General features: G+C 42.8%; 12 protein-coding genes and 2 long non-coding RNA genes across 23 annotated transcripts; 8 read left to right on the top strand and 6 right to left on the bottom strand.

The window, feature by feature from the left end:
• Nucleotides 1-16,828: 16,828 nt before the first annotated feature.
• On the top strand, nucleotides 16,829-19,343 carry pex10 (peroxisomal biogenesis factor 10). The gene is made up of 6 exons (XM_062459681.1): nucleotides 16,829-17,270; nucleotides 17,380-17,460; nucleotides 17,693-18,093; nucleotides 18,299-18,471; nucleotides 18,621-18,759; nucleotides 18,851-19,343. Exons 1-6 carry the CDS (start codon nucleotides 17,159-17,161, stop codon nucleotides 18,914-18,916), a joined length of 972 nt encoding a protein of 323 aa, XP_062315665.1. The 5' UTR covers nucleotides 16,829-17,158; the 3' UTR covers nucleotides 18,917-19,343.
• Nucleotides 19,344-21,353: 2,010 nt separating this feature from the next.
• LOC134019565 (protein SFI1 homolog) lies at nucleotides 21,354-26,113 on the top strand. Its single transcript, XM_062460527.1, has 11 exons — nucleotides 21,354-21,440; nucleotides 21,862-21,917; nucleotides 22,098-22,314; nucleotides 22,735-22,919; nucleotides 23,312-23,488; nucleotides 23,585-23,776; nucleotides 24,016-24,113; nucleotides 24,623-24,809; nucleotides 24,961-25,154; nucleotides 25,422-25,569; nucleotides 25,885-26,113. The coding sequence occupies exons 1-11, from the start codon at nucleotides 21,354-21,356 to the stop codon at nucleotides 26,111-26,113; spliced, it is 1,770 nt and encodes a 589-aa protein (XP_062316511.1).
• LOC134018279 (uncharacterized) lies at nucleotides 26,114-27,052 on the top strand. The gene is made up of 3 exons (XR_009929908.1): nucleotides 26,114-26,372; nucleotides 26,496-26,595; nucleotides 26,702-27,052. It is a non-coding gene; the product is annotated as an uncharacterized LOC134018279 (long non-coding RNA).
• Nucleotides 27,053-27,222: 170 nt separating this feature from the next.
• On the top strand, nucleotides 27,223-31,288 carry LOC134019564 (protein SFI1 homolog). The gene is made up of 14 exons (XM_062460525.1): nucleotides 27,223-27,244; nucleotides 27,291-27,535; nucleotides 27,656-27,799; nucleotides 27,900-28,078; nucleotides 28,190-28,398; nucleotides 28,545-28,689; nucleotides 28,849-29,316; nucleotides 29,403-29,676; nucleotides 29,767-29,884; nucleotides 30,098-30,242; nucleotides 30,414-30,627; nucleotides 30,845-30,960; nucleotides 31,080-31,235; nucleotides 31,270-31,288. The coding sequence occupies exons 1-14, from the start codon at nucleotides 27,223-27,225 to the stop codon at nucleotides 31,286-31,288; spliced, it is 2,454 nt and encodes an 817-aa protein (XP_062316509.1).
• A 1,332-nt stretch (nucleotides 31,289-32,620) lies between these two features.
• mthfr (methylenetetrahydrofolate reductase (NAD(P)H)) lies at nucleotides 32,621-37,182 on the bottom strand. Of its 2 annotated transcripts, none has more exons than XM_062459679.1 (12): nucleotides 37,044-37,182; nucleotides 36,462-36,735; nucleotides 36,067-36,305; nucleotides 35,804-35,914; nucleotides 35,355-35,548; nucleotides 34,767-35,017; nucleotides 34,463-34,597; nucleotides 34,187-34,367; nucleotides 33,886-34,068; nucleotides 33,653-33,754; nucleotides 33,426-33,545; nucleotides 32,621-33,276 (listed from the first exon to the last, which is right to left on the bottom strand). In XM_062459679.1, the coding sequence occupies exons 2-12, from the start codon at nucleotides 36,707-36,709 to the stop codon at nucleotides 33,052-33,054; spliced, it is 1,989 nt and encodes a 662-aa protein (XP_062315663.1). In that variant the 5' UTR covers nucleotides 36,710-36,735; nucleotides 37,044-37,182; the 3' UTR covers nucleotides 32,621-33,051. The 2 variants fall into 2 exon arrangements, with proteins under 2 accessions (XP_062315663.1, XP_062315664.1); XM_062459680.1 differs by having other exon boundaries at nucleotides 36,462-36,754; nucleotides 37,044-37,152.
• On the top strand, nucleotides 36,301-46,613 carry clcn6 (chloride channel 6). Of its 2 annotated transcripts, XM_062459677.1 has the most exons (23): nucleotides 36,301-37,638; nucleotides 37,838-37,897; nucleotides 38,035-38,100; nucleotides 38,196-38,261; nucleotides 38,364-38,430; nucleotides 38,546-38,652; nucleotides 38,760-38,886; nucleotides 39,483-39,550; nucleotides 39,744-39,802; nucleotides 39,966-40,098; nucleotides 40,250-40,363; nucleotides 40,478-40,644; nucleotides 40,865-40,994; nucleotides 41,147-41,276; nucleotides 41,429-41,582; nucleotides 42,100-42,256; nucleotides 42,399-42,505; nucleotides 42,666-42,852; nucleotides 43,137-43,297; nucleotides 43,385-43,541; nucleotides 43,658-43,765; nucleotides 43,934-44,059; nucleotides 44,385-46,613. In XM_062459677.1, the coding sequence occupies exons 1-23, from the start codon at nucleotides 37,564-37,566 to the stop codon at nucleotides 44,463-44,465; spliced, it is 2,607 nt and encodes an 868-aa protein (XP_062315661.1). In that variant the 5' UTR covers nucleotides 36,301-37,563; the 3' UTR covers nucleotides 44,466-46,613. The 2 variants fall into 2 exon arrangements, with proteins under 2 accessions (XP_062315661.1, XP_062315662.1); XM_062459678.1 differs by lacking the exon at nucleotides 36,301-37,638 and having other exon boundaries at nucleotides 37,839-37,897; nucleotides 38,173-38,261.
• Nucleotides 46,614-47,315: 702 nt separating this feature from the next.
• nppa (natriuretic peptide A) lies at nucleotides 47,316-48,796 on the bottom strand. The gene is made up of 3 exons (XM_062459676.1): nucleotides 48,635-48,796; nucleotides 48,068-48,380; nucleotides 47,316-47,750 (listed from the first exon to the last, which is right to left on the bottom strand). The coding sequence occupies exons 1-3, from the start codon at nucleotides 48,746-48,748 to the stop codon at nucleotides 47,746-47,748; spliced, it is 432 nt and encodes a 143-aa protein (XP_062315660.1). The 5' UTR covers nucleotides 48,749-48,796; the 3' UTR covers nucleotides 47,316-47,745.
• Nucleotides 48,797-49,893: 1,097 nt separating this feature from the next.
• Nucleotides 49,894-50,782, bottom strand: nppb (natriuretic peptide B). Its single transcript, XM_062458161.1, has 3 exons — nucleotides 50,604-50,782; nucleotides 50,217-50,499; nucleotides 49,894-50,101 (listed from the first exon to the last, which is right to left on the bottom strand). The coding sequence occupies exons 1-3, from the start codon at nucleotides 50,718-50,720 to the stop codon at nucleotides 50,085-50,087; spliced, it is 417 nt and encodes a 138-aa protein (XP_062314145.1). The 5' UTR covers nucleotides 50,721-50,782; the 3' UTR covers nucleotides 49,894-50,084.
• Nucleotides 50,783-65,212: 14,430 nt separating this feature from the next.
• LOC134018277 (uncharacterized) lies at nucleotides 65,213-70,522 on the bottom strand. Its single transcript, XM_062458160.1, has 8 exons — nucleotides 70,041-70,522; nucleotides 68,584-69,739; nucleotides 67,650-67,784; nucleotides 67,379-67,553; nucleotides 67,185-67,283; nucleotides 66,794-66,885; nucleotides 66,115-66,255; nucleotides 65,213-65,872 (listed from the first exon to the last, which is right to left on the bottom strand). Exons 1-8 carry the CDS (start codon nucleotides 70,184-70,186, stop codon nucleotides 65,573-65,575), a joined length of 2,244 nt encoding a protein of 747 aa, XP_062314144.1. The 5' UTR covers nucleotides 70,187-70,522; the 3' UTR covers nucleotides 65,213-65,572.
• A 568-nt stretch (nucleotides 70,523-71,090) lies between these two features.
• Nucleotides 71,091-76,392, bottom strand: kiaa2013 (KIAA2013 ortholog). Of its 3 annotated transcripts, none has more exons than XM_062459674.1 (4): nucleotides 74,829-76,392; nucleotides 73,747-74,600; nucleotides 72,320-72,372; nucleotides 71,091-72,177 (listed from the first exon to the last, which is right to left on the bottom strand). In XM_062459674.1, exons 1-3 carry the CDS (start codon nucleotides 75,784-75,786, stop codon nucleotides 72,340-72,342), a joined length of 1,845 nt encoding a protein of 614 aa, XP_062315658.1. In that variant the 5' UTR covers nucleotides 75,787-76,392; the 3' UTR covers nucleotides 71,091-72,177; nucleotides 72,320-72,339. The 3 variants fall into 3 exon arrangements, with proteins under 3 accessions (XP_062315658.1, XP_062315659.1, XP_062315656.1); XM_062459675.1 differs by having other exon boundaries at nucleotides 71,091-71,812; XM_062459672.1 differs by having other exon boundaries at nucleotides 71,091-72,372.
• Nucleotides 76,393-77,140: 748 nt separating this feature from the next.
• plod1a (procollagen-lysine, 2-oxoglutarate 5-dioxygenase 1a) lies at nucleotides 77,141-87,118 on the top strand. Of its 4 annotated transcripts, XM_062459664.1 has the most exons (20): nucleotides 77,141-77,336; nucleotides 78,125-78,216; nucleotides 78,450-78,583; nucleotides 78,869-79,032; nucleotides 79,186-79,298; nucleotides 79,407-79,470; nucleotides 80,520-80,617; nucleotides 80,731-80,832; nucleotides 81,434-81,565; nucleotides 82,399-82,520; nucleotides 82,708-82,812; nucleotides 82,942-83,067; nucleotides 83,189-83,330; nucleotides 83,553-83,666; nucleotides 83,825-83,890; nucleotides 84,024-84,128; nucleotides 84,286-84,432; nucleotides 84,918-85,043; nucleotides 85,320-85,445; nucleotides 86,210-87,118. In XM_062459664.1, exons 1-20 carry the CDS (start codon nucleotides 77,243-77,245, stop codon nucleotides 86,363-86,365), a joined length of 2,328 nt encoding a protein of 775 aa, XP_062315648.1. In that variant the 5' UTR covers nucleotides 77,141-77,242; the 3' UTR covers nucleotides 86,366-87,118. The 4 variants fall into 4 exon arrangements, with proteins under 4 accessions (XP_062315648.1, XP_062315650.1, XP_062315649.1 ...); XM_062459666.1 differs by lacking the exon at nucleotides 84,918-85,043; XM_062459665.1 differs by lacking the exon at nucleotides 85,320-85,445 and having other exon boundaries at nucleotides 77,142-77,336; nucleotides 86,210-87,117.
• A 319-nt stretch (nucleotides 87,119-87,437) lies between these two features.
• mfn2 (mitofusin 2) lies at nucleotides 87,438-102,782 on the top strand. 2 transcript variants are annotated; one of them, XM_062459668.1, is made up of 17 exons: nucleotides 87,438-87,806; nucleotides 90,103-90,281; nucleotides 90,797-90,932; nucleotides 91,077-91,239; nucleotides 93,116-93,240; nucleotides 93,475-93,583; nucleotides 93,754-93,861; nucleotides 95,103-95,256; nucleotides 95,363-95,430; nucleotides 95,567-95,688; nucleotides 96,049-96,280; nucleotides 97,178-97,280; nucleotides 97,366-97,586; nucleotides 97,724-97,879; nucleotides 97,992-98,188; nucleotides 100,307-100,441; nucleotides 100,659-102,782. In XM_062459668.1, exons 2-17 carry the CDS (start codon nucleotides 90,107-90,109, stop codon nucleotides 100,726-100,728), a joined length of 2,274 nt encoding a protein of 757 aa, XP_062315652.1. In that variant the 5' UTR covers nucleotides 87,438-87,806; nucleotides 90,103-90,106; the 3' UTR covers nucleotides 100,729-102,782. The 2 variants fall into 2 exon arrangements, with proteins under 2 accessions (XP_062315652.1, XP_062315653.1); XM_062459669.1 differs by lacking the exon at nucleotides 87,438-87,806 and adding an exon at nucleotides 88,685-88,966.
• Nucleotides 102,783-103,228: 446 nt separating this feature from the next.
• LOC134019120 (complement C1q-like protein 2) lies at nucleotides 103,229-105,883 on the bottom strand. 2 transcript variants are annotated; one of them, XM_062459670.1, is made up of 7 exons: nucleotides 105,765-105,883; nucleotides 104,844-105,171; nucleotides 104,699-104,752; nucleotides 104,538-104,591; nucleotides 104,110-104,193; nucleotides 103,842-103,973; nucleotides 103,229-103,729 (listed from the first exon to the last, which is right to left on the bottom strand). In XM_062459670.1, the coding sequence occupies exons 2-7, from the start codon at nucleotides 105,085-105,087 to the stop codon at nucleotides 103,446-103,448; spliced, it is 852 nt and encodes a 283-aa protein (XP_062315654.1). In that variant the 5' UTR covers nucleotides 105,088-105,171; nucleotides 105,765-105,883; the 3' UTR covers nucleotides 103,229-103,445. The 2 variants fall into 2 exon arrangements, with proteins under 2 accessions (XP_062315654.1, XP_062315655.1); XM_062459671.1 differs by lacking the exon at nucleotides 104,538-104,591 and having other exon boundaries at nucleotides 103,230-103,729.
• A 3,341-nt stretch (nucleotides 105,884-109,224) lies between these two features.
• LOC134018276 (uncharacterized) lies at nucleotides 109,225-135,645 on the top strand. Its single transcript, XR_009929907.1, has 4 exons — nucleotides 109,225-109,373; nucleotides 109,571-109,694; nucleotides 134,787-134,850; nucleotides 135,391-135,645. It is a non-coding gene; the product is annotated as an uncharacterized LOC134018276 (long non-coding RNA).
• The last annotated feature ends 2,950 nt before the right edge of the window (nucleotides 135,646-138,595 follow it).

Below are 138,595 nucleotides of genomic sequence, written 5' to 3'. Positions count from 1 at the left end.
TAACACACACAGCTCTTTGAGCATGACAGAATTCCCCCTCTTGCCCGCTCATCTCTCCCCTCATCCCCCCTTTCTCTTTCTCTCTCGTTCACACCTTATCAGCATCCTCATTGTCTGTCTAAAGTTCCCCAGTGTTCTGTTGGGGCCTAGTGTTCTGTTGGAGGTCTGTCTGGAGGTCCAGATGTGCTGGGGTTACTGGAACCATCCGTGCGGGAAGGACGGAACGCTTTGCCTCCGAGTGGATCTGCCTTGATCTTGTCTTCTCAGCACCCCTCTCACTTTCAACATTTGTCTCTTTCTGACTCTCTCGCTCTTTATCTGACATCTGTAGGGCATCTTAATCATTTTATTATCGTCCTCCGCTCTATCCATAAATCCGCTTGAGTAAAGGCAAGAACAGAAAGGGATGTACCACCTTTCACAGTTCCCTTCTACTGGATCTGGTTATTTTTTATTGTCTGTCTGTTATTCTGTCTTTGTCTCTCTGTGTTGGATAGACACACACACACACACATGCACTTTCAGGGACACAAGTAAATATGGACAAACAAACACACAAATGTGCACACTGGCTGTACGTTCCAGCTTTCACAAGCAAACTGACCTAAAACAGAATAGCATGTTCTGTAAAAAAAAAAAAACTCTACAATGCAAGACCTGGCCGTGCGCTGCCTACTGTGATGTAAGGAGGGTTAGGTGTAATAAACATCCCACTCATTCACTCACGCATCAGCTCATACAGCGCAGGTACAAATCAGGACCTTGGATACACCCCTGATCTGATCAGAAGAGCTCAAGAGATTAAAATAATAAAGATGACAAACTGCAACACAGGTGCCAGCAGTGCACCTTTCAACTCTCCACAACAGCATAGTACCAACACTGGATGGCACAGGAAGAAACTACAGCAATCAGTCATTGATCTAAACATCTTTCAGCTGTCAATGATGCAAAATAGGAGAGAAGGTGAGAGGAAGAGAGAGAAAGAGAGAAGAAAGAGGGGAAAAGGGAGAATCTTAAAGTACATACTGTATCTTTGTGGCACCACCGCCAGCTCCATGCTGTAGCTGAGTCTTGAGGAACACTGAAAGGTGTAGCATGAACGAGGGAAGAAAAAGATAAGAGAGAGAGCGAGAGAGAGAGAGAGAGAGGAGAGAGAGGTGGAGACAGAGGCAGTTCCCGCCAGCAGACACGCGATGCGCGGCACACTGAGGGGAGCGTCTGTCTCAGAGCACACTCCTCACTAGCCCAGCAGCCCCACACAGCAGATGTGTTTGTGTGTATATGTGTGTGCGCATGTGCGTGTGTCTGTGTGTGTGTGTGTTTGTGTGTGTTAGTTTAACTGAATGGATGGGGAGGTGTGGATCTACGATTTGTGAGACTAGTCTTATTGAACTAGAAAGAGGGAGTAGATGGAAAAATGAAGAGAGAGAGAGAGAGAGCGAGAGAGAGAGAGAGAGAATGAGAGAGAGAGAATGAGAGAGAAGGAGAGAGAGAGAATGAGAGAGCATCTTAAAGCAAATGCAAGACTGAGGGGGTAGGGAAGGAGAAAGAAAATGAATGTTTACATTTGAGAGGGTTATTAGCTCAGGCCTGGTGGTATCACACTTTAGGGAGCTGAGCTCAGCTCCTTTATTGCACATGCACTTGTTCCCAATAAACTGATGGACTGGGGCCATTGGATTTGTGCATGTGTGTGTGTGTGTGTGTGTGTACACGTCAACGAGGTGGCTAAGATACCAGCAGGTAGTTCATAATTGTGTCTCTCTACACAGGGGGTATCAGCAAGGTTTAGGCCCTAGGATCGTCAAGATTTATAGTCTCCAATCACTGCAAAGCTTCCTGTTTCAACAAGTCGGTAATTACATTACCTATCACCGTGAAACTCATCTCTTGAATATTTCTCATATATTACTAAGTGTATTTTCCAATCTAGGTCATTATTAAAAAATAATCAAGCTATCTATTTAAAATGTGAACTCCACACTGCAGGTTGAAACATTGAGTGCTGATGTTGGTGTAGATGGGCGGATGGTAACACTTGCCATCTGGTGCCATCACTCACATTATCACACTCACATTAAAACACGCACACACACACACATTAACATGCTCGAGGACAAAATAAACCCAATTCCATTACAGATGTTGTCTGCCTATGAATACTCGTTTGGTTCCCTAAAAATAAATCAATGACATGGTTACTCCAGACAACTCATTTCCACAGAGTCTTTCTGGCATCTGTTTTGACAAGGCCTTTAGGTATGATGCAGACTATACAACTGCTCAGTAAAATAACTCTCAACTGAGTTTGAATTGTAGCTGCTGTTCAAAGATTATTTGGTGTGGATTTTAAGATGGATTGAAGTGGTGATGGTTAGGATTTCGGTAAGGATCAGATGGAAAAGAGTTGGAGAATCCCATGCTTCTTTCCGGTCCAGACAAGGTTAGACACTTTCTGACTGCTAACATGAGGAATGACAGTTTCCAACCTCTGAATCCATGCTGAGGATGGGTGAAAGAAATGCTCTATCTACCAATACCCTGACGATCACAATCCTGAGCTTTGCATAAATCGCCCACCAACCCCCCCTCCCCCCTCCCCACCCACCCCCCTCGCCCCCTCTGTCTGCCCTGTGCGGTTTAGGGCATTGTGGTATCTTGAGTCTCCATTTTGACCGCACTCCAAACAGTTCCTCTGAGACCGCTTTTCTCTAAATCCATTCTTTGAGGATTGATCTGTGTTGACTCAGACTGTGTTTGCCTCTGTGTGTGTGTTGGTGTGTGTGCATGTGTGATAGTATATGGCTTGGGTATTTTAAGGTGTGCAAGGGCCACATTCAAATAATTCAATTTCACCCCTTGCTTGATAAATACATTTGATCTCATTCTATAAATACTGAGAAAAACATGGAATTGGAATGAATCCAGAATCAATGATGTGAACTGATGGACAGGGGGGTTATGGTGTGATGATCAGGTATGGAAAAAGTAGAATGCAGTATGAATGAAGAATGAAAAAGAAGGGAGCAAGGTAAAGGAAGACTTATGACAAGTAGAGCTGGATAGATTCATGGATTTTTGGAAGGATGGATAATGAGGAAGCTAGGAGTGATGGATGGATGAAATTGGATCAATGAGGTCAGCAGAAAAAAAGACTAAATACTTGGTAAAAGTATGATGGGGAGGAGACAATGCTTAATTTGTGTGTGTGATCATTTGTGTGTGTGTGTGTGATCCTTTCCGCGTGCGTGGGTGTGTGCATATGCGTGCATGTGTGCCGGTAGTTACAGAGCCCAGGTTCCCTCAGGGAAGGCAGTATGCAGTATATTAAGATAACTCAGTGTGGCTATTGAAGCCAAATTATCCACTGAAGAAGCATGGAGCTGGAAGGAGCGTCAGCTGGAGAATGGTGCCTTCAGCTTGTGCTAATGTTGCGCTGACGAAAGGCTTAAATCCATGACTCACTTGGCGCAGGTTGTGCTTCACGGCGCATGGAAACACCTTGCCTCCAGGGGATCTTCACGCTCAGAGGTTGTCTGTCCACGTTCTCACCAGATGATGGGAACAATCAATCATCTAGAACACAACCGGGCCGCTGTGACATGCAGGGAGTGTTCCTCTACAGCTACCTGTGGCCTTCCTCACACGTACAAAGGGAACAACTTTTCATCTCAGGGATATTTCTGAATATAGGCCAGCCATCCTTGTGGGAGTACTTTGTTTCCGAATGAGATGTTTTTGTTGTTTTCACAACTCAATCTTTTGTAACAAAAAATATTTTCTTAAGCAGCTGTGTGTTTTTCTGTTCTCCCCCCCCCCCACCCCCCCTCCCGCCTACAATCAGTGTCTTCATTGTTTTGGAACATTTTTGCATACGAGCGAGGGGGTGCTATTTCTTGAAGTTATCCAACCCATCATGTTCCCTTCTGTCTGTCTGTGGTTGCTGCTCTCTTAGAAGATATTTTTCTTTGATGTGCTTCAGTGAATGGGGCATATTGACAGGGCTCGCTTGATTTCATTAGGTGTTGCTTTGATTGGCAAGCCAGACTGGGTTAACCTGGCCATATTAAAAAGATCATTACCACATTGATTTATTCATCGAAGTGGCTAGAAGTCCTTTCATTGTAAGACACACACATAAACACGTACACACAAACACACTTGCCCACGGCCAAGCTCCATTCACTCCACATTACCAATCAACTATCAATTCAATTATATTGTTCCACTCATCACTAAACCTATTCTGGGTTCTTCAATAGCTTCAAATGATGTGCTTCTGTGACTCTCTTCAGAAACAAAACTTAATTTTTCTGTTGTCATTGTTTTCAACCAGCTAACTGGAATATGATTCGAATTAATATGCGAATCAAGGTTTTTTTTTGGTCTGTGTGGGTCTCTGCATCTCTGTGTTCATATTCTTGGCTTTCACTAGCTATCTTTGTTCATCTCGGTGTGCATGTGCATGGAATATGAAAGATATTATCTACAGATAATCAAATACCTGGATGACAGTGGATGTGTGTTTTTATGCATACATGTATACATTTACAGTATGTAGGCCAAATGAAATCATGGATTCCGTGCTGTAATCTAGTATGAAGTCATGGGTTCAGTGGTGTTGATGGATATTCTAAATGGCTAGTGCTTGTTTATCATCTAGACTACACTACTGGGTGAATTGTAATATTGGTCTAGTAAGTGACTAGAGCTATTGAGGGCCAGATTGTCTTTCTCCTCTCCTCTTGGATTACACTTCCTCCAGTACACACACACACACACACACACACATTTCTTACCTTAAAATAAGCTCAGAACAAATCAACTGAATGCTGTTTGTGAAATTACCTTTTCAAGCCATAATCAACACTGCCCAGAGAATACGCAGACATGCTAACTCCTCAGAATGAGAACTAACACAGGCACAATACTGTTGAACGGATCTCCGTCAAACAATAGAAAACACATTCAAAATCAACAAATACCTGATATTTGAAGCAGAAGTGGCCCTATCGTATGTAAGCCAGCTACTTTATGGGCCCACAGATAAAACAGGTGGCTCCACAACATACAGCATAAAGCACCTCTCTCTTATCTCCAAGAACAGATGCAGCCTAATGTATGTTATCAATGAGACACATGACAGCATGTGTGTCTATACCTGGGAAATAGCAGGCATTAATCAGACTGGCGGAGGTTCTAGGGTTCCCCAGTGCCCACTACAGAATTGAAGATACGTAGCTGGATTTAAATGGTAAGTGGGAGGACAAGAGGCGATAATGACCTGGACAGGGAGTCTCCATGGCCATTCATAGCTGTCCACAGATACCACGTTGGAGACGCTAAGCCTGCGTCTCTGAGAGGGGGGAAATGCTGTGACAACTACAGTTTATGTTTTGAGTCAACGTCGAGGGAAGCTGTGCGATTTTTTATTCTTCGTTTTTCTCAGAGCTGTTCTGTCTGCTCTTGCATGTGATTACACACACACACACACACACACTGTAAGGAGCCTATTCGAGGTGTGCAGTCCCATTTTTCCCACTGCAGGAAAAGAGAGTGTGCGGTGCAGCTGTGAGGACGAGCCTGGCTGTGCTGTGCAGATTCCCCTCAACCGACCCAAAACCCACTGCTCTGCAGACAAATCCTCCCTCTCGCTCGCTCTCCTCCCTCCAGAACCACATTAGCCTCTGTTCTCTCCACCGTTTCCTTCTTCTAAGGTGCTTATGTCTCTAAAGATCATGCCATTTCCTGGCTTAGGAATGTGCCTCTGTACTTCCCCATTATCAATGCCTCTCAAGGCGAGTAGCTCTCTCACCCAGAGATTACCATAGAGGCCCCATTGTTTAAGATGACAGCCCTCCATATGGGTTGGGTAATGAACCAGGACTGGTGAAAGGAGGATTTTGCATTGATGTCACCTACTCAACAAAGGTATCACTCAGTTGGATTTTAGAGAGCAACACCCAGTTAAAAAAAATCAAAAATACAGGGACAATTGGTGACAGATATTCACAATATGTGTATTTTTTACTTCATTTTACCAACAAACACAAGTATGCAAGTATGCATGTATGCCATGTTAAGTCATGGAACGATCCAATCAGCTTTTAGAAGAGGACAGCTCTTAACCCAGAGAGAAGCTCAGACCTGCCCCTATACATCTAGCTATCTACCTCTCACCCTCCATGTTTAAAGAGCTTTGATGCACTACTAGGCTATATAAGCTAAAAGTAGGTTGGCCTATCTGTCAACTTCACTTTATCTCTTTCATACACACATTCACACTCCCCTCCACACACACCTTAGCATAGCGTACAAACCTGATCATTCAAAACCTTCTCCTGCAGCTCTGCATGTCCTCCTTTGATGTTGAATGCCTGTCTGTACATGCCATCCCTTCCTCTTCCTCTCCTCTGTTCAATATTGTATGATATTATCTTAAATCTTCATCTCCATCTGCCACATTCAGACAACTCTATTCTCTATGCACACAGGAAGATTGCTTTGCCTGCTATATTATTCATTACCTTCACATGTGGCAGTTTGCAAATGATGATATTCCTGGTAAGAGCATGCTGGTGGTGTTAACCAGAAGTCATTTCACTGCTAATTGACTTGGACAGATAATGAGCTGGTGAGAATTTGATAGAAGCTTTCCTGGGGTCTAAGCACACACACGCGTATGTACACATGCACACACACAAAGACCCACACATACGCGTATAACCTTTAGCATCCTAATGGAGAATGAAATGACCTCACTCCTACATACAGGTGCTGGATCCAGACTGTGCCAGTATAAACCAGGAACATATTCATATCTATCAAAACAGTGTCCACTCACATGGTGCATAATCACACACACAATCTCACCAGCACCCATTCGTTCATAATCACTGTCTTGCAGTAGGAAATGTCCTTGAACTTTGAACTTGGAAAAAACAGTGATTGAACTGGTTAAGGAACGTCAGTATCCCCCAAGGAGAGACCAAAGGGACTGAACGAAGAATGAAATCAGTTGAGGAAATGTCACACTCAATAATCGTCGACTATAGTCTTTCATGGCCATAAGGGTAACACAGACAGTGGATTCATTTCCATATTCCCAAGAGTGAATCACATAGGCACCATTTATGACACTGCATATAAATATATCTCTGTTTTTATGATATGGGATCTTGATCATAACCCTGCGTGGTGCAATGTGGTGTACTGCAGCCTCTTATGAGACGTGAGAGATCCATGCTGCCCTCTACTGGTGAGTTAACAATACAGCTATCATGAATTGTGAGGCCGAGCACAGCGGAGACAGTGACAAGTCATTATTGTCGCATGTCATGAATAAATCATACTTTTCAGACCACTCAAACAGAAAACAAAGTGCAAACAAGCGGAGAAACTAATCACAGCTCGACAGTACATTGGTCTATAATGTCCCACAAAACCGACCACAGTCCTTCAACAGATCAAAGAATCACTGAACTGTCTGTTCTTATGTGTCTCACACTGAAAAAAACACACACACACACTCCCAATGCAACCAGTAGTTCCATACAAAACGTAGAAAATCAAGAGTGACAACCCCCAGTCTAACACAGTGAAGGAGCGAGTCTGTATGGCAGATGGTTTATAATTGTCTCAGCGGGACTCATGTCTGCAGGTGGTGGTAAATTGGAGGGCTCTGCTTTGGGGAAACACAGCGTTTGTTTTCCAGCCCACTTCAAACCGTTCTTGTCTCCATCCCCACACACTCACTCCCACTCCTCTGAGTTCAAGCTGGTTGGGACATGTTCCAAAATTCCAAAGTGGAAAAGGTAAAAAAAAGAGGTTTAGGATTCACAATGAGTTATTGTGGTTGCAGTATAGGTACGATTTCCTGTCTCCTCGTTTATTCAATGACAGCTGTTGGGGGTTCGAGAACTGAACCTGGCAACACTACACACAGGGATGCCAGCCAGGTATGTATTATTGTGAGTGCCACTGACAGTGTAAAATGTGCAAACTGTCAATTGCTAAGGGGTCCTATACTCTATTATATATTACAAGGTTACCAGATAAGGCAGACACCATTTATTGTCAGGTGAGCCACCCATTTATTATTCGGGAGTCAGGTGGCTGAGCGGTTAGGGAACCGGGCTAGTAATCTGAAGGTCGCCAGTTCGATTCCCGGCCGTGCAAAATGACGTTGTGTCCTTGGGCAAGGCACTTCACCCTACTTGCCTCTGGGAAATGTCCCTGTACTTACTGTAAGTCGCTCAAGATAAAAGCGTCTGCTAAATGTAAAATGTGAATGTAAATTGTAGTGGAAATACCAGGGGATAAACAAATGTGAATGTGTGTTTGCATCATTATTACAATTTAATGTTGCATTTTAAACAGCGTGCACCTATCATAACCAGGGAAAATAATCATGACCAATCTTTATTGGAGACTGCTGGAAGGATCTTGACAGAACAGCTTCACAGCTTCTCCCTCTGGGCTGGCTGTACAGGCTGGATGCATAAAAGAGCATGGAGGTACAGCAATTATACTGGAAAAAGAAAAGGGCTTCACAAGTCATTATGGCTAAAACGTGCTCAACCGCACTTTAGCATTCACGGGGAAAATGCGGTTGCTAATCAACTGAACAAATAATCATTTTACTCTTGAGGGGTATTTTGTTTTCATCTTGAGCTGAACATTTGTATCTCTCCTTTCATGCCTCTGTCTCTCTCTGTCTCCTCTCCCCTCTAACCCCCCTCCCCCTGCTAGGGAGTGTCCAGAGTGCTCCAGGAGAGCAGGGGATGTGAAGACCTCGCTGTTTGAGTTGCCCAGCTCCATTAAACCTGACAACAGGTCTGTGATTAGTGATATGGACATTAGCCAGGTTAGCAGTGTCCTGTCTGACCCAGGTGTCATACACATTGAGAACAGGTTCAGGGAAGGCTTGCTTCTATAGTTTCCGCTTCTGAAGCTGAGAGCTCTAGCTAGCTCCTCCAACCATCTTGCAGAGACGTTTGTGTCCTTTTCAGAATGCATATAAATAAAACCAACGTGCTTTTCTGACTCTCATGGCTTAGTAACATATTGAGTTATGCTGCGTTCAGTGACAGCACCGTGACGACATGCACATCTATGAATCTACGCTTGACCTTTGGGAATGTCTATTCTTCTATTACTTGACAAATTCAGGGAATAAAAACACTGAAAATCAAAACAAGGGTCTTCATGGTAGTGGTGGTGAAAGCACAGAAAACCAGGAATAGGACTGGTCCCAGGGCTAACTGTGGCTCATCCTCATCTTCTGCTAACATACATACAGCACTGGCTGAAATCACACGACATTAGGAGATTAACGAGGACATTGACAAAGTCTTTTAGAGCACACACAGTGAGAAATCTCTTCATTGTGTAAACAACTCATTGAACTTGATACATCAATATGTCTGGGAACAATCAAAGGAGAAGGAATGAGTGACTGATAAATATCCTATTAAAAACTGTTAATCTTCAAAGCAACTTCCTGGCAGAGTAGGGGTAGTATGTGATGGGTCTACTGTTTGATCTGCAATATATGTACCACAAGATGTGATAACATCAATTAACAAATGCCCACACCTACACACAACATCAGAATAGCAAAGCATGTTCAATGGGGTAGCACCTTATCCTGGGGCTGTAGAGATACTGATCATCAACAGCGTTGATAGATGTGAAGGAAGCCCATAACACACATGCACACACATCATTCCATTCACCGGGTTTCTTTGATAAGACAAAAGCTTCCTCTGTGCGATCACTAATGTCTGTCAGCACAGTTGAGATTGGTTGTCTTAATAACAGTGTATGTTTTTGGGTAAAGCAACAGATAAAACTCACACATATATTTTACACACACAGCAGTGGGCCACAGTGTGTCATGAATCAACATCAAACAAGTGGTTGACTCACCAACACAGATGACGTTGGCAGAGAGGAAGTGACTGCATGGAAGACTGATCGTGCTTCCAAAAGAGTCACCATCTGTTGTCACGGTTACATTGGATCTCAGAGAAGGGTTGGAAGAGTCCGTCGCCATGGTGACCCCAGGTGTAGTGACCAACCCTAAGCACGATCAACTCAATGTTTAGGGTTGAATTTATATAGTAAGGTACTCTTGCGCGTGAAGATTATATTCCAAATTCAGGGCAACTGCAAATACAAGATATAATATCTTGTCTCATAATGCCCCCAGAACGAATGAGTCTTCCAAAAATGAGTGGTTCTGAAAAGCAGTGGATGTATCCAGGTTGCAGGTTTAGTCCCACAGTGGTAGATCAGGGGCCAAGAGGCAAAAAAAACTAAAACAATAGTCCTTTTGTTCCAGGTAGGGCGCAACAGCAGATGTAGGAGGGGTCGCAGCCTGGTGGCAGCCTGGTGGCAGCCTCTGGTTCCCAACCCTGGTGCAGCCTAGGGGCTTGGGGAGGAGACAGGCCACAATGACCTAGACACCTGCGAACCACACAGACAGACAATGTTAACACACCAACACAAAACAAGCACATCTGCATCATTGCTTGCATAACAGTACAACTATACATACCCAAAACACGGACTGATTCCAGAAATACATTACAACAACCCCTTCTCCTTCCGAATGCTGTATTCACTGTTGCTGGTGTTACTGACTATGTATCGACCACATAATTCATACAAAAAGGAAAAGAATCCCAAGCTTGTGTCTCATAGCACGTGTTTACTGAAACCATGTGCCATGCTACAAACCTAATTTAGTTTTGTAGAGAAGTCATGTTATATTTCTTTCAACTAGCGTTTTATTCTGGATAAGACAAATCATGTGAGTATATCTGGCCACACAGAGTCTAGTCAAGGAAGCTAATTCACTTACTGCTAACTGAAAAGCACGTCATACACAACTTTAATACAGATTTAGGTTGGCCTATGAAAGAGAAACATAGGGGTCACAGAATAGGAAAGAGATAGCCATAGACAAGAGACAGAGAAAGGGAGAAGCTATATGGTAATAATACTGTTGAATCACAAGTTATTCATAAAGCGCAAAATAATTGAACTAGGCATCTTCTCAGATGCAAAAACAGGCACATGGAATAAAATATTACATTTTCTTCCAAATAAACAAGTACTGGAAAAACACCTTTAATCTTCAAAAGACCCACACAGTTTCGGAGGGGGTTCAAATCGCTATTTATAGCAAGTGAATGTCTGTTACCAAACACCAGCTGAGACACAGAAGAAAAACAGAATGTATTAGGGAGGCAAGTTGTACACAAGAACTGGATGTAAACACAATTCCTTATTACACTTTGCAAATACCACAAACTCCCCTGAACCCAGGGACAACTATGTAACTGATAATTATCACACTAATAAATGAGGGTAAAATAAATAGCAGCAATGAGAAGTGGTGAAGGTGGGGATGTAGGCAAGGAGGGTTATAATCTATTTATTTAGAGTGCGCTTCTACCAATTTATCATTTGTCCTTTTAGCACTTGAGCACTCAGTAATCAGTAATTATACTGATTATTTTGCTACTCTCAGGGGCCACAGTACCTGATTCTATTTTAATTTGGCCCCCTCTCCTTGCTCTCTCTATAACCTTGTTTGCATTTGAATTCAATTTAAGGTGGATTAGACAGGATATTGCTTTGCTGTATCTAAGCCTGAATAATGAAGAAACCATTTACCTTTAAGTTTCATTACTGTACGTAACTGTTTTTCATACATTGGTTCCTGACAAAATACACATCCACAAGATCAGGATTCAAGCTAAGCCATTCTTTAGTGAACACCCAACAGTTGAAGGACAGCTTGAACCCACATAAACCTATTCACCTACCTTCGTGTTTTCACCTTCCACCAGACCTATCAACAACTAATCCAAGCACAGATAGTGTGGATTATCATATACACTGTTACTACTCCACTAGAAAGTCCCCAGGTAAAACAGTAGAAGGACAGGCAGCGGATGATGCTTTGCTCTGCTCCAGGCATCAAGGAATGAGCATTGTGGGGTTGGTTGGCTGATGGGCCACAACATGTTCAGAACTGTTGAAGGTGGGCGGTCAGAGTGAGCAGAGGTTGACTTTAGTGCAGGTCTGGACATGTTGGGGTGTGTGTGTGTGTACAGGTACGTGAGTGTGTGGTAGTTGGTCTTCTGAACACATGTGCAGAGGCACCTCATCTAATCCACCAAGCATCTCTTGCCAAAAGTATGACACATCCATACATGGGAGAGGACCTTGGGTCTTACTCACCAACCGTCAGGCCGGCCCAGGAAGTTTACTTTCCTATTAGAGGAGGGACAGTAAACACATTTTCACCTCTCACCTAAACTTGCAACAAGCCAGCATTCTTCCTCAGATTTTGATGGAAATGTTAGGAGTGTACAAGAATGCTGTGACCCTGAGCATATTAGCACACATGTACTACTATGATGTTAGTAACACTCCTTGTTCTCAGGATGGACAAATGGTCCACAGGCATGTTAAGACAAGCAGAAATGCCATTCCATGCTTGTTCTTTAACACATCCACAACAACAATGCTACTTGTTTTAACAATTACATCATGAAGGTATAAAGAGCAATAAATTATGATTGACTAAAGACATGTCTGTCCACAATGGCATCTTGAATGAGCAGCATTAGTAATGGAGGCGTTGCTATGTGACTCAGTGTTCCTTGTGGAAGAACAGTAGGATGTCTGTGTTTTGTCTTGCAGTGACTATAGGTTTGTAGTTTCTTTAAAGAATAACAGGCAGGTAAAGGAGAGGTGTTGAGTGTGTTTAGTCTGTCACACACGCAGACACACACACCAACTGCTTGATGTGTGTGTGTTTCTCAATACACACAAGTCACGGACGGAAGCTAATGTGCCACAGTACAATGGCCTTTTCTTTCACTTTCTTCAGAAATCATTATTTCACGGGGAACACACAATGGGTTTCATACTGTACAATGCGTTTTCACTGTACAGACTGCTGACACTGACAGAAATGTCCCCAAAGTTTTCAGTTGTTCAAAAGGCTGGTATCTTATTTATATTGGATTAAAATGTGAATGGAGAATCTTGTCTGGTCTCTATCGTTGATATTAGCATCATAATTCACAAAAACGTTGTTTGAATTTAGGCTCTGTCAAAAAAGATGTTGCTCAACCAATGACCTAGACATGATCCATGAGGTACTTACCAAGACCAACATGTAGGTCTGGAGCCCCATTTCTACAAGATCCACCAATAAAACTCCTTGACACATTGTCAATAGCCTGTCTGTTCATCAGAAGCCACGGCAACATGAAAACAAGTGCTGTATCAGAGCTTCCAGGCATAGAGAAGCATCATATATTTTGTTAGGTGTTACTTGACTAAATACATCGGTTTCAAGATGATTTACGGCAAGTGAGGATGCACCTTTAGCCTGCGGTGCTGTGAGGCTAGACCTACTGATGAACAGCAGACAGATCAGAGACTCACTCTGCACATGGCAGTCGCTCGTAAAGGGTCAACAACGACCAAGAAGCTAATCTGTTTGTTCTGTGGGAGATATTTGATATCTACACAAGGCCTGCCCATAGAGCAATTAAAATAATCATATGGCTATCATGTAGACAGAAGTAATAATTCTGCAAACCTACATTACAAACCTTTCATGTTGCGCCCATTTCATTCAGTTGAATACAACCATGGAGCATTTGGAGCATCTTGTTCAGATTCCCCCTCCTCTTTTCAGAGGGGCTGGATTTATTTTATCTGAATAATCTCAGGTGGGGGTGTTGAGTTTCAGTGCTCAAAACTCACCCTTTAAAAAGCTGAAAGGGGGTGAAAATCGACACCGCTCAGAAGACACACCACAAAAGGATCTGGAACCGGCTCTTCCAATGAAACAGCCCTCTTATTCAAGGCGGTTGGGGTTACAAGAAACCGCACTGTACCAATAGTGTATACTATTTGAATGGAGCGTTTTTTACCACAGGTATGCTACAGGTACAACTGATTTCTAAAGCATGGTTGAATTAAAAGACACTTTCCCTCTGGATAAGGTGTTAAAAAATGAAATAGCTGTATACACAGCATTATCTCATATATTATTATTAATTATATTACAAAGAGATAAAGAAAGAAAAGAGTGAGAGAGAGGGAAACACCAATTTCACTTACCCCTTACAGTGAGAATTAGATAGGGTGACGACCGGCCCACTATCTCCCTTGTCAGCTCATGTTTGTTGTAAAACACACACACGTTTTCAGAGCGCAATCTCCTAACACAGACACATTCATGTGCAAGCAATCTACCATAAGCAGTAGACTCACAAACACACACGCGCTCCTCAAAGCTGCTTCAGGAAGTTGAAATCTGAACACGCTTTGTCCACACAGTGGGTGTTCCCTGCTCTGTACGTCAACAACACAGACAGAACATGTGAGGGCGAAGCCTGGGCTTGGTTAGAGGATGGAGGGATACTAGGTGGGGTAAGGTTAGGTGGAATCTGGGTACGGTTGGCCTGTGATCTGGTATTGAAACAGCTGAACTCTCTATTAGAAATCATATTTAATTAGTGAGTTGTAAAGTCTGCATTTCATAAGATTCAAAGAAAGGTGAAGGTTGAAGGTAACGTGTTATTATATCCAAGTTGAGATCTGAGATTAGATTAAACTTCAATCTCTTGGCATTGTCTTTGTGAAAATAAAGTATCTAATTGAAATCTATTCATCTAAATCTACTGTAGCCAGACATTTTGTTTTGTCTAGATAAGGCTGTTGAGTGTCAAGATAGGAACTTAGTTTTAGATAAGGCATTGAGAAAAAAAAACTGGTGGAAAAACAGCTAGTAGCTGTTTCAGTTATACTCAGTTATACTTTCATGAGGATTTTGTCAATTTTCCTCTTCGTGAGTAGCAGACATATAGACTGGCAGGTTGAGCTATCAAGAAGGTATTTGAAAAGGTTAAACAAACACAAAGTCAGATGAAATGTACAATATTGTGGGAGGAAAAATTAATTATTCACTACTCAGAAAAGGTCAGAGAAATATAATTCTTTAGGAAGGATCTTTGTTTATCATAGGCTAATAATATTCCCTCCTGTCATGTAAAAATATAGATTTTTTTTTAACAGTTCTAAATGTAAATGTTATGTCTATTATTACAACTTGTTATTCTTTTATTCAATATAATAAACTATTCGATGCAGACCTCAAACTCCATGTCTTCCCACATACATCTTATTTCTTAGTCAACTGCAGCTATTCCTTCATAAATATACAATCAGGACACAAACACACTCACGCACATAAGGTTGCATTTACTTCATACTGTGGATATTCTAGAGGGCAAAGTCCTCTAGGGACTGCCTTGGGCATGGGACCATTTGACACTATGACGCCACAATGTAAAACAAATATCTCTTAAGAACTGATACAAGAAAGGTATGGGCTCTGAACTTGGCAAGACAAACTGCTTTAAAATTGTTTTATGCTTAAAAGATTATCTTCTATTAAATAATGATTTTGAGTACTCAAAGCTCAGCAATGCTCAACTCTTTCCCCTAACTTGTTTACTATTTTGAAAGTGTGTTTGATTGTGTGTGTGCTTGTGTGTGTGCGTGGGAGTCTGTGTGGTGACTGTAGTTTGTAATCATATCCACCGTCTACAACATTGCCTTGTTGGGCATGATTAAATAGGCAGTGTCTGTCCAAGCCCTGAGTCAGTCTACATGCACCCTAAAACAGATGTCACCCGAGTTCACTATGGAAACTAACCTTTCACCAAAACAACTGTGGTCTATCTCTTTTGCAGGTGTTGCTCTGGCTCCAACACTTCCTTCCCATTGTGTGTCGTCTCCTGAGGATGTCATTTTACAAACACACATCAATGACTAATCCTTCCATCCCTGTGATCAAAGCATCCAATACTATTACATTGGTTTAATTACAGTTCAGTAGTTGGATTCATATTTCTGCATGTTTTTTTTGGACTGAGCAAAGATGTCTTTCCTAAATTCCTATGGGACAGATTATAGTCCTCTTTATCCTACTCTATGGGGTGAATCATATTGTAAATAATAAATAGGCTAGTATTGGTATTTTTGAGACTATTGTCAAAGCGTACCTTTGAGTAGGCCTACTTAAACGTAACTTTACGTACCTTTCACGTAGTCTACCTTTGTGCTCCAGGTAGAACTTCATATTTTCCCCATGCCGGTCAGTGTTTAGTCCATTAGCCGTTCACATGCTGCTTCCCCTGTACAAACTATCATCTGCAAGAAGTCACAGGTATCTCACAATTTGGTAGAGGAAAATGTAACTCCTCCTTCACTGTAAAATGACTTCCTTGTTTGTATTCTGACCAATAAAGTTGTTGTTTTTTTACAACCAACGCTTGTAAACTAATCTCAGTGAGTACTTTGAAATAAGGTGCAGTAAGAGTGGGCAGCAGAAATAGAGGTGGTGCTCACCTAGCGGTGAGCGAATAAGTAAACTCCATTCATGGGACAAAGAAACTGGTTCTGCAACTCTAAACAGTAAACAGAGCAGCACAAGTTAACTGTATAAATGCTATAGTCTAAATTAAGATTTATTTCCACTTAATTTATCAGACATTAAAATCCCATGTCAATTATAGATGGCGTCCATGCAAGTCGGATACCGTTTTCAAGAATTTATTTTGATAAATGATGCATGTATGGATGCTCGCAGCTGCCGCCTAAGTAAAGAAATGCGTTCCACAGGTAACTTTGTAGGTTGCAAGCAAGGAAAACAATAATTTTATTGTCAAATAGCAGTGTTTTAAATGTAGTTTGTTGAGAGTCAACAGAGTGCGCGACACACCTCCAACCGGTAAATGGCGCTGTGGCAGATAGTGACACTTGTCAATGCATTTCAAAGGTTTCCGGAAAGTTGGCTATCTTGATAATTTATCGGATTTTCTAAATAGAGTAACACCGAAGTTACGTGAGATAATTAAGTGTGTGCCTATTGTTAACCCTAAAGTGTGTGCTGTATGTAAGTATATGTCATGGTTTCGTTTTCGTTAAACTATGTTGTAAGCAAACTCCCCGCTTACTTGCCAAAAGCTAGTTACTGTAGCCAACTTCCAAGACTACAGTAGGTAACTACATACTGCCCAGAGTTGTACAGTTAGCTTGGTACAACCAAGCGATGCCTCTCGTTCCTGCAAACCAGCCTCAATTAATTCGCTCAAGTCAAAAGGATGAATATTATCAGAACTGTCTGAGGAACAACGCAAATGAAGCTTTCCAGACTCTTGCAGGTATGTATACTCTGCCAGGTTATATCGCCGCTTCAGGTACAGCGATACCATTCCATCATGATGGAGAGTTCATTTTAGCTAGAATATTTGTTAATCTCTCCCCGTGCAGGATCTAAGAGATGGCTGGACTGGAGGAAGGAGATTGAACTGCTTTCAGATCTGGCATATTATGGCTTAACTACATTTGCAGGTGAATATCCTTCACTTCTCTAGCTTCTACGAATGTGCATTTTAAAGTCGGTAGGCGTGAAAGCTTTCTTCTCTATCAGCCCAGATATAGTTAACCTTGTATAACCAAACATCTGATACAGACAAGTCAAGCAACCATTGTGTGCCGTACAAACAAGCTCTTGGTCTGACCGAAAGATTGGAGATGGTATGCATGATTATGGCTGCTCAAATCTACTCAATGTGTTGCTCAGGTTACCAGACATTAGGAGAGGAGTACGTCCACATCGTCCAGGTGGACCCCACCAAGCGTCGGATCCCCTCTCGCACTAGGCGAGGTCTCCTGGTCTTTTTCCATACATTTGTGCCATACCTCCTCGACAAGGTCCTGGTCTTTATAGAGAATGAGCTGGAAGCTGGGGAGGAGGGGGCTGGCAGAAGAGTTGCTTCCAGCCCTTGGAGCCCCGCAGTGTGGCTGAAGACCTGGGTACGGAGGGCTGTGGGGCTGCTGACGGAGCCCCAGAGGAAGGCGTGTGTCCCAGCAGTGTTCGCCCTCCAACAGGGCCTCACTCTTCTCCACAGGGTCCATGTAGCGCTGTTTTACATCAGTGGGGCCTTCTACCACCTGGGGAAGAGGACATCGGGTATCAGCTATGTGGGTAACTTCATAGCGCCATACTGTTTTATCCTTGTCACACTTAGTCTAAGCTCTACCTAAGCATACTGACCCAGATCATGCTTTTCGGGGATACTGAACTAGTGTTAGTAAAGGGACATATCGTTCATGGTAGTGCAGTGTGGCTCGTTTGTATGAGTTTAAAAGGTAGAAAGGCCCATAACGTGGTTTTCTGTCCTGTCAGCTGCGGGTGCAGAGTGTGAGTGGTGATGACCAGGCTATCAGGAACAGTTACAGGGTCCTAGGAGTGGTCTCCCTGCTGCAGCTGGCTATCACCCTGGCCCTGCAGCTGAACAACTTCAGACAGAGACAGAGAGCCAGACAGGAGTGGAAACTACACAGGAACCTGGCCTCCAGGTACTGTTCAGACTGGAACAACAGTAAACCATTTGGTTGTAAACATGAAAATATGACCTGAACAAGAGTGTTTGGTGTGGATGTTTTGTCTAGATCACGTCTACATCTGAGTGTTGTGAATCATGTTATGATCAAGTGTGTGTGTTTAGTCCCCCTCAGCCTGTAGATCCGGTGTCCCATCGGCCCTCTCGCTGTATCTTATGTCTGGAAGAAAGGAGACACTCGACCTCCACCCCCTGTGGACACCTGTTCTGCTGGGAGTGCATCACTGAGTGGTGTAACACCAAGGTGAAAGCCTCGTATTCTTGATCGAGGTATTTGTTGAACTACTATGAGACAACCCCCTGGTGATTTAATTAAAACGATGTGGACTTTGCAGATGGAGTGTCCACTGTGTCGGGAGAAGTTCCAGCCTCATCGACTGGTCTACCTGAGGAACTTCTAGGCACAGACAACCACATTATCCAGGTTTTCGGAAACACTGGATTACAGCTGCAGCAAACTGCATGAAAATCGGTCTATTATTTTTGGTGCAACAAACTGGATATGGCTGCCTTGTGTAAAATCTTAGACTCACTCATTTTTTTCCAGCTGTTAAAGTTATGGACTAAGCTGTACAGTAAAATGTTCTGTCTGATTAACTCCTCTTTGGTAGGCTGCATTACACTGGCAAAAATAAATTTTACATTAACTAAATGGCAATATACATTTGACAATAATAATTGAGACGTTTATTTTTTATAATAGAAAATGATTTTTGGATTGTATCAGTCTGTAATTTGTTTGTAAAATATGTGAACGTGTACAAAATGGTGTAAATTACGTTCGTAATAAATTGTTTAGATAATAAAACATGCATTTTCCTTTTTCTATATGGAGGCCTATATATTTATTTTGATGACAACCTTTGGAGCGCTCAGTAATTCATTGATTTAACTGAAACATGACTGATGACAAAAAGGTCAAGCCAAGTTAACTGAAGTAGGCCAAGTAGTTTTTTTTTTATATCTATAGATATAGATTTTTTTTTTTTTTAACTCTGGCTAGGAAAGATGGTCCTCTGGACCACCATTGGCTCTCACCTACACGGCACGGTGAGGGAGCAGCGCAGGTTTGGAAATTGATTAAACAAATGTGAAACCCACTTGACTAGCGTTAACTAGGTACAGAAAATAGGTTATGTAACTGCTAGCTAGCCAGCCGGAAGAAGAAAAAAAGTGTTCGCCTGCGCTGAATGTCAAGTGTAACGCATTTATTTCGTTACACTGCAGTAGCCTACAACCTTTTAAAAAGATGTGAAACATGTCAGTAAAATGACAGAGATAAACAAAAGCAGACAATACTAGTGTAGTCCCTGTTTTCAATCCTTTAAATCCTCAATTTGATCCGATTATCAGACCAGGGTACCATATGTGCACTGCCAGAGCAAAGTGCAGCTATACTGACCAATCCCTGGGATTCCCAGATGAACCGTGGAATATACCTGCGTCGAACCGCGGTAAGAAAAAAACCTAGTTAAAAACAGATTGTAACGGATGCATTGGTGTTTGAAGTCATGTACATTTTATGAATGTATTGCCTCCTTACACTGAAACGTGTTACATGTTAGTGTCTTTCTACTTCTTTTCAGAATGGCTTGGACTTCTCAGAGGGGTCGGAGGAGGGAGTCATCGTCACTCTCAGGACATGTGCATAGAAAGCCCAAGGTCCAACGTAACCTGTCATTGTCAGTTAGTGGGGAAAATGTTGACGATGTACTTGAGCTCCTGTCCATGCTCAGCAATGACAAAAACATGCTCCCAGGAGCCTTGGATGACGTTGTACTTGGGAGCACATCATCTTACTCTCAACCAGAGACTGTCTTAAATCTCAACACACACTTGACTGCAACCAAAAGCAGTTGGTGTGGTAAACATGGGATATCCTCCTATTCTGCTAACCATGAGACTTCTCAGTGTTTCACCGATGAGGATACCTGTGGTCATAGCAATAGAAGAACATGGCCAGATTCTGGTCGACATTATGGTTCAGCTCTTGATGGATGTGTTGGAGCCTATCAGTATAAGCACAGCAAATGTCGTGACAAACATCAAGAGAAAGCAGAAAAAGATCATATCTACAAAGTCCCTTTACAATTCCTCCCAGCTTCACTGACTTCTACCTATCCAGGCTGTCCTTCTTACTACCCTGATTTCCATAGCACTTTAGACAGACATCAAACAGAACTCACCAATGAAGTTCATTGTGTAAATGATGCCTGTCTAAAGCAGAGTGAGCATGTGTCAACATTTCAAGACATTGTGGAATCTTCCTGGATATCTGCTAGCCTGCATCGGTCTATGTTGGACATAGAGATAGGCCTATCATTTGGAGATCTACAACCCCAGGGGCAGGCTACCTCAAAGAACATTGCCTTATCTGCTACAATAACACCTTTAGATAGGGAAACTCATGACTCTGTGGTGTCTTGCAATGCCAACATGTCAAGCTCTGTCCTCCACTGTCATCCTGGAGACACAAAGACAAATTCTACCTGCAAGCATGGGTTTTCTACGGAATGTCCATTTATTGTCAACGGTGACCAGTTGACCAATCGTCATTTTCAAAGAGATAGCATAATGAATGCCACCCCAGCCATCACAAAATGTGGTATGCCGGGTGAACCAGTCTCAACAAAACATTGCGAGTCAACATGGAAAAAAACATTGGAAGTAAATGGGGCAAATCTCTACTCTTGCAAGGAGTGGCCTTTACCTGAAAGCCTTAGTCGTCAACAGAAAGAGGTTGCATTTCTGGATAATGTTACAAGATGGCCTAAGGAACTGTCAAGCCCATCAGATAGTGGGCCTAGTCTGTATGCCCACACTTATCACACAAGAGGAATGGAGACTTCATTTGAGGTGCCTGATGTTCGAAGGAACTTTGAAACAGCACAGAACCTGTTCTGCGAGAAAAGACTTGTTGCAAAGGTACATTTAGATAAGATGGCTTCTATGGGTACAACGAAAAGTCAAAATAAGTGTAAATATCAAAACAAACAAGATGGTGGACACACAGGTGTGGAAAGAGGCTCTCAGACAAAAAGATCTGTGTCAACATCAGCCGAGAGTCACTATTACCCAATACATGAGGAACGGTCACAGACCTCTCCTATTTACAAAATGAGAGGAAGCACTAGTACTGAGTATAGTGTTGAGAGATGTGGGGCAGGAAAAAAATCCTTGTCTGTAATGCCTCAGTCCATGTCTATGGTAGGTGGACACCTTGGGTTATTATGGTTCTTGTAAAGAGCGTGTGAGTGTTTGGGCAAACACATACATTTTGTGTCTGTGTGAAGCGTAACACGAGAGGATGTCCCTGAGCACTTAACCCCTTCCTTTGTTTGAGCAGCAGCCTGACGCCACAGAGATTTGCCGTTCCAACCCTGCAGAGACAACAGAGAAAAGGTAAGAAGGAACATGGGAGCCCATAGGTCAAGTCACTGGCTGTCACATGGCTTAAGAAAAGAAGTGAGCAGAAAACCTCTGAAAGGCAATAGATTTGTTCAACAAGAAGTGAAGAGCGAGGCAGGGCAGAGGTCAACTCCATTTTCACTCAGTTAATTCCGTTTGGGTGTGTGTGTCCAGGTTCCTGGAACTGTATACATTCAGAGTTCAGCAGAGCTGCTTCAGGGTCTGGGTGCTCCAGTGGAGGTCATCCGCACAGGCCAGACATCAGCATAGGAAGCACCTACTGACCACCGGCCTGTCTGCTCTCAGATGGATGGTCCTGACACGCCGTGCCCAGGCTGACACTCTGGCCAGGAGGAGGGAGGCCCTGACCCTTGCCAAGGCCTTCCATCAGGTAATAAGTAGTAACAAAAACAGTGTCCCTGAGGAGAAATGACCCCTAACCTTACTCAAATGACAGTTCCTAATCATTTTGAGTACTGCATAAGGCTACATATTAATCATGCTGTTTACATTTAGTCTCTTTCCCATCAGGATGAAACACTATAAATCACTTGCGGAATTAATAATATACATACTTAATAGCAGGTAGGGACTTCTGCCAGTCTGGAACTCCTGCCAACGTTCCAGTGGTGTCTGTCTCCTCAGGGAGTTGTCTCTTGTTTTAGCTGTAGGGGATCATAAACCACAAACAAACACTCTGGAAAACGTATATAGTTTAGAATGTGATAAGATGTCCCCTCCAATGAGTCCTACTAACTTAACTCTTCCAATCCGACTCCCCAACTATGCACACGCCCTCTTTGTGTCTCAGTGGAAGAGGCATGTGGAGGAGAGAGGATGCTCCAACATGGACGTCCAGAGTGAGGCAGAGGTGAAGAGCCTGCGTAGGAGGCTGGCCCCGCCCAGCGATACTCTGGTCCTGAGGACGGCCTACTGCGCCTGGCAGAGCCACCTCCAGGGCCTGCAGCTGCGCAGGGCAGCGCTCATCCACTACCAGTAAGGCCTTTGACCTTCCACCTCTCACAGAATCACAGGAATAGTACTTGCTTTTGCTCAGGTGGCAGTTTGACATATGGTGCTAATGTGTACGTGTTTACTAAGGGAGGGATTCAGGGAGGGATTCAGATGGCTGAGCGGTTAGTGAGTCGGGCTATTAATCAGAAGGTTGCCGGTTCGATTCCCTGCTGTGCAAAATGACGTTGTGTCCTTGGGCAAGGCACTTCACCCTACTTGCCTCGGGGAGAATGTCCCTGTACTTACTGTAAGTCGCTCTGGATAAGAGCGTCTGCTAAATGACTAAATGTAATGTAAATGTACTAACCGTAGATGCTTGTGTGTGCATGTGTGTACGTGTGTACATGCTTGAATGGATGTCTCTGCATCTCCAGTCTGACTCTGATGTACAAGCACTGGCTGCTATGGAGGCAGGCTGGGTGGAAGTGTCAGGCTGTGGTGCTACAGGGGCAGCGGGCAGGGCAGCTCTGGGAGAGCAGGCTGAAGAGACGGGCCTACACCGTGTGGAGCTCCTCCTGCACCGCTGCACAGCAGGCGACGCAACATCAGAGGTAAGACATCCCAGGGGGTGAGGATAAGCAAGTTGAAGATGCTTCATTAGCATGTCGTTACCATATTGATTGAGTGCTTTGCTGTTTATTCTTCAGGAGGTCCTGTCTGGCTGCAGCGTGGAGGGTGTGGCGAGCCCAGGCTACACTGAGGGAGGACATGTGGTTAGTTCTGACCAATCAGAATGCTGGTATTCACAAGGAGAGCCTATTGCGGCACAGCATCCAGCTGTGGAGAGAGAAGGCAGAGCAGAGGAGAAGACAGAAAGAGAGTCGACGAGATATCAGCAAGTCCGTTCTGGTTCCCTCGAGCACCTAGAGCTTAGCTCAACTCTTAACACAATCCAATCCAGCTACATAGCAGTTCTATATTGTGTACTTCTCCGAAGCCCAGTCGCTAATATTTATGACCAGGAGCAGCTCTGGGTTTCAGAGATACTCCAATACTCATTATCCCAAAATGTTTGTTGTCCCCTCCATGACCCCCTCCCTGTCCCTTCCAATCTCCATCTCTCTATGCCACCATGCAGGAGGGTGGCCCAGTGCTGGCGCCTGTACGTACACCGCTCACGGCTGCAGCGTGTATGTGTGGAGGCTGATCAGATACTCTCCAGGCACACGTTAGCAGGCAAGTGGAGATAGCCTTCTCTGGACCCCAACCAACCGAAAGCCGTTTGGTGTATCAATGCCAAATTCCCAATCCCATCTCACAAACAAGAATATTACCTGCCTCGCCACTGACAGAAAGCCAATAAAACTCTTGTTGGGACCAGCTGACAGTCAAGCAAACCTGATTTCCCTCGCCCAGTGGACAGGCTGATGTGGAAACAGATGCTATTGGCTAAGAATCGGTCCCTCGCCCAATCAAATGTGTATTAGAGTCATTGGGATGATGGATGTCTTTGGGCTTCACATCTCCTCTCCTGTGAGCCCTCTGTTGAAATTGTGAGGCAGAACCAAAATCAGACCCTTAAGCTTAATATCAACTGGAGAGAAAATGCAAAACAGATCTGTAGTCCAGGCTATGGTCCACATCTCCTGTGTCAGCACAATATTCCACAAACTCCATCCCTAATAGGACAGATATGAAAACGGGCGAGTCATAAATCAACATCAAAGTGTGCTTCTCTCACCTAGTGGCATTTGAAAGGTGGCGTCAGAGGAAGGCCATCGCCAAAGCGGCTCACAGATGGCTGCAGGGAGGACGCCATCTGCTGGAGAGGATGGGACTGCAGACGGTGTTCACACGCTGGCGTCGTACAGCATGCGCCTGGAGAGGGGCACGGGCCCTGCTGGAGACACGGACACAGACACAACTCTCAAAGTGAGCTCAGGGAAAGGCGTTCGTCTCGTTTGAATGGACCCCCTGATGATTCTCCATGATTTCCTCCAGCCACTTGTGTTGAGTCCGTGTTTGTTGGCGTGTGGTGTGGTACGGTATGTCACTCAGATGATCCTGGTCCCGCCCCTCACAGGATCCTGAAGGGCTGGCACGGCGTTGCCGAGCGAAAGGCGGTGTGTTTGAGGTACTGCTGCAGGAGAGAGCGCCTGACAGCCGCACACGCTCTGAGGACCTGGGCGAGGGCCAGGGAGGTGCGTGTGCGACACACACACCTCCTCACACACCTGCTGGAGACCAGGAGGAGGGCGGGCCGACAGACTCAGACAGGTTGGCTCCCTGCCTGCTCCTTAACGAGGCCTTCTGTCAGTCAGTCCTGTCCCCTGCTCTCTGCAAAACTGCATTGGCAATTCCTTCTCTCTTTACTTATATAGTTCTAACTGCCCCCCCCCCCCAAAAAAAAAGAAAAGAGTAGGACAATGTTTTATTCTTAATTTCTATGCAGAGGTTGTTGATTAGTCACTGACTATAGTCTGGATGTCTCAACTGATGCAAACCGTTTTAATCAGTAAATGATGTTGGGTTAATTTCTCCAAGATCTTGTTGGCAGTATTCCAGCTCCATTGAGCTTGCCTCCCAGGTTGTCCAGCGCCACTGGCAGACTGGAGAGTGTGTATGACATTCTGAAGCTCCAGATGAGCTTCCACAACTGGAGGAAGCAGAGAATTAAAGTCAAACGGGCCAGGTACAATATCTCTCATTCACCCATCTCTTTCTGTCGCCACGTCCCCCTCTCTTATTAGTGAAGATCTGTGAATATACTTTATTCTGTCTCTGTCTGTCTCTTAACCTCTCTCTTTCTCTCGCTCTCTCTTTCTCTCTCTCTCTCTCTTTTCTTTCTTTCTCTTTCTCTTTCTTTCTCTTTCTCTTTCTCTTTCTCTTTCTCTCTCTCTCTCTCTCTCTCTCTCTCTCTCTCTCTCTCTCTCTCTCTCTCTCTCTCTCTCTCTCTCTCTCTCTCTCTCTCTCTCTCTTCTCTCTGTTTCCCCTCCCCTTGTTTCAGACTGTACTGCAGTGCCTTACAGCAGAAGCAGGCCAGGTTGGTGCTCCAACATTGGCATGGTGTAGCAGAGGAGGTCCAGGAGTCCCAGGTGCTCCGGTGCAGGACCAGCCTGGCCGCGCTGGGCAACACCTTCACCTCCCCCACATGCTTGGAGAGCAGCACGGGGTCCACACAACAGGTGCTTTACTTACACTGTTTCTCCGACATTTCACCTGTGTTGCCAACCTGAAAGGACTCGTTAGAATATTATCACAAAACTAGTCATCTTGTGTTATTCTGTGCCCTGAGACCAATAAATGGACCATGTGTTTGATAGATGAGTCTAGTTATTTCGTTATTTCACTTTAAAGTCTCCAATCGTAGCAGGTTTTGAGTGCAATTGGTTGTTGTCTTGGTGAATCAAAGTTTCAGGTGGATCACAACTTCAGCTCTGGACTCAGTAATTGGTCAGTACTTGCCTCCTCCCCATTGGACACTCACAACATGAGGTCAGTGCATACTGTCCTAGATCCTAGATAGCCTGGGTATGAGAACTGTCATACAAAGCATTTCCAGAACCTTTAGTCAAGGTTACCTTTCTCTTGCTCTGTGTCTCTCTCTTTCTCTTTCAGCTTACATTCAGATGTTGCAGAAGACGTCCAAATTGTCAATCTGTATCAACACTTCTCGGATCACAGGAATACTTATTCAAAAAAAGGTCACCAATTAAAGGTACTTCACAATCTCATACATGTGCAAGTATATGCTGTACTTGAAGTGTCATGTCAAGTCATTTCTGAATTAAACCCTGTTTCTGCTGCCGCTGTGTTTCAAACAGCCCCTGTTCTCCTGCTTGCTCATTGAAATTCAGCCTTGCAGCCTTGGACATTGGGGAACTACAAAGGCACAGACTATTTTCTTTACCCTGTACTGCTTTGAGAAGGACATTTATAAATAAAAATGAATAAAATATATGGAGTCCCTATTTGATAGAAGCAGATGACCAAGGTTGAGGTCAGTCATGGGTTTCCAGAGTGGATCCTAAGAGACAACATGTCAAGGGAAGATAGTCCCTTCACCTCCCTCCCTCTCTGTCTATCTCTCCAATGCTGACAGGCTGTCACCCGTATCTGATCCGGGGATTAGAGGCACTGGAGTGGTAAATGTGTCTCTGTGAGAGGACTTACATTTGCCAGATATACCTGCCATGCTTCCCAAGTACCCAATTTCCTCAAAGTTATCCAACTATCCATTCATTATATCCTGGATCTTAAGGTTATCAACAAGTTATTGTAATTGAGAATGTATTTTTGAAGACACAGTCACACAATCTTCACCTGCTTCTTTCTGCATCCAAACATGTCAGAGACAGATGTTCACAGTGAGTGTTATATTGATATCACAGTGAGTGTGATATTCTTCTAAAGAGAGTAATGGAAGACCCTTTCCCCCGTACGTGTCTCAGGATGTGTTCATGCGTGCCACGGCGCGCATGCTGCACCCCCTCCTCAGCATGGCGTTCTCTCAGTGGAGAGAGCACGTCTGTGCCAGCCGGGCACGGCGCCAGCTCATGGGTCAGCTGGCATGCACCAGGAGATGGACATCGCTGGCCTTCACCTTCAGCCTGTGGAGGCGACAGACACAAACCTGGCAACAAGCAGAGAGACACAGGGTATTAATGTGCTGTATAATTGTCCTCTACCTTCTCCTGTGTGCCTGATGCTCTTTAGGCAACTGTGAAAACGAGTGTCTCCTTATCCTCCGTCCTCTAAACGTTAGCTGTCTCACGCAGGAAGCGGTCTTGCTGACTTCCTGTTTAAGCCAGTGGAAAGGGGTCCCAGTTGGTCAGAGGGCAGAGGCCCAGATGCAGAGGAGAGCTGAGCAGTTTCACAGCGCCGCCGTCCTCCGTCACTGCTTCTCTGCATGGCACGGACGGGTATGGAACCCACAGTAGGCTTTCTGTGTATTGATGTACATCCTTTAGATCTGTCGTTTGAAGTTGTGGGCTTAATCAGACTTTCTCCCCCCTTCCCCAGCTAAGGAGGGTGTGTGTTGGCCCGGGGATGAAGGCCGGGGCCCAGCTGGCCAGCAGGACAGCCTGGCTACAGAGGAGAGACGAGAGGCGGAGGACCCACTCGGCCTTCACCCTCTGGAGAGCACGCTTCAAACAGTTCCAGGCTGTCACAGCCTTCTACACTAGCGCCACACTCACCAGGTGTGTGTGTGTATACGCCCGCACCACAATTGATTCCGAACCACTGAACCCTTCCTGTCCACAGCACCAGTAGTATTACAACACCAGCCTGGTCCGTGGTGTGTGTTGCAGGGTGTTTGTGGCGTGGCGGGGCCACGGTCAGCACCACAGGAGCATGATGGCTCTGGCCCGGGCCCAGCCCCGGCAGACGCTGCTGGGTAGCGCCCTGGCCCGCTGGAGAGGGTGGACCAGCCGTCTGCAGGAGGCCAGGAGGAGGGGGAAGGAGAGGCTGGCCCTGCAGGCCAGGGAAAGTCTGCAGCGCTGGAGAGAACACACTCGCAGTAGGACCAGCACAACACTGTACACATAGTCGCGCGCAGTGTCTGTGGCCATTGTGGGCTCGTCCATTGGATGTTTGGGTTTGTGTGGAGGAATCTGTCTGTGTGTGGTTGATGGTGTGTTCCGTCTTTGTGGGGTCTCTCCATAGGGAGGTGTGTCTTGCGGCTGCTTCTGTGTCAGTATGTGGAGGGAAACAGAAGGAGAGTTGTAGAGGAAGCTTTGCTCATTTGGGTCCAAGAAGCCCACAAGGTCAAGAGAGCCCAAGACCTACACCAACACAACCTCACAAGAAGGTAAGTGGTAAAAGTCTTGTTTTGTTTTTTTGTCCGGACCGTAAAAATATTTTTATAATGCGTATCTCCTAGTTCAGTTGTCATGCCAAATGTTTCAGTTCAATACTAGTGCCAAAGATGACAAACCCAGGTTGGGAAATTTTTATTTTTGTCCTTCAGAGTCATACAGAGATGGAACACCTACTCCCAACACAGAATCAAAGAGCAGAACTCCATTCTCACCATGGAGGTGCAGCGACAACAAAGAGCCATGCAATGGGCCTTCACTTCCTGGAGAGGGCGTGTCTTACACAAGCAGGGTGTGGCCAGGACAGTGGCACATCACTGGAGGTTTAGGGCACAAGAGAGCAGGGCGGCCAGCCACTACTTAGTCAGACTGGAATTACGCTTTTTCTGCATGTGGAGACTGGCACTGCTGTGGCGGAGGGAGAGGCGCCAGCGGGCACGGGAGCTGGGCAGGAAGTGGGCCCTGCTTGCCAGACAGAGAGCGGCACGCCAGGAGAGAGCGCTGGTGTTCCGTGAGGACAGAGAGAGGGGAGAACTGGCACAGCGATTCTGGTACTGGGTCGCTCTTCATCGGTCGTGGAAGAGGAGTCTGGATTTCCACCAGCAGATGCTCTGTCGGAGGTTTGTGTCGTAGGTATTGTAATCCCTTTAAGCTCCAGTGCCTCAGATTCCTAAAGCGAGTTCTGCTCGTGTGGTGTCCCACGTAGGGCCATCCTAAGCTGGCATGCTCATGCTGGTCCAGCGATTGCACGCAAGCACTGTGGTGCCAACCTCCAGCAGAGTAGAGACCAGAGGCTGGTGCTGCAGTGTTTGACCCACTGGAGAAGTGAACTGGGGCAGGCGCAGCACAGACAGGAGGTGCTGGGAGAGAGACTCAGCCAGAGGAACAGAAGGTTGACCGAGAACACCATGAACTACTGGAGAACAGCCACTAGAGGGAGCACCGCACTCAGGCAGCTCAATAACGGAAGACTACAACAAGTATGTAGGAGGGTGCGTGCCCACGCACGCACAGAGCCACAAACACAAGCATCCCAAACTTGGACAGCTGTTCTGTTTTTTTCTTCACAGTGTATCGACCACTGGAGGACAAGGACACACATATCCAGAGCTGCCAGAATCATGTGTGTGCAGAGAGCACGGAGAGACACCCAGCAAGTGTTGCTTGCCTGGAGGCAGTGGGCCAGAGGTACGATATCAACACTGCTACTCTGTTACCCTGCAAACACAGTAGTGTATCTATGAGTGTTGCAGTGTTGACATATTTGATGCTATAATGTGAACAGGCACACCTTCCGTTATAGAGAAAGTTTTGTATTTTACTGCCACACCCCTCCGAGTGAAGGTTGGGGGCGATACTAAACCCCGGAATGTGTGTATGTGTGCTCGTGTGTTTGTTCAGTGTCTACAGGCCAGAGACAGATGGGAGAGGCGGTGGGGCTGTGGGTGGAGGGCCACAGAGTGAGCAGAGCCTTCCAGCTATGGGTCAGAGTTCACCAGAGCCATAAAGACGCCTCACGGCTGAGCTCAGCTCACCTCGTTCGCAGGTACGGGAAGTGTGGCTCATGAAGAATCAACACCTGTGAGTCCTTAGACTTCTCTATGCAGACTGTCACGGACTATCTCTGAACGGACGATGTCAAACCACTTCTGTTTTCTTTCTTTTGTTTTATCGCTGACTCCTTGTTAAGTTATAGTGATCTTCCCATGTACTGTAGGTTCTTTCAAGGCTGGCGTGAGGTCGTGAAGGAGAGCATGTTCACATGGAGGAGCACAGAGAACAAAGTGTGTACAGCACTGATCCGGTCAGCGTTCAGTCTCTGGAGGAGGCGTGCTGCATCCCATAAGGCCTCACAGGACCTGGCTCAGAGAGTGACAGCCAGGAGGAGGAGGACCCTGCTGAGGTCATCACTCCACACCTGGCATCAGGAGGTAGGCTATGTTTCACATAGAATAGTTCACAAAAAATATAATTTGGTGAAGTGGGTGCCATTGCAGGATCTGGTGGTTAGGTCAGTATGAATTCCTGGCAAGTCATAAAAGAGTTCATCGTAGGTGAAAAGGTCAAGAGGAACGTTGGTGAATGCGCGGTGATCTGCAGATGTGGAAACGTAGCACCCCTCGTTCCTTCGCTGTCTCTCCTTCTCAGGTCCAGTCCCGCAGGAGACGTTCTCTCCTCCTATCAGAGAAGTACTATGCATGCTGGGTGGAGAGGGCGACGGCCACACGCAACAAGAGAAGGAGTCTCCTGGAGTGGAGACTGAGGTGAGTTTAAAAGGTTATGTCTAAGTGACCCAGCATTAGGTGGGTGACTGTAGAAAGGGTTTTTCCTGATAAGTGCATGCTAGCACTGTGCTGCTCCATGCTAGGTTTCTCTGCCACAGGGAGTATATAAGGAGGTGGAGGCTGGAAGCTGTTCTGAGGAGGGTGCAGAGGAGACACACCCAGGATCTGTGGGACAACTGGAGAGACCAGACTGCTGCTACACTTCTGCTTAGGGCCCTGGCAAGCACATACACTACACACACACACACACACACGTTTATACAGTACGTGCTCAATCAAAACAAACAGCTGCTTTGTATTTTGTTGACACACCTGATTTGTGTGTCTGTGTGTCGGCAGTATACAGACAGATTGCAGCAGGGGGCCTGGCTTACCTGGAGGAAGCGACGCATCAGAACCCGGGTGTCTAAAGACCTCGCCACACACTTCAACAGATCACTGGTCGCTCAGGTGAGAACAAGAGACTCGCTAGCTAGCCCAACAGCCACATGCATGGTTAATCATGAGGATTTGATGATGTAGGGATTTCTTTTAGTTTGTGTACTGCACTAGCTCAAATAAGATTGTGCCGTATTTCACAAGGCCAAGTGTACCCCTCTTAACACAACTTACGTGGCAGTGCTGCCCACTCCGACATCAGTTCTGTCTGTGTGTGTTTGTTGTAGGTTTTCCACGCATGGAGAAGACGTGCCCTTTGTCCAGTGACCAATGACACGTCGGCCAGGCATGGTCTCGGAGGCTACAGCTGACTGAGCTATGCAACTGTCCGCGTGGCCCTTACCCGCTCACCCCACCCTGAGGGTAAACAGGGAGAGGGTCACACTGATAGCTCCCTGACTGGGACTTCCCTTCACCGGTGATTGATGTGAGTCAGCTGCAGGCCAGCTGGGGATCTGAGAGCTCTGGGCACACGGTTCTGCAGAAAAGGGGCTTTAGCAAGCACCACGACTGTTCATTCAAGTTCTGTGTGAAGGTTTTGTTTATTTTATTGAAAGAATTTAGCTTGAAAATGCAATTTTGTTGTAACTCAATGTAATGCAAATGCAAACTTTCAATAAAAGTAAAATAAAATGGTCTTAGTTATTATTGTTTTAATGTGTATTTGATAATAGCCTACAGTGGACATACTGTAGACAAGCATATTGAGTTTACTGTTACAAAACATGGTTCACCGCTATCAGGCTATCTACTACTGTGTAACGATGCCTGAGTGTCTGCTGGTCTCAGGTTTCACCTTGTCTCCTGCCTTCTAACCTTTAACACAGATTAGAAACCTCCGGAAATAAATAACACACAACCTAGCAACAGCCTTTTGGCTCAAGAGCAGCCACATTATTTGTATTTCTTTTTTAACCCTGTTTATATTTGGACAGTCCTGTTGGTGGATAGTTTTAGTGACCTACTGCCCACTATCAGGCAGCCTTCTTATCTCTGCATTAGGAGGTCATAGTGACAGAGGTGAGTTATACTTGGACTAAAGCCAACTCATTTCACAGGCCATACTGTATGTCAACGGGTTCACAAGAATGTCCAACGTGGCCAGTAAGGTAGTCTGATGCAACCATAAGCTCCCCTAAACTTCCAGTGGGTGCCACAGTCCGGTGGACATTGCCAAGTTATGGAAGTGGATGAAAACACATTCACATTGCAAAAATATGTTTTATTGGCTTTTCTTACTTCATCACCAAAATGAGTAAATAAATAAAAACTAGAACTGAAATGACTACTTGCAGTGAGGTCACTGCTAATTGCTTGTTACTTTTAAGGCTTCTTGTGAAAGCATTCATTAGCAGCAGTAGGTTGATACTGTAACAATGTTCTGTGGTAGATTACAATGGTAATAAAGGACACAATATGGTGTGCGGGTTCTTGTAACCCCTATGCTTCCATTCCAGTGTTGCTCAATTTAAACTTTGATTCAAAAACAGTTAAGTCTTTTACAACACCTACAATAAAAACATATTTAAAAATACAAAATCTTTCTTTTATCATCCAGATAGCCTTCCTTCACTGTAGTGCTTATTTGGATGCATTATCCAGGCAGCGCAGTTCATAAGTGTTTAAAATGAGTTAGACATCAACAGCAGAGTTTACTTCCACAGGTTCCGGAGGAGCGTCGAGAAGCTCGAACATGTCGTCGATGACCTGCCACAAGCAGTTCTCCAATGGGAAGTCATTGTCAACCAGGTTGACCAGGAAGTAGTTGTCATGGATGTATTTGATGATCATGCGAGAAGGTGACTCGTCTTCATATAGTTTGGCCCACTGCTCGATCCACAGGGCAAAGGCCTCGTCCTGATGGAGAAATGTTTAACATGAGAGGGATTTCAGAGATTTCAACAGGTTTATCTTTATAGCCCTTCTGTAATATTTATCAGTACCAGAAAGAAAGAAAAAATCCCAAAGGCAGTCCTTACATGGGACTTTCCCAAATGTCACCTTACCTTCCAGTACATGAAGCTGACAGGATCCACCACAGTAGGCTGCACTATCTCCCTGCCTGGGAATATGGCCCACGTCACAGCATTAGGCTGCATGTCATGGGCATTTGTTGTGTTCTTCCCCTGGATATGAAATACAGGTACCATGACTCAAAATGTGTAACAAATACAACAGTAATACAATTGTTTAATAAATGTGCATTTGTGCCAGCTCAATATACAAAACTTACATGAACATTGACAATATGGTAGTTTACACGAGGCTCATATTTCTTTAATACTTTGAGAAGGGCTGTTACGTTCTCACTCGAGGTGAAAAATTCCAGATATGCCTGTTGGAGTAACAAACAATGATTCATGTTGTGAAAACTACCATTTCCATCCCAAAAAATCTTCGGAACCATGAACTTCTGCACACATACAGAACATATTAATAATGCATCTCTCAAGTCTGACGACAAACCTTCTGGAAGACGTAGCCTCCCGGGGGTCCCCAGCCCACAATGGGGTCTGAAGAAGGCTTGCCATTGATATTGGGTTGGGAGTTGATAGTTAGGACCCCTCGCCGATTCACCTTCTCCAGCTCATCCTTCAGCAGGTTGGTCTCTGTGGCGAGAGGTTCATCGTTCCACGGCAAACACATCACCTAAAGAGCACAAGTGAATGAGCCACTGAGTTAGCGAGAAGACGCTTATAGGCTTTGTAAGCGATGAAACGGGACTTTCATATGTGTGGCCCTGAGATGTGAGATGAAGGTGTGTCACCTTATGTCCGTTTTGGTTGGGCTGGGCCATGATGTAGTTGGTGAAGACCTCATAAACACTGGCTTCGCTTGTCAGCTCTTTGCCCCACATCTGTAGCAGTGCATCCTTTGAGGACTTACTCTTTAGATAGAACAGGTAGTAGTCGTTCAGCTCCCCAAAGGCTGGAGAGGACGAATTACCCCTTCAGTAACAAAAGAAAAACAATGTAACATTTACTAAACAGTTTGTGAGGTCAAAACACATTTGTTGACTTGGAATGGCTGATTGTAGCTTTACCATCTGCCGTTTGGGAAGTCATCCCAGTCCTGGGTTCTGTAGATGTAGCTCTTTGGTCTGGAGGCCCAGAAGATTGGCCTGACGTCCTCCACCTTGCGCTTGGGGTGAGCACTCACTGCCCAGGGGAGGGGCCGTCTAGAAATAAAACACTCTGGTCAGTATCAGACATTTGTTTGGAAATGTAACATTACCTAATCTAATCATGAGTGGTATCCTAAATATAGCAGTCATCAGCATAGGTTTCTCTATTGCCAAAAAACCTTCTGTTCCCATCCTTCAACAAAAGCTGTAGCAGGGCACAGACCTGGGGTCCTCGTTCCACATGCCCAACTGTCGAAGCACCTCCATGGTGGCCACCTCTCGGTTGAGGGTGTAGAAGTGGAGGCCTGGCACCTCACCACTCTTCAGCAGTACACGGCACATGCCCACCGCCTGCTCTATGCCATAGTTGCGGATGGCAGCGTCATTGTCCTTGATGGGCTCGATGACCCGTGTGATCTCCTCTGGGACCTCCAGCTTGGACAGCTTCACCAGCTGCTTCAGAGACTGGTAGCCCTGGAGGAACAATAGTTGTATAGATCTCAAATCAAATATAAAACCTCATGTGAGTGTTTAATCATTGTGTGTACAGCGCTGAATGCCCATAAACTTTATTGACAGAAAGATTATTGGCATGTTATTTGTAATAACATCTCAGAGGTTTTCTAGGTATACTTGATTTACACTTTGAGGGACTAATGTGTAAGGCAACCACATTTCATGTCCATGCTAGTTAGGAAATTACTAAAGTGTGTGCTACAAAGGCAAGGCGTTACAAAAGTACAACCTGCCTTAATTATTAAACTTTGATCATCTACATGCAACTGCCCTGATAAACCAGTTTTCTATGTACCTGGATTGGGAAAATTCCAGGTAGGATGGGGCACGTGATGCCAATGGCCCTGCAATCTCTGACAAATTTGAGGAAGGTGTCTGCCCTGAAGAACAGCTGGGTTATGATGAAGTCTGCTCCAGCATCCACCTTCTTCTTCAGATGTCTCAGGTCATCAGTGTAGCTCTCTGCTTCAGGGTGACCAGTTGGGTAGCCTGAGCAAAAATGAAACAAGATGGATATTCAGAACAAACAGGACCTATGAGAAGGTAGGCTTTGAGATCACACATCCCTTAGCAGTCAGCGAGCCCAAAATGGAGAATATTAGTTATGAAAAACCATCTGATAGTGACGTCAAAGTTTTTGTTAGTATGACAAAGGGTGTGTCTAAAAGATTTAGCACAGTCTCGTTTAGGAGTATAAATGAATCAACGTATTAACTTAAGTATATATATAAAAAAAAAACATACCTGCAACACAGATGTCAAAGTAGTCGTCAAACTCGCTGCGGATGTGTTTGACAAGGTCAGTGGCATAGTTAAATCCTCCTTCCTCCTCCTCCCAGTCATCTCCAACCGGGTCTTGAAAAAACAAAATAAAGAAGATTGCTCGTTGAGGATGTTAGAAGTGGGTTCTAAGTTCATGTTTATGGATGATTTTAGGGTTTTCTTGATAAGCGCTATATAACCGCTTGGTAACAAATAGAATATCTTCAAAGGGAACAGAGACTGACCTCCTCTCAAAGCCATTATGTTTTTCAAGCCAAGGCGCTTGGCTTTACTAAGGTAGCCAGTTATGGCCTCTCTGGTTTGATTGCAGCAGGTCAGATGGAGGATGCTCTCCAGACCACAGTAGTTGACCGCTGTGCTAGCGATCATCATAGAGGAGGTCTCTTTGTCTGACCCTGGGTCTCCTGCTGGGTGCCAGGTGACGTCTATGAAGAGGGGCCCTCCAGAGCCCATTCGGTCAAATCTGAGAGAAAGAGATGACATCACGCAATCCAGATATGCCTTTGTTAGAAATTCTCAGAAACATTTCATTTTAAGTTAGTTAATTGCCTACAGTCAGGATATCAATATTTGTTTACATTATGGAGCAATGAATTTGTGCAGGACTTTATTTACAAACCTAGATATGAGATTGACAGCTCCACTCGCGGTGCGAGGGGGGAAAAACTCCAGCGAGAACCAATTGTCTCCTGACTCAATCCGCCGACGCATCTTGTCCCGCAGCCTGTCCGTACGGTCGGTGTCCAACACAGGCGTAGAGCTGCGAGAGCTCTCTTTTGAACTGTCGCCTCCGCTGTTGCTCGCTCCGCTGGAGTCGCTCTTGCATGATTGCCACTCGCCGTCAACTCTCTGGACTTGGTTTACCATGATCCCGGGAAGTATCTATATATTATCTAAAGTCACAAAGAAAGGCTACAAGACTGTCTTTCTCTCTTAAATCAGTCACACATACACTGGAAATATCCGCTCAACACTTATTGACCTTCGTTGCACACAATTGCATTGTGCACCACAAAAATTGATGGGCGTTCCACCAAACGCTGATACCAAAATATCAGTACCAGCACAACCCTTCTGTCGTCAGTTCAGCAGGTTTTAAAACAAACGTAGTATTATTTAACTATAAAGAACGTGCAAGTCCCAATGAAAATAACAGTGGGTGGCCAGACTGTATATTTGCTAGCTAAATGTATCAGCTCACCTCTCAATCAAGAATTGTGGTTGTTCCTAAGTAGTCTTCTCCTGCTCCCCGCAATAACGCGTTTACTCTGAGCGACTAAAGTTAGAAACGCATACCCAGTTACCTTTCTTGGAAGATACCTTTATCTTCCAAGAAAACATGTGCCTGCTGATAAGTTTTCGTGTTTTTATTTTTTTTATTCTCGTCTCGACGTTTGTGGGGGGTTCCCTTCCTGGAGGGTCCTGTAATTGCGTACACTTTACGCATATAATCTTAACACACCGTGTTAATGCTTGACTATGTGCTTAGATGTATTGTTAATGCAATGCAAATATGTAAACATGATACCCTATTAAAATTGGTGATGATACCGAGACAGAGCATGCTGGCTATATCAACATTCTCATATGCAATCAGCGAACGTTACCTTAAATGCTTATATTTTACGCAGTTTAGATATTTTGGCATCGTCTCACGTTTCTATCACATGACATGAAGCCGGAAAGTAGATGCAGAAGCGTCAGTAGACAGTGCAGCGAAGATGGCGTGCTGTGGTAACTGTTTTTGTTGTCACTGCTGTTGCCGGGATGGAGAGACCCGCACACCCGAGGAACTGGTACGAACAATCTTCACTTGATTTATACAATTGCACGGGTAGTATACTTTGCTTACATATCTTGATATACAACAACCACAGTTTAACAATGCCTAGTTTAGGGATTGGCTTGCTCCAGGCTCAGCATCTGTGGGTAGTGTCTGGGCAGAGAGAACCTTGGCACTCTTCGGAAGTGTAACTTTATTTTCCCCTGCATTAGACAATACTTGGGGAAACTAGAGATGAAGAGGACGAAATTCTGCCAAGGAAAGATTATGAGGTAAGTAATAACAAAGCAAAAATCTAATGAAGAGCGTGCTCTGCCTGAGTGGTGTTGAGATCCGAGTGGTTGCCTGATGAAAGGTTCAGAATGACATAACATCCTAATGCTCGATTTTTGTCGGCATATTTTGGCAGAGCTTGGATTATGACAGATGCATTAACGAGCCCTATGTTGAGGTCCTGGAGGGTATGGACAATAAGGTTGGTCTAAATATATAAACCTAAATCTATTCGTTTTTTTATCAGAATGCCTGCCTGCATTTGCCTCTTAAGTTGTGTCTAATGTCTGATTTTAGAAAGCCAAAAAGTACGAAGCTGTGAAATGGATAATGGTGTTTGCTATAGGCGTATCCATAGGCCTGGTAAGTTCCACTATTGTATTCCACCCACATATTGTGGTAACTCTCATTCCTTGGCTTTTAGCATGAAATACTAGGCCGATGTATAATTTTAATTTCTTCCAGGTGGGCCTTCTTGTGGACTTTTTTGTACGACTCTTCACTAAGATCAAATTCAGCTTGGTCGGAAAATGTATCCTTGATTCATCTCCATTTGAATCTTCATTTCCATTTGAATCATCAACTCAAGTTTCAAATGTAAAATTCTTGTTTTCGTGAAATCTAAATTCTTAACTTTGGTGCTGAAGCGGTAGAAGAGTGCAGCGTGAAAGGCTGCCTCGCACTGTCACTTCTCCAGCTCCTGGCTTTCAACATGGCCTTCATCTTCATTGCCAGTGTGCTAGTTCTCATTGAGGTAAACCTGCCATATTGCCATATCTGAACAACCTGTAAAATTGTTATTGTTTTTTTTTGCCACTGCTGATCTGGTGGAGCTGATATGAATGTCCTTCTGGTCTGTAGCCTGTAGCTGCAGGGTCAGGTATCCCAGAGATCAAAAGCTACCTGAACGGAGTCAAAATTCCAGGGATCGTCAGACTTCGAACGTTCCTCTGCAAGGTCTTCGGGGTGCTGTTCACCGTAGCAGGAGGTACTGCTGCATCATATTCAAGAACATTTCTGTTTAGTCCTTGCATCCTATTCATGATCTTCCTGTTATAACATGCTGTCTTGTTACTGCAGTCCAGTTCTATGTGGGACAGTGAACACATTTTACGAATATGAACAAAAAAAGGCATTAAATTCATGTTCCACTCAAGCCTGAGTGTTTCATCAGATACAGTGATGTCACCCGTGGTTAATCTGTTGTTACTGTAAATGACTCTTATTTGATAAATAGATCCAGCATGATGCACCATATCTGACTTCCTGAGCTTGGAATGACTCATACTCATTGATTACTACGAAACAATTTAGATGCTTACTTAAATCATTTAGTACAGATGTTTATTAGTACAGGCCTGAAATCATTAGTCCATAATAGCCTAGTGCTTGGTGGTTAAATGAATGACTGTCTCCTTACGGCCTTGAGTTGGATGCCTCATATATATATAGAACCAAGGAGCGTCTTTAAGATGACTTATGATCTTGGTGCAACAGGAGCCAAGACAAGTTAAATCTCTACTACCACAGATATATATAGTTCCTTAATGGTGTGATCCTCTGACTCTGTGTTTGAATCACCAGGTCTGTTTGTGGGGAAGGAGGGCCCAATGATCCACAGTGGAGCCATCGTAGGAGCTGGCCTCCCCCAGGTATAGACCTACTCATTCCAGATTGTAGTCAGATGCTCGTTGACATCTGCGAGGCTCATTTCAAATGGGGTATTATCTTTGGAATTTTCCTCACTTTTAACTAAGAGCAAATGGTAGCTTTGATTAGATTATTAATACATTAAAAGCCTGTGAACACTAGTTTGCTTTTATTAACCTTGCCTTCTTATTATAGTTCCAGAGCATCACTTTTAAGAAGATCCGCTTTGATTTCCCGTACTTCCGCAGTGACAGGTACAGCAATCCTGTAACACCAACCCTTCTAGACACAAGCAGATCAAGTATCCTCTAACAGGATTGTCCTGACCAGGTCACATGCTCAGAAATATCCAGTAAGCTCACAGCAGTGTTGCGAAGACGAATGAACAAAGTTGTGATTTGCTTGATGTGTTCCCAGGGACAAGAGGGACTTTGTCTCGGCGGGGGCGGCTGCAGGCGTGGCTGCTGCGTTTGGGGCGCCCATAGGGGGCACTCTCTTCAGTCTGGAGGAGGGCTCCTCCTTCTGGAACCAGGCGCTCACTTGGAAAGTGGTAGGTCAATATGCACATGTGACCACGTTGAATTGCATAAACTTGAAACTGAGGGGAGAAGGGACTGACAAGTGGTCCAGTAATACCTGGTTCACAGAACATTGGTCAGTTTGATGCCTGAGGTCTTCCTCTCTGTCTCACTCCTCCCAAGCTCTTCTGCTCCATGTCAGCCACATTCACCCTTAACTTCTTCCGCTCGGGAATCAACTACAACAAGTGGGGCTCCTTCCAACTTCCTGGTCTGCTCAATTTTGGAGAGTTCAAGGTACGGTTTAGTCATTATTGCTAGTACGTACATTTCAGCTTCGCCATATGTGTCTTCATGTCATATTTCACCATTGTGAAACTTGGTGTGTGAACCTTGGTGTGTCTCTCCCAGTGTCTAGAGGGGGATAAAAGCTGCCACCTGTGGACGGTGGTGGACCTGGCCTTCTTTGTCTTGATGGGAGTTGTAGGTGGGCTGCTGGGAGCTCTCTTCAACTGTGTTAACAAGAGACTGGCCAAGTATCGCATGAAGCATGTCCACCCCAAGGCCAAGTTTGTCAGGTGATTACTGGGGAGAACCCCCTCTCTCCTCTGATGTTAGGGGATGGAACTGTCTAAAACTGTTTCAAATAGTAAAAATATAAAACTTCATTCAGTAAAGCAAACTTCATAATTGAAACCCTTCTTTTTAAAATAAGCATAAGTAAGTAATAATAAATAATTAATTGCCAGAACTTTTTAGGTTAAGTTTTCTTCAGATATCCTAATTTTGTTATTCCAGGGTCTTGGAGAGTCTGCTGGTTACCATGGTGACAACGGTGGTGATATTTACAGTGTCCATGACGTTGGGTGAATGTCGGGATTTGCCAACTCCAACTCCAATTCCCACAACCAACAACACCACAACCCTGGTAGGTGTGTTCATGGTACCCCCACAGCTGTCAGCTTGCCTCTGACAGACAATGTCTGGTCTAAAGACATGGACTGGTCTCATACAGTCCAGTTTATTTCTTGATGAAGTAAATACTGAATGATGACACATTTAGTGCTGCTGTGTTTTTAGGTGGATCAGTATGCAAACATCAACTCTACAATCCGACAGTTCTTCTGTCCTAATAACACCTACAACGACATGGCTACTCTCTTCTTCAACCCCCAGGAAGTGGCCATCCACCAGCTCTTTCACCAGGACGGTGAGACACACACACAAACACCCATAAACCCTCCTGTTTCAGCGTGTATCAGTTGATTACTGACAGGTAGCCTACTCTTGCTAAAGGGGTGGTCTATATATCAGCACTGCTGCTTTCACATCAGCATTGGACTTCCTGTTGTTTGTCTTTAGGAACATTCAGCCCTGTGACACTGTCAGTGTTCTTCCTCCTCTACTTCCTGTTGGCCTGTTGGACCTATGGAGTGTCCGTACCCAGCGGCCTCTTCGTGCCCTCACTGCTCTGTGGCGCTGCTTTTGGACGTCTGGTGGCCAACCTCCTGAAAATGTAGGCGCTTGGATCCCATTTCTGTCTCCAGGCAATTCGTAAAACAAACACACTCTGCCACTTCCTCAGGGAGGAATCTGCTGACCAGATGGTTTTAAGCCTGACCTTCCCTTACCCCCCTTCTCCCTCTCTGTGTCTATCTCGATCTATCTCTCTCTCTTTGTTTGACCCAGTTTTAGCACTCTTTGTCCGGGCTTTGAGTTCCTCTCATCTGAGAGTAATGATTTTTAGCATGCACCCCTCTGGGGCCACCCTAACTGGGGGAGAAAGTTGCCTGTCTGTCTTGGTACTTAACTCCAGTTATTTAGATGACTCTTTGCCATTTTTATCTGAAGACTGATTTTTTGAAAGAAAACACCATTTGATATTGGAGACGTATGGGTGGCCCACGATGAGGGAAATAGCTCTGCCTTATACGACCTGTGCTTTATCACATCATGTATCATACTCAGTATTTAACCTCATGATTGGCCTCTTTCTAATTGGCTCATTTGGGTCTTCTGTCTCCACACAACAGAAACCTGGGAATGCACATCTACTCTGGGACCTTTGCTCTGATTGGAGCAGCCGCCTTCCTCGGGGGCGTGGTTCGCATGACCATCAGCCTGACAGTCATTCTCATCGAATCGACAAATGAAATCACATACGGGCTGCCCATCATGATAACACTAATGGTACTGTGTGTATCATTTATTTTTATTTGCAAACATCAATACACATATCCAACTGTTTGAGGAAATGGAGGCTTAGAAAAATGTTTCTGGGACTAGAGTCTCACTGACCCAGCTAAATCAGTGTGCATGTGCAACCTCCCAGGTAGCCAAATGGACAGGGGATTTCTTCAACAAGGGCATTTATGACATCCATATATTATTGAAAGGAGTGCCACTGCTGGAATGGGAGACTGAGGTGGAAATGGATAGGTAAGCAAATAGGAATACTTACACTTTGATAATGACATGGATGGAGAACATCACACAAACGGAAGTATTTCTTCCTAACAACAGGTAAAAAAATGCATTTTAGAGCTGTCTACCAGTGTTGTAACCATTGTATTTCTCCTCACCTGTTGGCTGTATCCAGACTGACAGCCAGTGACATCATGGAGCCCAACCTGACCTACGTGTACCCCCATACCCGTATCCAGTCTCTGGTCAGCATCCTGCGCACCACCGTCTACCATGCCTTCCCCGTGGTAACCGAGAACCGCCACAATGAGCGGGAGTTCATGAAGGGCAACATCCTGGTCAGCAACAACATCCGCTTCAAGGTAAGAAGCTGCTTCGACCACCAGGGGGAGGTGGAGCTCTGTGCTGAGATACAGGGGAGGTAGGAAGCCCATTTAGACTGGACTGTTACCAATTTTACTGTTGGATCTAATTGGATTTGTACCACTTTATACTGTATATTTCACTTGACAATTGCTCAAATACTTTTTCTGAGAAAAATTGGGAGACTTCCTCCTCTCAGCCAAGTTCTTTTTGTGGATGCCTGGTACTTTTTATGGATTTTGAAGTGTTTCAGTAAAATACTAAATTTCACACACACATCCAGAAAGCGAGCGTGCTGACGCGTGCCGGGGAGCAGAGACGGCGGTGCCAGTCTATGAAGTCTTACCCATCCAGCGAGCTGAGGAACGTGTGTGACGAGCAGCTTCCTGTGGCGGAGCCGGCAGAGGAGGGCCAGGACATGCTGCAGCAGATGCTGGAGAGGAGGTACCAAGGCACCTTTTGTGGGAAAATGCCTTTGGAGAATGTACACGTTGAAGAGCGTTTTGTGAGAGTGTGTTGCTGTGTTCCCAGACACGTGCCGTACCCTAACCTGTACCCAGACCAGTCCCCCAGTGAGGACTGGACCATGGAGGAGCGCTTCCGCCCCCTCACCTTCCACGGGCTCATCCTGCGCTCCCAGCTGGTCAACCTGCTTATCCGAGGGGTCTGCTACGCTGAGAACCAGTCGGTCAGTTTGTGTGTAATGGCGCGTGCGTGTGTCTTTTTGATGCTTATCACTTTGCCTGTGGTTCACTGCGGTTTCTTTGTGAGTGAACTTCCGCTTGTTTCTGTTTGTACCCCCAGAGTGCCACCCAGCCCAGACTGTCCTACGCAGAGATGACGGAGGACTACCCCCGCTTCCCTGACATCCATGACTTGGACCTGGCCCTTCTCAACCCCCGCATGATAGTGGTATGACCCAGTTATCTACAGCATGTTTTCTATTGTTAAATAGCGGATTATATTCTCAATAGGTGAGTGTATCGAGGATGTGTAAATGTTGTGTCACTCTATCAATTCGACTTTCAATTAATACTGTGATTTGGATGCCTTTGTGTGAATATTTGTGTTTCTATGTAGGATGTCACACCCTATATGAACCCATGCCCCTATACGGTGTCCCCAAACACGCATGTGTCCCAAGTATTCAACCTGTTCAGGACCATGGGCTTACGACACCTGCCAGTGGTCAATGCTGTGGGGGAGGTAAGGGAGCCGGTCTGAACAGCCCCGAACAGCCCAGTCAGGGCCGATCACGTATTCTCAACATGCATATATTCACAGCCACACTAAGAGTGTTGCACATTAACACATTACTCTGGAACAGATTTAGCTTCTAAACAGTATTTACAGCTTTGCCTAGATTATTTCCAAATGTGCACTTCATTTCAAGCCTAAACTATAATTTGCCTTTGTGTAGATACACTAAGCAGTGAGATTGCTCTGATAATTGCTGGCATATGTTCATTGAATTGGGGTCTGCTTCAAATAATTTTGTATATAAGAGAGCATGATGTGCCCTTCATTACAGATTGTGGGAATCATCACCAGACACAATTTAACCCACGAGTTCCTGTTGGCCAAACTCAGGCAGCACTACGTCACCATTTGAGCTTCTGATTGCAAAATCCAAACGCTTTAAAACAGCACGGTCCTGCACAAGTTTCCATGAACCTGGACCTCTGACCAGAACTTTCTTATGTCTGTATATGTTTTGTGACACGCATACACACACATACTCTTTAAGAAACTCACTAAACAGCCCTGCATCCATCTGCCTATGACAGGCAGACACATTCCTGTTGTGTAAACATGGAAGATCAAGTGATGATGTTTTCTCTGCTAAGATGACTTCCCCCTGATCCTCTCCTCTGTACCTTTACTACCATCATGGTTGAACAATCAGTGTACTAGCTTTACCAACCACGCTTTACCTTCCACATGACTGGAGCACGTTTCATTTTGGACTGTACATTTCAAGTTTATTTTGGATTTACTGTGTATGTGAATGAATTTGCACTAAAGCTATTTGTGTCCTGTGAAGGGCTATGATCAAAGTAGACTTTCAGTGGTAGCAAGGGATCAAAATGTAAGAACAATTTCTTACCAACACAGATTTGAGGAATTACACTAACAAACCATACTATTGCACTGGACCTTACATAAAGCTTAAGAGGGTGGATATTTCACTGATATTCAGGCAGTGGTAGTGAGGAATTGATCTTTAAGGGGGCTGTAATTGACCAAGATTCTTCTACTTGAAATTTCGGTTTGGGCATGTCAGTTTGAATTGTAAATCTCCCTGGATATTCTGTTGACTGAAGCCAGACTAATTGAAGTTGACCTTAGCTGTGGTGTCACTGGATAGATTTCTAGGCGTAATATGGATATATTTTGGTACATCAATAACACAAGGTGTTCTTGCAAGCCAGTTTTAACTCTTCTATTTACGCTTGGTTTGCACTAAGGAGTCATTTATTGCTAAGGGATGCAGTTAGGACCAAACCTATTAAACCTGGAAATCTTTGTTTGAACGTTTCTTTGAGTCATGATGACAAAATGTGATGGCACATATTTATATATTTTGCATTCCTGATTTCTGGAGTCATTCTTGTGTTTTATTTAAGAATTTATTTTTATGAAATTGTATTTTTATTATTTGCTCAATGGATCAAATGACATGTAATTACATTGCGTGAAACAACATGGACTAATGTTGTCCAACTATTATTTGTAGACTAGCCATGTGGTTGTGTTAGTTTAAAGATATGTTTTTATATCATGTTACTTTATAATACTCTATAAATGTCAGTGTATCTGTACAGGGAACATGAACCAGATGATATTATATGAAGACTTGAACAAATTATAAATGTTCTACCGCTAAGCCAGTCAGATTCAGAGGGACTGTTTTGCCAATATAACCTTGTGACATATTAAGTATGTCTGCTATGAATATTAAGGCATTCATTTGTACTTGTTGAGGAATTTGTTAAGCTTTGACAAATATAGGACACAAGCTCATGGCAGATACATCAGGCCCTCCAGAGATCGGAAACAGAAACTCCACTGTAGTGTGCCTTGACATTTCTCTCCAATAAACACCATTTTGATTTGTAAATCATATGAAAGATCCACTAATCTGAGTTTTTAGCTCACACTGTTCAGTAGAGGTTGTACATGAGGGGTTGTGGTTGGCTGCACTGATGCCCAGGTCCCAGTTTTCCACATTACACTGGCCCTCAGAAAACAACACACACCGGTAAAGGTCAATTTACTAATCAGGCTAATCTTTAGTGGAAAATGTTTGTTTTTCCCACTGTTCTACCAAACCTGCATTTGATAAGAATCTCACTCAACAAACCTGGGAATTTAAACAGTTCAATTAAGTTGTATTTCTAGACACCTTTCTAGACTGTATAGGTGCAATTCACCTATACAGATTAAATAAAATAACCTCATGCATTTTATCTGACAAGTTCCCATATGCTACAGCAACACTCATTAGTTGTCCATATCGGTGATGATGGTCCAGTGACGCATCAAACTGAAGTTTAATTGATGAAGAGAAACCTGACTAGACACGAGTGTGTGACGGTGTTTCATCTTAATGTAATACAGTGGCATCCCATTCATGCAAGCTGTCAGAATACATTTACAGTACACAAGACACATTATATTGAGTGTAATCCTTTTCCTTTGTTGTGAATCAAGCACATCCTTTTTCTCAGGTTGAGGGGCTATTTAAGTACCCTTGGTACTTTTGTTTAGTTTGTTTACTTTGGTTTTTATTTGTTTAGAAATGACTGCTTGTCTGCATTGAGAAAAATAAATTAGTTTGAGGATGGGGAGGGCTCAGTTGAGGTGAAATGCTTTTAAGGATCTGACGGTTTGATTAGGTAGTAGAAAATTGGATCTTGCACCAGCAGATTATCTCGTTTTAAAAAGAGCTTTATGTTTAGGTGCATCATTCTGTGAATTCTGCTTTGTTGCTTTTTACTCAACTGGAGGAACTGTCAGACATACAGCTGAGACGGGATGAACACTTTATTATATACATTGACAAATGTTGTTTTTCTCTTCTCTAATCCGTTGTAAGAACACATAATGACAGGTTTATTTTGCAGCTCTGTTCAAATTTAAGTCTGAAGATAATTCCATCTCCAAACTCAAATTGACTAATACATCCATTTGGTAGCTGTGTGGCTATCACAAACCATCAACTACATCACAAATACACATTCTACTTTGTTATTTAGAAGATGAAACCTAGCACTTGTGCTTAAGGTACGTGATACTAGAAGTGAGAATAGATAGATACTTCCGTCTTCCTTATCCAATCTAACAAAGTAAGGTTTGCTCACCAGAATAGTGTATGTGTTAGCGGAAGTAACTTCAATAAAGGGGAGGAGGCCACTATCTACCTAATAGGCAATATGAATCATTTGAGGACTTCATGAAGTGACAGTGTGTTAGTAGTTTATTAGCTCACTGAGACACAACCCGAAGAGGTGTTGCAGATCGTAACAAGGACCCTCTGCAATGCCATAGTCATTTGGTGAGATCTTCCTGTATGGTCGGGAAGATCCAATGGAACACTGCATTAATATAGAATTGTCCCAGCCCTGCCAAGGCCTTCATGCTGACTGCTAATACAAATGTACTATGCTGACATTCACACAGATATTCAAAAAACTAAATGAGTCACTTGAGCCAGCTTGTTGAACTTCTTTTGATTGTAGGATTGCTCTCCAAACCTCAACCCCCAAAAATGCTTGAATTGATTGAAAAGGTTGATTCTGAATCGATCTGAGCAGTGGAACAGTAGTTTTACCCAAAGGTTTTATTTTCCTCAAGATGACGTTGTATCCTGGGAAACTTTCCTGGTCATTCTATCCTAAAGGGGAAAATTGAGAAAGACCAAAAAAATTAGTGTTGGTACAGTATGGTATTTTGTCCATGAGCCTACCTGACTGAGAACATGACAAAAAGTATCACTTCTTATTTGCTTTTGATTTACTTTACCCTTATTTTACTGGGCAGGTTAATTAACAACTTATTTACAATAAGGACTTGGTAATGGTAACAATTACTATAAACGCTTGGTAAAAGACAAGATGCCTCCCCTAGGGCTGGGGATTAGGATAAAAAAAAATAACGGAACTACGATATAAACTATTTCACAACACATTTTTCTGAGTAACCTTACAGTACCTGTTCTAACATTGCAGCCCAGACCACTGGAGGTCCCGATACGGTCCAGCCTTCCCCCAAAGCACCCGGACAGCTTACTCCTCGTGGCCATGAGCAGGTCCTGCAAACGACTCTTCTGGCTTTGCGTTCGACTGTGGCCTTCATCTGGTTCCCTGGGCTCTATTGGAGGGGGGTTTAGCTCTTCTGGAGTCCTATCCCATCCCAGGTTAGTCTGTCTCTGCTCAGGGTTGGGGTTCATCTCCTCATAGTCTGGTACAGGGTCCTCTGCTTGGACCACAGCCACCATGGTTTCCTCAAAGCGCTCAAGGAGATTCTAGTGATCATACGGGGAAACCAGGTTTAGTGACAAGAGTATAAATGCTTCAGATAAATCTCAACGTCTTCTATTTTTTATGTGACCATTTTATTTTCATAATAATAATAATAAAGTATTTATGGCATGTGCAACTCCCATCTCAAATCAACACCGAAATAATGGCACAGTGCATTACACAGCACATCACACCCTCACCTTTTCGTAATATAAATGAACCATTGATTAGGCAGTACATTTGAAAGCATATCTACCTTTAGCTGGGCCAGGTCATTAGCTGAGTAAGTCCTGCCCACCACATGGGATCTCACAAGCACCTGCTGACAAAGTAGAACAAGAATACCCCATAGTAACGCCGTCCTCATCATCCCTGATCCCCTGTATGAATCTGGCTATTGCAGTGCCCAGGCAAGAAGGCTGGTCTGTTTATATAGTCTCTGCACCCATGCACACCCACACACAGGAGACAGTCTGGTGTCAGTGGCTCATCATTTCATGGATTGTCTCAAGTGCATTCCAACACCTCAACCTGATAAGGCTGTTAGTAAAATGTATTTTCAAGTGGTGGCTGGGTGGTGGGTGACGTGTGTATGTGGATGTGAGGATACACATGATTCAGACACGAAAACAGTAGCCTGACCTCAGGAGCAGCACAGGCCTGAGCTCAGACATGGCGTGCTTTGCCAGGAATGCAGCATCAGATACACAAATACCAACCATTGCGCTCAAGCCTTAATACACCATAGTGGGTTAAAATAGGTCTGTTGTTCTATCTATAGACAGCAAACCCTTTTTGGAATCTTTCCAGGTTACGTTGGGAGGAAACCTAAGATATGGAAAAGTTGTGACACTGTTTGGCTGTCCTAAGCTATCTGTGAGACTGTGTGCATCCCATAGTAGATGTACTTTTTCATCAGTCTTGTGAATTTGTTGTCATTTTCAGAGCAGGACACTCTTAATGGACTGCAAAGATGGGCCAAAGGAATCTGTGTTTGTTGTGTAATCATATGCTCTTGTGGAATGTCTTTGAAAAGGTCATCTTTCATCACCAAAATGTGACACTTCCTTATCCTGACAAAGAAACTCAGCGCTAGCTCACTGGGGTTATCAGTTGTGACCCGCCACTTTTGAAGTAGCCCATGTGCATCCTGAACCAGCGGATGACACCTACACAGGATGATAAAAAGGCAAGCTTTGGCCATGGGGCATTCCATCGAATGATCCACGTGAACATTACTTTCACTAATAATAATTGGGACAAAGACTCTTAATTGGTCGGTTTATAATACGTTGCCTAATGGCATTCACTCTCCAAGGCTTATAATTGCGCTATATGCGTTTATTAATCACTATCACTGATGCTTCGTTCTGGTTGTCCTTTTAGTGTTTCATTTTATTGCGTACATCCAGTGTCTTGGCTGTTCAGTCTATTCTGAAACGTCAATTACGTGAAATCATGGCTCATAGGCGACTTTTCATTGGAACCCATCCAATACACAACTCAAAATAAATATGCGCAAATGTAAACATTTATTGAATATTTTAGTGGTACAGAAAATAATATGGCAACTTAATCTCACATCAGTTCAAATAAATATAAGCGATTAACACATTTAAATAAATATACATTTAATAAATAGCCTATGAATACAATCAGCTTTGGTATGTAATAACGTTGGAGGTCCTTGTATTGCTGGTAAGACATCATCTCCTCTTTGGATCTGCAAATAGAGAAAACATAATATAAATACTCAGAGTCTATGAATGTCAAAATCTCTTGAAACCAGAAAGCACACCAGAACATCCAGAAACATCACAAATACAAATAAAACGTACTGAATCTTCCCGCTGTATTGCATCCAAGAGAACTCATTGAGCCGATTCGGTCAAGCCGTCGTCCAAAACAGCCCGAGGATCTCTTTGATGCTGAGTCGTTTCGGACAGTCTTTAAGTCCCGTGCAGAGAGCAACGCCCTGATCACGGCCTGGTCCAGTCCTGTCTGCGGTTGCCCTCTCTCTTCCTGCTCCATCAATACGGTGTTTTCTGGATTCACGTTGTCCAATTCTGTTTGGGCTTGCTCTCTCCGCTCAGGAATGGATTCAAGTCTGGAAAGAAGCTCCTGTAAAGCAAAATCAAAGACTGAGTTCAGCGTGAATGCGTCTTCTAGACTAATCATTATTAATATTTAAATAATTACTATCCCAAAACATTCCAATAACTTACCTTTAAGACGTCGATGTCATCATTGGTCATCAGTCCGTCGTAGACGGGATATGCGCAAAATAGCTGCAGGTTTGAGAAGAAGAGGAGGCCGAGAAGGGGAATGCTAGAGAGCTGCATCTTTTTTGTTTTGTTCGGCGTTATAAAGGTGAACCTTCCTCTCTTGGGTTTTCTTCTCTTGTGGTTGTCTCAATACCCACTCTACAGTAACCATGGTCTTTTATACTAAAGTCTGACACGCACAGTTATGCCAAGAATTTAAGTTGAATTCTAACACCTGATTATGATAAGGGTAGCTGTCGGAAATGACTCCTTTTATAGCGTTGTCTCTTAGATATGGGCCATAGTCTACCTATGACATAGTCATTAACATAGGCTACGTGGTTCAAGAAGCATTCTTTCAGTAATGAACCATCTATTCTGTGAAGTTGTTGACATTCCGCAGCTTCCGGGCAATCATCTTTTGCGTATCTTAAACGTATTTCTTTGCCAAGAGGGTTGGTAATATGACAGGCCTGCCCATTTGTGTTGGTTTCTAGAATTAGTGGTAGTCAATGTGTGATGCAATCACCAATTGCCTTCAAAATGCGATTTACAATGGTCGCCAAATGAACTGACCGAATGCTGCAAAGCATGCGTAAAGGGATTTTTACGCACCATATTTTTTAGCAAAAGTGTTGCTGTATTACCACTGTTAACAGAAAATATATCATTTAGTTGCGTAAATCTAGTGGTTGTGTAATCGTATGGAAATCATATGTCCAAACAAAATTATGTTTTGTTTGGACTATATTTCTTATTCTTCAGTTAACAGGGGAAATATTGACTTGCTGAAAAACTTGAATTCAATCGAAATTTGAACAAAGGATTATTAGTTCAAGTTCAAGTCTTTTAATTTTTGGTACAAGACAACGCAAAGCAACCTGGCATAACATAACATATACGTATTCAGTTTAACATAGATTACATCTATGATAAGCTAAAATATAATAACCTCCTAAATATACAAAATGATATAAAATATACAGTACAGTATACCAAACCTCTAATATGCATAATAACCTATAGGCCTACTAATCTTATAAACCTATGCCAACCTAGAGACAAGTGGGGTACAATTAGTGCAATATTGCTGATAGTAGTAGAGTAGCTGAAAGTGACAAAGTGGCTAGTGAGAAGTGTATCAGTGTCCATATCAATGTCCATTCAGAAGCCTGATGGCCCTTGGAAAGAAACTGTTGTCCAGTCTGCGTGTGCGAGACCGAATGCTTCGGTATCGCCTGCCAGAAGGCAACGGGGTAAAAAGACTGAAGGATGGGTGGTAACAGTTTCTTGCAATCCTGCCAGCTTTCCTGAGGCATCATGTGTGGTAGGTGTCTTCTAGGGCTGGGAGCTTCCGGCCAATGATGAACTCAGCAGACCTGACCACACTACGTAGGGCCTTTCGACCCCTGTCTGTGCAGCTCCCATACCACACTGTGATGCAACCAGTCAGTATGCTCTCTATAGTGCAACTGTAAAAGTTAGTGAGGATGAGTTAGTGAGGATTATGGTTGTGAATGTGATCTATAGGATGATGTCAACAAATAGTATAAAAATAACATCCACTTCTCTAATATACATGTGCTTGAAGTCCTACAACTGTGCCCCTACATATGTTACCTTGTAACCAACAAGACTGGAATATATAAAATAAGTATAATTGCCTAACATTTATGACTGCATGGTATAGCAGGGTTTTGTCATGGGTGTGAAACGATTGCCCTGATGCCAGTGGCTCTGTTGGGTTGAATGTATGCAAATATGGTTAGGCAAAGTTGGACATTAAGTGACTGAATAACACCAAATATTTTAATATTCAAACGCTTTATTGATTTGAAAATTGCATTTTTCTTTTGAAAAATACTTTCTTACTTTGGTCCAAGGGAGTCACGAGAGCATTAGAAGAGTTCCGATGAAGCAATAAGGTGTTTGAGAATGGATCATTCAGTTCCCAGAAATCCCTATGTGGCTGAAATTGTAGCCTACCTATCCATCTGGGGAGTCAGGTGGCTGAGCGGTGAGGGAATCGGGCTAGTAATCCGAAGGTTGGGCAAGGCACTTCACCCTACTTGCCTCGGGGGAATGTCCCTGTACTTACTGTAAGTCGCTCTGGATAAGAGCGTCTGCTAAATGACTAAATGTAAATGTAAATGTTTTAATTCGTCAGATCTGTTCTCCATCCAGATAGTTGTGCGTAAAGTAAATTTTACGCATCTGCGCCTTTTCATTGAACAAACGTGTATTGCACAAGGTAGCATTACGCAACTTGTGGGTTGGATGTTTAGTGCTTTATTCTACCATTAGCTAGCAGTTTTTATTGCATCCAAATCCACTCACAGACCCAATTCTCCCAGTCCGGTAACAGAAACAGCTGTTGAATTCTGACAGTCCGCTAAACCAATAAGACCACTCTGGCGTAATAGCCTACCATTTGGCTTTCAGGGGAAATTGTTAGTATTGGGTGTACGGTAATTGTCTCAATTTGACCCCAAAACCCCTATTTGAACTGTCTGTCCATCTCGGATGAGTCAACGTCTTGATTCTGATGGATTAACTTAATTTGACTCTTTAACAGTCAAAGTGTCGTCCAGTTACTGGATCAGATCCTGCAGGTGAATGAATACTCCATATAAGTGTAGTCCTTCCTTACTCTTCAAATGTGATTTTCTTGCCTAAATAATGTTATGTAGGAATTTGTATGAATACAATCAATAGCCTCTATACATGTCTTCACTTGTGGTTCCTGACACTGTAAACTATGTAACATTAAGGCTGGCACATGGTTAATTACACAATACATCCCATAAAAGTGTGTAACTTTGCCATGACAATAACAACATACACTTTGTGTCCTCTTCACTTGATGTCCCCTGTACTGTTTTAAGACATGAATCGGTCGTATGTTCGTGTATGGCACTTATCAAAAACAGCTAAAATTGTATGCGCACGAAACTACTTCCTTTTAATTTGATAGTTGTTTGGAAAATTATTTAGACCACAGTATACTCAAACAACCTCTGCCACAACTAATCGTTTGATTGACTATTGGCAATATTTTCTTTCGTGGATGTTATACGGGCTTTTTGTGTAAATCTATGGCATAACAGTTACTGTTCCAGACAAAAAGCTGTGATGAGTGGCTGTCTGCTGTTGCTGATGGAAATATAAAATATCTCCCCAGATCTCTTGTCGTCAGAATAAGCGCCAGACAAAAATGTGCATGTTAATAGAGTTGTAAATGATTGACGCAATCTTTGTCAAATTAGGCTACTGACAACCAGACGTCACAAAATAATAAATGAGAACGCACCACATATTCTATTATGCAAAATATTTATTTCGCCTCAGTACATTCTATAGCATGTCTTCACACCTTACTTTGTTTTACAATAAAATAAATAGATAAATACATAGAATATAGCCAGAACCATATGATGTGAAAATTAGGATGTACAGTTCTAACAACCATTAAATATGCCAAATGCAAACTACAAACTTAAATAACTTAAATCACTATAGCGAATTTGTAAACTCTCAGTCAATACTCTGAGTTGCAGAGGTACATATTTATGCAGATTTCAAGTAAGGGTAGCCCAGATTCTTGTGCTCCGATCCGCAACCATCCAAACCTGTAAAGAAAGAACATGACACCGTAAGCAACATATGGCGAGATTGCACTTTGTTGCCTTGGTTAAGAATGTCATGACAATCAATTGCACTTCACAAGTGTTCTTGGCAAAACATAGCCTGCAGTAGGCTATGTGTAGCCTATAGGTACACGTCCAGGTGAAAAATACGAGTTAAATTAAGAGTAAGGTGCCATACCTATTATTCTTTAACATCCAAGCCCGCTGAATGAACCAATTCGTTCAAGCCTGACGCCAAAACAACTTCTCAAGCCGCCCTTCTTGAATCGGCCCCACGAACGCTTGGAGGTTGTCATAAGATCAGTAAGTAGACGCGCGAGAGCGTTCTCTTTTCCTTCCAGCGCTGAATTCCTCAAGTCCCACTGACGCTCTTCTGCAGCATCAAAACTCGCCTTCTCTGTATTCAAGCTTTTGCCACCTGCTTCTACCGTCTCCTCTGAATCGTAATATGGCACATTACTTTCTTCTTCCAGAATCTGTTTCAGGGTCTGACGAGGAAAACATGATTTAAGATACTGAGCAAAGGCTTCAATTCAAATTAATTGTACGTACGCTATGTGTGCAGCACATCAACTTACCTGAAGGTTGGACACTGGTTTGGCTCCTACTAAGTTAAGGAGTACAAGTGCAGATAAACAACAAAAGGGTATATATGAAACCATTTTCACGTGCAATTTGTATACTTCCGTTATATTTGTTAATAGAGCAAACTGTCCTCCTGTAGCCTACTCCTTTGGAAACTGAAGGCAACCAGGTGCGCTTTTATAGCGGTCTTGATTTCGTCACGGAGGCCCAACAAAAATGAAGCGTGACTAATCTTAACAGACAAATCCGTGGGAGTGTAGTTAATTTCCACCTCAATTGACATGTGCTTAAAACGGTGACGCTGAGAGTCCTCAACCCAATTACCCCTGTTGCCATACCCATGTCATGAGTGGATAAATAGGCTACTTTATGCCAAACGTTTTAGGCGCTGCAGGTTGCTATGGTTCAATTAATATGTGCATCTAACCAAATGTTGCATTTGAGATGCTAAGATCACTCAAATGAAATGACAGACCACCTTAAGCCTGTTCGAGGCAGTGTAGTTTGTTCGCTTCAGTGTTTACCTTTCGCTTTCTGCGTCATGCTTAGCAATAATTATTTACCAGTTCTCCTTAAAAGAGTGAGCTAACGCTCTCCATTTGACTGTTTATACTTCAATTATCAATTTTACTAATGGGTTGTAAACACTCACATGATCAATAAATTAATAAATCCAGAACCCCTGTATGAGGTTGATCTCCCTGGTCTAGTGAAGCAGGGATATGTCCATTTAGTTGTCAAGCTCCGACTGTGGCTTTATACAGCATCTGCATTAGCCTCATTGATGTACAATGTACATCAATGAGATCAATGTACATCATGTACATATTTGGGTGTGCTCAAGCCTTCGGTGAGAGCACAACCTTTGTTCTCTCACATATATATTTATTATTGTGAGAATGCTGTTAAGAATTCTCACTATTGTTTTCCTGTTTCTCTTTATTATTGTGAGAATGCTGTTCAGCATTCTCACTATTGTTTTTCAACTTCTTAGTTCTTCCGCCGTTTTTTGGCCTTTAACTCGTTCTGCATACTTTAACCGATTCCTACAACTTTTGTATCAAAACGTTCAGCTCCTTCAGGAGATGATGGCTATGACTTTTGGTATTTCTCACTTTTATACTTTTTAACCCTCGTGCTGCCTTCGGGTCACATGACCCAAAGGTTCATAACGAACCATCGTTGTGTTTACCCAATTTTACCCAATACAAAAACAAATACAAATAATTTTCTTTTAACCATTCCAATGTGGGGGGTCTGAGACAGCCCGACAGTTAAAAGAAAATGCTTCACTTTGTTTTTGTATGAGGTAAATTTGTCGCAATACGACGGTGGGTCACAATGACTGATGGGTCAGAATGACCCGAAGATAACACAAGGGTTAAGACATTAAGGTTTTTGTGCAAATTATTCTCCCATTAAAAGTAATGGTAAATCCTTTCAAATCATTAAAAAGCTTCCTCCTCTTTCAAACGTAACTACTTCAGCATACTTTCAGCTAGAGACACCATTCAACCTTTAAAATGTTCACAAGACATTCAGCTATTCCCAAATGATTCAGCTTTTTCAAATATTCAGCCAATTTTGAATTATGACAGTTTGAAATACATTAAAATGTTTGCTCCTTCTCGATTTTTATGAATGAGCAGCCAGCAGAGTGTGCCACTCTGCTGGCTGCTCTTTTTCTGATATTCAACTAAATTGTCAAACAAATTCCTCTAACGTTCATATAGTTTAACTTACAGAAACAAGTTATACCTTAAAATGTAGGAAATATTGTCCTCTTTCAGCCAATGTAACTACTAAAGAGCTCACATTTACAGATTTTCAGCTATGAGCCTTGAAGCGAGAGCAGCCTTTCAAATTCTCTCACTAACTTCAATGGAGAGGTGAGTAAAATCAGTCAGAGAAAGCAAGAAGGAACAAGATTTTGAAACTGCCGATAGAGTCGTATTTCTGACCGCACAGACATATAAAGGACATCTCTGGTTTCGGCAGAGTCTTGGGTCTCGGAAAATATCCTTATATTTTGGATTGGACGTATAGTTTTGCGTCTAGGTCAACTTGTTTGAGGTGTGGATGCTAGGTAAATGTTCGTTTTTCTCTCTGCCTAGCTCGTTAGCTATCACAGCTGCGCCATCACCGTGGCAACCAAACAAACAAGCACCAGGAAAGCAAAAGGAACACGTTTTTGAAACTGCAGGTAGAGTCGTATTTCTGACTGCACAGACATATAAAGAATATCTCTGGTTTCGGCAGAGTCTTGGGTCTCGGAAAATATCCTTATATTTTGGATTGGACGTACAGTTTTGCGTCTAGGTTATCTTGTTTGAGGTGTGGATTCTAGCTACATTTCTCTTATTCTCTGCCCTCAGCGCGTTAGCAATCATAGCTGCACCATCACCGTAACGACAGACACGCACCACTCAGTCTCTCACACAGGTGATTGGTACGTTTACTTGACCATGAGAAACACGATTACTAGCAATTGTCGGTTTATGCCAATAATACGATTACTCCGTTTACATGTGTAATTAGTTATGCGATTACTCAATAAACGCGTCTACATGATTCTTTTTTATTAATCGTTGTATGCTCCACGGACAAAACTTCCACCATCATCCTTCTGCAACAAAGTGTCGCCGTGTCTTCCTGTATCGGCTCTACTGCTCTATGTTTCATTCCATCAACACATTGAATCCAACTAAGAAAGCCGAGTAAACGCATAGGCTACATCTGCTACTGCTAATACTATCCCAACTATAATTTAATCTGTTAAAACGATAATATTCTTGTTACGACTAGCTAGCCTACTTCTTCTTCTGTTTAACAGTTCAGCTTTCAGCTTCTCCCACATTGTAGGCTATTTTAGCTCTTAGCTTTGTTAAGATGATGCAGTTCAGCTTCCACACTGCCTCTTTTGTGTGACTCACACATTTTTGAAATTCATTTCATCTTGCGGGTATTTTCTCATTTCTCACTTTTATACTTTTTAAAATATTAAGGTTTTTGTGCAAATTATTCTCCCTTTAAAAGTAATGGTAAATCCTTTCAAATCATTGTTGGAATGCTGCTCCAGCCCCTTTCAAAAATACCTTTCGGTTGCTTTGAAGCTTCAGCTTATAACTTTCTACTAAATTTTCACTATTTCAGATTTTTTAGCATGGTCAGCTATCCCCATTCAGGTTTTCAGCATTCTCACTGCTGTTTCGCAGGAACAGCCTTTTCTAGTTTTTATTTCTTTTTGCCCCCCTAAAACTCAGTCAATATTTGGCCTACATAGACAACCTAGGTGTCAAAAGTTTCGTCTTGGTAGGGATTGAGTTGCTTCTATTGGGATTTACGTTCCGTTGCATGGTTTAGACTCAAGTTAAGTTTTTGTGGCGAAAAGTGAAGCTAACGGTGGCTAATTTGCTAGCCACAGTCACTGACGTTACTAACGTCACCACGTCACTAACGTCACGAAAACACGCGTGACTACCTTTGGCAGAACATTCGTTTCGCATCTGTTAACTTGGGGGATAGCTAGGCTACAGTAACTATAGCTTTACTGCAAGGCAGCTGCAGAAACGCCACAAGCAAAGAGGCCAGGGTGATAACTATTTACTCATTTTACTTTGTGATATGACACACAATTGTGATGTGTAATGTACAATATAAGCTGATATTATTAAGGAAGTACATATACTTTCGGAAACAGTAGTCTACTATTTCACTGAAGTATTAGCATCATGACATTAGCCTCTGTTGCCCGGGCAACACATACTTCAGTGGTCTATGATGCATCTGTTTTCAATCGTTAAAGTAAACATTCCTCACAAATACATTTTCGTTGTAAGATTTATTATGACATTAGATTACAAGTAAACGATTTGTGGGTGAAATTATAATTACCTGTGGTTTCAAACCAGTGTAGCTCACTGCAACGCTGTAGCCTACGCGAGACACTACAAAAACATCTACTGTAGACTCACGGTGTTCCGTACACACCTTAAAATAGGGAAAAAACTATGAAGTAACTGTCTTTTCAGACTTAGGCTATTATCATTTTCATGAGCAAGGAACATATTTTCAGGATTTATTTATCTGCCTTTTAGGTGAACGCTTAAGTTTATGAGTTTAAAAAAAGTGGACAATTGTCCTTGTATCCATGGATACAGGAACAGGTTTCACTTCAAAGTGCAATGCCTTCAGGCTGGCAATGCATTGTGGATAAGTAGAGTGTATGGTGCTGGTTATTGAGGCATAAAGCACGATTCCAAACATACATCTGCATTATCCCATTCAACCACTCACACGCAATTCTTGGTGAAGTCTCTTCTGGGGACCTTAACAGCGTCTGCAAATCCTCTAATACAGAGTTAAGAGTTTCACACATAGGAATGAAATGTGAAATCCTATGACAAATATGGCAAATCTATGTGCACACTTACAGTTTATACCCTATATCTATCTCGCAAACTGCTGGGCTATGCCTGACTGCACATTTCATGTCTTTCTTATATTCATATATCTCATATTCTCAGACTCTCTAGCCTATGATTCCCAAGCTCACCTTTCAACAACTCTGAGGTGTCTCACCCTGTTCCAGTTCACTGAATATCCTCATTTAGATGATAAAGCATTGATATTCTCATTAAGATTTTTAATGAGGGGGAACCAGTGGTAGATCACACATTCTTCTTCCGAGTGACAGGTCAGCTGCTTAAATGTCACACTGCTATAGCTTACTATCAGAGTCATGTGGTTCAATCACCTATGGATTTTAATGTTCACCAACATTATAAAAAATGTAATACATTGTATTGTATAGTACATTGTAATGTTTAATTCATTGTATTACAAATGTAAAACAATATATTGTAAAAGCATGAACACATGGTACTACTGTAGTTCTGGGTACAGGGTACAGGTTTCTCAAGGACAAAGCTGTTGATATGAATACTTCGAAATATATCAACAACAGTCTAATGTTGAATATAAGACCCTAATCAAAGACCAAATCCCTTTAAATATCTGCCACAAAACTATTATTTAAGAAACAATATGAAAGTTTATTGTTTCCAGGTGCCCTGAGGTCTAAGTCAATTTAGCATGATAGCTCCTTGTACTAAGAGGCAGGGGAAATGTCAATTAGTCCCCCTCCATTTTCCCACTGTGCTCCCTCAGATGCTGAGGCTACAGGGGTAATCAGTCATCATCTGCCCTCTGTCCCCTTCTCACTTGGGGGATGGGCTCTGAGGTGTAGAAACTTGGAATGGCTCGTGTGGCGATACACACGCACACGCACACACACACACACACTTTCAGTAACGCACACACACACACCCACACTTTCACTAACACACACACACACACACACACATACATACACACACACACACACACTGAGCTGAGTGAAACATGAAAGAGCAGAGTCACCTACACCTTCTGCTCGTATCAGTGTGATCTTGAACCAGTTCTAGGACACACATTTTTTTTACTTATTTCTCTTTAAACAAATAGCTAAATACTGTTTTAATGTACAATATAAAATATACATTTCTGGACAGAGAATGTATGACATAGGCCTAGGACTTACTGCAGGGGCCCGCGTTTGATTCCAGCCTGCACCATTTCCAGTATGTCCTCTTCTTTCTATCTCCCTTTCATTTCCTGTCTATCTCCACTGTTACTTTCACAAACCAAAAATAAATCTTACTAATAAAATGCCTGTGTCTGTAATGAATATGAAAACAACAGTGCAGTCACTTTTCACTTACACAAACATATGATATAGCTATGCAACCTATGCCAAGAATGTATCACCTGATTAGTGATGGAATGAAGAGAGACAGTCAAGGATGTTCTCAACTAACCCATCTCTGTCTGCCAGTTCATGCTCTTCCCTGACACATCCTAGATACTGTTATCGCAGAGAGATTGCTGAAGCAGACCAAGAACATTCACCATGCCGGATACACTCTTTTAAAGTACAGACCGGGATGCCTAAGGTGTACATCATACATTGTGAACACTTCACTTCCACTTTTAGTCAATCATTGACCATGATGCTAAAAATATCAGTTACAAAACGATTTCTTTCAACAATGTGGCAAATCTTGGTGACTCTTTACTGGACAGATTTACAGGATACTTGAAGACGGTGTCACAGGTTATTTTTTATGTATGAACTATGAACAGAGTGAACGTGCATTCTACATGGCAGCCTTATAATGACTCATTCACAGAAAGACCATTACCTTACATGATTTAAGTCTGAAGCGTATGTGTGTTCATGTGAAGTGTGAACGTGTACATGTGTGTGCACATGTGAATGGCGGTCAGTGTACGTGTGTGTGTGTGTAGAGGGAGACACGAGGCTTGTCCCTTGGGAAGGTTAAAACAATGTGTGCAGTGACCTCATAAAGGGATGAACTTTACAGGCCAAGGAACCCAATTTTATTTTAACACACAAGACCTCACCTAATAACTCAGACAAAGAATATGGTAATGCTAACTCTAATCCTAACCTGAGGCCAGTCTTGAACTCTGACCTTCCCATCTCAAATTTAAACCGTTCTCCGATATGAAAACAACAGCACAAGAGCAGGTAGAGGATCTGATCAGGATACAGACTGCATGTCAGCTTCATCATTTCCCAACTCTGAGCTGTACTCCAGGCCGATTACATCATAGCCTTGTCTAGCGGCACCATTCACAAAGATAAGGCTATTTTAACGTGTCAGAGACCTTGTTGCATATATTTAGCATTAGATCATGCTATTTTTATGCGTCATGTAAATAAGGCATGACAAAAAAATTGACACATTTCTAAAGGCTAGTCATACAGAATACTTGTAATATGATTCTTGTATACATTTTTTCATTTGTTCAATCTCTTCTAATACCTGTCTTGATACCTGTCACTGCCCTCTGGTTCATAAGTCTTTTCTTTAATAAGGTAATGAATGCATGTCCAGACCAATGACTGTTTAATAATCTACATCTAGAAAAGGCTTACAGAAAGTGTAATATTGGATTGTAGAATTACATTCCCATAATTATTACCAATGACCCACTTTGATGACAGGTGTTGAGCTTAGTCATTGCAGTTGCTATATAATTATATATTATATAATTAAAACTAGGTTAGTCTGTTCAACTCATTGGTCTGATATGACCGTCTGAAGTTATAATGAGTTTTTATCAACATAAGCTGATTCAGTGTATTGCAAGAGCCCAATGCCCTTTCCACTTCCACACTTTCCCAGTGTCTTTTACCTAATTACATCCATCTCCTTTTTACTGCAGATAGACTCTGAAATATACAATATTCATTATTTTATCCATTGTGCCAGTGTTGTATTGAGAGAAAGAGATGCAAACAATAGCCTACTTATCAGCCCAAAATATGAAGTCAGGCAAGCTCAGACTGCATAGTCAACATGCCTTATTTCTCAGTTTGCAATGAATTTATCAGGAAACACTGTATTGGCAATACCGTGTTAGTAAAATTAATTGCCAATGGTCTGTTTTCACTAATATCTTAGACTTTCTTCCCCTCATTTAAAGAATTGAAAGGTTGGCCACATGTAACCAAACTCTGTTCCAGAAGGATAAGAGCTATTCAACCAATTAGCAACCCACATACAAGATACATTTTCACCCATTTTACAGGCTGTGTCTAGATGTCCCTCCTAACAAACAATGCATTAAAGTTTAAATCCAAAGAGCAGCTTACAATGTCATTAAAATCTCTTTACCTCGCCCTCCCTCATGCTACCTCCCGTGGTTCTGTGACAGATATCAATGGCGTAACCTGGGGCCAGAAGCACCCCCACTGTGGCTAATGTACAAGACACAACATGTAGTAATGATGACAAACGCCTTGTCCACTCTCCACCCAAAGTGCTTCGTTGTCTTTTGGCAGGAGAGGCCAGTGTGACCACCTGCCTTTACAAAGGTAAAATGCTAATGTGAAGGGTTAGAAAAAAACATATTAGAGTTACCACAGGGTGACTGTACAAGCGTTACAGTGCTTAGAACCTTTGAATAATTAGTCTTGAATGGTTAAAATAATGACACATACTGGTCATTATATCTCCATAATGGCAACCTTTCCTTTTCCTATGGTCGTCTGAGCTCAATGTCTGCCCTGTGGGCAGGTGGCTTTGTTTTCTATCCACTAGTAACACAGCACTGACTGTGACTTTCACAATTCAAGTCACATTCAAAGGTCAGCTATGATCAGAAATAAGAAGGTAAACAGGAAGTCCTATAAATATAAACATCAGTTATGGTGATTCCTGTTAGCCTTTTCGAAATTTCTGTGACTTTTTCATTAGGATGTGAAGGTAGAGATTTCTCAATGTGTTTGCAAAGCAGATGGATGCCAATTCTTTAAATGCATCCTAGGGCCAGAGCCCTTCCCGCTTGCCCTATCTGCCCCGCGCTGCTGCCATGTTTGGGGTGGAATGTGTGGCGCCTCAATGTGCCAGGACACCCCACATGGCGCCTGACATACACTGTCACAAAAAGGTTTGAGGAAATGAAAATGAAATCGCAAATCTTTGTGCATTCATTAGTGTCCCCCTGTTTAGTTTTGAACTATGTGTGTCACAGGGAAATTTACCTCATGGTAATTAAATAACTTGAAATGTGCAGGGCAGAGGGAGAGAAAGGGGGAATAGAACTTGAAATATGTTAAATAAGTCAAACAGGATATGGATAGCATAGCAACATTTGAATTCAGCATTAACACCATTTTTGATAAACTGTCTTTTAGACTCATAAACCATGTATTACATGTTGCCCACCGTAAAAAAATTCAGGACTTGCTTTGTATTGACTCTCTCATGAGCTCAGCTGTGAATTCTGTGAAACAGAGCAGCTACTGCAAATTAAATTTTATGCATCTTCTGAGGATGGAACCACAGTCAATAGCTGTGTCTGATATTGAAAACATTAGAATGCATTTGAGCTATTCCAAAACAGAACATGAAATCCATGAATTATTAGATTACAATAACATTGCAGAGGAGGTTCTTTTTGAGCACCATAAGAGTGAGGGAGGTGGGGATCAGAAGAGGGAGAGATAGAAAAAGAAAGAAAAAAAAGAAAGAAAGAGAAGGGGCGCCTATGTGATCTAGTCATCATGCTGTCCCCCCGTGACAGTCTTATTATCAGGGCGGAATGCAACACAAGAGTCATTTCCACCAATGATCCCACCCCTTCCACACCTCAGGACAAGTGAGTGTGCCTGACATGTGGCTTGCAGAAAAACGGAGATGTAATAGAGAGGGAGGGAGAGATTGGAAAACACAAAGCAAGGACACAACTGAATGTTGGGGGGGGGGGGGGGGGAGTTGTGAAGGGGGAGAGAAAGAAAAGTGAGAATGGAGAGAAACTAAGGGGGAGAGAAGAAGAGAGGCATCAGTCAGGTTGGCAAAGGACCTCCAACAAATTGGTACTCTGTTCAGCTGATCCCTCATTATTGTAGAACAAAGTTGAGGTCTTGTTTCAACCTACTTGTCTCTCCTACAGTAGGCGACAAGGGCTCCTCTCCATTTCATAGTAGTGTGTTGGGTGTTAATTCAGCAAGCCATGATATGCCCTGTGGTTCACATTTGGCTTAATTACACAGAGGTGACGTTTGTAGCTGCTGTTTGCCTGCATGTGAGGTAAATGCCATCTTGGCATTCAACAGCCCAGGTTGCAGTTGTTTCACAATAAGGAATTAACAAGAGCTATCCATAGATATCACCCATCAGTTTGGGGACACTAGACAATGGCACAAATAATCTCTGGGTTTTGATTGATTGCGTAAAAAATTGCAAACAGATGAATATTTTTCCATTTGACAAAAAGTTACTAAAATATATAAGGTTGTAGAATATGAACAATGATCTGTGATGGTTCCAGTCACACCACTCTCCTCTCTGTGTGGGTGTCATGCCTGCGAGTGGTTCACAGCCACAGTGTTTACAGACCAACACAGCTTGAGTCATGTGATGTGTACCTGTGGCACTCCCAGCAGGCAACCCATTCTATCAGATCCAAGAAAACTAAACTAAAGTACTGATTCAAAGCTGTTTGAACCAAGCCACACAGGTTACATGCATTGTCACGGCATTCAGTCAGTGGACAAACAAACTATCCAGGACTGCAGGGCTGGGTTGAGATATGATCAAACATTGCCCTCTTGTGGTTAGACTGGATTTCAAATGTATAAATATTTCATTGATCCATTATATGACAAAACACATGCATCATTAAACAGGCGGTTAGTAAGCCTTTATTTCTAAATCTAAACCTAACCAAAAAAGCTCCTCATGTCAATCATGGTCCCTCAGAGAAGCCACACCAAAACATGTTTCTCTTGTGTACAAATAGCTATTTCAAATAACAAAAAGGATGCTAAAATCCTGAAATTATTCAAATGTATCAGGTTGCTGAATGATGAACAGTTACAATGCCTGATATAATTTTAGCTTGGAAATTTCTTTATCCATGTAGTTTAATCTTCCAGTGCAAATTTAAGGATGGACTAAAGAGTCAGTTGGTAATGTTCTGGTTAAATCTCCTTAATTTAATCAAAACTAAATGAGTAATCCTTACAGCCTGTAAAACATACACTACAACACAATACAACCAAAATCTAAATGCATTAATGAATAAAAAATTCACAAATTTATATCTAAACTTCAAAACCTTATTTTACATGTGAACGATGGAACCAGGCAGCAGGTCAGGCTTGTCCCCTGTCCCTCCATGGGTCCTCTTCTCCCTGGGCAATGGACCATCACTCCCCCCTTGGAGACCCCCGATCAGGGAGCCCAGGGCTCCAAAGCTACTGGCGCAGGGCTCCACCTGGGCAGACACACACAGGCCGGGGCCTGCGGAACCCTGGGTACTGGGCTGGAGGCAGGGCTGGGTGGAGCCAGAGGGTGGGGCCACTTCCAGAAGGGAGATGGGAGTGGTGGTGTTCTCACTAATGCTCTGCACTGTTGCGCAGGACTTGGAGCAAGGGAGACGGGAAGAGGTAGAAGAAGGTGTGAATAACAAGAGAGAAATAAATAATGATTCCAAGGCAAAGTGCTTTAACAAAACATTTACAAATTATCACTAATTATTCTACATATACGTATACTATATATATACAGGACTATACTAGATTGAATGACACTATCTAGTAAAACACGGTTGAAAGTATATGGACACTCAAGACACCAATCAGGTACAATATAAACATAGCATACATTTCCCATAGAGCCCTCGCTTCCAATAAGAGTCTTTTTCTTTCTGGCCATGTTGGGGTTCCAGTGGCACACCAGGCTGTCATTCTGGACACTGTAGTTCTTATGCCCAATCAGCCAGTATGTGTTCATTTTGCCTTTACCCTTAAAAAAGAAGGGACAGATTTTTTGATGGATACAAACACCTTAATTACTTTTGCAGTTGAAGAAGACAACTGTTTTTGTTTTTTAAATCAGTCAAAACACCTTCACATTTTGAAGGCTTAATATTAACAAGTAAGTGTTTCTTCAGTGTATTAAAACTTTGTACAGTACTTCAGGAAAAATCAACATTCCATTGTTACAATAATTAGGAGCGTCAACTATCGTGACATTAACTCACAAGAGACGGTTGAAGAACACCTCTCAACCTATAATCAAGTGTTTAATTATGCAGAGTCAATTCAGACTAATTAACCGGAGAAATGTCACTCAAAACCATCACATTTCTGTTAAGTGTGTGTGTGTCTTGTGTGTATTGTGTGGAGGAGGTAGTTTCTAGACTACCACAAGATGAACATGATATACCCCACACTAGACCCTTTAGAATGACCATAGTGCCATAATACATTTTTACTAATGTGTGTTCAGACTGGGAAGGAATGGTGCAGTGTTGTTTGGTGAAGGAAACACTGAATCTCACCTTGACCTCTATCTCTCCTCTGAGTTGGAGCTCATAGGCATTGTCCTTCATCAGAGCCAAGTAGGTAGCTGAGCTGGCATGGATCTTTTGGGCTGAAAACACACACACATTATGCACACACTCTCTCTACACACACACACACACACACACACACAAACACACTCACACTGTTTTGAACTGACTGAAAAGTCAACATAAAGCTATGTAGATATGGAACATCTTATGGAGATGTGCATTTACTGTACATTTCAGAGGATGTGTGTGTGTGTGTGTGAGTGTGTGTGTGTGTGTGTGTGTGTGTGTGTGTGTGTGTGTGTGTGTGTGTGTGTGTGTGTGAAATACAGTGGCTACGTTCGTGGGAGATACACTGTGTTAAAATAAATTGACCTACGCAGGCTAGTGGATTCCATTCTGGAAGCAGTGTTGACAGTGTCTCCAAACAAGCAGTATCTGGGCATCTTGTAGCCTACTATACCTGCCACACAAGGACCTAGAGCAACGACAGCAATGCAATGGCGCAGGTAGCTTTGTTATATTTTATACAATAACCTTTGTGCCAGATGGAAAGGAAAATAACTGTCTCACCTGTGTGTATGCCTGCCCTTAACTGCAGCCTCTTGTTGGGCATGTGTGGGACGAGCACCTGCCTGACTGCTGCCACCAGGTCCAGGGACATCTTGGCAATCTCGTCGGCGTGCTTGTCACCATTCCTCTCTGGTAACCCACTCACCACCATGTAGGCATCTCCTATAGTCTCCACCTGAATGGTGGGACGCATCAATTATGCTTTGCAAAAATCAGTAATGAGGAATTGGACTGTAGACAATATTTTCTTGTTTTGCAGGCTCACTTTTACCTTGTAGACGTCATAGGAGTCTATACGCGTGTCGAAGCACATGTACAGGTTATTCAGCATCTCCACTACTTGTAAAGGAGTGCAGGAGGCAGATATAGAAGTGAATCCCACAATATCAGAGAAGAAAATGGTCACCTAGGGAACAAGGAAAATGAATTATTTGGAATAAGAAAGACAGTTTCTGAATTCATCATACCTTGTATTCACTTTCCACATATTTTAAGAGGGGGTGCTAAGAAAGAAAGTGAATTTCCTTTCTGAATGAAACCTCTCAAAAACTGAAAGTGAAAGTCCTGTTGTAGATGAATTTGAAGATTCTGTACACTGCTTTTGTTTTCCTTGCTCTTGGCAGAATGTTTCATGGGGCTTAAGAGTGTGTGTGAAAACAGCCCTGATCACATTAAATAATAAACCTGAACAGAGTGCTTTTGGCACAGCTGCTTCAAGCCCCTCAATGAGCTAGATACAATTTTCACCCACATAACCTGTTTTATCTCCTAATGAATATGGAATACTGTAATTATAGGTAATTACGACAACAATAAGAACAAAGAAAGCGGACCCATGTGTTCATTCAGAATGTTGGGTGATCTTGCCAATGTATCACACAAGCATAGTCTCTTCACATCACACGGACCATTCTCATTTTTATTTGGTTAAATGTTAAAAGTGAAGGGGAGACAGGACCTTATGACATTAAATTTCACATTATGCTAAGGAAAACTGGGTATCCCATGAACCTGAAAGTAGTTATCAACACATTACTAGTGTATTGTAAGTGGTAAAAAAAATAATAAAATGCCAATAGAACTATGCAATATAACAAATATACACCTTTTCTGTTTAGAAACTCTTCAAGAGCACCATGCATGGAAGCAAACATGACAGTGACACCTGCATTGATTGTAATGTTACTTCATTGACCAGAACCCACCTGCTCATAGCTTTCAGCCTCTACGTGTTTTTGCTGGCGAAGCTGCTTTGCTACTGACTTGGGAAGCATTTGGTGCAGGAGATTTTCAGCCAGTTGCCTCTGGCGTTTCAGATCCTCAGTCTTCTCCTTCAGGCTGCGGGCATAGTTCTGAATCCACTCTGTCACCTGCTTGAAGGACACCAGTACCACTGGATAAATGAGGCAAGCCATCGCCAACAGGCAAATCCTCATGCTAAAACTTGAAAACATTGTTCGGGATGCCAGCCTCAAGGCTGGCACTGCGTGGGCAAGCAGGCATCCTTGGGTGTCCTTCAGGGCTTCAATGCCAGTCTGGGACCCAGCCATGGCTTCATCTGTCCTTTCTCCAGAGATATACCAGGGTGTCAAGTCTAAAATATATGCTTCTTTTAAATGATCGGTAAATTTGAGTTTCTCGTCTATGTTCTCTACCCAGCAGCCATTCAGTCTTTCAGACAGTAGTTTGGTGAAGGCTAGGTGACTAAGTATATGGGCCCACTTAAATTGGAAGTCCACGTGAGTTCTTAAGGATGGGAGTTCACATAACTGGTGGTTAAGCTCCTGGAATATTACCAGAAGTCTGAGAGCAAATACATCAGTCCAGTATGAATATTGCTTGACCTTGATAATATCATCTTGTACAGTGCCCCAGGTATCCAAAACTCTATGCATGGTTAAGGAGAAAAATGACTTGTCAGTGTCATTTAAGTCCGCAGTTTCCCATGTTTCGTTAATGAACTGTGATAGATCATCACTCGTCTCACGACAAAACCCCACCAGTTCCATGCTGCAGGAGAGGCCCTTGGCGTTGGTTTGCTGTTTCATTTCTGCGCACACTTGAATTAAAGCCGGCAAAATGACGGCCGGTGGACTCTTACACGCTTGTTGGTATGTTTCATTGTCTCTGTACTTGTTGCATAGTTTTCTCATATTTTGAAATTCATCAAAAAGTCTGAGATATGTTTTAGTCTTACACGAGGTTAGCTCGTCCAAAGCAGCGTCTGTGGTGTGCAACAGGTTCAAGTGGGAGTGCAGGTCAATGGACACGGAGCCAAGTAATGCCAGAAAAGACATGAGACAAGCTGTTAGAATGCGACGAACTGTGCGGCTTTTACCAAGGCACGGAGATAACGAGCACCTGCAAAAGATCCGTTTGATTGATTTAAATTCTTCTGAAACATTCAAAATATTTCTACAAAATAAGCTCAATCTTAGCTCCCTTTGTTTGCCCCAAACTATATTAAACACAATAATTACTAAATCAGACATGGGACATATAAGTTAATTTAGTTTTATGATAAGATTGCATTATTATTTTGACCTAAATTAATATAGCCTAAATACCATTGCATAAGTCGCTAAACAGGCTAAAAGCTACAAACTTGAAGCTAGAATAGACATTTTTCGTATCTTAATATTTGAAGCAAATTAAAACACACCTGCAAATATCGCAGTCACTGTCAGAGTCTTCGTGAGTCTTTGGAGCAACCCTTCTCTTTCTGTGCCTCCTGCTTCGAATTTTGGTGAATGTCCCTTTCAGAGAAGCCGAGGACAGGGTCCCAGATGCAAAACATTCTTTTTTCATGTAGCCTACTCAAACGATGACATGGAACTCACTCTTCATCCAGATGTAAAATGCAACATTTTCAGCTGTGGGCTAGAGGTAGCCATTATTACAATTGTCTTGTCATTTGTGTGCAGACTGCTTGTCTCATCCTCCGTCGGATAATGCGTAATGAGATGCAAGCAACCCCTGACGTGAGTTCGATCATGGGCTCTTGTTTGGACAGATACATTTGCACATTTCATTCGATATAAACTGTTGTAGGGGTATTCACAAATTACGAAGACATGTCTGGTTAACCTTTCCATTTCGTGAGAGAATTCGGCCTGTAGCCTGGTAATTTCGTCTTTAGCAAGACACGACCCAAATGTAGCCTATCTTTGTGTTTAATTGTTGAATTGGCTATTAGACCACACTCAGATTTAGGGGTAGCCTACAACATAATATAAATTTATCAGATAAGCCTAAAACGTTTAAGAGTGTAGGCTATATCATTTTTATATTAGCATATCTTGCGATTGTGAAATAATTTATCCATGATTGGGTTGTCCTGAGGGAGGACTTCCTCTCGCGGAGGTGTTGTTGAGATACGGTATAGCCTGGTTTTGAAGTGCTTCTGTTAAATCAAGGGACTACATGCCAGCTGGGACAATCTATTGTTAACCTAAATATGGACAATTATGCCTAGAAACATTATGTCCATTTTGTCCCAATTAGGCTATTCAAAAGCATTTTTTAAAATTCGTGACACGAATGGTTTTGTGTTGTTTTGAAACAAACTACATTTGCTTTAGCAGTAGATTTTGGATGATAAAAAGCGTGTCGTTAATCTTTAATCAAGTTCTACTGTTGCGTTAAAAAAAACAATTAACAAAAACATACACATTGTATTTTTCAAAAATAATTGCAGACCATGACCTATATGCAACCTCCACGTAGCATAGGCTACTTTATTACATAAAATACTTTCGTTTCACAAATAGCCTACATTTAAACCTTCCTGTCAGCATACTTAGATGTAACTTATTTATTTTATATTTTTATTGACATTTGATTCAAGCTACAATAACATATACCTTTTACTCCCAATTCACATTATCAAAACAATATTCAAGTGCAGACCATAATGTGTAATCAAAATTAATTTAAGGCACACTCAGCAGATTATCATAAAAACCCAAATAATTAGTATAAAGCCCTTAAAATACTCTGAAACAATACAATAATTTGAAAAACCAGAAAAAAAAACAATACATTTCACTTCCAACTCTTGAGAAATTGAGAGAAACAGTTCATATGGTAATTTATGGTAAACATATACACACATTTATTCAAACATATTTTAAAAATAAATATGCAAATCTTAAATAATATTTTATATACTAAACCCCGACCATATTCACTTCAATAATTTCAAAATACATTCTAAAGCCTTAATCAATGTAATTTAAGGATGTATTCATGCGTTCACAAATACCCAAGTAAATGTAAAAGCAGGAATGCAATTTAGGATTAAGATTTCACTAACAATCAGAAGGTACAGGCTGGGTAAAAGAGACAGAGAAAATCCATTCAATGTAGTTGAAAGTATTTGGTCCTCAAAGCACAAATATTGAAAATAATGGCTCTCAAAACATTGCTTGTAACCTGCAAATAAGATTAACAATCAAGAGAATAAGACTATTAGAATATAATCCTGTCATCATATAATTTCTTCATATTTTTCAAATAAATGTATGTAGCCTACTAAAGGTAATAACAGATGTCCCCCACGAATGACCATAAAAAGGCTTGCTCAGCAGGTAAGAGGTAACATTTTTAAATAATGATGACTGGAGATTGACTCCAATTTCATGTGTATTGTGGTAATCCAGTGACTCTGATTGGATGACAAGCTCAAACGATGACTCTGATTGGATGACAAACTCAAACAGTGACTCTGATTGGATGACAAGCTCAAACAGAGGGATTGTCTTGTCAAATAGAGTGGAAGCGTTTATGAGGAAATGGCCCTGGAGATAAAGTGGAATTTAGTTAGGAGATTTACTTGGTGTCAACTGCATAAACAAACTTATAACAATCAAAATTCACACCCATTTAATGAACCCATAACACTTCATACGTTCACTCAGGCAGTATTTCAGCTATCTGCACCTGTTGAGATGGTTGCATTCCTAAGGAGTCATTTCCTCACTTGTCTTCGTCACCTGGTAAGGTCAAAGGGGGGAGATTAGAAACAGGAAGCAGAAATTCAGGATGGTTTACTGAAGCAGTTAATATATCCCAAATTCAAATCAACTCCACCCGTAAGCACTTGTATAGTGTAGATCTGATAGGATTGTATGTGCAATTAAGTAATAGCTTCAACGCATTGCTGCGTGGTGCTTTTACTGTATTGCTTATTCATCCAATCCTTTCAGTTGTTTGCAAAGTGCCATGGTGGTATGAGCTGGTAATCAATCATCAATCTTGGCTTAGACTGAACATTAATGAGGCAAAGTCAACCTGTAAATGCTTCATTAATTTAATAAAAAGTGAATCAATATAAAACACCATCCAAAACACAAAGAATGGACAAAAAGCAAATAAGATAGGCATAGTTGTCCAAGTCCAAGCTGATCAGACAGCTGACCACCACTCACTGTAGATGTGTCTCATGGTTCCCAGGGCATCACCCACACACATCATCTCTTCCAATCCAAGTAGTGGACTAGCCTACTTTATATGACAGAGGACAGGCAGCAAAGACATTTTAGTTTTATTCTTGTTAGTACCACCCCACTTGAATTTCCAATTGTTATCTTGTTCTTTAAATTAAGTATTTTTTTCTTTTCTCACTGAAATATTTTTTTTATTGTCAAACTGAGGTGGTAAAAACAACTACTGAAGCACAAGCAACAAAAAACTGCCGCAGGTTGAAATATTTACAAAGAAACCCCATTTCATACGAGTGTGAGAATGATTGAAGGCACCAGTAAAAGTACTGAACAGATGAATAACTGTGAATGAAAAGATCACTTATTTTACCCACTGACGCTACAGCCAAAATTCTTGTCAGAAAATGTAATAATGAATAGTACATGTTGGAAAATATTAATTATTGTCCCAAACCAAACTTCATCAACAACTACAGTATTATCTTAAATACGGTGTAGGTGCTTACTACTGGTGCTTTCAATGATATAAAATTGTTTTTAGTAAGCTTTTGAAAGTTTCACAAACATTGTGTATTTCCTTAGATTTAAGTTAGCCTATTGGTTTTTAATTGATTCCTTTAACAAATAACAAAAATAAGTCTCTAGTTATATCTTCCTAGCGGGGAAAAGGGGGAAGATGTTTACCGCAACTATGTCAACCCACTGCAAATCCACTGGACATCCAAAGCACACAATCAGAAAATTGTCCGCACTCACACTCCAAAATATACCAAGCAGATACACCAAGAAAAACACACACCAGAGGAGGTTTGAAACAGAAAAGGGAAATCTTTGCCAACAGACAAATGTTAAGCTAACCGCAGAAAAATAGTGTCATTTTGAGGTTGTCTTTTCAGTTCAACGCATTTTGTTGTGTGTTTATACCTTGCTCCTGAAGAGAGGCTTGGCGCCAGGACCACAGTACTCGTTGTAGATGAGCTTGAAGAGAAAGAGGTGGAAGAGGGTGATGAGTGATGCCACGCTGAACCAGAAGATGAAGGGCAGCCCGGGGTATCTGTTTGCCATGTGCTCCTCATGGGCCACGATGGCCTTAAGGTGCAAAGTGTGGCGCAGGTCCTGCAAATGGCGCAGGTCTGTGGAGATGTACAGCAGTGGTGTGATCGGCTGTGTCACCATCACAGGGAACGTGTGACCTTTGACTTCTGATGTCAGCTCCACAGGCTCGTTCATGCATCCTGCTTCACAAGCGTACAGCTGCACAGGCTTCTCCTGTGGTTTCACAGACACATGGAGAAAAGGCTTCCCCTCTGCATCCAGCAACACTGCTAAGTTGATCAAATCCTGGTTATAATGGATCCCTCGAAGCGAGTAGCTGTTATGTAGAACGTCTGGGTCTGCTTGGAATTGCAGATGGTTCTCGGTAAACTGGAGACCGCCAAAACTGAGCACCATGCCCTGCATTAAGCCATGTGCACCAGCCGCTACCAGAACCTTGCAACCCCTCTTCTGGAGTGTGAGTGTCCACAGGGTGACCAGCTGAAGGATCTGTGCCGCGCTGCTGACGCGCTCTGGCCACAGGTTCTCAGCGTGCATGGTGGCGTGGCCGCTGAAGCAGTGGTCAGCGTAGTTCAGGCTGGACTCCAGACGGGCATGCTCCTCCCCGCCAAGCCTCCGGTCCAGCAGGGGTGCCGTGGTGGACGACAGGATGTAGTAGAGGGTGGTGTTTACCGTGTGGCTCGACGGCGTGTGCGAGTCTGTGATCTTTTTCATCTCCACCCCTAACGAGACATAAATGGGAACAAACGACATCTAACATTAATAAACAATCAAATAAAGTATATTCTTGGTGAAGTTAATACATTGTAGGCTCGTAGTCACTTATCTATTGTTTTCTTATTACGTAACTCTATTTCACTTCTACATGTAGAGAATATATTTAGCAACTTGTTAAATCTTAAAGATAAAAAAAATTGTGTTTTAATATAAACCTTGGCAAAAAAACTCACCCGAGATGAAGAGGTCCATCCAAGCCTGCTGATGGTCCTGAACCACATCTTCTACATCTGCTCTCAGGAGCTCCCCCATCTCCTTCTTGACTCCGTCTCTCAACCTGGTGAAGGTCTCCTCCAGTTTAGAAGACTCAATGGGTTCTGAGGTCCACACCACAGATAACACATTGTCTGAATACTCAGATTTGGCCAGGACTTGGATCCTACTGTTCAGCTTCTTGGTAGCCACCACCACCAGCACAATGCGATTCTTCTCTAGCAGAACTCTCCCTGATGACAGAACAATGTCCTTCTCCTCCATCTTCTCCACACTGGCAGAAAACTTACTACCAAATGCGGGAGTTTCAGAGGAAACTTCCAAGGTGGCAGTCCGGTCTGAAGGGTTGTTAACGTGGATCCTCTGCAGGAACACGTTAGGGCGGCTGCGATGAGCAATGAATTCCTCCCTGATGGTGACACAGTCACGGACGGACTGCGAGGTGCTTGGTAAAAGACACCGGACCGACAGGACAGCTCCTTTGCGAAACCACAACATGGTAGCTTGGGCCTCTGCTCGCTTGCCAGGAAGATGAACGCCCCCTATTGGGGAATACTCCGTCTGGTGCACAGGGGCAGAGCCAGGCTGAGTGGATGAGGCTACCCAGAGTTTATTAGAGTCAATATCAACCAGGATGTGGCCATTACCTGATACAAATGGTGTGTCTACTTTCTCCAGAGGTGTGCTGTAAACTCCTTCCCCTCGTTCAACAAGGGACTTCCACCGGTGGATTTCAGTCTGTAGGCATTGCCCAGCAACTCCACCTGACTGAGCTGAACTACCAAAGAGCCTCAATGCACCATCCGAGCCTAGGTACCAGTAGAAGATTAGAAAAATTAACAGTCCAATGAGGAGTCTTCTCGCCCAGCTGCTTGACAGCAACCCTGGCAGACCCTTTAATCTTTGTTGCAGCCACATAATGTATTTAATTTTTTGGGATTCAAAAAAACGATTGGCCGGCAAAAAAAGTCAACTCAGCAGTACATAAAGGTTTTCTTTAGTTGCAAGTAGATGCGTGGGCATCTAATTATTAGCTGAATCTGACCATTTAAACGGACTTAAAAGGTTAGTAGACCGAGTTTGAAAAGTTGACTAGCAAGCTAGTCCTCTTACCATCTGATTTTAAGCAATGGCAAACTGGTAAACGTTACTGTCGAACAAACTCAACCAATCTTACCTAATTCTTTACAATTACAGCTAATAACGTCAAACACTACTTGATATCAACATACCTAGCTAGCACCAGTAGTAAAAGCTGGATTTAAGCCAGCAAGCTTGCTAGCTAGCTATTGCGTCTTTCACTGGATGACTAGCGACGCGCTGCTAATCAGGCGAAAGTTTGAATTTTTTCTCACATCATGACTATTGTCACACTGCCCAAAGGCTGCATTTGCTGGTCATTCGTTGGTTGCTTCTAGTGCTTGTTAAATGTCATATTTCTTGATGTAGCAGTTATTTATATCATTATTCCTATACAGAACTCTCGATGACACTTCTGGGTTTACAAAAATTACCGTAAGGCAACGTGAGTATATGGCTGACAGCATCCGGAAGTGTCGTGACTTACACTTCGACGTTAGTTTTTTGCGACGTCGCAAAAAACTAACTAACTAATACACATTTTAGCACTGCTATCGCAACTTTCTAGAGTCTAGAAAGTTGCGATAGCAATGTTAAATGTGTATTTAAAATGTATAATGCAAAAACGATACAAATCTTGCTGATAGTTAAAGCATTAACAATACTGATTCATTTGGGATTTTGAATTGTGAATTCCTTTTTTTTCTCTTATATTTTTTTTTACAAACAAGCTATTTTAAATGCTTGTTACGTGCCCTCTGTCACGTAGTCTAGACGCGAATCGTGCGTCATTTACAATATCTTAAGTGAACTTTGGAGAATGTAAATGCAATGCCTCAACATCCTAGAAATAGTCAATATATGAGACTATTATGAAATTATAGTTATAGGCTGTAAATTGTCTCTAATAATAGCCCAATTAAAAGTCAATGGAGCCTCTTACTTGCGTAATAGAAACAAATCCGCTGACCAAGAATTAAACAAGTCTGTGTTAGCAAATTGGATAAAGAAGTTGTGATTTAATTAAGTGAAATTGCAACGATTGAAAATCTGACAGCTATCAATACAATATAAGACGCTCTGGATAAGAGCGTCTGCTAAATGACTAAATGTAAGATGACTAAATGTCAGTCGGAGGGGAGGAGTGAGACTGAATTTCACGAAAATGGGAGGGGATTAGCCTACTTGTGGGAGAATAAACAAACTAAGAACTAAGGAATCCGTTATACCGGTAGCTTCATTTTGGGCTGGTATCACTAATGTTGTGAGACAGCTGTATAGTTTGAAACCAAAAATGAAAACTTTTGCACTTTCACTCATCGCTTGGTTCTTACCGCTTACATTTGTACCACTGATAGGTGCTACAGGACAGCACGACATATCCGAAGGTAAGATCTTGCATGTTAACTTACATGTATGCAATGTTTCAGAAGTTTGTCACCCTCTGCATCTGAGTAGTTCAAGGACCCTATTATACAACAAAAGGTTTACGTCTATGCCATGTAACTTTTCCGATAACACAAATCAAAGCCATGCATGCACACCGTGGTTCTCGAGTCTTCCATGCCGCTGACGTGGACGGGACGGTCGACCTATCCTGCAGAAATGTGGAAATTGACGTGAAGAGAATGCGTGGATTTTAAATTTTCTTCTGGAGTAGGCCTACATAACTGCGTTTGGTCAAACTGCTCCATTCAGAAACTAATAGAAAACGTATTTAGATTTATTATAGCCTATTAAGATCGAAAACGATAGCCGATTTTCCTTACATACATAATATATTTCGATTAAAACATCTCATTAATTTTCTTTGGAAAAGTAGCTTAGAATGGACAGACAACATTTTCGACTGGGGTAAAGCAACTCTGTGGGCAAGCAGGCACATGTTGTAATGTAGTCAAAGACCCTCCAACTAAACATGGCAACTTCTCATCTCAAGAGTACTTGAAAACCATGGTTAAATGAATGGCTTATTAAATCAAGATGCTGTATGAGGGTGGCAGGTTTTGTTGAAGACAATATAAAACTGTGACAAAAGGGGGGGTTCATTATTTCAACATAATGAAACCCCTGTCACAACAAAACAGGGTAATTAACCTACTGTGTAGAAATGCTGGAATAATGAAATTCCATACCCATATACCTTAAGTTGCAATGCAGATCTTATGTCTTCCAGGCAAGCTTCTTGTTGTAACTGTTGCAACCCAAGAGACTGATGGCTTTAGGCGTTTCATGAGGTCTGCTCTGCACTTTAACTACACTGTAAAGGTATGGAAAATAAAGGATGTATATTGATTCAATTCTTCATCTATGTTACTAAAAACTAAAAGTATTATTCTGCCAACCATGGTCAGGATGGAATGCAAAAGTCATGAAACCAAAGTTGGAAAACAGATACCCTTTGTCTCTTGATAATTGACTTGCTTGAAATGAGTCAGTGCATTGTGGGAGGTATTCCGTGTATTGTGGGGGCTTCATATTTGTTCTGTCTTGGTTTAAAGGTGATTGGCAGGGACGAAAAATGGAAAGGTGGGGACTACATGTCGGCACCAGGAGGGGGCCAAAAAGTACGGCTCCTAAAAACCGCTCTGCAGGAAATGACCGAGGAGGATAAGATAATTCTCTTTATTGACAGGTAGATAATCAACTGTTTAATGTTTGCAAGTGAAATTCACCACAATAAGGTGGACATTCAGTTACAGATAGTTTTGTAAGTAGTTTTCAGGTTGGAAAAAACATCTGCCCCTATTGAGTAAAATGTGCCAGGTTAACAGCCATTGGAATTCTGAAGAATTTAATGACTCAAATATGTCTACAAAGAATGCCAGTGTCGAAGCAGTAACATGTTATCCCTCTAAACCTTGCTACTGGTTTTACCCCCCTGAGGAACAGTGTTTTCTATGTTTCTCATTCTGTGCAGCTATGATGTGGTCTTTGCCTCTGGTCCCAAAGAGCTGCTGAAAAAATTCCAGCAGACGAAACACCAGGTGGTCTTCTCCTCTGAAACCCTCATCTGGCCTGACAGACATTTGGAAGATAAGCATCCCCATGTTAGAGAAGGCAAGAGGTTCCTGGGATCGGGAGGTATGTCTTGTAAATATAAAGTACATGTAACCATACAAACTCTAACAGAATGTCAGAATTTCAGTTATGGTGATGTTCAAAAGCATAAGCACCAAAATATATACAGTATGAAGTGAATTATTTCAGGAATCAGCTTATCTTTTTTGTCTTCAGGTTTCATTGGCTATGTTGCCAACCTCAAAGAGATGGTTGCTGACTGGTCAGGAGAAGACAATGATAGTGATCAACTTTTCTTTACCAAGATTTACATCAACGCTGAGAAAAGAGTAATCCTACACTATATATTCTAATTGTACACAATTTTATATATTTAGTACTGTACCATATCTAAGGGATTTAATATGTATGTTTTGCATTGTTATGATTTGTTTTAGAAATCCATAAATATAACACTGGACCATAAATGCAGATTGTTTCAGAATCTTCATGGATCCCTAGGTAAGTTAAATTGTAAACACAATTTTAGTTGTCACATGTACAACAACGAAAAGGGTTCACTTTCTAAATGTAAGCATATTACATTTTAAGCGTAGTTGCTTACTGAGTTTGAATCCTAAAAATCATCATGTATTGCTTTACAACACTTTCAGCCTATCCCAACCTCCTACTCAGTGGATAGTCAAAGCTGCTGTTTAGTTTACTGCATTTCCGCTCAGCATGCCTTGAGAATAAAGAAGGGAAATGAGACCTCCTCCTGCTTTCACTTCCTGGTGTATGCTAATAGTTGTCTGGTTTAACCTTTTGATGAGGTGATTGTCCTTCTGCAAGGTTTCACACAGTGCTGTATATGAATATCCTGAGCTTGTTGGCATTGGAGAGTTTACAAACCTGAGTTCCTACTCTTTTACTCTCCCTGCCATCTTTACTCTTCCGTTTGGCTGCCGCTAGATACGCCGCCTGTGTTAGGAATTTATGAGTTTGCTGTGAGACAGAGATGTGCCTCAACTCACGTAGTCCAGCAAGGACGAGAGAAGGGAGAGAGGAAGGGGAAGGCGGGAGTAGGGGAACTTCTCCGCGCATTGCCCAGATGCTGGGAGAGTGCAGAGCTGAATTATGTAAAGTATAAAACAGCTGTGTCTATAGAGGCGTGTTTGAGTAAAGAGCCAACGTCATCTGACTCCACATCCATCAACTGGATTCTTTTGTAACTATCCACTTTGGGATATTTCCCTCCAAAATCCAAGTGAGTCACATCTTTATAGACCTTTTTAATTGGGCTAATAATGAGGTGCCATCTGTTGTGTGAGTCCAGCCTTATGCCCCAGTGAACAAAGTAAAGATTCTATCTAATGTTATGGGCTGTGTGCTTTTATGGAGTATGGACACAATTGGAGTTTAGGATGTCTTTCCAGGAATAAACAAATTAATAGGGGTCTGAATATAAAATAAAGAGTATCATTGTCTTGTACAAGTTGACAACCTGAATCTACCTAAACTAAAGGACAATCAGTAAGATATGTAATTTATGTGTGTATGTGTTTGTGTAGATGAGGTGGTGCTGAAGTTTGAGGATGGGCATGTGCGGGCCAGAAATGTGCTCTATGATACACTACCAGTGATTGTTCATGGAAACGGGCCCACCAAGGTAGCACTCTAATTTTCCACCCATTTCATTGTTTGGTTTGCAAGTGCAGTCATCTACTATAACAGGATATGTGAGACTTCCTTAACTCCGAAACGGCCATCCTTGTTTTACAGCTCCAGATCAATTATCTTGGCAACTATATCCCCAAAGTGTGGACATTTGAGGATGGATGCACAGTGTGTCATAAGGATCTAAGGCCACTCTCTGCACTCAAGGTGAGTTTTGTTATAGGTCAAACTAACTTACTTTATTTAATGAGTGTGTGTGTAAGCTCATAAAAGGCATATGTTTTAAAAGGAAATACTTGTAATTTCATCAGCAACAAGTCTTTGTTTTCTTTAGTAATATAAAGGATGAGCTGACAGACTTGACTAGGGTTAAAGTAGAAAAAAACGCACTCTCAAGCTTGTCTCATTGCTTATTTTGACCAGTTTATTCACAGACGCGTTTCGGCGTAAGCCATCGTTTTTTCTACTTTAAGTTAATAGTCTTTTTCACTCGCACCCTAAATCGCCTTTATTTTGGAAGTAGAGCGCGCCTATCCTTACAAAGACTTGACTAGGGTGGCATTGTAAAAAGCAATTTTTGGGGAAACACATCCTTACTATATATGAATGAGGATTATGTGAAAAAGATTGTGAACAGGACAATGCTGAAAATGACTTTTACATGAACAACAATAAACCTAACCTCAACCAGCAAACTTCATGCATGCATACAGTTTTATCACAATGAGTACTCACAAGTGTGTACTACAAACATTTGTAATGTTTTTTTCTAATTGTTGTTTCTAATTTGAACTTGTCTTGTCTTCAGGAGAGTGAGTATCCACTTGTTGTCATTGGGATCTACATTCAGCAGCCCACTCCCTTTGTCACTGTCTTCTTTGAGCGCCTGCTCAAACTCAAGTATCCCATGGACAGACTCAAACTATTTATCTACAACCAGGTGAGAGGAAGCTGAAGAAGGTATATTCTGTGTCTCAACTGGTTGGTGTTCAGTCTAAAAGTATTTTTTAAGTAAAAATTATTTTTTCTTTCAATGTTTTGTAAATGAGAGGAATCAATGTCCTATGCCACCTTTTTCACAATTCCTTAACATTTAATTAATTATATTTATTAAGTTAAATCACTATATTATATGTTTGGTTAATCGTGTTGGAGGAATGTAACAGGTTTACAATGCACTCTTCAACCTCTGAGCTGGTATCTTCCAAATGTTCAAATTTCCACATGTGCCCACTTGCCTGTGTATAGTTACAATGGAAAGGAATGCTACAGCGCTGCAAGTGTAGGACCCTTTAATACAAAACCCTCTCCAAGTTAAAATGCATAAGAATCAATATATAATATGTAAGTAAAAAGACAAAAGATCTGCCATGTAATGCTGACACCAAAAATGAAATGAAATTGTCATAATTCACATATCAAGATTAAAGGTTGTCAAGTAGTTTCATGTTGAGAGGCGTGTCCCAAAACATATGTTAAGCAGATATACTAGATATATGCCTCAATCACAAATATAGCATCATTTAATTGCTGTCTTTTGATGAATGCATTTTAAGGTTCATGTAATCTGGTGTTAACATTTTGATGTGAACCGTCTTTTTGGAATGTTGGGCTATATATGGAAGCTAGATTGTGTGGTTAAAATAATTCCAACCAAATGAGTGGTCTGTAATGCCAAACAGAAATTATTGTACAATAAATAATCTCAGGTTTGGTGTGGCAAGTTCCCAGTAGTAACTACTATGTTACTTTCTGTGTTATCTCTTTTTCCAGGAGCCACATCATGAGAAGCATGTACGTTCTTTTATGGAGGATCATGGGACACGCTATCAGAATGTGAAGATCATTGGTCCTGAGGAGAACATAGACCACGTGACCTCTCGAAACCTTGGGCTGTGAGTTTACACATCTCCCCTGCACTGTATATTAACATTGGTATTTATGGAAACTGAAACTGACTTCTGATTAGGGAACATCTGCTCCCTATTTCTTTCAGCTAAGGTTGTTAGTGCTGTATTGCACCATTTTAGTTGTTCTCTTCAGCCTCCATATGTTTGACATTCCCACGTTTTTCCTCCTCAGTGACTTTTGCCGTCAGGACAAGGACTGTGAATATTACTTCAGCATAGACATTGAAGTGGTTCTTAAGAACGAGGATGTTCTCAGAATTCTCATTGAGCAAAATCAGTAAGTGCATTTGCCCAATAATTACTATAGGCCTGGCCGTCTCTTAACAGGACAAGAGTCATACAGTAGCTAGTGATTTTATTACATTGACGTCTGTTTGAGTCTTTGATAAACCCTCTCCTGTTCCAGACCCATCATTGCACCAATGATAACCAGACCAGCCCGACTGTGGAGCAATTTCTGGGGTGCGCTCAGTGCGGACGGCTACTACGCGAGATCCGAGGACTATGTGGACATTGTGCAAGGACGCAGGGTGTAAGTCCAAATGTATTGTCTTTTGGCAAGTACTTTGCAGTGATGTTCCTCCTAGTCATTTATAGTTATCTATTTGAATAAAATGCGTATGTGTAACATGTAATACGGTGTGGTTGTTCAGAGGTGTTTGGAACGTCCCCTACCTGTCCCGTGTGTACCTGGTAAAGGCCAGCCTCCTTCAGACGGAACTCTCCGCTAAGGACCTCTTCAGCTCAGACTCCATGGATTCTGACATGGCTTTCTGTCACAACGTCAGAAACAAGGTAACATCTGGCTGACAAAAGAGACTTAATCATTGGTCAGTTTGTTTATTTGTTAGTTGACTTAATGATGGGTGTAATGGATTGTCAAACCAACACATTCAAATTGCTCAGCTGTATTGGGCTTTATTGATTCAACTTATGTATAGCTTTATATGATGATATGAAGGGAAAGCTAAGGTGGTACAAGTATTGTACTAATCTGTTTTGCATTACATTTTTCAGGGTGTCTTCATGTATGTCACAAACATGCACAACTTTGGGCGTATCCTTTCAACAGAGAACTACCAGACCAACCATCTACATAATGACCTCTGGCAGATATATGAAAACCTAGTGGTAAGTATTGAGTTGTGAGTTCATTACAAGTTTGACATTTGTGATTTGAATACTTGTATTCAATGCATATTACCTGTTTTGCTTATGGCCTTCACAGTATGTTGTTCATAAAATTACATGATGTTGTAGCGATGCATGACTCCTATCATTTTCCTCAGGATTGGGAGGAGAGATACATTCATGAGAATTACTCCCGAATAATGAAAGACAAACTGATTGAAACTGTGAGTTTTGAATTTTCTTGTCATGCAAATGGATCCCAATCTACAAACTACACAAAAATATTCCTGAGGGTGTTTTGAACAAAGCGTACAGCAGACATCTCTAACCACTTGTTTATCCTGGCTTTCCCCACAGCCCTGCCCTGATGTGTACTGGTTCCCTATCTTCTCTGATATTGGTTGTAACCACATTGTCGAAGAAATGGAAAACTTCGGACAGTGGTCAGGAGGCAGGAATGATGTAAACTACAATTCTTTGCTTCAGCCAACTGCTTCAAATGTGTTGCCATTCCAAATGAAATACAACACAACTGTTCATAAATGTTCAAGATTTAAGATGTCAGTCATATGTAATCCTTGACCAAAACTTAATTTAAGAAGATTATTGTTTATTTTAGGACAAAAGGATCCAGGGGGGCTATGAAAATGTCCCCACCATTGATATCCACATGAACCAAGTGGGCTATGAGAAAGAGTGGCAGAAAATACTATTGGATTACATTGCACCAATTACAGAGAAAATGTATCCTGGATACTACACCAAGGTAAAATGACATTTAAAGGTTTTTCATACAATTTTGTTTACAAAGCTAGTTGCAATGAAACGTACATGAGATGTATAAAGCTGTATGAAGCTCTGTCTAGTTAACTGAATACTGCATACTGGGTTGAGCTTTAGAATATGCACTTTACAGAATTTAACACATCTCTCTTCTAGTCTTGTGTATCTCGAATCATTGCGTATCCTTTAATTTCCAAAATAGGCAATTTCATAATGTATTGGGGAGTACTTTTAACTTTTTTACTTTCAGGCACAGAAGTAATGAAAAGGAGAAATACAAATAGTTGTATTCGGGTAACCATTGTGGACATATTTAAATATTCACAAGATGTCTATCTAACACAATTGAAAAGCTAAATGGCCAGAGACAACATTGAATGGTTGAAGATATTTTATTTAACTGAGATATCTTCCGCTTTTATTCTCCACGGTTATGTTTTGATTGACAAACATCTCTTTTCTCATCAGTGCACTTCATATCTCAACTTTGTGGTGAGGTACAAACCAGACGAGCAGCCACTGCTCACACCTCACCATGATGCATCCACTTTTACAATTAATGTAGCTCTCAACAGCAAAGACACTGATTATCAGGTAAATGAGTGCTATGCCCATTAAGACCAGGTAAAAAAAAAATGGACAGGTAACAGTGAGAGGCAACCAGGGATTGGATGCAGTTTTTTTTTTTTCTCCTTCCTCTTTTTCTTCCTCTTCTATGGGACTGAATGCCGGCGTATGGAGTCTCCTTCCCTCGCTTCGTATGTCAGGAGGTGGAAGAGCACACACACTGGCCCGTCTGGCCGACTAGAGCTCTGTGAATGCTTGCATGACTCTTTGCATCACACTGGTGTTGTCTGTCTCTCTTTGCAGGCTCATTTTGAGTTGGCCTTTGTAGTTAGATATAAGCCAGACGAGCAGCCCCTTTTAAGGCCACACCATGATGCGTCCACATTCACTGTAAACATTGCACTCAATCAAGTGGGACTTGATTACCAGGTGAGTGAGGTTGTGTAATGCTGAGGTGCTTATTTGTTAACCACCGACGCTCTTGTTACTAAATGTGAGGTGTGATGGATTTAGCTTGCTTGGCATTCCTGATGGGTTCCCTCCCTAGCTTCATTGGTTGACAGGGTGTGTCAGGCGAGTCTATTTGGAAACTCAAACAAATAAACAATTGGACAGTTACAAAAGTCACTCAAAAGAAAGAAAGAAAAAAAAGGTAACCTTAAGCAAAACACATGTAGAATATAAAGACATTTATATTCAAATGTCCTAGTCTCTATATACATTTGTGTTTAGATTGCGTCTAAGCATGTATCTTCAACTAAATTTTCATTAAGAGAATGAAAGTGTGAATGTTTACTCCAGCCTGTTTGTATTTTAAAGACTTCTCAGTTACTTCTCATGCTTTCTTCTTTGCACTTCAAAACAAAAACATTAAGTCTTGTGTAAAATATGTGTTTTTTTGTCGAACTTTTCCTTGCATCATTCATAATTTAAGTAACCATCTGAATTGTTTTAAGTATTAGAAATGTTTCAGACATTTGTGCGCCGTAATTGTACAACATATCATTTGATTTATCTTTTAATAGTGACTTCCTTTGCATTTATACTTTAAAAGCTGTTTTGAGCTCTTAACGTTAGCATAATACACACTTTATACACAGACATAGACACTTTGGAGCCATCTCAGTGTGTTAAATGTTATGTCCAGATGTGTCTTCTGACTGTTGCTTGTGTTTTTCATTTTCCTCTGAAAGGGTGGTGGATGCAGGTTCATTCGCTATAATTGCTCTGTTGAGGCCCCTCGAAAAGGCTGGGCCCTCATGCACCCCGGACGCCTCACCCACTATCATGAAGGCCTTAGGACCACTGGGGGCGTCAGATACATTGCAGTGTCATTTGTTGACCCTTGAGTACCTATTCAGATTTACTTTAGAGTTGGTGAGGTTGTCTTTAGATGCTCGCCTAGAGACAGTTGAGTATGTTTTTTTTATCAGTGGTCAATGAGGTTTATCACTTGGACATTGGTCTTGGATGCAGTCCTTAGACCGTTTTTACCTGCCAGTATGAGTCTCTTCATGGGTTTGCCAAAAGGTCATTTTATGTATGTTGCTGAGCTTAGACTCATTCAGGAAAACTCCAGAAGCCAATTCTTATGTTTGTATTGTTGAAGTCTATTTTTAATATGTGCATTTCATTTAGCATTTTATTTGAATAACAATTTGTGATGCTAGAAACTGGGCAATGTTCACAGGCATGAGATACTTTTTATTGGATAATATGAAATGTTCGGTATTTCAACTTGCATTGCAAACACTCCTAATGTATTGGTCACTAATGAGGGTGCTGAAGTCATCTCTGCAATGAACAGTTCCAATCATCTATCCTATTTATTTGTATGTGTTAAACAGTTTGTGAAAGTATGCCAAAGACTTTTGAATGTGCAATATCTGGCCACTTACAAGCACATTCTCCATCTCCTCTTAAGGGTTCATGTTGCGAGCAGAACATGTTCCTTTTAATAGTAGCAATAGTCTTTTGTGATCATTTCAAGTGATATTTGCAGTTGTGCACCCAATGTTAGAATAGGGATTGTTGTGAAAATGTGTATATGTTGTCCATTTGACAATTAAACACAACCAAACTGTAATCTGTGAAAATATTATTTAACACCTTGCATTTTGGCGCACAAAATATTAAGAACAGTTAGTGAATGCATAACCTTTTATGTGGATGGATGGATGCACCCACCGTGCCAATTTTTATTATTATTAGCTTTAGCCTGAGCAAAGCAAAAACAGCATTCAAACCTATTTCTTGATTAACTATACTGTTGAAATGCTATGGAATAAAACAAGTGTCAGAATAAGAACCTACTGATAACATTGATCATGAGATTGTAGTACATCTCAAGTCTGTCCAGTTGGTGGCAGTACGTTTGTGCATGGTGTTCTGATGGCATGCTTAACCACGATGAAGAAGAAACGGAAGGAGGAACAAAGTTAACGAAGAAGAAAAACGTGAGTTGATTTTCAGCTACCCGAAAACGCGGCTAAAAATTTGAGTTATATGATGAAGGTGAATTACTAATTATATCTGGGGGCTTCATTGGCACGTTTAACTACTACTAGACGAGCTAGTCTGTATTTGCTAGTACTGTAGCATTGCCTCTACACAGTAGTACTGGTACATCACCCCTCGTCATTTTGTCTAGATTAGCTAGTTAGCTCTAGCAAGGTTAACTTGATTGGCTCACTGATGATACATAAGTGAACGCATTGGCTGGCTCATCAAGCTGAAAAAGACAATCAAAATGCAAGACGACTGGTTATAAAATCAGTCCGCCCCTCCTCGGTAAGTCTAACCCATACTGTAGTATTACAAATACACCTAGCCTAGTACCTAGCTAACAGAATGCCAGTCAGGAAGTACTACTGCTAGATAGTTAGAGCTAGCTACTTGGAAAAAGTCGCTACTACAGTACGACGAGTATCTTGTCCTCGATGATGGACTGATGATGGCCACCAGTAGTAGGCCTACAGGATTTTGTGTATTGCATATTACATAACATGGAACCCATTTTGATTGAATGCTTGTAGCTGTTCTCTCTATGGTGACACCTGATAGTTAGCCAAGTTAGCCAGTACTAGTGTCACTGTCAGCTGTGTCTGACATTGAACAGACAGGTCCGAGAAAGTCAATGCTACTAGTTTCGTTTTGCGTTTGGGGTGGCAGCATTATCATGTATATCTGCGTGCAACCGGCGTTACAAGCTGCATGCATTTTCAATAACAGAGTAAATGCTCGACTCATAATTTACGTCCACTCATATATTGTCGAGGCACAACTGTAGTACTGTTAATTATAACGTAACTAACTGTATGTTGCTGCCTAATTTGATGATTCATGTTCACTTCGCCCTAGATAGGTCTGCGTTGTATTGTAGGGCTACAGGTAAAATGTCACGGTGAAGTGCTAGCACCGCATAGTCATACTTGCCTTACAACGTGAGTCATGCCCATATCTCCCTGACCGGGTTTGCACGTAAAATACAAGTTAGAAGCAAGCTAGCTATCCCCGTATGACACCCAATATGTAATAGACTGAGCACACAGACCATTGTAGTCTTTCCTAATCACCTTTGACGTGAGACAGCCTAATTTGCGCAGCTACTGATCCAAGTGGGAGTGTCCTATCAGAGTCAAGACTGTTCTCCCTTGCCTGTCTAAGCAAAGTAGCTGAACCGTTAACTGTTAATGGCAGTGATTTAGTCGCAAACGATTTCAGAAGTACTTGCTCGGAACAGTATGTACTTGGTTTGCATTACTACATAGGGTGATTTACTTAAGCAAATCTTCAAGACTGTCTCGCATGGCAACAGCCAAATGGTTTTAGAATTGGACTGGATATTCAACTGGGATATATGGAATTGCCTCTAATTTAAGTCACTGGGCTTCAAGCCTCCAAATATTTCCTTATTCTTCATTCTGTTGCGAGCTGAGGACAATAACCGGGTGAGAACTATGTAAAATTATTTGATTTAGTTATATAGTCTATTTTATAAGGACAAATGTATCCCAAATAATTGCCTATTTCAATGACCAATTAATATCACTGCAAGATGTTTGAGTAACTGTCAGGGAAGTAGAATTGTCCATGTGAACAGAAGGGACAGCAGTGCTTTCCCTCACTGAGCACTGAAGGTGACTCTCACAGCTGCTCTCAGTGTCTCTAATTCTTTTTGACTTCTTCATGAATAATATTTGTGGTTTATAATTATTAAGGTAGACTATCGGAAATTGATCAAGTTTGTTACTTAGTGTAATTCTCAGGTTTTAGGCATATGTCCATATTCAATTTGAAATTGGAATTGCAAAGGTTTTTTTTCTTGGCTGACACCCGACACTTTAAACTCAGAGCCAAGAGCTTCGAGAGAGAGAGACGGCCTACTGGCTGGGAAATTAGGTGGTGTCGCACGTACTTCATACTGCATGTGCTGTTGGACATACCTTATGCATTTGTTTCTACCAAGACTGTAATCCCATTTTGGTCGCAAGTTACCTAGCCCCACTCCTCTTCATTTAGATCTGGAAAATCACTTTTTCTTTGAATTTGGGATTCATTTTGATATCACAGGGTTGCATATTTGGAAGTCTAAATGGTCTTGTGAAAGAAATGTAGGGCCTATGTACAATGACAGTCTTCACCATGTGTACTGTACCAAATTTAGCTGGTTTAGCTCTCTGTTTTCCTGAAATTTGGTCTTGCCTCGGGCAAGACCAAATTTCCAAAATTTCACCTATTATTTGTTCGACTCCATCATAGACTCATAACATGCTTGTTGTCTTTCAATGAATGGATATTGAAAGTCCAGTTGAAAGGGTTCTGGAAAAAGCCTCTCTTTACATCATGTGTGAGACTAAAGGTTAGAGTATAGCCTGTTGTTAAGGCAGCATCACACCACCATTTTGGAATGAGCAGAATGTAGTAAGCTGAACACTGCTGTCATTCTGGCAAGGGCCGATCTAAACCACTTTACTTTTAAATAATGTGTTCAAATGTTTACAAAGACAAATGACATTAAACGATTCTGTGAGTCAAGACTGTTAACCACAACTAAACCTTACTTTGTCATGTCCCTGTCTTTCAGTGCAATGTCTCTGGTTTTTACGAGACCCAATACCAACGCTATCGGCAAGAAGGACAAAAGACTAATGGCAGAGGTGAACGCTTCCCCGTTAAAACATTTTGTGACAGCCAAGAAGAAGATCAATGGCATCTTTGAGCAGCTGGCTGCCTACATCAAAGAGAGTTCATCCTTTTTAGAAGGTAATTTACTACTCTATATTGACTCTCTTATATTGGTGTCAAATCTAAGCAAGCTTTGGACTGCTATTTGTGTAGCCATCGACAATGTATAGATTGTTTCCCGTACATTCAGGTTTTTTTGACAACCTTGAATATAAGTCAAATAATGTTTTGTTAGGAAGATTAGATATTGGAATCAACCTGCCAGAGGTAGACCATCTGTTTTAGGTACTAGCCTATATTTCCTTAACAAAATAACTGGAATGTATGACATTCTACCAAACTGTGCAAACAACTTTAATGTGTACTTCAGTGTAAAAAGAACCATAAGTCTCAATGGATACAGTCCTTGTCCTGCACATGCCTGTTCCTCAAGTGAATTCTGTATGCGTGATCAAATTGAAGTCATGAGCCTGATTGAAACTAATGAAATGTACTGGCACATGGTAGCTTTGAGTATGCATGGGTTGTGACTATCTGCGAAGTTTAATACTCACACGTTTCCATGTATTAAAGATCCACTTCTTTTGTTTTAGACACGTATAAGAACGATGAGCTGGACCCAGTCACCACCGAGGAGCAGGTTCAGGAGGTGAGAGGTTATCTCTCCAAAGTGTCAGGGATTGGAGAGGTGCTAGCCCGCAGGCACATGAAGGTGGTCTTCTTTGGAAGGTGCGTCTGCCACACCACACAGAGTTGTACTCTTCTGCTGTTCCCAGCATATCGTTACTCATTCCTTTGTCTTGTTAGTTCAAAGAACAGTTACTCAACAGGATCATTAAAAAATTGTGAATAAGATCTGTTTTCGCTTTCCAGAACGAGTAACGGGAAAAGCTCTGTGATCAACGCCATGCTGTGTGACAAAGTGCTGCCCTCGGGGATAGGCCACACCACCAACTGCTTCCTACGCGTGGAAGGCACAGATGGACACGAGTCTTTCCTGCTCACCGAAGGCTCTGAGGAGAAGAAGAGTATCAAAGTGAGGATTTCACCAATACGTGTTTTCACGACTCTCATATAAAACTCGCACGTTTCCAAGTTACTTTGTAAATGTAGTGCAGACTCAGCACAACATTTATGGCACATGATTATGATGGACCTACCCCTCGTCTTAGACACATTCATACCCAGTTGCCTTTGGGGACTCAAACAGCCCTTTCATTTACCAATCCAAACTTATATTAGACATTCTAATTACTGTTACGCAAGGAAGAGCATCCAGCTATAGAAGGAACTAATGTGATTAATGCACAGCCAGGGCACTATCTTATCGACACGTTCATGATTGGAACCAAACAGAGATCTGTCACAAATGGTTTTGCTAAGCCTTTGTTACTTGAGTGAACCGTTAGGAGCCTTGTAAGCCAATAGTCCACTGTCACACAACCAACACTCTCACAGCAGTTAGTCAGCTATTTTTAATAATGCCATTTGGACAGGGTCATGTAAAGAAGCCTTTTTATATCTCTGACCAGGCATTGTGTTGTGATTTCCAGTTGTCATCAGTGTTGGTATAGAATACGTACTTTGAATAGCTCTACTAATATTTGTATAGCCTTCTATTACTACTAAGTTTACTATTACTACTACTAATAGCTTGTAGTATGGACTCCCACTTCCTCAAGTACCGCTATGTGCTGGTTTTTCACCTCAGTATTTTCTTAAGCTTATGGTTAGGTTTTTCAAGTTCTCCTTCACGCTATTTCCTTACAGGTTCTCTAGAGTTATATTGCCGGCCTTGACTCTCATGCTCCCAGTGCGTCAGTATGGAAGTGACCACAGCTCATTTTGGTTTAGTTAGGAGTTGGCTCTGCCAGTTGAAAATGTGCCACACTTCCTATGCAACAATGTGTTTGCCTACGATTTCAGGCAATGTGTTGCCTATGCAACACAATGTGACTTGGCTCAATACAGCTGTATTTTGGTGTCTTGGTGAAAGAGGTTTTCTTGTCAAAATGACATGAAGAAGTAGATGGATTTGTTCAAGCATTTTAGTCAATTGTTATAATTATGCAGATGGTAAATAATTGTACAAGTCACCCAGGTTATAAAATCTGCCAGACACTCTCACAGCCACTGTGAGCAGGTCGGAGGTGTTGTGTTTCTGCGCTGTCATGGCCGTGGCCTAGATAGAAGCCGTATCTCAGGGACCGTGGTTCATGTGTTGTCACCACACACGTCTGACCAACACACCCTCTAAATGTCATCTAAGCCGTGGCCAAACATAGTTACAGCAGAAAGCATAGACTAGAGTCCAATCGAATGTCTTATCAGGGTCTACATTCCTTGTGTTTGCTGGCTTTCCCAGGCTGCTTCTTATGGAAACGAGGTTTCGGTCATTTCCCCTTTCATCTGTTCTCCATTTTGCACAAATTGTGTTTGATATAGCTTTACACTCTAGAATATACAATGGGACAAATGGATTGTCATCTATTTCCATACTGTTGTTATAATCTGTTCTTACGTAACAGTGGCATGAAGATCAATATGTCTGGAGTCAAATGTGGTCACATATTGCTTCATGGAATGTCTCCTTCAAACACGACTATAGGGATTTTCTTTGTCTCTCAGGGTCAGATTAGCTAATCCCATTGACAATACAATGCAGTGAAACTAAATTATATTGAGTTAGTTGTTTAATAATACCAAGTTCACACTCAGTTTTCTTGGAGATTGCCGATGAAAGCCCGAAATCTTAGGCAAACCGAAGCTCGCTCCCGTGAGCCACGATTGCAATTGCAATCCGCCAAGACGAGATTTGCTTGATTCAATCAAGTCAACAGACATAATTGCATCAATCTTGGATCTACCTCAACAGCACTTTGTCTGCCACCACTCCCCCACCCCTCTTCCAGACTGTGAACCAGCTAGCCCACGCTCTGCACCAGGATGAGGACCTGGATGCAGGCAGTCTGGTGTGTGTCATGTGGCCAAAGGTCAAGTGTGCCCTGCTGAGGGATGACCTGGTGCTGGTGGACAGGTGAGAGACATGTTTCTGAAGCTCCACACACGTGCCCACTTCTAATCAGGTTAGTACCACAGATCTTAAGGTTATTGTTCACCATTACCTCAAAGAACATTAAGCTCTGCATCTATCAGGTTTGTGGGATGTGATTAGATTGATTATTTTAGGTTGAACTTTCCCTTGATTCCCCTCAAAATGTTTCCGGTCTGTGCTTGACTGGAGTGGGCTGTGTTGTGTCTGCCTCCCCAGCCCTGGCATCGACGTCACCACAGAGCTGGACAGCTGGATCGACAAGTTCTGTCTGGATGCCGACGTCTTTGTTCTAGTGGCCAACTCCGAATCCACTTTAATGCAGACGGTGAGAGAGGATTTGAAGCTTTTATTTCAATGTTTTTGTGTTATACTCTTGTCGGTTTCAACCTGTAGTGCTGGCGTGTTTCATTAAAGAAGTTACTTTTGAAATCAATGTTATTCCATATCAATAAAAGAAAAGGTGAACTTTTTAACCCAACTATTATATGTCTCCAGGAGAAGTCGTTTTTCCACAAGGTCAACGAGCGCCTCTCCAGTCCCAACATCTTCATCCTGAACAACCGCTGGGATGCGTCTGCCTCGGAGCCCGAGTACATGGAGGAGGTGGGTTAGCTTCACTCTCTGAGCCCGAGTACATGGAGGAGGTGGGTTAGCTTCACTCTCTGAGCCCGAGTACATGGAGGAGGTGGGTTAGCTTCACTCTCTGAGCCCGAGTACATGGAGGAGGTGGGTTAGCTTCACTCTCTGAGCCCGAGTACATGGAGGAGGTGGGTTAGCTTCACTCTCTGAGCCCGAGTACATGGAGGAGGTGGGTTAGCTTCACTCTCTGAGCCCGAGTACATGGAGGAGGTGGGTTAGCTTCACTCTCTGAGCCCGAGTACATGGAGGAGGTGGGTTAGCTTCACTCTCTGAGCCCGAGTACATGGAGGCAGGGCCGGTCCTTCCTATAGGCGACATAGGCAGCCGCCTAGGGCGGCATGAAGAGGGGGGCGGCATTTTCCGAAGTGCATCCATTAATTAACCCTCCCGCACTACCAGCAAAGGGCGTCAACCACGCCATCACGTGCTCGTGATAAATCTTGCCTAGGGCGCCAAATGTGCTAGGACCAGTACTGCATGGAGGAGGTGGGTTAGCTTCACTCAGAGGAGTCTGGTTGTCTTAGTCTGTTTACCTTATACGTTGTAAGTGATGCTACGGTAGAGGTTGCTCTTTGGGCTTATGCAACTCAAGAGGTTGGGTTTGTGATAGCTCTAGCTTTACGTTGGAGAGAGCTAAATGTTCATTTACGGTTTCGGAACATTGTGCACGTCACGTGGACAAGAACACACAGTGGCTTAGTACTGATGACACTCTCTTCAGATTAGACAGCCATGTGATCCTCTTAGGAGACTGAAGGCTGCTAGACTTAGAGTGACAGTGATGGTTGCCTCAGGTAGGGTTGCACTTGGACTTGACTGTCCTTCCTTGGTCATGCTGACTGTACAGTCTCTGCACTGTACAGTCATGGCCATAAGTTTTGGTAATGACAAATGTTGTGTTTGTTGTGCAAGCTTTGCAAACACAAAATGTATGTCGCTTCCAATACTTTTTGCCACGGCTGTACAGTATACATTGGGCAATTATACAGGAGGAACATGAGGGTACAATTTGCAGTGGCCTCTTAAATTTTACCCTTCTGTTCCTCACTCAAAATTGTACTTCTCAACTTTTTTTTAATTTTTTTTATGAAAGAAAAAGGTGCAGTGGTCTCAACCTTTTTTTCTCAGAGCTGTGTGTGTGTGTGTGTGTGTGTGTGTGTTGGCTGACATCTCCCTGCACGTCTGCCCCCCCTCCCCCTCCCAAGGTGCGGAGGCAGCACATGGACCGCTGCTCTGGGTTCCTGGTGGATGAGCTGGGCGTGGTGGACCGGGCCCAGGCCAGCGACCGCATCTTCTTCGTCTCTGCCAAGGAGGTTCTTCAGGCTCGAGTCCAGAAGGCCCAGGGCATGCCAGAGTCAGGTACACAACACACACGTACACACACACATACACACACAAATCAGGTATGCAACACGCACGTACACACCAAACACACAGTTTGTGAGACTTGCGGTTCTCCGTTCAGGTGGGGCTCTAGCCGAAGGTTTCCAGGCCAGAATGTTTGAGTTCCAGAACTTCGAGAGGCGCTTTGAGGTAAGATTAGCTGCAAATATTGGAAACCGAAATACCAGCATGCCACATCACTATTACACACTTATATACACAATATCAGCATGTCCAAGAGAGATACTATAATCTGTCTTTGGTCCTTTCATTGGTGTGTCTGCAGGAGTGTATCTCCCAGTCGGCTGTGAAGACCAAGTTTGAGCAGCACACGGTGAGGGCCAAGCAGATCTCTGAAGCTCTGCGGCTGATCATGGACTCTGTCCACGTGGCCGCACAGGAGCAGAGGTGAGGCCCGGAGTCAGGCACACTTCCCATAATGCATCTGAGAGGAAGCTTAGCAGTGTGGCAGCACGTCAAGGCTGTGGAGCTCATCCCATCAAGCTCTGGGCACCAGCGTTCCCCCGACCTCACCCAACACAGAATCTGGCCCTTCAAGACACCCAATGAGAGCGCAGCATAAATGTGTCATTTGACCAACAGTGTGTTGAGCTTCAATGCGAATCCTGTTTTTCTGTATTCCGTGTGCTAAATATTCCAGTACATTACTGTTTGATGATGTGATGCATGATGGACAACAGTATTTATATGGCTGGGGGGGGGGGATCCTTGTTTTAAACTAAATCTTGTGATGGTGACTGTGCTCAGGATCCACTGTATGGAGACCAGAGAGGACCGTCAGGACCGGATGGAGTTCATCGACAAACAGCTGGACCTGCTGACACAGGACTGCAAGAGCAAGATCAAGAAGATCACAGAGGAGGTGGAGAGACAGGTGTCCAACGCCATGGCCGAGGAGATCAGGAGACTCAACGTGCTGGTGGACGACTTCCACCTGGACTTCCACCCCTCACTGGTGGTCCTCAAGGTCTACAAGAATGTAAGTGGGTTGAATTATAACTGCAGAGGCAGGCGCGCGCACACACACACACCAGCACAGATACATAGGCTTGGTCAGAAGCCCATGCTTGACAGCTTTGCTGTTCTCCTAAACGAATGCTCCCACAGCCTGGAATAATCTCCTGTTGTTGTCTTGTTGAGTGGAGGTGTAAATAGGCCCCTCTTCATAAACAGTGGAGCTGGGGTCTCTAAGGCCTCTGGCTCCAGCCAGTGCTGTCCCCCCCGGAACATTCCTCTCACAAAGTCTCATTTGTGTCACATGACGACCTGTTCTTGTCTGGTCAGGTCTGGAATGTGTCATCTGAACTCTGGGCTGTTTTGCATTCTTTTCTCCCTAGGCACAGGGCAGTACTAGAGGTAGGTAGACAGGTAGTTATCCCAACACACTGACATAGTCCATGTCCAAATACCGTAACCAGCCTGATGATTAGATGTTAGGATTGTGACAGGCTGTCGAAAGACATGTTGCAGGCAAAAATGACGTCAGCCAGTTACTTTTCTATGAAGAGAAGAGCTTTCAGAGCGATCCTGAAGCTGTGTTTAAGGGGAACCTGAAGGCTACTCTGCTCAGGTTTCAGGTCAGGCAGTACACGCAGCCTTTGTGCTTTTCACATCAAATTATGTCATTAGTGGAATTTAAGTGAGTTTCTCCGCGTATTATTCTTAGAATACTGCCAGTGTACCTTTCTTTTGGTATTTAATTTCTTGGAAAGCTTTAGGGATTTGATGTGCTTATCGGGCTTATGGTTTTACATTGCATTTTTCCCAACAAACACAACAAGGTCTTGTGCTTGAAGGAATATTGTAACACGTGAACACTGTGGACTGTACAAGTAGGTTGAATGAAGGTTAGTCACCAGTGCTGTGTGTGTTGCAGGAGCTCCACAGACACATAGAGGAGGGTCTGGGCAGGAACATGTCTGAGAGATGTTCCACAGCCATCACCGCTGCCCTGCAGACCACCCAGACCGACATGATCGGTACGTACAGCAAGATACCCTCGGAGCGGGTCCTCACCAGTCTCATGTCATTGCCAGCTAACATCTCCCTCCCTCTCTCCTCCAGACGGTCTGAAGCCCCTGCTGCCGGGCCCGGTGAGGGAGCAGGTGGACAAGCTGGTGCCCCGCCAGTGCTTCAGCCTCAGCTACGACCTGGCCTGCGACAAGCTGTGCTCCGACTTCCAGGAGGACATCGGCTTCCACTTCTCCCTGGGCTGGACCATGCTGGTCAACCGCTTCCTGGGGCCCAAGAACACGCGGCGAGCCCTCATGGGCTACAACGACCAGGTTGCTCACCCTTCAGTCTGTGGGGACGTAAACGAATGTCTTCTGAAGAGTTGTGTTGTTTGATTTGTCTTGCCTGCTCGTTCTTAGTTAGGTGAATATGGAGTAATCCCAGCTGGTTGTGTCTCTCCCCCTCCCAGGTTCCGCGCCCCATGGCCCTCACGCCAATCAGCACCAGTATGCCCCCCTTCCCCCAGAACTCCATGACCCAGGAGGAGCTTATGGTCTCCATGGTGACCGGCCTGGCCTCCCTCACTTCGCGCACCTCCATGGGCATCATCGTGGTCGGTGGTGTGGTACGTAGACAGAGAACACGCTGTGCATCTGGGAAAAGTCGGGAATGAAAAACGTGAATCGGTTATTCCTGGTGTTGAAGCTCATCAAGTATTCTGTGTGTGTGTGTGTCAGATCTGGAAGGCGGTGGGCTGGCGTCTGATCGCCCTCTCGGTGGGGCTGTACGGCCTGCTGTACGTGTACGAGCGGCTCACCTGGACCACCAGGGCTAAGGAGCGCGCCTTCAAGCGGCAGTTTGTGGAGTACGCCAGCGAGAAGCTGCAGCTCATCGTCAGCTACACCGGCTCCAACTGCAGCCACCAGGTCCAGCAGTGAGTGGACACACTAACAGCAGCTGGGAACTCACATTTATACAGTTAGGTCCATAAATATTTGGACATTGACACAATTTTCATCATTTTGGCTCTGTATACCACCACAATGGATTTGAAATGAAACAATCAAGATGTGCTTTAAGTGCAGACTTTCAGCTTTAATTTCAGGGTATTTACATCCAAATCAGGTGAACGGTGTAGGAATTACAATACATTTTATATGTGGCCCCCCCCTTTTTAAGGGACCAAAAGTAATTGGACAATTGGCTGCTCAGCTGTTCCATGGCCAGGTGTATGTTATTCCCTCATGGGAGTTCGTTATTTCATTGACAAGGAGCAGATAAAAGGTCTAGAGTTCATTTCAAGTATGGTATTTGTGTTTGTAATCTGTTGCTGTCAACTCTCAATATGAAGTCCAAAGAGCTGTCACCATCCAGCCATCGTTAGGCTGAAAAATCAAAACAAACCTATCAGAGAGATAGCAAAAACATTAGGTGTGGCCAAATCAACTGTTTGGTACATTCTTAAAAAGAAAGAACGCACTGGTGAGCTCAGCAACACCAAAAGACCCGGAAGACCACGGAAAACAACTGTGGTGGATGACAGAAGAATTCTTTCCCTGGTGAAGAAAAACCCCTTCACAACAGTTGGCCAGATCAAGAACACTCTCCAGGAGGTAGGCGTATCTGTGTCAAACTCAAAAATTAAGAGAAGACTTCACCAGAGTAAATACAGAGGGTTCACCACAAGATGTAAACCATTGGTGAGTCTCAAAAACAGGAAGACAGAAGGTCTCATCTGTCCTATGGACAGATGAGACCAAGATCAACTTGTACCAGAATGATGGGAAGAGAAGAGTATGGAGAAGGGAAGGAACTGCTCATGATCCAAAGCATACCACCTCATCAGTGAAGCATGGTGGAGGTAGTGTTATGGCGTGGGCATGTATGGCTGCCAATGGAACTGGTTCCCTTGTATTTATCGATGATGTGACTGCTGACAAAAGCAGTAGGATGAATTCTGAAGTGTTTCTGGCAATATTATCTGCTCAGATTCAGCCAAATGCTTCAGAACTCATAGGACGGCGCTTCACAGTGCAGATGGACAATGACCCGAAGCATACTGCGAAAGAAACCAAAGAGTTTTTTAAGGCAAAGAAGTGGAATGTTCTGCAATGGCCAAGTCAACCACCTGACTTAAATCCAATTGAGCATGCATTTCACTTGCTAAAGACAAAACTGAAGGGAAAATGCCCCAAGAACAAGCAGGAACTGAAGACAGTTGCAGTAGAGGCCTGGCAGAGCATCACCAGGGACGAAACCCAGCGTCTGGTGATGTCTATGGGTTCCAGACTTCAGGCTGTCATTGACTGCAAAGGATTTACAACCAAGTATTAAAAGTGACAATTAGATTTATGATTGTTAGTTTGTCCAATAATTTTTGGTCCCTTAAAAAGGGGGGGGGCAACATATAAAATGTGTTGTAATTCCTACACCGTTCACCTGATTTGGATGTAAATACCCTGAAATTAAAGCTGAAAGTCTGCACTTAAAGCACATCTTGATTGTTTCATTTCAAATCCATTGTGGTGGTATACAGAGCCAAAATGATGAAAATTGTGTCAATGTCCAAATATTTATGGACCTAACTGTATATCTTTCTATATCTCACCCAGATTCATTGTCTAGTTCGTTCATATCTAGATGGAGGTTCCCCCCCCACATTTCCACTCTCATATGCCACTAAAGTCTATTGGCCTTTTTGGTCGCTTTAGCTTAGCCCCTCCTGCTCTCCTCTTATCTAGTCTCTGTATGTTTACAACATTATCAGGGTGGAGATTGCTAAAGCTGGTTAGTGGACCCACTGGGCAGTCAATCTTCCACACAGTTTTATGTAAGACATTTGATCTAGAACGCCATGCCTTGGATTGGATCCTGGTGGCTCACTCCTGCCCTCTAGTGGAGACACACAGGAGGGACTGACAGCGCTGAACAACATTCTGCTTTAGAGCTGCTCTGCTGCCTCTTGAGCATGGAGCTTGTTGTTACTGGACAAGTGTACTCAAGCTGACTTCACCCCTCCTTCCATGACCCTTGCTCTTTGTGTGTCTGTCAGGGAGCTTGCGGGCACCTTTTCCCAGCTGTGCCAGCAGGTGGACGTGACCCGGCAGAACCTGGAGGATGAGATCACTGACATGAACACCAAGATTGAGCTACTGGACACATTGCAGAGCAAGGCTAAACTGCTCAGGTAAAATAGAGGCACTGAGGAAGAAAAACAAATGGCAGCTTTTGCTTATTATCTTAAAACTACAATTCAGTCTCAACTCCCAACAGACTTCATTTGTAATAGTAGATGTAACAATGTACCCCAACCAAGAACATGCTTTATGCTTTTTAAGTCTGCAAGTATTACCTGTCACCAAGCATGATGTGCTGGATGTGGGGGTGTGTTTGTGTGTGTGCAGGAATAAGGCAGGCTGGCTGGACAGCGAGCTGAACATGTTTACCCAGCAGTACCTGCATCAAGGCCGGTAGATACCATCACCCCCGCTCCCAGACGTTCGGTGGAAAGATGGACCGTGCAGGGTCACAACCATGGAAAAGACCTAGTGTGTCCTGTGTATGAGCAAAGACCTAGTGTGTCCTGTATATGAGAAAAGACCTAGTGTGTCCTGTATATGAGAAAAGACCTAGTGTGTCCTGTATATGAGAAAAGACCTAGTGTGTCCTGTGTATGAGAAAAGACCTAGTGTGTCCTGTATATGAGAAAAGAGAAAGCCAGAGTCTTGACATGAGAGAAAGAGAGGGTCATCGCTACTAAGACAAACGCCTCCCCAAGTAATTCACTCTCATGGCCATCATAGGAACCATCTTTTTCTTGCTTATTGTTTTGCTCATTAATTTGAGGAGAATATTTTTTTATCAGTGCTTTTTATAGAAGTGGGAGTTTATTTGGCACCAAATATTGTTCGGTCATGCAAGTTGTGTAGAGCAAAGAGGCTAGATGTATTCTTTTGTGTAACTGATGTACAGTCATGCCTTTTGAATATGGAAGTGCCACCCTAAAAAATGCACCCTAAAAGAAGGAGATTGAAAAAATGACTTATGTCATTTTGTAAATAGCAGGGAATTCCAGAAGTATAGATTATTTATTCCTATGAATTACAATACTACTGCATACTTTGTGGTTACGATATGGTATTCTGGTCATGAAATGACAGTCTACATGAACAAACTCACATGATATTGACATGGTCTTGGGCTGGCCCATTCAGGGGCTGGCTTAGTTTGAATGCACTCGCATGCCTTTTGGGCTCATGTTTATGCCATGCCTACTTTATTTCATCCTTGGTTTGATAGAAATCAGGGTGTGTCAAAAAGAAAAATATGCTCTATAACTGTCCAATCTGTTGCCTGATGCACTTTCAACAATCATGGTGGAGAAGTTGTAGTGTTGTCTCCATATATGGGCATGGCCTGGTGGATACAGCTAGGTTGTCTGGCAGGTGTATGTGTTAGTTTCTAGTCTCCAGTTAAGATGTATTCAAAATAGAGGCTAGGGAGGAAATACACAATAAAGAAAGCTTGTCAAACACTATACTTTTATAAAACCCATATATTGGCAACCTCGTTGGGAGTTCTTCACCAGAACTGCACTATGTGGAATTCCTAGGTAATGACCGTTTAGAAAGAGCTGTCTTATGAATCAAATTAGTATGATTGGTGAAAAAAAAAAAAGAACTTGCACATCTTTTTAGATGTCCGTGGACAGTTGGTTTGAGTTAGCCCGTGTTGTAACAACTGAGTTTGTTCAAGCAGAATTTATTGAAGCGTCATTATGGCAAACAAATCGACTTGTTTGCATATTAAAAGCCTTGACCCAAACAGCTGACATGTAGAGGAATGAAGGTACAGGACAGATACTCACTGTGTAGGCATATACCATAGAATGATGCATACAGGCATTGGCACTATCTACTGAATGGCATATTTATTAACTTACACATGTTTTTCAATCTCCTTGTCTGTTAACATTGTTATTTGTCCTCCAGGTGTAAAGCGATGTGGCTGATGCTTATTCATCTCTGTCTGGCTTAAGCAGTTGCATTCTTTAACTGTATTAATAATGAAATCATGTACATGTTTGGCACCTTTATTGTAAATGACATTTTCTTTTAAGTCCAGTTTCTGGGTATCTTGTTTGTTTGTTTTGTTAGTTTAACAGAAACAACCAAGCATCTGCTTAAACCAAACTGTAAATAAGCAACAGCTAAAGTCTCATGTTGGATTGTGTTTGTGCCAAGTGATAGAGGAAGGCTACTTCAGCAGATCACTCTGGAGCCCAAATGTGCACTTTATACTTTGCTGCTGTTTTTTCTGCTGTTTTGTTTGTTTCATTTTGTACTTAATTTCTGCTTTCCATATAGTTTCCCAATAGCAGAAAGAAGTCAGAAAGCATGTTTGGGTAGACACAAGAAGGTTTAAGCTAGATTGTAACATGTAGATATGCATGCAGTGACTATTGTGATTTGTTGTCATGTTAACCGTCAATGTAAAGATGAGTAATAAAGTTGACACTAGGAAACCTATAGTCTTGTAAAGGAGTCTTAGTTTCACACTGTCCTACACTCAATGCTGTGATTTATATTAATACTTCAATTTTTTGGGGCCATCCTGACATTGTAAAAAGTTGGTAACCACTGAAGGTACAATGGTGATTAAAATAGTCAAACATCATCTTCAAGCCCATTTTTACAAAGATGTTTGTAGCTGTAGTGTCACTTCATTGGAGGCGTTTACAGTAGTAGTGACTTGTCTCGCTAGCTGACCTAGTACCATTACTACGCTCTTGATTTATGACCAAGACGCTATGTTGATTTATTATGCATCCTGTTTTCATTTGAATCATTTTACATAAGCTGTTCATGTGCATGGACACCAATCAATGCATTCTGTAGACCATCAGGGTTTAGGACTGGACTTAAGAATGACACTTGATGGCCATGAATTAAACCAACACAGTTCTGTTTTTAATTGGGTGGAAGGGTCTTTACTGGTTGGATTTGAAAATGTATTTACAATTATGTATCAAAACATATAATCACTGACCATATGCAAACATGAGTTAAGGATATAACCAAACATATCATTTCAGCTATATAGCTAGGCAGTTCTAGTACATTATGGTATAACTAGTTTTTTGTGTCAATCTAATAAGGGATAGTACAAGGTTAACTCAACAATGTTCCACCTCACATGGTGAACAGCAGGTGACCACTAAAGGTGCTGTGGTTGTGGTCATTATCGAATATCCTTGAGTTATGCCACAGTTTAAGGAAGACAACATCTCCTTCCTCCAGCAGTAGTGATGCTCCATTAGAGGAAGTCCCATAACCAGAAGGTTGCTGCTCATAGGCAATGAATATATGTTGTCCATTCCTCACCAAGACTGCAGCTGAGACATATGAAGCGTGCCCATGTGCACCAATGTAGAACTGAAACTGGTAGGTACCTCTTACTGGTGCAATAAAGAAACCTGTGTCAAAGAGAATTTGTATTATTCTGTGGGGTCAAACAAGAAAGAATGCACAATGGTTCATATCTACAGCTATGTTTATATTTTGTTATTGGGCAGTGTACCCCCATACCTGTGTCTGGGTTGTAAGCTTTGCCTATGTTGGTGATGACGTGTCTGAAGATCAGATTGGTTTGGGTGTTGAAGGGTCCCAAGTATCCAGAGCCAGAGGCAAAAAGGGAGGCTGAGAACGCCACCTGTCTGACTGGGACACAACAACATCACAGTCATCTATGTGACATAAGCATGTTACCTGTACATACAGGCTATACACCAGTGTTTGTATAGCCTATACACTGCTACCTTAAACAACAGACATCCAAGATATCCAATCTCCTTACCTTGGTTGTTCCTCTTCAGAGCTTCCACCTGGCCTTCAGTGATGTTTGACCTGGTTCTGATGGAGTCAAGGACTTCTGCTTGTGCTGTAAGTGAGATAAATTGTTATTACTTGGACAAACATGTAAAGACATGTTGCAATACAGTATAGTAAGCTGTTTCTATAAAATATATCTTCATTAACTGTCTGCCTGTTGGACACAAAACATCGCAAAGCTTTTCATGTAATGCCTGTTACATTATACTGTAAAAAATACATCAGTGTAATTCCAATATATCCAATCATCTCGGTTGTTCCTCTTCAGAGCTTCCACCTGGCCTACAGTGGAGGTCAGGTCTGCTGCTTGTGCTGTAAGTGATGACTGTAGTTTATATTTGGTCGAATACAGTATAGTTAGCTGTTTTTATCAAATATCTCTTCATAAAATACCTTCAAACTCGTTCTTTGTCTTTTCCTCCATCGCCCTCAGCTGAAGATTCTGTGCTGCAAAGACACGGGTGCAACAACATCACTGAACAGAAACACTGGAGCATATTTGGGCAAATACAGTATACTTTGCTGTTTTTATCAAATATCTCTTCATAAAATACCTTCAAACTCGTTCTTTGTCTTTTCCTCCATCGCCCTCAGCTGAAGTTTCTGTGCTGCAAAGACACGGGTGCAACACCATCACTGAACAGAAACGCTGGAGCAGAAACATTTGTAACAGAAACAAACTAGTTCCTACTTAGTTACCATCATTTTCTCTCTTCAAATGTGTCATCTCGACTCTCTGCTCTGCCAGCATAGCGCTCATCTCTCTCAGCACGGTATGGATGTCAGGCTGACAGGTCTGTTGGGAGCGCGCTCCCTGGGTCCTCATCTCCAGAACCTCTTGAGGGATGTCATTCCCAATGACTCCATCTACAGTGTCTCCCTGAGCCTGTGTCCAACACAGAGAGCTGCACAGCAACGCCAGCACAACCACAGTGGTCTCCATTGTTGTTCTTGTTCCTATAATGTTTTATCTCTGTGTAACTTGATCCTTTATACACCCTCTCCTCACTTGTTTAACCATTGCCAGCTGATATGGAAGACACGTGCAGTGTATGATAACAGCTTTGCCAATATTTTCTAGTTGTAGTAACATACGGTATAGTTTAATAGCAAATGTGCTCCTGCACCTTTACTATGTAAGTTTGTGTACAAAAACAAGTCTTAGGTATAAAGACTGAAAAGACTTGGCATGTCATGGTTGTCACATCGGTGCAATGTAAATTCTTGTGTATTATAAAACACTATACTATCAAAAGGATAAAATAAGAATCAACATTGTACTGATGTGACAATAGGCCTACATACAGAAAAATCTGTATTTACTCTACTTTACTTTAACATGTGTCAAATTCACATTTACAACGATTATTTATCAGTCAGATTATATTGTGCAAGGATATTTGTGGGTAGGCAGAGAAAACGTAAGCTTTTTTGAAGTTTTGAAATCTTACATTTTACATGACTTTATCAAGAAGGTGCATGGACAACCCAAAATCATGGATGGACAGCGCCAACCAGCACCCCTCTAGTCCTGTTTAGGTCATACCTCACCCTGTATTTTTTCTTTACAGATTATAGTTTTGGGATATATTTATCAAGATCTAGTTAAGGCGTTGTTACCTCATTGTTTTTATTTGTTCATCAGTGTATCGCCATGGTGAAGTCAATGGCATATTTCCTATTGAACAACCTTTATAGTGATGTTATTGCTGCTGCTGTGAAGGTTGGTCTTTGTCCTCAACACCGTTATTTTATTGAGGAAACAAAGAGAAAAACAGATCACTCCTTGAACTGATGATCATTCATGTACTAAATAAGATAAGCAATCAGTTTAGGATCACGTTTTTTCATAAATACTTTTTCAACATGTAGATAAAAAAAAAAAAATGAATTTGTCCCCCAAAATGTTTGTGTAGAATTTTTTTGGTAAAATAATTTTTCTGCCTTTTGAAACTTTTTTTCCACACACAGTGAAAGGAGAGGAAAGGGGAGAACAAAAAAAAGCCTAAAACAGAGTAGATTAAAGCAGAGCAGAGTACAATAGAGTATTGTAGAGTCCTCATGAAGTACTTATCAATGATGCAACCTTTTTTGTAACTTGTTTTCCCCAAAAAACAAAATCAGCCTGTAAAACCGTTTTCAAATGTTTTTTAGAAAATATGTTTTCAACTTGTAGAAACCTTTCTTCAAAAATATTCTTTCGACTTTTCAAAACTTTTATTTCGAAACCTTTTTTCGAAACAGGAAAATGAAGAATGGCAAGCAGTGACAATAAATAATAAGCATCTGCTTAAAACTGTAAATAAGCAACAGACAAAGTCTCTTACGTTGGATTGTGTTTGTGCCAAGTGATAGAGGAAGGCTACTTCAGCAGATCACTCTGGAGCCCAAATGTGCACGTTATACTTTGCTGCTGTTTTTTCTGCTGTTTTGTTTGTTTCATTTTGTACTTAATTTCTGCTTTCCATATTGTTTCCCAATAGCAGAAAGAAGTCAGAAAGCATGTTTGGGTAGACACAAGAAGGTTTAAGCTAGATTGTAACATGTAGATATGCATGCAGTGACTATTGTGATTTGTTGTCATGTTAACCGTCAATGTAAAGATGAGTAATAAAGTTGACACTAGGAAACCTGTAGTCTTGTAAAGGAGTCTTAGTTTCACACTGTCCTACACTCAATGCTGTGATTTATATTAATACTTCAATTTTTTGGGGCCATCCTGACATTGTAAAAAGTTGGTAACCACTGAAGGTACCATGGTGATTAAAATAGTCAAACACAATCTTCAAGCCCATTTTTACAAAGATGTTTGCTGTAGTGTCACTGCATTGGAGGCGTTTACAGTAGTAGTGACCTGTCTCGCTAGCTGACCTAGTAGCATTACTACGCTCTTGATTTGTGACCAAGACTGGTTGAGACGGTCTGGTTAAGCCCATGTCTGTAGGCACAGTGGTTTCCATTTTCAATGTTCTTGTAATGTGTAATGTGTCTCTGTGTTACATTACATGCATCTGTGTCTCTACTTCATATATTCTCTTTTCACCTATTTAACCATTGCCAGGTGATACCATAACACTGACAAACACTGTGTTGATTTATTATGCATCCTCTTTTCATTTGAATCATTTTACATAAGCTGTTCATGTGCATGGACACCAATCAATGCATTCTGTAGACCATCAGGGTTTAGGACTGGACTTAAGAATGACAGTTGATGGCCATGAAGTAAACCAACACTTTACCCTATTTTATCAAAGCAACAAAGCGAAATATAACATTGAGTCATTGAGGTAATAGTTAAATGAACATACATACTGTACACAGTTCGGTTTTTAATTGGGTGGAAGGGTCAGTGGGTATGATAAACAAGACTTATTCTAGATCTTTTTGGGTTGATTTGAAAATGTATTTACAATTATGTATCAAAACATATAATCACCGAACATATCATTTCAGCTATATAGCTAGGCAGTTATTGTACATTATGGTATAACTTGTTTTTAGTGTCAATCTAATAAGGGATAGTACAAAGTTAACTCAACAATGTTCCACCTCACATGGTGAACAGCAGGTGCCCACTAAAGGTGCTGTGGTTGTTGTTATTATCGAATATCCTTGTGTTGGACCACAGTTTAAGGAAGACAACATCTCCTTCCTCCAGCAGTAGTGAGGCTCCATTAGAGGAGCTCCCATAACCAGAAGGTTGGTGCTCAAAGGCAATGAATATATGTTGTCCATTCCTCACCAAGACTGCACCCGAGCCATATGAAGCGTGCCCATATGCACCAATGTAGAACTGAAACTGGTAGGCCCCTCTTACTGGTGCAATAAAGAAACCTGTGTCAAAGAGAATTTTTATTATTCTGTGGGGTCAAACAAGAAAGAATGCACAATGGTTCATATCTACAGCCATGTTTATATTTTGTTATTGGGCAGTGTACCCCCATACCTGTGTCTGGGTTGTAAGCTTTGCCTATGTTGGTGATGACGTGTCTGAAGATCAGATTTGTCCAAAAAAAATTCTACTTGTGTAAACTTTTTGGGGAAAATAATTTGTTCAACCTGGAGACACTTTTGTACAAACCATTTTTTCGAAAATAATTTTTCAACCTGCAAACTTTTTGTCGAAAATATATTTTTCAATCTGTCAAAACTTTTTGTGAATAATGTTTTCGAAACTTTTTTCCCAGCTTTTCGAAACGTTTTTTTCCCACAGAGTGAAAGGAGAGGATAGAGGAGCAGATGGAAGAGGAGGAGAGGGGAGAACAGAGAAGCCGAATTTTTTTTGAAAATATTTTTTCAACCTGTAGAAACTTTTTCTTTGAAACCTTTTTTCGAAACAGGAAATTAAGAATGGGCAAGCAATGACAAGGAATTATGTTGATTATGCCACCAAATACAGATTAAAACTAAAGTAACGAGCCTGGATTTAAAATATAATAAGTATAAAGTAAAAAGTTGTCAGAAAAAATAATAGTGAAATAAAGTACTGATACCAGAAAAATCGACTTACGTACAATAACAAAGTATGTGTACGTTATTTCCCATCTTTGCTGAGACTTTGCTGATACAAACCAAATAAAACACAGGTGAAAATAATCATTCTAACGAGCAAACTGAAACCACTCAACAAGACACAGGTGAAAGCAATTGGGCAGAGAACCATAAGGGCAGGGAAAACGAGTCTACACATAAAACAAGGGCATGGCCATGACAAGGCCTACATTTAGTTTAAAATAAAAATGTGCTTTTGCTGACATGGCTGTGCTGTCTGTGACTACAGTCTCAGTCATAACCCAAATTACGTTCCTGCCCAGTATTTGAAAGTCTCCCATTTATAACCATGATGTTACACCGTTCAAACAGTAATTAAGCCAGTAATGAACAGAGGACCACTGAGCCCCTTTTATGGTCCCCAGACTCATTTGCATGTTAATTATCATTAGCAGCGAAGGGAAACAAGCTCTCACAGTCAAATTAGCAACTTCATCACCCCCAGTCTCCTGCACACACACCACCACCCTTTTCAGGTTCTGAATGTTGTGTTTTATTGGCTCGGGGAATGTATTATGTCGGATCACGGCTTTGTTACTATCAGCACGACTGTTTTGTTCAGGTTACAATAATAATTTACTAATGACACACTTTTGTCCCTTGAGTCTGTGTGTTATCTAATAAAGACCAATAAAGATAGGGCGAATACAAACTTTTAAAGAGCCGATCTGATTGGTAAGATATGCTATTTGACTAGCTATTTTAGGCTGCACTGCAACATACATAATTTAAAATATATTCTTCATGATGTATAACAAGCCTGCCAGCTTGGTTTAGTACAATTTCAAAATGTTGGATTGTATCCCATGCCTAAGTAGGCTATAGGCTATACAAAGTATAAATTCCGTTTTCCTCATTCTATTCGCTTCAAGATGGTTCGTATTATGCTGACCAGAGGAGGGCGACAAAATATTGATTTTGAAAACTACAGATCCGGAGAAATTGAATCCATCAAGTGACTTCCCAAAAGGAAATGCTTTCTAAGAAAAATATAAGGTAGGCTACAGTAATACTACATTACCGTAAAAATTTAAATATAACTTCATCTACGTTGGGGCTGTTTTTAGGAAGCAAATGTGGGCTTCTGTAGCAACCCACAGCTCCATTTGTTTTGGCCTGTATACCTTGGTGTGCAGGACTGAGAGACATGTCTTCCAATCAATTACATTCAAATTAATTGCTTCTGACACAGAAATACTGTAGTTTTCTACAAGTCTGTGAAAGCTAGTAGCCTAACGAACCCCATGGCGACACATGGTTGTCACCTCAGCAGCGCCTTTTAGACGCAGATTCGCCTTTTATTATAATGTCAACTTTCTCTTAAAATGGATTTAGATAATCTGGAAATGCTTCTTTTTTTTTTTTTTACAAAAGCATCTGTAAAGTCGGCAACATTAAATTACGTGTAACGTATGGATAGGCTGCTAATAGTAACACCACCATCTGCGTTTGTAGAATGTCTTTAATCATGGCCTTTATATTTTGTTCACATATGCCAGGACAGGAGCTGTAATATCTGTGATCTAATGTTATATTAAATGATTCTATGAGGACAGGAAGAGCTTATAAGCTTATTCTGACAAAGGGCTATGAGGGTGATAAATCGCTATCATGTACATTTTATTCACATATGATCATGACCACATTTGTATGTTTAACCACACCTGCTAATGCTACAGCAACTGCACAGATGTCAAGCCGCATACATGAAACTGTAATCGTTGTACAGAAGCATATAGGGCTGTTTGCCTTCCTCCCTCTAAGCAGAGGGCTTGAGTCATAACAATGACTTAGTCCTGGACACCAGCAGGTGTGAGCCTCCCATCCACGCACTGAACCCTACATGTGGTAATGTTGAACAAATGTCACCTTTCAACTTCTCCTGAGCTCAGCAGAGGTGTTTTTGGCATTCTGTCTCACTGCAGCAGAATCCCTGGATGGCTGTCATTGTCTGTGATGTGACCTGGCTACGTCTGTTACCATGTCCAAGGTTAGGAGAGTGCTGGGTGTCACACATGCTGTTGGCCTCAGGGTGTGGTGGAACAGTTTTGGGAGCGAGTATAAAAAGGAGATGTATGCTGCGATGGACCAAGTAGACTTGCAACTTGCAGCCTCGTTGGGCTGTGCAAGTTCAAATGGAGTTTAGTTTAAGCCATGGGGATATTGTCATGGAGAATCTTGCTCTAAAAATGACATTACTGTCATTATTTCTGGGCAAAGAAAGATACAAACTGTTTGTTCTATGCACATTGTAGTTCATTTTGTGGCAGTACACACATTTACATAACGAGACAGCAATTAGTGAACAAGCCTATAAGTAATGAAGCATGTGCAGTGAGCAACATGAGCATGAACTACAACTCAAACACACTGTGCACAACACATCTTCTTGGGGAGGTCAGGGGGTGTTGCTGGGAAATGGAGTCTGCCTGTAATGTAGTGCAGGAGCTGTTAAATGGCCCCAGTACAGCAGCTGTGTCAATACATGTGAGTGACCAGTGTTCCTCTGGAGTCTCAGTGAGGTGCTGAGATACTCGAGTCAGTGTGCCAACCACAGTGACGCCATGCCAGACCTCTTCCTCACTTCTTTCGCCCCTCACCTTGCACCCCTGGGTGTGCTAATCACCCCTTTTAAATAGGGGCAGCAAATGAAAATCTGATTCTCCTGTTTTAAAACACCCTTTTGAATGAATGGAACCAGAGTGGTAATGTTGCTTCAGTCACATTCAATGTATTTCTATTCCATTTTCTTGACTCAAATACAGTTTGGGTTGGTGCAGTATATTAGCTGTTGAGATCCCATTGTTATAATTCGGTAATTTACAGTTCCTATTTGAAGTTTTATTTGGCTTTTACAAACCCATATGTAATTCCACTTTTTAAGTTCTTGTTTCATTATTTTTTATATGATCCGCCACTCAGTATGTCTGATCTTTATTAGTTTCAGTCAGCAGCACTTGGCTCTATGGTGCAATCTGCTGTTCTCTCTTTGATCTAATGATCCTTCTGTCATGGGCAGGGATGTGGCAGTTATGCTGGCTTCTTTTACTACCAGACCTGGTGCAGCAGGCAAGCCTGCATTAGCATCACCTGCCTGGAGGCATCAGCATATGATGCATCAGTTCATAGACTGAGGTTAGGTAGAGGGGTACTGAGGTTAGGTAGAGGAGTACTGAGGTTAGGTAGAGGGGTACTGAGGTTAGGCAGAGGGGTACTGAGGTTAGGCAGAGGGGTACTGAGGTTAGGTAGAGGGGTAGGCCTACTGAGGTTAGGTAGAGGGGTACTCAGGTTAGGTAGAGGGGTACTGAGGTTAGGTAGAGGGGTACTGAGGTTAGGCAGAGGGGTACTGAAGTTAGGGTTCTGCGTTGCAGTAGTGCCCCTCGATTGTCTAGTGGGGTAAAAAGGTGCTTTTATGGACCTTGCTGATGTCATCATCACCCGGTGTGTGTGTGATGGGGCGGACTCCTCCCGTGTGGGCACCGGGGACAAAGTGCTCTTTATGTGGTGTGCCGAGCTCCAAGGCAGAAACATTGTTCAGCAGTAAAACATTCTGTAACCAAAACCACATGTTCCAGAGTGAAGGACAGACGGACTCAGACAGCCCTTCACTCCAAACACAGCAGAGGGAGAGCTGTTGCCCTATCAGGGACTCAGAGGCTACTTGACTCCAGTGCCACACTCTTGTTCAACATTTAGCATTTTATATGTATCTGGAAACCCAAATGAAGAACAGATTCTCGCAACAATGGTGGAAGGAGACGGGCGAAGTAAAGAAAAAAAAAAGAAAGTTTGGCCCAACACATTTTAAGCACAATTGAACATGTCGCGTACTGCTGAATGTTTTGACAAGTTAAAGATGTATTATTTTCTTAAACAGATGGTAAACGAAAAGCACTTTTGCCACCACAAGTTTTAATTATGAGCCATATTAAAGGTTTCCTAGAATATACTTGTTTTCAGATGCCTTACAATGTCTCAGTATTAGCTACTTAAAGCACATAACAATGTTCCGTAAAAAAACATATTTCACTAAGCTGATTGAAGATCTGGACATGGTTTAGAGACATGGTTTGATGGCCATGGTTTTTAAAAACTCTATTACTAAAATGTATTTTTCAGGAAGCACAGACTTGCTAAAAATGTAGGACAGACAGGTTTTGGAGGTCTTCATGCAGGACTGTTCATGGTTGAAGCATGTGGAGGTAGCCAGGTGTCCTCTGGGAATGAGCACAGGGTTTTCTTCTGAAGCATACGCCTCACTGGTTGACATCCACAGCTCTGCTTACTTCCCCTGTGTGCATTGGAGGTCAGAGGCAATTAAATGCTAATTTTCTTATTCAAATTTCTCGCCCTCTATTTCTTGGTTCCTCATCTTAAGTAGGAAGGATGTTTGCACTGATGTGGTACTATCTTGAATATTGCTTGGGTTGTATTAAGTGATACTACTTATTATTTTTAATCTGTTACTGCCAGTTGTTTTTCCATAAGCAGTGTAGGCTGTCTTTGGAATTTGGGCTGACAAGTTCACTATTGTCTGTTTATCATTAAAAGGTCATCAGAATGTTCATCAGAATTATCACCAGAGCTGCTGTTTGGCTACATAGGCTAACTGCCGCTGTCTTAACGACCAGCAACATAGGCTTTGTGGTGTTTTTCCTCATAAAAACTGACGTGCTGAGAGAAACCCACTCTGGATGAGCGCAGCTAATGGTTCACTGCTGTTGTTCCATGATGTGTCTCCATGCTTCAGTCAAATAAAGTTTTATGACAATTCCTCTCACTGAGTGAGGCTGGATGCACAATATGCAGATGTATAAGATGCTAAGTGTTCTCTAAACGTGAGTCCCCCCCCCCCCCCCCCTACCCACTCCCAGGTCTCAAGATGCTAGCTTTAAGCTCCGCCTGCCTCTCCAGGAGGTCAGCCCTAATTAAAGGGACACCGTGCCACATTAGCCATGCATGGAGTTACAGTCAAGCAGGTAACAGAATTTAGATCAGGCTGGCCCTGGGGCGGTGTCTGAACCCTTGACCCCCCCCCCCTTCTTCTGCAACCCGCTTGTGTTTGCCTTACTTAGTTGTGTTGCCTGCCTGCTTTCGCTTGAACAGGGGACTAAACAGTTTCTCATTTACTCCCCCACCCCTCCCTCCCTTTCTCCAAGCCCCTCTATCTCCCCCCACCACCATAGTTACCACTCTCTCAGAGCTGAATCTAGTCCTGGTAGAACTCCAGTAGCTACCTCCACCCATACTAGCATGATTCCGCTAGGAGGAAACAATGTGCAGTTGTGTACAGTGTTTGTAAATTACTGTGTTCTAAGTTTTCTTTGGTCCAATCTAATGATTAAGGCTGTATTGTACCAAATACGGATCTTGGGGAGGGGGGGTGGGGGGGGAGTTCACCAGTGTGAGTACAGTACGTTGTTCACCAGTGTGAGTACAGTATGTTGTTCACTAGTGTGAGTACAGTACGTTGTTCACTAGTGTGAGTACAGTACGTTGTTCACTAGTGTGAGTACAGTACGTTGTTCACTAGTGTGAGCACAGTACGTTGAGGCCAGTCACCATCCCACTGGGGCCAGGAGCAGGTCCTTTGTCTCCCTGCTCAAGAACACGTGGCCTGGAGTAACAGTGGGTGATAGGGCTACACCTTTTCTGTTAGCTGAGTTTGTATAAGATCATGGTGGTGAGCTGAGGAGTTTTGCGTTAGTTTGGTACCATGAGCACAGCATTGTATGATAGACTACTAAGTAAACTCTCCCTGGCAAATCATTGTCCTCACTTTCTTCACATAAACTGGATTTGCAAACTGTTGGAGAAGGGAGTGAAAACAACTTCTTTGATGTGTGCAGTTCAGTGTCAGGGGCCATGTTTGTGTTATTTCAGATCCTCTAAGAGCCCAGTGCTTGGAGACCTCACAGGCTCCTCCTGATCCAATCTGCCATGGATGTCTCTGCTTAGGACCTTTCTCCATGCTCCAGGGATTGACAGGGCCGTCCAGGGGTTGGAAAGTCACTTGTCCAAATACAGCCTTGTTTAATTACAGGAGGGGGGATGCACGCCTATCACTGCACACAGATCCCCTATAGTCCACCACCCTGCTTTGGCTCTTAGTCCACATATTCCAATCCACCACCAGAAGAATCTCTATCCAAATAGACCTGGATTTGAGTCTCGTCTTCTCCTCGTCCGAAAGCCCTTAAGCGCTTTCCTCGTGTGTTCCCCTTCGCTTTGCCAGTGACATACCTCCCAATGGTTCTCTGTCCAACGTAAACATCGGGAGATCCTCTCATGCTATTACTTACACAGCGCCTCCCTCTTCTCCTCAACACCCCTCCGCTACCCCCACCACCCCAGCCCCACTTCCATATTCTGAATTGCCAATCCCAATCTAATTTATGGAATATTTGGGAGGTAACCGTAGACGGCGACGGCGGCGATAACATCTCCAGGCCTCCGTGACGGACAGGAACTCGGCAGCGCGCGGTTAATAACATAAACTGCTGAAAAAGGGCTCGGGCCGGTGCGTTGGCAGAGGAGCAGGCCGGAGGAAGAGAGGAATAGAGAAAAAGAGAGAGAAGAGAGTGGAGGCGACCCGGTGTTCTGTGGGGTGGGGGGCGGGGGGGTAATTGAGACCATGTGAGCCTCCCCCAGTGGAAGGATTAGAGAAGAAACGGAACTCTCTCAGCCCAGAGATCGCTTTCAATTAGATGCGCCCAGGGCAAAGGGACTAAAGATGGAGGGTGGGGGACCTGGCCCAAAAGACTGTAGGAGTGAAGAAAGGTGAAAGAGAAGAGGGGGCATGTCGCGTTCCCACTTCCCACCTCCTTCTCCCTTCTCCGGCCGTGCCAGTGCCAGGCTGCCCGGGTCATGTCTGAGTGGGGTTAATGGAAGTCAACGGGGCTGCCCTACCTGACAACCGCTCTACCACACTGATGGCCAGTGGGTGGAAGAAGCTGCCAGGCCAAAACCTATCCAATTAGAGAGCAGGCCTTATAAAGGCCTCTGTATGTTCTCAGAGGAGGACACAGGGGGGCAAGAGAGCTTTAAAGGCTAATGCATCCTTGCTTGTGTCAGAAGTGACTTCTCAAGACCAACTAAAACAGAATTGGAGATGGCACATTGGCGTTTGCCTTGCTTTCCGTGCCTGTTTTATCACCGGTTTTTCAATCTGAAAACCAAGAATAGAACTGACGTGGTCTTGGTGCTCTGGAACATTTCACTGATGTCATTTGGAAATGCTAAAGGCAAGCAGCCCAATATACTGCAGTAATACCCAACTTCAACCCTCAGTACCAGCAATGAATCTGAATCAGCACAACATCTCTTGACCTTTCCCTGGCCCTCTTCCCTCTGCCTATGTAATCTACCTAAACGGGTAGCCTTAACATTAGACTCCAGTAACTTTATTCTATTATTTAACATCCACGTATTTGTCCTATAATAATATCATAGTAAATTATCTAAGAGATCTAAATCAGAAAGGTTACATGATTCATAAAGAAATATAAATTGGGTGTGATATACCCCTACCCAAAGATTAAATGCAGTTGGAACAACTTACCACCTCACTACACAGGAGAGTGGAGGCCCATAGAAGAAAATTAAAATGTGGCCTTGTTCAGTGATGCGTGGCCATTTAGTGAAAAAAAAACCTGGGTACAAATTAAATTATGTCTTGCCTGGCGAGTCACTGCGGTCTCTCTCAGCAACAGATCAATGCTTATAGTGTCTGACGTGGGTGATTGATATGTGTGGAACCCTCCTATGGATGTTGTAAACAGAGCTTCACAAAGAATCACTTCATCCTGCCCACCCCCATACAGGTCCAGAGGGCCAGCCTTTTGTATGTGCCACCACACGGACCCCTCCGATGTTTAGGTTTTTGTTGGAGCGCCCTTAATTGTTTAGACTTTGCTGTTTATTTTTTTTCTCTGCAAAAAAAGTTTAAAAAAATTACAGAAATTCCCCCGTTATGCTTTCAGCATCATTTAGCTTAAACCATGGGGTTTAGGCTGCTCATGCTGTGGACTCTGGTCCAGTTTAGTTGACGCAAATTGATTTATTTATAGATCTATTACCTCATTTGTTATGTCATAGCCCTTCCATATCCCCCATGTGGGGACATGTTGCAATCAAGAGTCTGTATTTTTTATGATAACATTGGCTAGACATTTTTTAATAGTTGTATACCTTATACACTGCTCACCAGTGTAAACGGCAAAGGCACGCTACACGTTGCAGCACAATGAAATGTACGGTTTCAGAATTCATGTGCTACATTTGTCAATCCACATTTTTATATACTGTATGTATGTTCAAGTTACATCTGTTCCCTTCCCAAGCTAACTATGAGGAGACAGAAGTTCGTAGTGTACTGGGTTAAAGGCCAGAGCCATTGCCAGCCCCAATGAGGTAATTATGTCTTTGTGTTTATAGAATGTTGACTCCCTACTCTGTCTCTCTCCTGCACTCCATCTTTCTGCCCCCATCTCCCTCTCTACCTCCCTCCTTCCCTCAGTCACCCCCCATCTCCCTCTCTACCTCCCTCCTTCCCTCAGTCACCCCCCATCTCCCTCTCTACCTCCCTCCTTCCCTCAGTCACCCCCCCCCCCCCCCCTCCTCATTCTCCCTCTCTGTTCGTAGCACCAGCCGTCTCCCTCTGGGAAGAGGTGCCTGAGATGTTGGCTTGGCCATACATCTCTGTCAAAATCTCTATGAATAAATTAACCTTTTAAAGATTAGTACACCCTAATACCTCAGGGTTTTTTAAACAGAACAAACAGTGTGGAAAGGCTTTTCTTCCCTGCTTCTAGTCTCACCAAGGTGGTGAGCACAAGGTCTCCGTTCTGTTGAGTGCACTGCCGCTCTCAAATACGCCAATGTATATATCTGAAATGAAACAAAAAGTTATAACCTATTAAATTATAAATATGAATTTTGCATTATAGATCTAAACTACTCAGTTATGTTTTGTTATTCCCTAAACAATTGTATGTTTGTGCAGTTATTTTTTCTGTCCATTTTAATGGACGTTTGAGATTTTTTTTGTAGATAGGATAAGGGTGGAGAGGGATTCAAACAAGTAGCATTTCAAATACATTATATAGTCAACAAAATTGACCAATGAAATGAAAAAGCTCTCTGTGTTCATCTCAGCATTTATGGCACATTTTCACATAATGGTCAATAAGTTTAGTTTTCATTATTGACAAAACATTCCATGTAATTCTAAGACCCTCCCTTTTTACGATATCTTTGCGAATTGCACAACCGCAAAGGAAATGAAAAAAACGTATTTTGATTCAACTTCATTCTAGAAATATCTGTGGGGTTCTCATGCGTGATTCCTTCATGGAAGAATCCATAGTGTCAACGAGAACATTTACAAAATGAGAAATTATTAATGATACAGCTGTTTTAATTGTATTTCAAAACCAAGTCTTAAATTAGTCTTAAATCTACAGCATCATTGGAATCTACAGCATTGTTTTCAGTCCAGGAGTGAGTTTGCCAGCATCTCTAAAACAGAGGAACTTTATTGTGATTAAAATGTACGATGTATTTCTAAATGAACAGAAACCCCAAAAAGTTGCCCACTCTGTCATCTGGTTTTGAATTTCTTAATAGCTCTATTTAACCTTATTTAGAGTTATAAACTGGACCATACACAAAACAACATACACAGGGCCAGTTAGATATATGGTATTGACAGTGCATTCACATGAATAATTTGAGGCAAACCGGTCTGGGAATTACCTTTACATACTTATGCATTCCATTTACAACATGGAAAGCCGGTAATTATTGGCAGCTTGACAAAGTATCAGAGATTCCCTGGCGAAAGAAGCTTACTTTGTTTGTTCATAAAAATGGGGGATTCAGATTTTATAGACAATTTAAACCTCTCAGTTGTACCAGTTTGAATTTGTTTCCTACAATCTGTCTCAACATAGCTCTGGGAGATGGTCCAGCTTTAAGACTGAGAGTAATTCTCGTTCCTTAAAAAAAATAAAACTCGGCAGGAAAGCAGAAAGCACTCTCTAGATTTACCCAGACCAATCCCAAAGACTAAGGTTATTTAGATTTAAAACTTCACCTGGAGCTACTCCAAACAGCACAAAGACTTGTGAGTTTGGGACAACAAGCTCAGATAGTAGATGAAGGAGGTTCAGCTGACAGTAGAAGATGTCATTTTTGTTATTGTTTTAGAAATGTGAAAGTGAATGTCTCGAGCTGGAAACCATCTTTTTCTTTAACTTTAACAACAGGTCTCTTGTTGGTGATTGGGCCAGGACTATCCACATTGGTTTTTCAAACAAATCAGGATAATTATGAAGAACAGGTTTTAGGTAGAAATTCCTCGTTGAAAAATAAACTGTTCATGACTGAGAGAATATGACATGTATTGGCTATGTCACTGGTTTTGGGTTTCACTCTCAGGGCAGGCAGAGGCGTCTCCTGGACTTCCTGACTTCTAACTCGTGCCAACTTATGTACTGGACGTTTTTCCCCCTTTAAAATGTTTTTGGGGGCTTAGGAGAAGAGGGGGGAAAGGTTCTCTCTCCCACTTGTCCCCCTGGTCCTGAGTCTCCCCTGTTCGACCTCATCGCTCAATCTTCGTTTGGCCCTGACATGTTGTAGCCAAGCACTCCCAAGCTTATTTATGTCTGCAAAGACAAGCTTGGCGAGGGGAGCTTCCACTAAAGGCCACTGGCTATTCCACTGACCCATGCCACAGCAGAGTGGCTCATTTGATTTCGTTAGGTGGAGGAAGCGGCAATGTTTTTATTATGGCAAAGCTCTCCGCACTGCTCTTACCATCCTGGGAAAATGTAAGCTTTGGAAAAATGCTCTTTTAGTGCTGATAAAAGTTGAAGGGTATGGTTTGACCTTTGCCTCTTATCCTTGATAGTGGACAACATGTGGCTCCATTGTATGGAAAGACATCCCCTAATGTCATCCAGCCAGACACTGGGTTGCTCTGTGCAATTATGAGAGCTGGCCCCCGGACAGGTCCTTGGTGCCCTTTAGATTTATGAGACGAGTTCCCATGTCTAATGGCGAAGTAGAAGTCATTAACCTGTCATAGTTCAGCGGCAGAGGTAAAGTCTGTCTCACACACTGTGTCCCCGTTGCTCCCTGGGGCTGCAGAAGTTTAGTTTCAGTGCCTGTGTAACTGTAGCCTCTGCAGTGTTCACCAGACCAGAGGGTTGAAGCTTGCGATGGTTATGTTGTGTCAGAGTATCAGACACACGCTCACTGTGTCTTTGTCGGACCTCTTGAACAACGTTGCTGCACATTACACGTGGTTCAAGGCCTTATAATCTGCACTGGATTCTTTGGTGCATGTGAGGAGGTGACTGCACAGGAGGTGACAGTACATGCAGGTGAGATGAAGATGACAAGGTTTTCTGGCATATAGTTAGACTTGACTGACTAAGACCCAGTGCTGAGGCACTTTCTCCTCTTTCTCAGTAGGAGGCTCCAGAGCCCACTGAATCCCTCTCTCTCTGTTGACTGTGGTGACCATGCAGCTCGGCCGTCCTGTCGCGCTCAGCCCAGCCCGGCGGCGGCAGCAGCAGCAGCAGCCCACATATGGAAATGCTTGATTTGATATAGTGTCATTTTACATTGCAGAAATGAGTGTATGTATTTCCCCCCCTGTTTCCCCTCCGTCCTAACCCACGGAGTGAGACATGTGATCCAGAGTTACTACCAGTATTACAAAATAAAAAACAGACTTCTTATTAAACCATTATCTACTGACACAAGGACTTTGTAGATAGGAGGTATAGGCTATGCTATTTATGGTCTTAGACCATAAGTTGCCCTCCTCTTTGCATGTTGGTTCACTGATAAGAGAGCTGGATTTATCTAGTGCGTTGAACAATAGAGCCCTCTCTTGGTTCTCCTCTGGGTCAGTGTACTGGCACAGTGCATACTTCTGTTGAACATCATTGAACATCGTCTCTTGAGCATTTACAAAAAAGTCAAGATCAATATCAATGAAGATTTACTGCCATAAACGGCCTATAATTAGTCGCAATTGTGATCATTGTCATTGTGATCACGTATTACATGCATTTTAGATGGATTGAAAATGTGACAAATCCTTTGACCAATCAAAAGTGGCAAAACAGAATACTGTGCATTTTGTTGTATTTTTGTGGGTTTTGGGGTGGAATAATGTAGCAGTTGGTTCTGGTTATTTGAAGTCTGAGAACAATGTTTCAGTCTTGTCATACATCAAACTAGATCCACATCCCTCCATACTACAAAATCGACACCCCAGACAGCAGTCCTCTACGGCTGGGCTTTTACTAGCTTCTCTCCCTGCGTTCTCTCTGTGGGATGTGTTGGGGAGTGGAGCCGAAAAGCTGCGAACTACAAGGCTTTGACAGACTGTGAAAGGACTGATGTGTATTACTGTTCTCAGCTGTAAAAAAGCTGCAACCAGAGGGGCTGTTTGGGACGGATCCAGGACCCACTGAGCTCCGAGCCAGAGAGCACAAGAGAGAAGGAGGTCCACTGTTATGATGTTGGCCATCAAACCTTCAAAATAACAGTGCCAGTTGTGATTTCCTGACTATTGGAGAGATCTTTTTATTTTACATTGTGAGAGAAAATGCTGGGGAACTCAGTACCGAATCTAGGCAGCAGTAAACTGCACATGCAGCACCACTGAATAAGCTTTGGTCTTCCCGACAGCAGCCGGGCCCTGTGTGGAAAAAGCAGCACCTTCCAAGTGGTCAAACTGCTGCAGCTCTAAGCTTCTGTTCATTCCCCGCCCGCAGAGATTTAAGTAGGTTCAGGACAAACCAAACAATGACAGGCCCAAGAAGCAGACCAACCAACTGAATACCCCACAGGGCTGAAAGCATATTTTTCTGATTCATAATTTATTTATCATTTATTTATTTAAATTAACTTACTTAAATTGCTTTGTTCCATCAGGATTAGACTGCATGGGTCTGCACATTATAAAAACGGATATCTAAATTGCCCGATTTATGCTTTCCTGGACTGACTGGAACAAACATTTGAAGTCAGTACTATTTAAAGGATGCCATTTTTAATGCTGACACACACCTTTCTTTAAAAAATATTTTCTTTCATAGTTAATCCTTTCTGAAGCCTGTGTCCACAGAGAGAATTTTCAGTGGACGATGTTGGGTGAAAAAGTGAACAGAACACTTATCTGTTCCCCTTTACAAAGCGACCAGAGTCCCTCTTAACTGAACAAATGGACCTGTCTGTGTGCGAGGGAACAAAGCATTCTCCCTTTCACACCCACACCCACTGCATTCCTGCTTCAGTCCCAGCCCCAACCACCGCCCAAAGACCAGTAAAAACGTTGAAATGCTTCCTCCGCCCCAGAGTCTGCGCTAGTTCCCCTAATCTCTCTCTAGTTGAGACCTCGAGAGGCTGTCACCTTTCCTGTCACGCTCGGCTGCCTGCAGCCCATTGGCCGGCGGCAGATTTATTTCTCCCTGTCACGGCCAATAGCATGGCAGCGTGGCTCAGCCCACTGTTTAGTTACAGTGACAAACATGCTGATTAGAGAGGCCCCGATGATGGATGGCTCCTCGGCGGAGAGCAGCGAGAGTTTTTAGCGGGTCATAATGGGCCTGACACTGCACAGCCCTCTCTCTCTCCGTCCCCGTCCCCCTTCCAGACGCTGTGGCCCCGCCCACGCAGGTCACGCTCAAAAGGTCAAGAGTTAACGGGCCGGCCTTTACACAGCCCGCCAAATCAAAATGACCCCTGTTTGGAGTCATATTTGTAGATACTCCATCATCATCATCATGGGTGCGACACCTCTATTCCCCTCTCTCTCCCTGGCCCTTCTCCTGTGACCGCCTCTCAAACTGGCCAAATCAGAGGGTACAGAACCCTGTTGGGTTATTTAAGCAGTGCATTCTCACATTTTTAGTGAGACACATACACACACACACACAAACACACATTTGCCTTTTGCCTTTTCTGTCTACCTATCCAACCCACTCTTCTATGTGTTGTATTGGATTCATTTATGCCAATTCAACAGAGAATGCAGCTTGTGGACTGTGTCAGGCAGTTCTGTATTGAGTCATGCTTGAGAAGCTTCCCCATTTGAAAATACTGTATTCCAGTTAATCCCCTCTGAAGTCTACTGTATGTAGACCTTGGTTGGAAGCCTGTGGCACTAACACCACTGGGATGGTTTCTACGGTTGAATATTCAGGCTGACCTTGGCAGGGTTTGAGTTTGTGTTGCTTCAGTCTCCCCGGCTTACACCTCAGCTATTTATTGTGAAAAAAATACAGATATTTTCAAGTTTGTTGTTTGAACAACTACTGTTTAATTTTAAGGAGTGAGTTATTTTTCCAAAACGGAAGCTAGCTAGTTTTAGTTAGCTTCCGTTACCTAGCAACCTAGCATAATACTCGTAGCAATGCTACTACCTGCTAGTGTTACTTGTTAGCCTCCTAATTGTAAATTTTGAATCCATACTATAGCGTTTGTCATATAGTTTTTGTCTATCGGAAAATAGTCGGTTGGAATGTTCAGAATCACATATGTGTGACGCTACTCCTTAACGGGTTAAGATGCAGAGTGACACAGGAGAGACCATGAGTTTTCATGTTTCGGTTTCTATTTAGTAGAAGTTGGAATGAGCCCCCGTGCCTTTGAGTTTGAGTGACCAGATGTGTGCCTGAACGGTGTCCTCCATGACTTTAAATATGCGGTCAGGCCGCTCCATGGAGATTGTTCTGGCTTAGCACAGCGGACCTAGGGTCCCAGGGGCCACAGCCTGCCCAGCACATCAGGATGCTGGGGCCAGGAGGCAAACAGAGAGGGGGTGAGGGGCGCTGAGCGGGGCGGGGTAAGGGTGAGCAGGGGTGGGGGGACCAGCACCTCATTTGTATTCTTTTGGAAACAGATGCTTGGCTGCATTAATGACTTCTAACTGAAACATTTATAAAGTGTTATTAGATTCAAAATACCGGGGTTAAGAGCCGTGACCTTTGAGGTCTGAAGGTTGCCATCTCCTCCCTGCTCCCCCACCAGAACCTCATCGCTCCCCCCTCTGTCCTGTTCCTCCATGTCCCTCTCTCCAGGTTTGGACGCTCTGGTTACATCACAGGGGGGCAGCTCCAAATTGGATGCAGAGTGAGAAGTTCACCAGTAGCCCAAGGCAGGGAATAGTTTTCCATTTACTTAAGAGGGAAAGGGGAAGAGCAGGACATGCAGACAAAGGGGCGGAACACATTACAGGTTAAGTAATGAGTAATCAACAATGGTTCCTCCTGTGTGTGCGTGCGTGTGTGTGTGTGCGTGTGTGTGTGAGAGAGAGAGCGAGAGAGAGTGTGTATGGGGTTGCGTGTGGTTGTGTGTCTGTGTTTGTGCCTGTCCATCCACCATGTAATGATTAAGGGAGCCAGGGTGGGGCCACAGATTCGGTAGATTGCGCTATGGTCATTTGAGTGCAGTGAAGGAAGGACTGAGTAAGAAGAAGGTTTTGTTTTCTTTGATATGATGCCTTCCAATGCCAGGTGTTCTGAGTAGATAAGACACACTCTCACATTCCTCTGCTGTAGATGTCAGAGTAAAAGTGAAGAGTTGACTCTGTATGCCGTCAATAGACTAGTATGAGTCACCTCATTCATCTGCTTGTCCCTCTACTGACTGTGTTGGTAGGAAAGAGAGAGGGTCGGGAGAAATCCAGGAAATCCCGGGCTCAGATCCCAGTTTGTGTGTGTGTGTGTGTGTGTGTATGTATACTGTATGTGTGTCTTAGTATGTGTGTGTGTGTGTGTGTGTGTGAGCTCCAGGCCAGGCCTCTAGGAAAGGCCTTGGGGACACACACTCGCACAGTCACACACAATGTACAGTATATCACATTTCGCAGGCTGCACTCTGAGAGTCAAACTCACACTAGTGTAGCACTTATGGTTCTAATCACCAGATCATTCTCAGTATTAACGCTACGCCTTCCAAATGAATTGCACTCGCGTTGAATAAAAACCTCTTTGGATTGACTGGGCCTCGCCGGCAGTGACTATGATGACGTTGATTCTTTATTCATCTCATACCCACTCATGTTCTCTGGAATGATATCTGGACAAATGGATTGGCCATTGGCTTGGTGAGTCTGTATGAAGGACAGGGTCCTTAAAGCACAGCAACTGTAATCTGGTGAGAGAGAAAGTGCTAAGCCACCATGAAATAGAGGTTGGAGTTTGGTGCTGGGCCCAGTTTGTCTTGTCACCCAGCCAAACCATCTGTATGGACCAGAGGGAACCTCAGACATTTACAGTGCAGCCGTACTACTCCACTCCATCTTCCACTAATGTTGTGACCGCTGGAACCCAATAAGCTCAATTGGAAGTTCAAGACCTGGAGGTTCAATGCTCTTGAAAAGAGATCTTTTTTTGTGGAGAGCAGGGTCAGTACTCTCGAAGTCGTCATCACTAAGAACGTGACAGACATTTTATCCATTTTTTTACTCGCTTATTGGTTCTTGTGGATCCAACATTTTTGCTTGTGATTTTGTGCTGGAAGGTATACTATTAGATACGTGACTAGACATAGTCCAGAGGCAGCTTGTTAAACTGGCCACCCATGCAATAAACACAGTAAATAAACCACATTTAAAACAAGCCCTGTCTTCACTCCACCATTTTCTAGCAGCAACGATGCCCAGTCAGAGACGAAGTTGATAGTTCTTAATAGTGTCTGCCTCTGTTTAATAACGCCTCTGCAATAGTTTATTGGTCTGTTTGAGTCCGAGCTCAGAGCCGTTAAAGGTTCAGAATAGCCTATAAAAGTCATGCCAGCTCTAATTACGCCCCAGCCTTGTAATATGAAATATCTGAAATTTGGAATTGTCAACTGCACAATCAGTTGGTATAGTATCTAGGCTTACACCTTGGCTCCATATAGGAGTAATTAACTAATCCATTCAGTGACTTGTCAGCAACTCTTGAATCGCCTCATACCTACACAGATGATAGCCCCTGCTTTAGGCTTCATACCTCAGTGGTGTTCCATGCTCAGGCAGCTGAACTTTATTCCACTTTAGCATTACACGCTTGGCTGTAGAATGATTAGCATAATTGCTTGTGTTCACATATGGCTCATATCGCGTTGAGAGCAGAAATGCATATCAAGGAGGACTACGTAATTACCATAATTATAATTGAGGATGCAATTATTATTATTATTGCCTTATTAGTGTTGATTTTGTTTTGCACACTTCTTGTAGCTGTACTTTGAAAAAAACTGAAGAAAAAGGAAGTGAACAAATTCAGCTCCTTAAAGCATTGGCCCTTCAGGCGTTAATTCTTCACCTTCTCTGACACTGCTTCCTCAACCTCTTCCCCAAGGTTAACATATCTTTAATAAAAGTTAATAAGTGGAAATGCAGCGGGCTAAATCTGGCCAACGACCTCAGAGTAATCTGCTGCTTCGTGTTCATGGACGTGACTAAATTAGGCTTCTCCCCGGACCCCTTTCCTTCACTCCATAATTTCAGGGTGATGTTTTGGGAGCAAATTGCTTTCTTATGTGGTGTGCTCATTCCACTATCGGCCTTCTGTGATTTATCTGATCTGCTCTGCCTGGAAATGTGGCCCGGGCTCAGACGAGAGGGTTGGGTGAAAACACCCCCAGATAAAGCCAGGCCTGTGGCTCCTTCTATAGAAAGTCTGTTGTTGGTCTTTAGACCAGCTCAGGGAGTTGGCACGTGTGTTCATTCCAGACTGAGAACCATTTGACTACTTCAGCTCTCTTTAATGAATCTCAATTAGCCTTATGGAGGTCGTTTGGACTGACCCATGACAGTGGACTGTGGGTCTCATGCCTATTAAAACTGAGCGGAGATGTGCACTTTACACTGTCAAAACATTAGATTCATATTTAATTAATTACATTGGTTATCTTCTCCACAAATCTCTAATGAAGACCATAGGTTTCCTCTATGAATGAAAAAATACTTGTCCATTCCGTACTGTGGTGCAAGGATTATTATAGCAGAATTTACAGTGTCAAAAACTGCTTATGTTGTTCTAAGCTCAGTCATTTCCAGTCATTTAGGAGAACACAGTGGCATTCTGTATCGTATCCTGCCCATTCCGTTTTCTCAGATGCCTCCAGGGTCTAAAGGAGATGGTGCAGCACAGGTCTGTTGGTCGGTGTGTGTGTGTGCGTGAGTGTGTGCGTGCATAATGTGTTTTTTTGCGTGTGTTGTTCGCCAGTTAGTGCCAAGGATGTGACTTTGTCTGGGATTTGCACATGTGTGTATGTATATGTATGGGTGTGCATACCGTGTGTGTGTGTGAGTGTGTGTATTCCTTGTGCACGTCCACGGCCCCAGGCCTTGTTTGCACTGGGTGACAATGGTCCTCCTTTATTCTCGTCTCCCTCCCCATGTTTTGATTTCTACTTAAAGTTTTATGTCACTGCCCCCCTCAAGGGTGCCATTACCTTGTATGCTAATAGAGCTATGCATATTCTATTAGTGCTGTCAGGCCAAGATAAGGGACACATTCAGCAAAGGAGCACTTAGGGGCCAATGAACTCAGCAAGGGGTCCCGCTGTTCCTGCATTATCAGTCATCTTCACGTCTGAATGAAGCTGGCTTATGTGCCTTCTTCCAAGCAATGACTCAGGAGCGTCCTCCATAATACTCAGTCACTGAGAAGCTGCCTGATTGCTATCACACACACACACACACACACACATACACACACACACATACACACACACACACACACACACACACACACACACACACTGCCATACCCACAGCCAACCACAAAGAATGCAGTGTAACATTAACATGCTTCCAGGCAACACTCCTTCGTCTAGGGTCAGTTTGGATATGTTGACTATGTCTTCATTTTCAGACGTCTTCTCTCTCACAAAATGTAGAGAGATGTAGTCATATGGTACATGGAATTAGATTACACACGGAAGTTTTCACTACCCCTATCTTCTCTCTCTCTCTCTCTCTCTCTCTCTCTCTCTCTCTCTCTCTCTCTCTCTCTCTCTCTCTCTCTCTCTCTCTCTCTCTCTCTCTCTCTCTCTCTCTCTCTCTCTCTCTCTCTCTCTCTCTCTCTCTCTCTCTCTCTCTCTCTCTCTCTCTCTCTCTCTCTCTCTCTCTCTCTCTCTCTCTCTCTCTCTCTCTCTCTCTGTCTCTCTGTTCCCCAATAAAGCAGCCACTCCAAATTGAAAAAGCATGCTGACTAGGAGTGCACACCTCATTTATAAGATTGAATTAAAAGCCAGTCATGCTCAGATGACATTTTCTAGACGGGAGGAGGCATGCAGACCATGTTCAGCTGCACACAATCATAATCCTGTCGTGTGATTTGCTGTTTCTTTGTGGCAACACCTTTTTCCTGTCACCTGGTGCGACGTGTCAAATGCCACACCTAGGGCCCAAAACAAATGGTAATGTATGTGATCACTTTAGAATTGTATTTGTCGGAAATTAATATTAAATGGAATAATGGAAACGATCTAGGGGTAGTTATAGAAAAGTACAATTTGAAGAAGTATTTTTCTGCGTTGTCGCAGTTCAACAGACACCTTATGACTGCCCCTCAGCTATCCCCTATGAGACGCTTTTAATGAAAAGATAAATCACACTGTAAGATAAAAAGACCGACGAATTATGCTCCATAAAAAAATCTCATTTTGTTTCTACCTTAAAACAGATGAACCTTTTATGGAAATGTGGAAGCGATTAGTTTAAGGGTCGTCTTTTAGAGTAATTCCCAAATGTAACTAGCAGGCCCTGTATTTATGAAGCCCATAGCAAAAGGGGTCTTAATGAGGCAATTAAGCGAAGGGGTCGACTGACTTTGATCTAAATGTGGTGATTTTTACAAAAACATTGTGCAGTGATAGATACTCATAACTCAGAGACCTTAATTGTGCTTAATTTGTTTGGAATAGGAATGTGCTTTCAATTAGAGCGTGGATTTCAACCCTTGTGTTTAAAAGAGGCTGTCAGGGAAAATTAAGAAGCAGTTTGCTTTCCCCGTTACTGTTTTTTATCACTGGGAGAGAGAGAGCCCAAAACAGAAGGCAGAGGGGTAATTAGGTCCCAAACATAGGCCCCTATAGGAGGAGCAAGGGAGGGACGGAGGAGAGAAGAATGAGTATGGGCAGAGGAGGGAAATGAAAATCTATGGGCGGGCCTCAGTCTCACTCAGGTCTGGGGATCTGGCACAGCACTAGCGGTTTTACTGGCTGCCACAAGCACACGGTGTGGGAAGTGAGGTGCCTGACCTGGAAACAACTCTGGGGCTGGGGCTGGATACAGAAAGTCTTCCTGGATTCCTGCTTTCCATGGCTGCTTCTGGAAGTTTCTTTGAAATCTGTGATGTAAGAGAAAGAGACAGGTCTCAGCCTCTTCTACAAGCACTGTGAAAGATAGGAACCCTGGATGCATCCGATTAAATCAAAATAACCAATTGTTTATCAGAAATATATGAAGTGCAATTGCCAGTGGCCAGGTTATGTTGTTAAAATAACCTGTGTGCCTCTGAGTCTAATGTGTACAGTTCATCTGTACAGAGAAAAACTATGCCTTTTATGACTGACAGCCTATCACCAACAAGTGGCTCATGGTTACTGTAGAGATTCTTTCAGTTCCTCTCACTCGGTCACAGTTGTAGCTGTCTCTGTGTGTGTGTGTGTGTGTGAGAGAGAGTATGATGTAGAGAGCCTGACTGGAGCAGACAGGCAGATGCTCTCTCCCTGTCTCCTGAGGTCTTCCACTTCACGGGCCATTAGTGACGTCTCTTCCCATCATCCTACTGTCCATCACCCACACCACGGCGCCCGAGAGAGAGTTCTCTGTCTCCCCCTCTCTCTCTCTCTCTCTCTCTCTCTCTCTCTCTCTCTCTCTCTCTCTCTCTCTCTCTCTCTCTCTCTCTCTCTCTCTCTCTCTCTCTCTCTCTCTCTCTCTCTCTCTCTCTCTCTCTCTCTGTCTCGCCACTCTCTCTCTCTCTGCTGTGTGGGCCATGTGTCGGGTGCAATCCTGAGTGATGTCTGATGTACCTCCTGTCACCATGCCTCTGTCCTCACTGCCAGAGGCATTTATTCTCCAAGGGGCTTTTAAGAGGAGAGATTCTGGCCAGCATTCTACAGCCATGAGGGATGGCACCTATGGCTTCTTTGTTGTTTAACATCTATGTAGGGGGAGTACAGGGTCTATTTCAGAGGTTTAACTGGTTGGGTGAAGGGAAGGGGAGTGATGGAATGATTGACTGGTTGATGAGCTGAGTTATCCTGTCCATTTATCCATTCACACATTCATCCTTCATCTATTACCTATCCATCTATCTATCCATTCATCCAACTATTCTAGTTGAATGTCTATTCTTGACAGATCTTGACATCTTACTTTCTGCGCTGTTCCTATGTCTCGCAGGAAACGGTAAATGGAGGAGAGTCGTGAGGTGCATAGAACAGATGCACAAAATGAGTTTTTATTTCTATTTTTTTCATCAACGGATTAAAAACGGATTGTGCGACAGCACACGCACGGCAACAACACATTCACACCGCTTCAGGATGCATGCCAGCTCAGCAAACCTCCTAAGCTGTTTCTTGTTCTTTTTCTTGCTTTGTTCATAGAAGTAAACCTGGCCTCCCAGAAAAAAAGACCTTTAATTAGCTTGAATAATAGCCAAGCATGTGTGGACTTAATCCCTCGGCCGAAGCTGGGGCGTTAATGGTTTCCTCGTCATTCACCAGCAGTGTAAGGAAGCATGGTCCTCTATTTCGCTTTGAAGGGGTATTCTCTCTCCCTGCACGTTCTCTCAACGCTCGCCGTGCCCTCCGAACCCTCAGCCGACCCACCTCCCGCCACAGCCCTCTCCTCTCATGCCTCTCTTTTGATTCAGCTGAGGGGAATTATGATGAAACCTCGTCTGGCATCAAGTCAGCCTTCTCCTCAGCGTCTCTAACGAGAGAACAAATTACTCACTTCCTTCATTCATATTAACTACAGTATGGCGCTGGCTTTTTTCTTCTTCCCTCTCTCCGCCAACCTGACTTGGCTGTGTTTTAGAAAACTGTTGTTTTTAAAGAGTTCTCTAGTGCCTAAAATGGCACAGTATTGTAGCCCAGCTGTGTGGGAGCACAGTCAGTTCAGAAATGGGGGAATGAAAGTCATTCGGTAAAACACACACACAGTATCCATAAGCCTTTGTAATGTGTTGTCAGATGTACAATATCAATACACTGCTTGTGGATGTACAGTGGCAGTATTCTTAGGTCTTTGTGTCATTTTCACAGTTTTGATTTCAGGGTTAGATTGTGACAGCACATCAGAACTGTGAGCAGAGTCTCTTAATTAAGATGGTGTATCAAGAAAGCCACATAACGACCGTTACAGAAACGGCATAAACACAGCAATAGAATAAATGATATATTGCACCTGAATCCTCTAACATCCGCCCCACTTCAGCAAGGGTGAGAAGCAAAGCAATAGAGAAAAACAAGCTGTGTTGAGGAAGGTGTTCAGAATGGGTCTCAGATGCAAATCAATAAGAGAAATAGAGCCAGGCAATGCATTCTCATTGAGGTGGGACAGTTTGGGCTACCTGAGCATGACCCGCTCAATAGGGAGAATGAACCCCACTCCGACTCACCACTCCTGGACCAGAAGGACTATTGGAGGATGGTCGCCCCAGCAGCCCCTCACCCCCGCCACCACCACCCCCCGCCACCACCACCCTCCGCCACCACCACCCCCACCCACCACCACCCCCACCCACCCGAGGGGCAGGCATGAATGGATTTGACATTCACAGACAATAAATTGCCCCTGACATCTCCACCATAGGTGAAAGTCATTCTCAAAGCATTTCTATGGACCAGTATAAATCTTTTAAATTATAAATCAATAAATAGTTAATACAATAATAGGAATCTTTATAAATATTTAAGTGGGTGGATAGAGAGAGTGGTGGTGGGAGAGGGGATCGGGTGGTCAACCCAGTCCCTATACATGCGTGTGCACACGCACATGCAGTGATACACTGCCAGTTCTACAGTATGCGTTTGTGTGTGTGAGCAGGTGTGTGTTTTTGTTTGTGATTGTGATTGTCCAAATGTATACATATTCACTCTGACAGTTTCTTTGATCCGGTTTCCTTTTTTACGAAAACGTTTTCCTTTTTTACGGAACAATTATTATATCATAGACGTATCTGAAGTACAGCAAGACACCTTGAATACAAAACTCACATACGGGGTTACCCTACCTTAAATATACATAGTACCATATTTACACTGTGTACATAATGTTCACAGGATGCAGTGCACTGACAACGAAATATGTTTTTTGCTCAAATCAACATGTAAGCGTATTACAGAAATAGCATTTCAACAGATGAGAACACATTCTCTTTCCTCCGCCTGTTTATCCTCCCATCCTCCCATCTCTCTGACAGGCATAATGTCTCCTGCTCTGAATTGGGAGTGAATTCTCTAAAACACCCGTGGTGCCCAATGTTGATGATCACCCAGTGAATACCCCGTCTCTCTCTCTCTCTCTCTCTCTCTCTCTCTCTCTCTCTCTCTCTCTCTCTCTCTCTCTCTCTCTCTCTCTCTCTCTCTCTCTCTCTCTCTCTCTCTCTCTCTCTCTCTCTCTCTCTCTCTCTCTCTCTCTCTCTCTCTCTCTCTCTCTCTCTCTCTCTCTCTCTCTCTCTCTCTCTCTCTCTCTCTCTCGCTCTCTTTTATTCCATCTGCCTTGCTTGGAAATGACAGCAGTGACAGTCCAATTTCCCTGTAACGGATGGCTGCTATCACAGCCGCGTGCCGCTTTTCTGTTGACTTGTATTTGTACCTTCCCAGAGAGCCGAGACACTGTGTGGAGTTCCCCCAGACCTGCCATCATCGCCACCTCATCTGCGCCATCAGGGGACACATGCCGACAGTCATTTATTTACTCCTGTCACCGCACCCTGTGTACTTATCAGGCAAATGATCCCCCATTTCCCCTCCCTCCTCTTCTCTCTCTTCCCTCGCTCACAGGCCCATAAAGCCGTTATTGATCTATATCTTCTATTGCTCTGCTACTCCGCTTGTCGTTGTTCCTCGCCCTTCTCTCAGGATTGATATCTCCTCCTCTAAATGATCTTCCCTTCCCCTCACTGTTGGTATCCCCATCAACATCCATCCAACAGGTCATTAGATCCATCGAAGGGTAATGGTCATATTTTTCTTTTGCCTCACGCCATCCTCTCCCTCCCTCCCTCTTTTTTTTCTCTTCCATGCCTTCATCTATCTCTCTCTCTCACACTCTCAAACACTCATACTATTCATTCATGTTTCATGGCCCCATACAGTCTCATTTCTCTCCTCTCCCTATGCAGCTCCTGTCCGTGGTTCAAGGGGCTGCGCCGTCCTCCACGGCTGACAGCCGGGGAGGACGTCTCCGTGTCGTTCATTACCCTCCTGTCCCCTCCTCCAATAATGAGCCACGCTCTCATAATGAATATAATTAGGAAGGTGTGTGTGTGTGAGTGTGGGGGGGGGGGGGGTGTTGGGTCAGGAGTACCCCCCCCCCTCGCACAAAGTTGACACCCACATTCCTTACAGAGGTACAAGGCAATTAGAATTAGACGTATTCCACGACTTTGTCATAGCCAGCTCCAACATCCTGAGAGCATGCCTGAAGATAACTAATGATGAGAGGGAGACACACGGCTCACCCACCAACACCCCCCCACCACCCCCACCACCCCCTCAACGACTGCTAAATGAACTTGCAAATCTGGCCCTGTTTGATGTATGGCTGTCATACACAGGGAATCTGCAGGCACTGCTTTGTCATTGACCAAAGACATTTGGCTGGGAGGAGCGGGTGTTTGGAAAGAATACAGTTTGGAGTTACATTCTATCCTCTACGGTTGGATTCACCACAGCAGTCTGACTTGAAGGTGCACCACTCTGCATGTATGCTGTCTGTCAACTAGAATTAGGAACATTTACAGTCTGGGGGTGCCAAGTCAGTATAATTGGTATTCTCAATGAAGGTACTATGGAAAGAAAGCAATCTGTAGCATGTTGACCCTCCATACCTGAGTTTAAATAGCTTTTCTGTTCGTGTGATTTACACATGACAAGGTATCTGCTTGGTTTCAAGCAAGGCAAATGTCTAACCCGGTTACAGTATTGTGCTTGGCACATGACCCCCCCCCCTTCTGATCTAAAAGCCAAGCGAAGGTTTTCCCAGGGCCCCAGCAGGGCCCAGGTGGAGACTCTCAGTGACAGTGGGTGTAAGCGGCCCACACGGGAGTTTTCAGCATGACGAAATTAGCTTCACTTTGGCTTGTAATCACACGTTACTTCTGGTGGTACTAACTGTTATGGCGGCCCAGGTCCGTGCGGAGGGAACCTGGAGTCTACTCACCTAGTGAACCCTATTGCATTTGACACGCACATGATTCATGGAACCCAGAGATCATGCTTGTCCCCTTCCCGAAACCTCCCTTCATGGCCCTCATACTGTACAAGCGTGGAACATGGTTTTTCTAGTCAAGGCCACATGGTCAGAAAAGGCTCCAGGCTCCAGGCCCCGAGTGCCACACCTCGTCTGTGGATTCAGCAGTGGTTTTCCTGTTGTCCGGTTGCTGTCTCCTCGTTCTTCTCGGTCAGTGTAAATCATCTCCATGGTTCCTTATGGGAGTAACACATTAGTTGTTGTTGGCATCGTGGGCCATATTAACCCTGGAGGGCTCTACTCCTACACACAACCACAGTGGATATAAACACCACCAACTGCTCTCCAGAGAGAGGAGGTCAACCTGAGGTGGACTTCAGCTCTTGTTATGCACTGAGACTAAGATGTTGGGTAACCTTTTAGTGTACTGTATACTTTGTTGGGGGCCATGGTATATTTAACTATCTAATATTTGGTGGATAGTCAATGGTCAGGTCCTAGATGGCTTATCAGCTCCCTGTTCCGTGGAGATTTCAATGGATTACACCCCTAACCCCCTAATACACACATAAAGGTATTATTCCCTCTAACCCCCAAATACTTCAGGTTTGTATAATGCGTTTGTTGTTTTTCTCTAGACTGGCTTAGTTCAATTGAACACATGAGTAGCTGAGTGGATCAAGGGGCATCACCTTCCATAAGGTGAGTATGTGGGTGTTGTTATTTGTATCGGAGAGTGTGCGCCTGTCGGAGAGATTGCGTGTGTGTGTGTCAGAGTGTGTGTGAGTGTGTGGTAATGGAGGTCCCGCTTCCCTTATTATCAACCTAGCGAGAAAATGTACAAATTCCCAGTCAGCATTGTCGTTCTTCAAACTGCAGCCCAAGCACTGTACTGTAATGGGAGGGAACCTGTAAAAAAGTGTATTTTCAGCACATTTTAGGCAAAACATTCCCCTCTGCTTCCTCTGTCAGCTCTGTCAAAGCAGCACCGGCCGTCTATCCTGACGAGGCGGCCATTAGAGTCCTTAAGCAGAGAGGGAAAGGGAGAGAGTGTGTCCCAAACAAAGCAGTGGTTAATGTTTAAAGAGAAAATAATGGAAATGTGATGTCAGGATAACACAAAAGAGGATCAAAAATGTGTTTTATTACAGGCAAATACAGTATTTTGTTAAATAATACATTAGATGTGCATGTTTTACATCAGGTTACTCATTGTGAATATTAAATCATGTCTATGGACAGGATGTATATTAGCCTGGGAACACCAGACGCTGGAAGAGGACCAGGAAACAAACAACCCAACAGCATGTTTTAATGGAATTGGGGAATGTTGGATAATGGAAGTGAATCTATGAATACATGGTTTTCTGGACAAAGGAAACATGACAGATTTGCTTACATGGACACAGTGATGTGTTACACATACGAATGTTCTTTACCACTTTAAGGCTCACAGGTAGCTCATACTAGAAATTCCATCAATAAGAAATGCACTAAACTCAGTGAAAGAATAGAGTAAAGAAAATTCACTAAAAAGATGTTAAAACAAGTGTCTTAGTATTTCCAATACAAAAGCACAAATACAAATACAATTCTTATTCAAACTCTCATCCACCTTCATTGCGACCTTTGGCTTTCCCCCAGTATTCTGTTTTGCTCTACATCAGCCAAGCAGAACCTCAAGTTAACAAACACAGTAAGTATTCATCAGCACTGTCCGAGAGGAACATTTCAGAAGGTCAAATACTCCTGCTGCCCTCAGGACAGCACTAAAGTCACTCAACCCTTGTTTAGTGTCTGCACAAAGACACTCACACCAAGCTAAAGTATGACCCAGGGCAGTGGCATGAGGACAAGACTTGACTCTGATCACTGAACAGTCTAGTTACTAGCTTTAAGGTATAGGTGTGGCTTTCCTGGGTTTCCTGGCACTTAGATAATCTTTAAGTCCACATCAGACTCTACGATGGAGGTGGAGATGGTCTGGGAGCAAGGGTGCCTGGGGAACCACAGCTAGGCCTCTGTACGAAAGCCTGAGATCTACTGGCTACGTTTCAAAGCACCACTAGATGGTGACCTTCTGGTCTACTTCAACCAAGCTGTTTTATTGAGTTATTTTATCCACTTTATCTTTATTGATTTACATGTTTATTTGTATTTGTTTAGCAGTTGTAATGGAACTGATTTGGCCAATTCATTAGCTTGCACTCTGAAATTGGGGGAACAATTGAACATCTGTGATCTATAGTTGTTACAGAAAGGTTGCCTGATGAAACAAATGGGGAAAAACTACTTTCAGTATTGATGACACAAGTATGGATGATAGCAAAAGCAAGCAAAATGTAAACAAACACTAAACTATCCCTTTAAGTCTGATTACTATCCTGCATACAGGATATACTTCCGTCTCCCTGGGTGTAGTTTGATGAAGCATAATGACAAAGTAAGTTTGTTTAAAACAAATGTGAAAAGTTGCCATAATGACTACTCTAATTACATTATCAATCTCGACCAGTGAGTTCCCCTGCAACCGCATTAACTCACTCAACACCTCTTTCCAGAAATGGAGTTTGAGGCCCCAACACTAGGGGGAGCCAGTTAATTGCAAGCTGGTTGGAGAGAGACCGTGTGCACTTTCATGGGGAGGCAGAAATAGGAGTCTGTGGAGGTGTGGAGGGTGAGATGGAGGTGTTTGGAAGCTGAAAACATACGTACAACATAGTGACTTGTGACTAGTGTAGCAGTCCTGTGGGGGAGAGAAAAAGCATTAATCTAATCTGTTGGGGCTCTGTGTAGTTGCTATAATATTTGGATTAACTTCTAGAAATGGGCGCTACTATTATGCAAAAGGAACTATTTAAAACACAGTCTACCACTCTGCAGTTTAATCTTGACCAGGACATAAGTTATGTTGGCCGTGTCAGAGAGAGTCAAGCTATGCTCAGGATGTTCAGTGCTGAGCAAAGGAGAAAGCAGACCTCAGCTTTGGCTGTGATTATTAACTCTCTCGGGGTTAGGCTAAAAATAATGTTAACTGTCCAAGAACATGGCAAGTAGAGGAAAAGAAAGAAACCAATGTAATTATGAGAGACCATTTTTAATAGATTGCTAAGAAAATGCTTTGCCATCTGGTCAACCATCCCTTCAATCAGGTGACAGCTAAGGAGACTCAAGGAATGACGTGATTTATTTGTGAATACATTTTTGTTGCTTTGGTACCTCATGCACAGGAGTGGACAATTCTAGCAGGCTTCCTTGGAGTCTTACTATCAAATATGTAGCGTTTATTGATGTGCTGCATATTTCCATTTCTCTTTAAATGGTTCAAAGAGATTTTTTATTCTTTTATGCTTAGAACAGCAGACCCTTCTCAGAAAACATATGCTAGAAAATGAAACAATGCTCTAATAACGCACATTCATAGTATTTTTATGTGAATGGCAAACATCCAATCCATTTTAGACTTGATTCAACCAGACCAAGCTAAGGGTCTCTGGTCTTGACTAGCTTTGCTGAGGAGAGGGAGAGAGGATGCTGGCTCTGTGTATGTTGGAGGGACTCCTCTCGCCCCCAGACAGCATGTGCTAGTGATTTTACTAGGAAGAGAAGGTGTGCCTCAGGTGGAGCTGACAGCGGTCCCATTTGGCTAGGGTGCTAAGGGTTTGTAACCCTTCCTTCTCTCTCGTCCCTCTACACGTACCCCCCCCCCCCCCCCCAGGGCCCATTATACAGAATTACCCCTGTGGCGTGAAGGGTAGGGTCACAGAGTGCACACGTTGGAGCAGTTCACCTGTGGTGTCTGATAAAATGGGCCTGGCTAATGGACAAGCATCTAAAGCGGGTGGGCTGGCCAAACATCTTTCAGTCAGATGCTCTGGCTCAAACTTCCAATCTCTTTTTTTTTTTTCTGTTCATCAGGAAACAAGACCAAACACAAGTCATGTTCAGCCAAAAAAAAAAAAGGCTTCAGAGTTCTGTGTCCACATATTCTTTAGTTTTACTCTGGACTCTCAGTGATTCTTGGGTTATAAGTTTATCTGCTGAACGGATCAGGTTCATTGGAGGGTTAAAGTATTGTAATGTTGGAAGCTTAAACAGAAACCAATTATGGGAGTACTTCCAAGTATCATTCTACCATTGGCTCCCCTTACAACACCTCCAAGTGGACCTTTGCCTTAAGGCCCAATAGTTTATCTATCAGCTTGACTTGTCTTTCCCATCTGGTTGTTTGTTTTTGCCCTTCCATTGTGCTTTAACTGATCAAGAGAAGAAACCTGCAGTGGGGGCAGGTTCAACTTGGGTGTCTGACACACTGTTCATTTCCTCCCTTATCTTGTGATCTCTATTGGCTCTTTTCCTTTCAAAGACAGACTTACATATTACAGCACACCTTTAATGTTTAGCTTTATCATCCAATGGGCTCCTAAGGAGTAAGAAAGGAAGGATC

The sequence above is a fragment of the Osmerus eperlanus genome, chromosome 4 (assembly GCF_963692335.1).
Source record: "Osmerus eperlanus chromosome 4, fOsmEpe2.1, whole genome shotgun sequence".
NCBI classification, from domain to species: Eukaryota; Metazoa; Chordata; class Actinopteri; order Osmeriformes; family Osmeridae; genus Osmerus; species Osmerus eperlanus.
This window is presented reverse-complemented; position numbering and strand designations above follow the sequence as displayed.

Excerpts from the sequence above, each read along its gene's own strand:
- LOC134018277 (XM_062458160.1), bottom strand. The coding sequence starts at position 70,186 with ATGAAAAAAGAATGTTTTGCATCTGGGACCCTGTCCTCGGCTTCTCTG. Across the intron at positions 67,785-68,583 it reads AGGCTGAAAGCTATGAGCAG|GTGACCATTTTCTTCTCTGA; the intron begins GTGGGTTCTGGT and ends CTTGTTCCCTAG. Across the intron at positions 67,284-67,378 it reads AAGGGCAGGCATACACACAG|GTCCTTGTGTGGCAGGTATA; the intron begins GTGAGACAGTTA and ends TCGTTGCTCTAG.
- LOC134019564 (XM_062460525.1), top strand. The coding sequence starts at position 27,223 with ATGTCAGAGACAGATGTTCACA. Across the intron at positions 27,245-27,290 it reads GTCAGAGACAGATGTTCACA|AGAGTAATGGAAGACCCTTT; the intron begins GTGAGTGTTATA and ends ATTCTTCTAAAG. Across the intron at positions 30,243-30,413 it reads TCAGCTCACCTCGTTCGCAG|GTTCTTTCAAGGCTGGCGTG; the intron begins GTACGGGAAGTG and ends CATGTACTGTAG.
- nppb (XM_062458161.1), bottom strand. The coding sequence starts at position 50,720 with ATGCAGCTCTCTAGCATTCCCCTTCTCGGCCTCCTCTTCTTCTCAAAC. Across the intron at positions 50,500-50,603 it reads ATGACATCGACGTCTTAAAG|GAGCTTCTTTCCAGACTTGA; the intron begins GTAAGTTATTGG and ends TTTGCTTTACAG.
- LOC134019565 (XM_062460527.1), top strand. The coding sequence starts at position 21,354 with ATGGAGACTTCATTTGAGGTGCCTGATGTTCGAAGGAACTTTGAAACA. Across the intron at positions 21,918-22,097 it reads GCAGAGACAACAGAGAAAAG|GTTCCTGGAACTGTATACAT; the intron begins GTAAGAAGGAAC and ends GTGTGTGTCCAG. Across the intron at positions 25,155-25,421 it reads GGGCCGACAGACTCAGACAG|ATCTTGTTGGCAGTATTCCA; the intron begins GTTGGCTCCCTG and ends AATTTCTCCAAG.
- pex10 (XM_062459681.1), top strand. The coding sequence starts at position 17,159 with ATGCCTCTCGTTCCTGCAAACCAGCCTCAATTAATTCGCTCAAGTCAA. Across the intron at positions 17,271-17,379 it reads AGCTTTCCAGACTCTTGCAG|GATCTAAGAGATGGCTGGAC; the intron begins GTATGTATACTC and ends CTCCCCGTGCAG. Across the intron at positions 18,472-18,620 it reads CACAGGAACCTGGCCTCCAG|TCCCCCTCAGCCTGTAGATC; the intron begins GTACTGTTCAGA and ends GTGTGTGTTTAG.
- mthfr (XM_062459679.1), bottom strand. The coding sequence starts at position 36,709 with ATGGTAAACCAAGTCCAGAGAGTTGACGGCGAGTGGCAATCATGCAAG. Across the intron at positions 36,306-36,461 it reads GCTGTCAATCTCATATCTAG|ATTTGACCGAATGGGCTCTG; the intron begins GTTTGTAAATAA and ends TCTTTCTCTCAG. Across the intron at positions 34,069-34,186 it reads CCAACCAAAACGGACATAAG|GTGATGTGTTTGCCGTGGAA; the intron begins GTGACACACCTT and ends TGTGCTCTTTAG.
- kiaa2013 (XM_062459672.1), bottom strand. The coding sequence starts at position 75,786 with ATGTGGCTGCAACAAAGATTAAAGGGTCTGCCAGGGTTGCTGTCAAGC. Across the intron at positions 74,601-74,828 it reads GATGGACCTCTTCATCTCGG|GGGTGGAGATGAAAAAGATC; the intron begins GTGAGTTTTTTT and ends ATGTCTCGTTAG. Across the intron at positions 72,373-73,746 it reads AGCCTCTCTTCAGGAGCAAG|GTGACGAAGACAAGTGAGGA; the intron begins GTATAAACACAC and ends TGACCTTACCAG.
- mfn2 (XM_062459668.1), top strand. The coding sequence starts at position 90,107 with ATGTCTCTGGTTTTTACGAGACCCAATACCAACGCTATCGGCAAGAAG. Across the intron at positions 91,240-93,115 it reads AGGAGAAGAAGAGTATCAAA|ACTGTGAACCAGCTAGCCCA; the intron begins GTGAGGATTTCA and ends CCCCTCTTCCAG. Across the intron at positions 93,862-95,102 it reads AGCCCGAGTACATGGAGGAG|GTGCGGAGGCAGCACATGGA; the intron begins GTGGGTTAGCTT and ends CCCCCTCCCAAG.
- nppa (XM_062459676.1), bottom strand. The coding sequence starts at position 48,748 with ATGATGAGGACGGCGTTACTATGGGGTATTCTTGTTCTACTTTGTCAG. Across the intron at positions 48,381-48,634 it reads ATGACCTGGCCCAGCTAAAG|AATCTCCTTGAGCGCTTTGA; the intron begins GTAGATATGCTT and ends TATGATCACTAG.
- clcn6 (XM_062459677.1), top strand. The coding sequence starts at position 37,564 with ATGGCGTGCTGTGGTAACTGTTTTTGTTGTCACTGCTGTTGCCGGGAT. Across the intron at positions 40,995-41,146 it reads CCAACAACACCACAACCCTG|GTGGATCAGTATGCAAACAT; the intron begins GTAGGTGTGTTC and ends CTGTGTTTTTAG. Across the intron at positions 41,583-42,099 it reads GTGGCCAACCTCCTGAAAAT|AAACCTGGGAATGCACATCT; the intron begins GTAGGCGCTTGG and ends TCCACACAACAG.
- plod1a (XM_062459664.1), top strand. The coding sequence starts at position 77,243 with ATGAAAACTTTTGCACTTTCACTCATCGCTTGGTTCTTACCGCTTACA. Across the intron at positions 83,068-83,188 it reads ATTGTGCAAGGACGCAGGGT|AGGTGTTTGGAACGTCCCCT; the intron begins GTAAGTCCAAAT and ends GTGGTTGTTCAG. Across the intron at positions 84,129-84,285 it reads GGTCAGGAGGCAGGAATGAT|GACAAAAGGATCCAGGGGGG; the intron begins GTAAACTACAAT and ends TGTTTATTTTAG.
- LOC134019120 (XM_062459670.1), bottom strand. The coding sequence starts at position 105,087 with ATGGAGACCACTGTGGTTGTGCTGGCGTTGCTGTGCAGCTCTCTGTGT. Across the intron at positions 104,592-104,698 it reads GACAAAGAACGAGTTTGAAG|CACAGAATCTTCAGCTGAGG; the intron begins GTATTTTATGAA and ends GTGTCTTTGCAG. Across the intron at positions 103,730-103,841 it reads AGCTTACAACCCAGACACAG|GTTTCTTTATTGCACCAGTA; the intron begins GTATGGGGGTAC and ends TCTTTGACACAG.